Source organism: Polypterus senegalus, chromosome 2 (genome assembly GCF_016835505.1).
Source record: "Polypterus senegalus isolate Bchr_013 chromosome 2, ASM1683550v1, whole genome shotgun sequence".
Classification (NCBI taxonomy): Eukaryota; Metazoa; Chordata; class Cladistia; order Polypteriformes; family Polypteridae; genus Polypterus; species Polypterus senegalus.
In genome coordinates this window covers 128223003-128367181 of record NC_053155.1, presented here as the reverse complement: position 1 = coordinate 128367181, position 144179 = coordinate 128223003, and the positions used below count along the sequence as shown (strand labels likewise).

General features: G+C 37.5%; 3 protein-coding genes across 8 annotated transcripts in view; all 3 read left to right on the top strand.

Moving 5' to 3' along the window:
- prdm15 (PR domain containing 15) overlaps window positions 1-73550 on the top strand; it is a 133683-nt gene extending 60133 nt beyond the window's left edge. For 2 of the 3 annotated variants that reach the window (XM_039744578.1, XM_039744576.1), the window contains 16 exons: window positions 4445-4566; window positions 10629-10723; window positions 13262-13349; window positions 17249-17416; window positions 17908-18002; window positions 18132-18263; window positions 22502-22648; window positions 32786-32949; window positions 33858-33937; window positions 43574-43693; window positions 49985-50116; window positions 51712-51795; window positions 64169-64344; window positions 64481-64561; window positions 67745-67975; window positions 70966-73550. In XM_039744578.1, coding sequence (XP_039600512.1) covers window positions 4445-4566; window positions 10629-10723; window positions 13262-13349; window positions 17249-17416; window positions 17908-18002; window positions 18132-18263; window positions 22502-22648; window positions 32786-32949; window positions 33858-33937; window positions 43574-43693; window positions 49985-50116; window positions 51712-51795; window positions 64169-64344; window positions 64481-64561; window positions 67745-67975; window positions 70966-71475 — 2425 coding nt within the window. In that variant the 3' untranslated portion in view covers window positions 71476-73550. The remainder of the gene's footprint in view (window positions 1-4444; window positions 4567-10628; window positions 10724-13261; window positions 13350-17248; window positions 17417-17907; window positions 18003-18131; window positions 18264-22501; window positions 22649-32785; window positions 32950-33857; window positions 33938-43573; window positions 43694-49984; window positions 50117-51711; window positions 51796-64168; window positions 64345-64480; window positions 64562-67744; window positions 67976-70965) is intronic. The other variant, XM_039744577.1, reaches the window with a different exon arrangement.
- A 21723-nt stretch (window positions 73551-95273) lies between these two features.
- Window positions 95274-143352, top strand: zgc:112083 (uncharacterized protein LOC550461 homolog). 4 transcript variants are annotated; one of them, XM_039744572.1, is made up of 10 exons: window positions 95274-95360; window positions 105054-105204; window positions 113821-114047; window positions 116706-116817; window positions 117999-118151; window positions 120860-120934; window positions 121651-121771; window positions 132618-132756; window positions 141788-141912; window positions 142922-143352. In XM_039744572.1, the coding sequence occupies exons 2-10, from the start codon at window positions 105054-105056 to the stop codon at window positions 143346-143348; spliced, it is 1530 nt and encodes a 509-aa protein (XP_039600506.1). In that variant the 5' UTR covers window positions 95274-95360; the 3' UTR covers window positions 143349-143352. The 4 variants fall into 4 exon arrangements, with proteins under 4 accessions (XP_039600506.1, XP_039600505.1, XP_039600507.1 ...); XM_039744571.1 differs by having other exon boundaries at window positions 95285-95505; XM_039744573.1 differs by having other exon boundaries at window positions 95302-95383.
- Window positions 108607-113393, top strand: LOC120523340 (zinc finger BED domain-containing protein 4-like). The gene is made up of 2 exons (XM_039744575.1): window positions 108607-112429; window positions 112678-113393. The coding sequence occupies exons 1-2, from the start codon at window positions 112089-112091 to the stop codon at window positions 112961-112963; spliced, it is 627 nt and encodes a 208-aa protein (XP_039600509.1). The 5' UTR covers window positions 108607-112088; the 3' UTR covers window positions 112964-113393.
- Window positions 143353-144179: the final 827 nt, after the last annotated feature.

Here is a 144179-nt window from a genome sequence, read left to right as displayed (position 1 = left end):
AATAAATCCGAAGCAAAGAAAGTAGCAGAGATAAAAAGCGAAATTACTAAAATAGATGAAGAACATGCCAGACTACCAAGCGAGACTCTACATAAGAGGAGGCAGGCTCTACATTCAGAATTAAACCTCTTGACAACTAAAGAAACTGAACAACTAATTTACAAATCCAGACATCATTATTATGAACATGGAGAGAAAGCTAATAAGCTTTTAGCGCAACAAATTCACAAGCAAGATGTACGCAACGCAATCTCAGTAATCACTAACACGAACGGAGATAAAATCATCGAACACAAAAATATAATGTACACTTTTAGAGACTACTATAAATCCCTATATACTACTGAGTTTAAAGAAGACAATATACAATCTAATGCATTTCTGGATACATTACAGATACCACAAATTGACGCTTTTAGTGTGGAGGAACTCGATAAACCTCTGTCATTATCAGAATTACTGGATGCTATAAAGTCACTCCAAGGTGGAAAAGCAGCAGGCCCTGACGGCTACCCTGCAGAGGTTTACAAGAAATTCTCCGCTCAGCTAGCTCCCCTCCTATTAGCAACATTTACAGAAGCCAGAGATAACCAATCTCTTCCACAAACCTTTCGCCAAGCACTAATCACTGTCTTTCCAAAACAAAATAAGGACTTATTACAATGTGCATCATACAGACCAATTTCACTTCTGAATAACGACGTTAAAATACTCTCTAAAATCATAGCTAGAAGGATGGAGAAAGTGCTCCCTCAGTAATATCACAAGACCAAACTGGATTTATTAGGGGCCGACACTTATCTTCAAATCTTCGACGCCTGTTTAATGTAATATACTCACCAACTAAATCAAACACCCCAGAAATATTATTATCATTGGATGCAGAAAAAGCATTCGACATGATTGAATGGAAATACCTTTTACTATTTTGGAGAAGTTTGGGTTTGGCCCGAACATTTGTGCATGGATTAAATTACTGTATACTAACCCAGAAGCTTCAGTTTGCATCAATAACATTTGCTCAGACTACTTTAAACTAGAACGTGGCACAAGACAAGGATGCCCTTTGTCACCACTGCTGTTTGCAATTGCCATTGAACCACTGGCAATACATTGTCGAAATACTGATCAGATAAAGGGGATTAGCAGAGAAGGACTGGAACAGAAAATCTCATTATATGCAGATGACATGGTACTGTATATATCGGACCCAGAAAATTCTGTGCCTGCAGTCTTAGCAGCACTCACAGAATTTCAAAAGCTCTCTGGTCTCAGAATTAATCTGAATAAAAGTGTACTCTTTCCGTGAATTCTCAAGCATATAATATTAGATTAGACACCCTACCTTTTATCATTGCAGAACAGTTTAAATACCTCGGGGTAAACATCACAAGTAAACATAAAGCTCTTATCAACAAAATTTGTCGCCTGCATGGAAAAAATTAAACAAGACTTGCATAGATGGTCAACCCTTCATCTCACACTAGCTGGAAGAATTAACACTGTTAAGATGAATATTCTTCCTAAGCTCCTTTTTTTATTTCAAAACATACCAATATACATTAATAAATCGTTCTTTAAGCAATTAGATTCAACAATAACCTCATTTATTTGGAATTCTAAACATCCACGCATCAAAAGAGCGACCCTACAAAGACAAAAGGCAGAAGGCGGCATGGCTCTACCTAACTTCCAGTTTTATTACTGGGCGCAAATATACAGTCGATAAGAACCTGGACACAAATAGAAGAACATACACAGGCATGGACCGCAATAGAAGTAAAATCCTGCAGTACTTCTTTGTATTCCCTGCTCCAATAAACACACGTTATCGGCAATACACTAATAACCCAATTGTGCTCCACTCACTTAGAATCTGGAACCAATGTAGAAAGCATTTTAAGACGGAGAAGCTTCTTTCTGTGGCACCCTGCAAAGAACCACCTCTTTCAACCTCACAAACATATGCAGTTTTTAATATCTGGAAAAAATTTGGAATTAACTTGCTTAGAGATCTTTATATAGACAACGTCTTTGCATCCTATGAACAATTACATTCCAAATTTAACATTCCAGCTACAAATTTCTTTCACTATCTTCAAATCAGGAACTTTGTTAAACAGAACCTTCCAGATTTTCCTCATCTTGCACCCTCATCCACGCTGGAAAAATATTGCTCAATTTCAAGGAGTTAGACTCCATCTCTACAATATATAAAATCCTTTTACAATCCCTTCCTTTCAAAGATCCAAGAGGACACTGGGAAAATGACCTCTCAATTAATATATCAGAAAAGGAGTGGAAAGTAGCAATGCAGAGAATTCACTCAAGCTCCATATGCAAAGCATACAATTATACAACTCAAAATTATATATCGAGCACATCTGTCTCGACTAAAACTCTCCAAAATGTTTCCAGGGCATGATCCAACCTGCGAACGTTGCAACCAAGCCCCAGCCTCACTAGGTCACATGTTCTGGGCCTGCACCAAATTAACATTATTCTGGACAAAAATTTTAATTACCTCTCAGACAGCCTTGGACTCACAATCCCTCCTAACCCATTAACAGCTGTGTTTGGGGTTCTTCCAGAGGGTCTTAAAGTGGAGAAAGACAAACAAATTGTGATTGCATTCACTACACTGTTGGCACGCAGACTTATTCTGATAAACTGGAAGAACCCAAACTCTCCTCTTTAAAGTCAGTGGGAAACTGATGTGTTATATTATTTAAAATTGGAAAAATCAAATACTCAGTTAGAGGATCTGTACAGACTTTTTCAAAACATGGCAGGATCTAATCAGCAATATTTTAAAATAAGTTCATAAAGCACAGAGAATTTGTTGATTTAGGTATTTTTTAAAAGCCTTAAATTTTACACGTTTGGCTTGCTCTCTCTCTCAAGGGTGGGGATCGATCTGTTCTTATAATTCTTTTTTTTTTTTGTAAAAACTTGATTGCTATGTATTGATTGTAATAAAATTAATAAATAAATAAATTTAAAAAAAAAATAAATATATATATATGTAATTCATTTTTAAATTACATTTACCAATTACTGTAACTCGTGCAAACAATAAGTACCTTATTTACATTCTTGTTATCTTGGTGGCAGAGAGTGGTAATGCTTTGCAATGTTGACCACACACCCAATTTGTATTCTGTACATGTGAAACTACTGCTACAACTTCCACTACTAAATTATTGTAGTTAAAGATTGCAGTTTAATGTTATCAATCTCTGAGAGTGAGTCTATAGCAAATATTCTTTCAGTTGAAAAGCATGTTCTGTACAGAATTCATCACAAACTTAATATATTGGACTCTATGTCCTTTTTATTTACAGGTTACCTAGCAGTTTCTGTTTGTTTATTGCCTCCTTGTTCACCTACTTCTGTGAGGAATTGTTGTCACTTTGCCAGAAATAATGGTCTTAATTAAGGAAGCTTTTATGGGTCCTTTTGCCATATACCAGGGGTCCTCAAGCACGGTCCTGGAGGGCCGCAGTGGCTGCAGGTTTTTGCTCCAACCCAATTGTTTAATCGGAAGCACTTATTGCTCAAGTAACACTTCAGCTTCACTTTAGTTGTCTCGCTCGTTTAGATTTTGAACCCTTATTGCTCATTTTAGTCATAAATTGCTGTATTCTCGGTTTTTAATTGCTCCTAATTAGCAATAACATGAAAATGACAAAAGAGAGCAGCATTTCTCCATTTAGCTTGATACCATTTACACCAGTGTGTATTTATCATGCACTATTGGGTTTAATTAAACAATTGGAAGGAAATTGAAGAGAAAAAAGTGAAGGACTGAAAATTACTCCTCCATTTTAGCCTTCAAATCATTTGGATGATATCCTTAGAAAGGGCAAGAAAATCGAGGATATGAGAATTACCTGACATAGCAGAGTTAAAGCCCTAATAAGCTATGAAATTAAGTCATTGGCAAGAATTGCTTTCTAATTAAGCAACCAGGTTAGAACAAAAACCTGTAGCCACTGCGGCCCTCCAGGACTGTGATTGAGGACCCCTGCCATATACCCCTGTGCAAAATGGGCTGTTTATAGTTAATTTGTGTCTGTTAGTCACACTAGGGCTATAGCAACATGTTCATGGTAAATGGAAAGAAAGTCTTCCATTTTTCTTTATACTGCTTTTGTTAGCTTCCCACAGTAATATGAACAAATTAAATATTTTCTTATAGACATTGTTATTAAAAAAAACAGGGTATTTTGTTGTTCATTGTTTTGTCTTATTCATGTGTCTTTTGTTTCTTTATTGTTACATTGTTTATGCTGGGATTTGCAATTTATGATCATAAATTCCTTTCAGCAAGATAATCTGCAGTTCATATATTGCTAAGAACTGGTTTAGTTAGTTAACACAATTAAGTTAAAAGTTGTAGCTGTCTGGCCTAAAATGATTTAATTTAACTGGTTCTTTTCAGAAGTGGCCTTCACAAGAAGTATATGAAACGTGGTGGGGAACATAAGCGAGTTTATCAGTGTACCCTGTGCAATAAAGTCTTTCAAAATAGCAGTAACCTCAACAGACATATTCGCTCACATGGTGAGTATTTTTAACCCTTGCAATGTCATCAGGTCAAATTTTATCTGGTTTTGTGTTTGAAATAAAAAAAAAAAAGTCACACTAAAGGGCATTTGCTCAAGATGAATCTTTGTGACTTTTCATACATTTCTCAAAATTATTAAAACTTAAAAAAAAAAAAAAAGTAAGTACACAAAAATGTTTTACCTTACCATCTCTTTTCGGCCATACTCTCCATTTAGGGTAGCTTGTACACAATCTATAAAAATGTCTTAAATGTGATCTTTTCAGCTCAGAAATGCTAAGGCTTTTAGGAACAAGCACTAACTTTATAAAAATCTAAAATGTTTTGAAATGTCACAGTTTTGTACAGCTGCTGCACATTTTGAACACTTCCATGTCCTACAGTTATGACTCAACATACAGTGGTGTGAAAAACTATTTGCCCCCTTCCTGGTTTCTTATTCTTTTGCATGTTTGTCACACAAAATGTTTCTGATCATCAAACACATTTAACCATTAGTCAAATATAACACAAGTAAACACAAAATGCAGTGTTTAAATGATGGTTTTTATTATTTAGGGAGAAAAAAAATCCAAACCTACATGGCCATGTGTGAAAAAGTAATTGCCCCCTTGTTAAAAAATAACCTAACTGTGGTGTATCACACCTGAGTTCAATTCCGTAGCCACCCCCAGGCCTGATTACTGCCACACCTGTTTCAATCAAGAAATCACTTAAATAGGAGCTGCCTGACACAGAGAAGTAGACCAAAAGCACCTCAAAAGCTAGACATCATGCCAAGATCCAAAGAAATTCAGGAACAAATGAGAACAGAAGTAATTGAGATCTATCAGTCTGGTAAAGGTTATAAAGCCATTTCTAAAGCTTTGGGACTCCAGCGAACCACAGTGAGAGTCATTATCCACAAATGGCAAAAACATGGAACAGTGGTGAACCTTCCCAGGAGTGGGCGGCCGACCAAAATTACCCCAAGAGCGCAGAGACGACTCATCCGAGAGGTCACAAAAGACCCCAGGACAACGTCTAAAGAACTGCAGGCCTCACTTGCCTCAATTAAGGTCAGTGTTCACGACTCCACCATAAGAAACAGACTGGGCAAAAAGCCTGCATGGCAGATTTCCAAGACGCCAAACCACTGTTAAGCAAAAAGAACATTAGGGCTCGCCTCAGTTTTGCTAAGAAACATCTCAATGATTGCCAAGACTTTTGGGAAAATACCTTGTGGACTGATGAGACAAAAGTTGAACTTTATGGAAGGCAAATGTCCCGTTACATCTGGCGTAAAAGGAACACAGCATTTCAGAAAAAGAACATCATACCAACAGTAAAATATGGTGGTGGTAGTGTGATGGTCTGGGTTTTTTTTGCTGCTTCAGGACCTGGAAGGCTTTCTGTGATAGATGGAACCATGAATTCTACTGTCTACCAAAAATCCTGAAGGAGAATGTCCGGCCATCTGTTCGTCAACTCAAGCTGAAGCGATCTTGGGTGCTGCAACAGGACAATGACCCAAAACACACCAGCAAATCCACCTCAGAATGGCTGAAGAAAAACAAAATGAAGACTTTTGAGTGGCCTAGTCAAAGTCCTGACCTGAATCCAATTGAGATGCTATGGCATGACCTTAAAAAGGCGGTTCATGCTAGAAAACCCTCAAATAAAGCTGAATTACAACAATTCTGCAAAGATGAGTGGGCCAAAATTCCTCCAGAGCGCTGTAAAAGACTCATTGCAAGTTATCGCAAACACTTGATTGCAGTTATTGCTGCTAAGGGTGGCCCAACCAGTTATTAGGTTCGGGGGCAATTACTTTTTCACACAGGGCAATGTAGGTTTGGATTTTTTTTTCTCCCTAAATAATAAAAACCATCATTTAAAAACTGCATTTTGTGTTTACTTGTGTTATATCTGACTAATGGTTAAATGTGTTTGATGATCAGAAACATTTTGTGTGACAAACATGCAAAAGAATAAGAAATTAGGAAGGGGGCAAATAGTTTTTCACATCACTGTATGCTTTTGTGAATTTTACAATCAATTTAGGGTATCTTGTTTTTTTTCACAGCTTGTAAAAACAACCTAAATGTCACATGTTCTACTGTGTTGTGAATGGTACCTAAATGGTATTTGCCACGTCCTAATATCCTCTGTTTTTTGTCTATTTTACAAAATGAATGACCTTAGAACTTTAGGCAAAAAACTTAAGTTAGCACACAATACAGTTTTTAAAACATTGCTTTCTTTATTCAAGAAAGAAACATTTCCAATACCCCTATCCATCATGTGATAAAGTAATTACCCCCATGTTTTTGATACTTGTTTGCAGCACCTTTAACAGCAATATTCACAGCTAAACACTTGCTGTAAATTAAAATCAGTATTTCACTGATATTACTGTTAAGGTATTTTATCCCTCTTTTCTTTGCATAGCTGCATACATTTAAACACATTACCTAGCTTTAATTGGTTGTTTTAAGTATATCTATAACATCTGTACTTAGTTCAAGTAAGAATGTTGACGAAGCTACTCCAGAATTTTAATTTTGTTTCTTCTGAGCCTTTCGTTTTGGATTTTCTGGTTATTGTTCTGCTGTATAACCCAATTGTGCTATAGCTTCAGGTCACAGACATATAACTGGACATTCTCCTTAAGAATCTGGTAAAGTGTAGAATTTATAGTTCAGGAAAAGTATGCCTACACGATCACACTACCTCCCCCACATTTTTTATTGTAGATATAATATTCTTACTGGTGAATACTGTATTAGCTTCATGGCAGAAACATGGGACCTGTGTCATCCAAGAAGCTCTACATTTGACTTAACTGTCCATAGAACATTATTCCAAAAGGTGATCATACAGGTATTTCTGTTCAAATGTGTTGTAAACACTGATGTTATTCTTCAATAGCAGAGGTTTTTGCCTTGCTACTCTCCCATGAATCCCATTATTGCTCAATCTTTTTTGTCTCATTGAGGCATGAACACTGACCATATAGTAACTAAGACTAGAGAGGCCTGAAATTCTTTGAAAGTCCTTCTGGGTTTCTCTCTGAATTCTTAAATCAGTTGTCACTTGGTCATTTTGGTTAATTTTGGCATGGCTTCTCTGGGAATATTCACTACTGTTCCAAATGCTCCCCATTTGGAGATAATGACTTTCACTTTGGTATGGCAGAGTCCTAGGACCTTAGAAATCGCTTTGTAGCCCTATCCTGATTGATAAGTTTCAATGACTGTTTTACCTAATCTCTTCTGGAATTTCCTTTGATCAAGGAATAGTGTTCTTCTGAGACCTTGTTGTGACTACTTCACTCTCATGGTAAGATTCAATGTATGATGAGGTTTTGTGGGGTTTAGATTCAACAGGGCTGGCTGTGCTGAGCCAACTATTGTCTAATTATGAATTAACTTTGGTCAGCTGTTTGAGTGAGTAAATAAGGGGGCAATTAACTTTTCACACAGGCAATACAGGAGTTAAATAATTTTATTAGTTAAATAAATTAAGTAGAAATTTAAAAATGCATCCTGTTAACTCTCTTCCCTTTATCTAATATTACAGTTTATTTAAAGATCTGAAGCTGTTCATTATGCCAAATATACAAAAACATAGGATAACAGGAAAGGGACACATACAGTGCATTCAGAAAGTATTCACAGCTCATCACTTTTGCCACATTTTGTTATGTTACAGCCTTATTCCAAAATGGATTAAATTCATTTTTTTCCTCAGACTTCTACACACAACACCCCATAATGACATGAAAAAAGTTTACTTGAGGTTTCTGCAAATTTATTAAAAATAAAAAAACTGAGCAATCACATGTACATAAGTATTCACAGCCTTTGCTCAATACTTTGTCGATGCACCTTTGGCAGCAATTACAGCCTCAAGTCTTTTTGAATATGATGGCACAAGCTTGGTACACCTATCCTTGGCCAGTTTCGCCCATTCCTCTTTGCAGCACCTCTCAAGCTCCATCTGGTTGGATGGGAAGCTTCAGTGCACAGCCATTTTAAGATCTCTCCAGAGATGTTCAATCGGATTCAAGTCTGGGCTTTGGCTGGGCCTCTCAAGGACATTCACAGAGGTTTCCTGAAGCCACTCCTTTGATATCTTGGCTGTGTGCTTAGGGTCGTTGTCCTGCTGAAAGATGAACCATCGCCCCAGTCTGAGGTCAAGAGCGCTCTGGAGCAGGTTTTCATCCAGGATGTCTCTGTACATTGCTGCAGTCATCTTTTCCTTTATCCTGACTAGTCTCCCAGTTCCTGCCGCTGAAAAACATCCCCACAGCATGATGCTGCCACCACCATGCGTCATTGTAGGGATGGTATTGGCCTGGTGATGACCGGTGCCTGGTTTCCTCCAAACATGACGCCTGGCATTCACACCAAAGAGTTCAATCTTTGTCTCATCAGACCAGAGAATTTTGTTTCTCATGGTCTGAGAGTCCTTCAGGTGCCTTTTGGCAAACTCCAGGTGGGCTGCCATGTGCCTTTTACTAAGGAGTGGCATCTGTCTGGCCACTCTATCATACAGGCCTGATTGGTGGATTGCTACAGAGATGGTTGTACTTCTAGAAGGTTCTCCTCTCTCTACAGAGGACCTCTGGAGCTCTGACAGAGTGACCATTAGGTTCTTGGTCACCTCCCTAACTAAGGCCCTTCTCCCCCGATCGCTCAGTTTAGATGGCTGGCCAGCTCTAGGAAGAGTCCTGGTGGTTTTGAACTTCTTCCACTTACGGATGATGGAGGCCACTGTGCTCATTGGGACCTTCAAAGCAGCAGAAATTTTTCTGTAACCTTCCCCAGATTTGTGCATCGAGACAATCCTGTCTTGAAGGTCTACAGACAATTCCTTTGACTTCATGCTTGGTTTGTGCTCTGACATGAACTGTCATCTGTGGGACCTTATATAGACAGGTGTGTGCCTTTCCAAATCATGTCAAATCAACTGAATTTACCACAGGTGGACTCCAATTAAGCTGCAGGAACATCTCAAGGATGATCAGGGGAAACAGGATGCACCTGCGCTCAATTTGAAGCTTCATGGCAAAGGCTGTGAATACTTATGTACCTGTGCTTTCTCAGTTTTTTTATTTTTAATAAATTTACAAAAATCTCAAGTAAACTTTTTTCCTTTTGTCGTTATGGGGTGTTGTGTGTAGAATTATGAGGAAAAAAATGAATTTAATCCATTTTGGAATAAGGCTGTAACATAACAAAATGTGGAAAAAGTGATGTGATGCGAATACTTTCCGGATGCACTGTATTTTCCACAGCACTGTACTACAGGTCAAGATGGTCAATCAATATAAAATAGGTTTCATAAGAAAAATTCAATGTCCAGGGCACCTAATAAGAATAATACAGCATCCACTCAGCATTTGAAAATATTTTAAGGGTTAAGCAATTGATGTCTTTTTTTTTATCATTTAAGAAATACAATACTGCTTAAGTGTTTGTGGATTAAATTTGTTTACTGTATGTAATAAACTGTTGAGACAATTGCTTTATTAATGTTTTCTGACTAAAGCTGTAATTCAGATACACAGTATTTTAGGATTTTAGCTTTTCAGTTAACCATTTTTAATTTTTAAGCAATACAAACAGTATTCCTACTTCCTACTATAGTTTTGTTGTCTTTGTTTGATCATAATATAAAACCATACCTGTATGTTTGTAGTGTGCAATATTACTGTATATGAAAGTATTAAAATAGTTCATTTTATATTAAAATAAAAAATACATTTTTATTTTACATTATTATTGTTATTAATTATTATTATTCACTAATAATATTATTTATTCATTTTAATAATTTATATTAAAATGAAATTATCTGAATGGAAATTATTTTTTTTAATTCTGTCTGAAGGAATGCTACTTAATGCTACTTTCTGATATAAAATGACCATAAAAATATATTCCTCTAATATAAAGCATGGATGAAAAATATATTGGAGCTGTAAAATCTAAATGAAAAACATGACACTTTTGTCATTTAGTAATATGACATAGTCATTAAGAAATAACTTGTGACAATGATTGCATTGTAGGTGACAAGCTATTCAAATGTGATGAATGTGACAAGATGTTTAGTCGCAAAGAAAGCCTGAAGCAGCATATCTCTTATAAACACAGTAAAACTGAGGTATGGTTTTTGCTTTTATGTCCTAATATTTTTAATTATCTGATTATTTGAAGAAGTTAATGTTTCTTGGTGTCCCTAACTAGTTTAACTTAATTTTATTAAATGGGTGTAGTACAAACATAAGAAAATTAACAAGGAGGCCTTAAGAGAGTATACATGTGACACTTGAAGATCTAGGTTCAAATTAATTTGAAGCTCGAGTAGGGAAATAGGTGACTAGCAGTTCTGTCATGAGTATGACGTCAACAAGTTTATATTATTAGCATGCTCATGGATGAATGTTTTCAACCTTGTGCCATTTGACCATTTCACCTTCCCCACTGAACCCAGATAAACTAAAGTAATCTGTGGTAAAAGTATCAGTTGTTGTTGCTTAACCTCTCCAAAAAATCAGAGCTTGTGCGCTTATGTGCTTTTGAGCTGGCTAAACACAACTATTTACAGTCAAAGTAAAAGGTATGTGAACCCCTAGGAATTATCTATATGTTAGTCGCAATAATGAACAAACACAGTCTCCTATAACTAAAGATACACAGATTTTCAGAGAATGTTTGACCAAATTTTGGTGGCTCTGAGGCTAGGGATCTGCACTGGCAATCGGAAGGTTGCAAGTTCGAATCCCATAAATGCCAAAAGGAACTCTGCTCTGTTGGCCCCTTGAGCAATGCCCTTAACCTGCAATTGCTGAGTGCTTTGAGTAGTGAGAAAATATAATAATATAAATGCAAAGAGTTATTAAAAGAATTATCATATTGAATAAATCATTCAAACTGTGAAACTGAAGGTTGGAAAAAGTAAGTGAACCCTAAGCTAATGACTTTTTAAAAAGCTCATTGCAGTCAGAATTTAGCACACCTGGAGTCCATTTAATGAAACGAGTTCAGAGGTATGGCCTAGAATTAATTTGATTGATAAAAAACACGCTTTTGACAAAATGGGAATCATGCCTTGCACAGAGTTACAATTGAGAATTGTTAATCTACATAAGACTGGAAAGGGTTTCAAAGTCATCTGAAAAATTTTAGATATTCATCAGTCTACTGTTAGGCAAGTTGTCTATAAATGGAGACAATTTTGTATTGTGGCTATTCTGCCTAGAAGTGGGCGCCCTGCCTAGATGACCCCAAGAGCACAACGCAAAATCATCAGTGAGGAAAGAAGAACCCTAGAGTGACAGCAAAGGACTTGAAGAAGTCATTAGAACTGGCTAACATCTCTGTTCATTAGTCAACTATACACAAAACATTGAACAAGAAAGGAGTCCATGGCAGGACACCAAGAAGGGAGCCACTGCTATCAAAAAAGAACATTGCTGAATGCCTGAAGTTTGCAAAAGAGCACTTGGACACTCCACAATGGTACTGGGAAAATGTTTTGTGGAGTGATGAAACTAAAATTGAACTATTTGGGAGGAACAAGCAGAACTTCATTTGGCGTAAAAAGGGCACTGCATATCAACATCAAAACATCATCCCTACAGTAAAGTATGGTGGAGGGAACATCATGATTTGGGCCTGCTTTGCTGTATCAGGGTCTGGACAGCTTGCCATCATTGAGGGGAAAATGAATTCACAAGTTTATCAACAAATTCTCCAGGATAATGTGAGGGTGTCTGTCCATCAATTTAAGCTCAAGGCTGGGTGATGCAACAGGACAATGACCCCAAACATAACAGCAAATCCACAGCAAAATGGCTTCAGAAGAACAAACTCCGCCTTTTGGAGTGGCCCAGTCAGAGCCCAAATCTCAATCCTACTGAGATGCTGTGGAATGACTTGAAGAGAGCCATACACAGAAGACAACCAAAGAATATGGAAGAGTTAAGGCAGTTCTACAGGGAAGAATGGGCTAAAATCCCCCCCACACGATGTGCAGGTCTGATCTGCTGATCTGCAGTTACAGGAAGCGCTTGCTAGAGGTCATTGCTGCCAAAGGAGGGCCAACCAGTTATTAAATCCCAAGGTTCACTTACTTTTTCCACTACCACTGTGAACGTTGAATGTGTTTGTAAAATAGACATGAAAGAGTAGATTTTTTTGTGTGTCACTGGCTTAAGCTCATTGTGTATATCAGTACCTGTGACTTAAATGAAGATCAGATCACTTTTTATGACCAATTCATGCAGTAAACCAGATAATTCCAAAGGGTTCACATACTTTTTACTTTGACTGTATGTGTGCAATTGTCTTGAAAGAAAGAGCACTGTGGGATACAATTACAATATTGTTTACACAAAATAATTGTATGTCAATTTATTTTATTTTTAATAAAGTTATTGATTATATAATACAAAATTCTAGATATGAGCAATGCAAAATTCAGTAAATTTGTTTAAACTGTAAACTTTGAAATAGTTTTTCATGTTACTTACTATATCACTACTTTGATTAGCTTTACAGGAGCAACTTTGTTACACTGAGAAGAAACAACTGACATTAGAGTTTAAGTAGACATTGAGGATAATTGAAGCAAATATTGATTATACTAGTTTCTTTACAAATGTAGTATTTTTTATTCTTTTTTTGTAATTGACCGCAGGTTGACTTGGACTATAGGTTCAAATGTGTTATATGTGAGAAGGCGTTTAGAGTGGAAAGTGCTCTTAAGTTCCACAATTGTAGAACAGGTTAGTGGGATGTTTATCTGTCTTCATTTTAAAATAAGAATCTTTTCTTAAGTTTTCATTTAGGGCTTCTTTTTTTGTCACCGTGATTGCCTATAGGCACAGAATTCTGGGTGTTGTCTTGTTTTGTTTAAATGCACAGCATCAATGTGTCTTTATGAGTTAACGTTATTGTCTTTGACATGAAGCTAAGCATGTTCATGCCTGGCCAGCACTTGGATGGGAGACCTTGTAGGAAAAGCTTTGGTTGCAGCTAATGTTTGGTGAACGTACTGGCCCAAAAATGGCTACTGTTGCATCATCCAGGTGGATGCTACACATTAGTGGTGGTTGAAGTGGCTCCCCTCTCAATATGAAAATAAAAAGCACTACATAAATGTAAAGAATTATTATCCATCCATCCATCCTCTTCCGCTTATCCGAGGTCGGGTCGCAGGGGCAGCAGCTTAAGCAGAGAGGCCCAGACTTCCCTCTCCCCGGCCACTTCTTCCAGCTCTTCGGGAGAATCCCAAAGGCGTTCCCAGGCCAGCCGGGAGACATAGTCCCTCCAGCGTGTCCTGGGTCTTCCCCGGGCCTCCTCCCGGTTGGACGTGCCCGGAACACCTCACCAGGGAGGCGTCCAGGAGGCATCCTGATCAGATGCCCGAGCCACCTCATCTGACTCCTCTCGATGCGGAGGAGCAGCGGCTCTACTCTGAGCCCCTCCCGGATGACTGAGCTTCTCACCCTATCTTTAAGGGAAAGCCCAGACACCCTGCGGAGGAAACTCATTTCAGCCGCTTGTATTCGCAATCTCGTTCTTTGGTCACTACCCATAGCTCATGACCATAGGTGAGGGTAGGAGCGTAGATCGACTGGTAAATTGAGAGCTTTGCCTTACGGCTCAGCTCCTTTTTCACCACGACAGACCGATGCAGAGCCGCATCACTGATGCCGCACCGATCCGCCTGTCGATCTCACGCTCCATTCTTCCCTCACTGTGAACAAGACCCCGAGATACTTGAACTCCTCCACTTGGGGCAGGATCTCTCCCCAACCCTGAGAGGGCACTCCACCCTTTTCCGCTGAGGACCATGCTCGGATTTGGAGGTGCTGATTCTCATCCCAGCCGCTTCACACTCAGCTGCGAACCGATCCAGAGAGCTGAAGATCACGGCCTGATGAAGCAAACAGGACAACATCATCTGCAAAAGCAGTGACCCAATCCTGAGTCCACCAAACCGACCCCTTCAACACCCTGGCTGCGCCTAGAAATTCTGTCCATAAAAGTTATGAACAGAATCGGTGACAAAGGGCAGCCCTGGCGGAGTCCAACTCTCACTGGAAACGGGCTCGACTTACTGCCGGCAATGCGGACCAAGCTCTGACACCGGTTGTACAGAGACCGAACAGCTCTTATCAGGGGTCCGTACCCCATACTCCCGAGCACCCCCACAGGATTCCCGAGGGACACGGTCGAATGCCTTTTCCAAGTCCACAAAACACATGTAGACCGGTCGGGCAAACTCCCATGCACCCTCCAGGACTCTGCTAAGGGTGAAGAGCTGGTCCACTGTTCGCGACCAGGACGAAAACCACACTGTTCCTCCTGAATCCGAGGTTCGACTATCCGACGGACCCTCCTCTCCAGAACCCCGAATAGACTTTTCCAGGGAGGCTGAGGAGTGTGATCCCTCTATAGTTGGAACACACCCTCCGTCCCCTTTTAAAGAGGGGACCACCACCCCGGTCTGCCAATCCAGAGGCACTGTCCCGATGTCCATGCGATGTTGCAGAGACGTGTCAACCAAGACAGTCCTACAACATCCAGAGCCTTAAGGAACTCGGCGATCTCATCCACCCCCAGGGCCCTGCCACCAAGGAGTTTTTTGACCACCTCGGTGACTTCAGTCCCAGAGATGGGAGAGCCCACCTCAGAGTCCCCAGGCTCTGCTTCCTCATTGGAAGGCATGTTAGTGGGATTGAGGAGGTCTTCAAGTACTCCTCCCACCGACCCATAACCCGAAGTGAGGTCAGCAGCGCACCATCCCCACCATATACGGTGTTGACACTGCACTGCTTCCCCCTCCTGAGACGCCGGACGGTGGACCAGAATCTCCTCGAAGCCGTCCAAAGTCGTTCTCCATGGCCTCTCCAAACTCCTCCCATGCCCGAAGTTTTGCCTCAGCAACAACGAAGCCGCGTTCCGCTTGGCCTGCGGTACCTATCAGCTGCCTCCAGAGACCCACAGGACAAAAAGTCCTATAGGACTCCTTCTTCAGCTTGACGGCATCCCTCACGCGGTGTCCACCAACGGGTTCGGGATTGCCGCCACGACAGGCACCGACCACCTTGCGGCCACAGCTCCGGTCAGCCGCCTCAACAATAGAGGCACGGAACATGGCCCATTCAAACTCAATGTCCCCACCTCCCTCGGGACGTGGTTGAAGTTCTGCCGGAGGTGGGAGTTGAAGCTACTTCTGACAGGGGACTCTGCCAGCCGTTCCCAGCAGACCCTCACAACACGTTTGGGCCTACCAGGTCTGACCGGCATCTTCCCCCACCATCGAAGCCAACTCACCACCAGGTGGTGATCAGTTGACAGCTCCGCCCCTCTCTTCACCCGAAAGTGTCCAAGACATATGGCGCAAGTCCGGCGACACGACCACAAAGTCGATCATCGACCTGAGGCCTAGGGTGTCCTGGTGCCAAGTGCACATATGAACACCCTTATGCTTGAACATGGTGTTCGTTATGGACAATCCATGACGAGCACAGAAGTCCAATAACAAAACACCGCCCGGGTTCAGATCGGGGCCATTCCTCCCAATCACGCCCTTCCAGGTCTCACTGTCATTGCCCACGTGAGCATTGAAGTCTCCCAGCAAAACGAGGGAATCCCCAGAAGGTATGCCCTCTAGCAACCCTCCAGAGACTCCAAAAGGGTGGATACTCCAAACTGCTGTTGGCATATGCACAAACAACAGTCAGGACCCTTCCCCACCCGAGGCGGAGGGAGGCCACCCTCTCTCCACGGGGTAAACCCCAATGCACAGGCTCCAAGTCGGGGGGCAATAAGTATGCCCACACCTGCTCGGCGCCTCTCACCGGGGGCAACTCCAGAGTGGTAGAGAGTCCAGCCCCTCTCAAGGAGATTGGTTCCAGAGTCCAAGCTGTGCGTCGAGGTGAGTCCGACTATATCTAGCGGAACCTCTCGACCTCGCACTAGCTCAGGCTCCTTCCCTTCAGAGAGGTGACATTCCACGCCCCAAGAGCCAGTTTCTGTAGCCGAGGATCAGACCGCCAAGGTCCCTGCCTTCGCCACCACCCAACTCACACTGCACCCAACCTCCTTGGCCCCTCCCATAGGTGGTGAGCCCATGGGGAGGAGGACCCACGTTACCTCTTCGGGCTGTGCCCGGCCGAGCCCCATGGGTGCAGGCCCGCCACCAGGCGCCGCCATCGAGCCCCACCTCCAGGCCTGGCTCCAGAGGGGCCCGGTGACCAGCGCCCGGCAAGGGAAAACGTTGTCCAAAGTTTTTCTTCATTGGAGGTTTGTTGAACCGCTCTTTGTCTCATCCCTCACCTAGGACCAGTTTGCCTTGGGTGGCCCTACCAGGGGCATAAAGCCCCGGACAGCATAGCTCCTAGGATCATTGGGACACGCAAACCCCGATACGGTGACGGTTCAAGGAGGAGAAGAATTATTATTATTATTTAATTAGCATGTAGTACTCATTGCTTTTTAAAGTGCTATTTCCTGATTTCTTGAATTATTGTATTTTGCTGGTTAGGATCTGTTTTATGTTAATGTAAATGTTTTTTAGCAAAATACACAGAGTTTATGATTTTGTGAAGCTTCTGATTAATTACTTGAGTTAGTCCTGTTAAGGTGCATTATTTATTTATTATTCTTTATTTAGATGACAAAACATTTCAGTGTGAGATTTGTTCTAGATTTTTCTCTACAAATAGCAACCTTTCCAAGCATAAGAAAAAGCACGGAGAAAAAATGTATGCTTGCGAGATCTGCAATAAAATGTTTTACAGAAAGGATGTTATGCAAGACCATCAAAGGAGGCATATTGTGGGTAGGTATTGATCTCTTGGTGTTTTTTTAATCAAAGTCTCTATGTTAACTTGCCACAATATTTCACTTTGAGAGAAAATGTGAATTATGGAATTATCAGCTGTTCTTTTACTGAAAGACATACAGCCAAAATACTGTTAAACTTTAGACCAGTCATTAAATTGAATTAAAAAAGTATGTTCTGCAGAAATCATATATGGCTGGAATTTTTTAATCATATATGTCAATTTAATATACACAAAAAAACAGATTTTAAAAAATACACTTGTATTTTAATTTCCGAATCGCACCTGATAAGAAATCAGTATGATATATCTAAGCACATTCATTAAGGTAATAGGAAATAAGTGTCTATGTCTTACACCGTTTTTTTAAATGCAGACTATTTTGGTTTGTCTGTAAACTAGTAGTACAATTTGTATACAATAACCAAATGCTGTTTGTTATTTGTATGTTTAACTTGCTTTAAATTGTGCACTTTTAATTCACAAGGTCCAAAACATATGAAAAGGGAAGAACTTGAAGCAAATGGCGAAGAAGTTAGTAAATACAGGAAAGAGCCTTCAGCCTGTCCTGTATGTGGAAAGGTAATCGTAGAATTATTTAAATGCCATATTAGCTTGTGAAAGTGGCGGACACCTCCCATTTTACCACTATTATTTCCTTATCTTTTTTAAATTATCTGAAGTAATTTCATTTTTTCCCTCTCTGTTCAGGTATTTTCGTGCAGGAGTAACATGAACAAACATCTCTTAACTCATGGAGATAAAAAATACACTTGTGAGATTTGTGGTCGTAAGTTCTACCGCGTGGATGTGTTACGGGATCATATTCATGTGCATTTTAAGGTCTGTAGAAAATAGATTTGTTTACATATGAAACTACATAAATATACCCTAATAAACATACATTTATTCTTACATATACAGTACATGTTTATTGTTTTCTCCCACAGTCAAAAGACATGCAGGTTAGGCTCATTGGCGATCCTAAATTGTCCCAAGTGTGTGCTTGGTGTGTGGGTGTGTGCGTGCGCCCTGTGGTGGGCTGGCGCCCTGCCCAGGGTTTGTTTCCTGCCTTGAACCCTGTGTTGGCTGGGATTAGCTCCAGCAGACCCCCATGACCCTGTAGTTAGGATATAGTGGGTTGGATAATGGATGGATGGATATATGTTTATTATTTAAGGAAACTAAGGGCAGAATGGCCTAAAATTATGTCAAGTAGTTGTTCTTAATGTTGATAAAATGAATGATATTCAAAATTAATAAAATGTACTTAACTGAAATAAAAAAATGAGAGCTTATACTGCCAAGTGTAGTATATTTGTAACCTATGAAAAAGTTACAAAATGCAATCATGGTATAACATTCACAGTCTGCTCATGGAGCTTTGAATGTTGTGGAAAATAGCCTGCATTCGTTTTTTCGAAGTTGTTTTTAGTATAACATAAAACACAGTACTTTTTTCACTGAATGTATAATGGCTTACAAAAAGATACTTGGTGGTTGCCATCCCCCATTCATTTCTAGATAAGTTAAATTACTTTTTTTTTTTTTTTTTTTGCCTTTTTTTTTTTATTATTTACGAGGATCATTTTACCTCCTTACGACTTCAAGCATCAGGATAAGTGATTTGGTATTGCAGCATTTTCTGCAGGTTGTTGACGTGATGGAACGTTTTCAACCATGTGCAAGACTGCTGTTTTGCCACCAGGAGTGGGTATCGTAATGGGTAAAAGAGGGAAATATAAAAGTGAAATAATATGTTTCACATTGAATTTGAAAGAAATAAATTAACTGGTAATTGAGGTCACACAATTTAAGATAGACAATTTTAAAAATTTGACAGTGCTTTTTAAATAATGACAACAATATGTGCTTGGTATTTAAGTGCAAATGCACTATTTCCCACATTCATCTCCTCTCTACTAGTTATTTTAAGACTATTTAAAAAAAGTCAATACCATATAGCTCAGTTTTTAAAATTTCAAAAAATTTATTTTTTTCATTAAAAAAATCATTCTGTTTTCAGTTATCTCACTGAAAAATTAACAATCCTGAGAAATTTCCTTCACAAATAAGTGAACCAAATTTCAAAGAGTTCAGCACACTAGGATCCACGTTGCTACATGTAGACACAGACAGATATGACATTGAATATGGGTGTTTCACATTTGTCTTTATCCTTTTACATTAGCTGGTTTACTCCTTAGTGGATTAACAAAAACGCTTGTAAAGTTGCATTTCAAAAATGTTAGGGGCATGAAATTAAACTAAAGCGCAAATTGTATTTCAGATTAACACCATTCAAGACTAATTTTAATTTTTTTTTGTGATGTTATTAATGCAGAACATTTTTAAATTAGTGAAGTTATTGTGATGTAAACACGTTAAATAATAGTATTATTTAGTGTTTTTTAAATACCATGGAGAGTTGTGGCCTCATTGTTTTTCTTTGGCCATATATTTTGAACCATGACCAAATTTTACTTGAGCTTTAACCCTTGAGATATTTTGAGCTAAAATGGGACTTTTAATTTTATAAATCAGATCTTAATTATGTAAACATGTATAGTTACTACATCATCAGAACAGCTATAAATATAATAATTAATGTCAGTATCATGATATACTGGAAATAATTCCCAGAGGATTTTAGAAATTCCATTTATTGTCAAAATTATGACAGACAAAACACAATATTTTGGACATGTCAGTAACATTGCTCAAGCCTACTGTAATCATTATTTTTCATTCATAACATTCAACCAGTTGCTAAGGCACACACGTTTGTTCACATTTTTAGATGCTAGAGTAGCATTTTTTTTGTACACAGTTTGAAGAAGAAAAAAGTCACCTGCACATTTCATCATTGAACAAGAGTATCATTGACTGATTTTGAAATGCTTGCAAGAATAACAAACATCACAACATCCCAAGTCTATTGTCAGGTTATATGCAGGTAATTGTGCTTGTTCGTATTTATTAATATTTAGTTTCTGTTTATGCTATAAATAACATTACTTAGCAGAGCATTGAATTGCTTCTGTGATTACTCGTCAGGTAATTTTGGATAGTTGGAGTGAGTGGGCAATTGCCCACATGTGTCTACACAGCTGCTCTAATGTCATGACATCTTTTGAGAGTAATTATCAACTCAATCTCCAATTCTGACTTTCATTCTTTTAGTGAAACCAAGGTTTGATTAGGCAGTCCCAGACTCCCCTGGGACCCCTCTGATTTGTACTCCTTATAAATATTGCTTTTATTTAAAAAACTTTGTTACTGCATGTAGAAGAAATATTTTCTTAATGCTTTGCCTGTGTGTTAACAGCAACATGAAATACTTAAGTCACATTTATTTAAGTAAGGTCAAAACTAGGGCTACAACTAACAATTATTTTGATAATCAATTAATCTAGTAATTTTTCTGCCAATTAATCGATTAGTTGGATTGTTAAAAAAATAATTTGATATTAAATGAATAGTGTATGAACTTTTCACCAAATAAAGAGATTTGTATAAAATTTCAGAAATGTATTTTTTAAATGAACTACTTGTAGATATTTTAAAAAAAATACAGATTTTTATACAGCATGTATATAATAATAAATTGAAAATAAATAGTAATAAAAAGAAATAAAACACTTAGTAGCACTACTGGCTTTGGTTGTGCAATGAAACATACACGCACGCAAGATTTCCTTAAAAAAAATGAGCAGTTTTCAATAAATGAACTACACTCGCAATTTCCCTTATGTATTCAAAATTGAACACGTATTTTAAGTTTTTGTTTATTTTTTTCAGTTTCTCGCAAAGCATCATGTAAATATATCCAAATATTCCAACACAGAAGAATCTGTTGTACCATCATGACAACAAAAACTTTTTATTTTTTGTTAAAGTCTACAGTAATGTTTGAAATTAGTTGTCATATGCTGGGGAAATGTTCAGACTATTTGCGGTATTTCCTTTACTGAAATGTGCTCTTAGATTTTCACGTTTTAAAACTGTGATCTTGCCATAATATCTGTTTTACCAGCTAAAATAGGCTTGCTACAGCAGCACTTGCACATTCTCGCGTCATCCTCCAGATTGTTTAAATGTCATTTGAAGTCCAATAGCCAACTAGGCTTGAACTTTTGCTTTTCCACCTCGCTCCTGTCTTTTGACTCAGAATGCATGATACTGCTTTCAGTCATGGTTGATATACTGTGAGATTCACAGCAGCAATCTCACTGAGATTTTGATTTAATTTGCACACAAGACTGAAAAGAAAAAAAAAAGTTTTCTGCTCAGACAGGGACTTGCATTTCTTCACACCCATTTTTTTGTAAAGACACATGTTAATGTTACATGTGAATGCAAGCGTGTAATGCAGCACTGTAATTTAGCAGATATTGCAAGTTAAAATCTGAATGTTTACTAACTAGTGGCTAATGACACATTTTTTATACACCTATCATGAAACTCATATGTTACTGTTTTATTTGCATTATTGGGGGCAGGAAATTATGTCATTATGCTAGCCTAGCAGAGGTTGTATTCATATCATGTATATCACATAGTGCTAAAGTAACATTCAACTTACAATGATGACAGAGTGTCTTACTCCTTCTTGTTTAAATGTTTGTGTATCTCTGTTGTGTTCCCATGCCATGCGAGGTCATAACCACAAATTTTGCAACTCACAATGTTTTTCTTTCTGCATTCAAAATGAAGTTCTTCCAAACTCTGGAAATCCTAGGTTACACTGTCTTTTTTGGTAATTGCATGCCATCTGCTTTTTTTCAAATGTGTTCACAACTGAATGAAGTAATGCTGCAATTGCACAGCACACAGTGTGCAACTTAATAATGTAATCAACTAATCGATGAAAGTGATCTTTTCCAACGTTTTTAATAATCAACTATTATTTATAATGATCACTAGTTGTTGCAGCCCTAGACCAAACATTTTATGTCTTTGACCTAAAGAACTGGGGTTTTGAAAGTATGCTGGAACTAAATTAAAAGATTCAATGCAATTAGAAACAATAATGCTATTAGTAACAAGCTAAAATTGGTACATCCTCCTTTGTAACTCAGGATATTGCTCTTATGGATGAACAACAAAGAGAGGAGTTCATTGGCAAAATTGGCATTTCAGTTGATGATGATGATGAAGACAATTTTGAAGAAGATAAAGAGGATGATGAAGTAGAGATTCATAAGTACAGCTGCAAAAGATGTCAGGTAACTAAATGAGTGGGTGTGTTGGTATTGTGATAGACTCTTGTAAACAATTCTCTGTCCAACATAACTTTGACATTTCGTTGATCACTCAGGGTTTCTAGAATTTCAAATATGCATAAGCTCATTATTAGACGTACTAGAAAACCTTAGCAATTTAGCGAATTAGGGGCAAACTTTCACCTTGCATACCATTCTACATTAGTGTATTTCCTTTTAGTAATTAACTCCATATTTGATTAGATTAGATAGACTCCCTACGCTGAAGAGATTATTGGACTAGTGGAGCATTTTATGTATGAGATTAAGTTCTACTATTTGATTGGCATTAACTTAAGCTTCTCAGATTATTTTCCAGCAGATATTGTTAAAGACATGACCTTATTATTATATTATTATATTGGTAACTAGGTAAAAATAAGCCTAAAATAGTCTATAATTCTAAACCAGCAAAAGCAATTTCCCATAACATACAATATGTTCAGATTTATTTAGGTTAGCTTTGGCCATTGAAGAATATTTTTCAGAAACTAATGAAAATATGACTACTTCTGTACCTTTAGCAAGTTAGACAAGCCACTCTCACAAACCTTTAAGGTGATAAACAGTTTTGGATGTTGCATATGAAGTTGTGGTTGTTGTGTATTTGTTTATATAGTAAAGGAATAACAGTTGGTTTGTGTATCATTATTATGGTAAAATATGATGTTCAAGCATCCACATTCTCTTTGTCAACCCACTAACTAAAACTAATTTGCAGGTACACATCTTTTGATTAATAACTTTCTTTTCACCAGCAGAGATTTTTTTTTAAATACTGCATGGTTTAATTTAGCAAAGTGGAAAAGTCCTACTCTGCTTTTAAAGCAACACAAGGTTTAATTTTGGTAATTTTATGCCATTATAGAATTAGTTGAAAAGTAAAGACATGATTATTGCATGCTTTGAGAGCTCAATGATATGACCGATTAACTGTCAGATAAGTGAGTGGCAAGATTATTTAGTTTTAATACACTATCAGATATAGCCATGATAAAAGGATGTATGTTTTGAATTTATCCTTATGAACTTAGAAAAAGGATGGCTGAATAAACAACTATATCTGACAACCATGTCCAGTTCAGGATCACTGGGAGTCAGTGCCTATTCTGGCTAAACTGGGTGCAAGATTAGATCCAACCTCACACACATCCCTGTATCATTCCAAAATAAAATGTATGTAGTGTTTCAAAACTTCCACATTGACCAGTGGCTCAGCTTATAATATTATAAGGCAAATCTCCCCAGCAATACAACGTGCACTTTTAATGGAATCATATAATCTCAGAAACATGTAGGGCTACTGAAATGACACACTTAATTCCTGAAAACAAATGAGCAAATACTGCAAATTTGTATTATTCAGTTGTTTTTAACTAAAGTAATGTTAATTAGTTTAATAGTATAGCAGATGTGACTAAAGCATAAATGAAATAACCATCCATCCATTTTCTAACCCGCTGAATCCGAATACAGGGTCACGGGGGTCTGCTGGAGCCAATCCCAGCCAACACAGGGCACAAGGCAGGAACCAATCCTGGGCAGGGTGCCAACCCACCGCAGGACACACCAAACACACCCGCACACCAAGCACACACTAGGGCCAATTTAGAATCGCCAATCCACCTAACCTGCATGTCTTTGGATTGTGGGAGGAAACCCACACAGACACGGGGAGAACATGCAAACTCCACGCAGGGAGGACCCGGAAGCTTAACCTGGGTCTCCTAACTGCGAGGCAGCAGCGCTACCACTGCGCCACCGTGCCGCCCATATGAAATAACATACAGTATATTTGAATGTTATGATGCTGAATTATTACTGAATGGAAGGAATATTTTTTTTCCAGTTAGTTCAATTCAGTGACTAATTCTATATGAATACACAGGCATAAGTAACAACAAAATCTGATCAAAGCAGCTTGAAAATAAAAGAAAAAGACTGTTTTATAGCATTTCTGATATAATAATCTTAAATTGACAACTTTAATTTTACAAAGGTAGCCTTTAATTTGGGGCAAATATACAAATGAGGGAAAGATTTGGAAAATGAAAGTATTAAGTATATGACATTGTTGTTATCCAAAAATATATCATTCAGGTACTGATAAAAACATAAATCACATCACAGCAAATGTCACAAACCTGACAAAGTGATTTTTCTGACAGACTTGATATGAAAATCGTATTGTTACATAATGAAAACATCTTGAGTTACTGTGGTAGTAATTAATTCATGTGAAAGTGATATAATAATGGCTGAAGTTTTGGTTTTTTTTAAATTGATTTTAAGTAGTGTTTATTTTCATTGACTGGAGAGAAAATGTCAGTAGAAATTTATCTTCTGCACATGTTAAGATAAATCAGCTAATCCATGATGATCACATCATTCTTTATGCAACCTACTATGAAATCTCCCCTACAATTGTTATTAAATTCAGGAAAAAGCCACAATCAGTGTTAACTGAGTAGACTTACCACATATATATAAACTGCTCAAAAAAATTAAAGGAACACTTTGAAAACACATCAGATCTCAATGGGAAAAAGAAATCCTCCTGGATATCGACTGGGTAATGTGTTAGGAACGAAAGGATGCCACATCGTTTGATGGAAATGAAAATGATCAACCTACAGAGCCCTGAATTCAAAGACGCCCCAAAAATCCCCAACATCGGTGCATGCTTCTAATGAGATGACAGATGGTGTTGTGGGGGACCTCCTCCCAGATCTGGACCAGGGCATCACTGAGCTCCTGGACAGTCTGAGGTGCAACCTGGTGGCATTGGATGGACCAAAACATAATGTCCCAGAGGTGTTCTATTGGATTTAGGTCAGGAAAGTGTGGTGGCCAGTCAATGGTATCAATTCCTTCATCCTCCAGGAACTGCCTGCATACTCTCACCACATGAGGCCAGGAATTGTCGTGCACCAGGAGCCACTGTACCAGCATAGGGTCTGACAATGGGTCCAAGGATTTCATCCTGATACCTACTGGCAGCCAAGGTGCCTTTGTCAAGCCTGTAGCGGTCTGTGTGACCCTCCATGGATATGCCTCCCCAGACAATCATTAACGCACCACCAAACTGCTCATGCTGAATGATGTTACAGGCAGCATAATGTTCTCCATGGCTTCTCCAGACCCTTTCACTTCTGTCACGTGTTCAGGGTGAACCTGCTCTCATCTGTAAAAAGCACAGGGCACCAGTGGTGCATCTGCCAATTCTGGTATTCTATGGTGAATGCCAATCGAGCTGCATGCTGCTGGGCAGTGAGCTCAGGGCCCATTAGAGGACATGGGGCCCTTGGGTCACCCTCATGAAGTCTTTCTGGTTGTTTGGTCAGAGACATTCACACCAGTGGCCTGCTGGAGGTCATTTTGTAGGGCTCTGGCAGTGCTCATCCTGTTCCTCCTTGCCCAAAGGAGCAGATACTGGTCCTGCTGATGGGTTATGGACCTTCTATGGCCCTCTCCAGCTCTCCTAGAGTAACTGCTTGTCTCCTAGAATCTCCTCCATGCCCTTGAGACTGTGCAGGGAGACACAGCAAACCTTCTGGCAATGACACGTATTGATGTGCCATCCTGAGAAGTTGGACTACCTGTGCAACCTCTGTAGGGTCCAGGTATCGCCTCATGCTACCAGTAGTGACACTGACTGTAGCCAAATGCAAAACTAGTGAAGAAACAGTCAGAAAAGATGAGGAGGGAAAAAACAGTTATATATGAAAGAGTGTATGATATATAGGACTTGAAGTCAATAATAAAAGTTTGCCCCAACAAGCAAAGTTCTTCTAGGACCTCACTAAATGAAAAAGTTTAAAAGAAAAATGCTAACTGTGTACATGGGTGCTCTAGTTGTATGGATTCTGTACTCTAGACTCACCTTTTAATAGACAATTAGGTCTATTATTATAAAACCTTGATCAAATTTATATCTATTTAATGGTCATCAAGTGCTTTTAAAAGAATGTTGACATGTTCACAAAGATGCACTGCTGGTGATAAAATAAGAATTCTTTGTTCTTTGGACTCACTGGAGGTAGCAGCAATGGAGAGAATTAAAACAAAGCTGAGTGTTGTTATGAACAATGCTGTACATCCACTCTCTAACACTCTCTAACTAACACTGAGTAGTTTCAGCCAACAAATTGTTCAGCTTTGTTTTGTTTAAATTTTCCTCCTTTTTAGTCATTCTGATGTGTGTTCAGTGAAACTGTGTTTATATATATATATATATATATATATATATATATATATATATATATATATATATATATATATATATATATATATATATATATATATATATACTAGCAAAATACCCACACTTCGCAGCGGCGAATTACTGCCTTAAAATTTTTATCAAGAAGAAAAGTAAACCTTTATAAACTAAGGGAAATTACACCAATAATTATTTGTTAAGGATCTCTTTGTATGCCATGTTGTCAGTTCGGCCCTCCGGTTGTAATATGACCAAGCTGTGCGCTGAGCTTACTCTTGAGCATGCAACGTATAGTTGGCCATGTGAAAAGCAATCTTGCCAGCTTGGATTGCTGCTGTCATAATCGGTTTGAGTTTCATGGTTTGTTTCAATTACGTTAGTATTTGCAGGACTTGTTGTGTTGAAGTGACATTCGGCATCTATCAAGCGTAAGCATAAAACCGATTTCATTGATAACTTCGCATCCAGCTTTTAAAAGTTTAAACATCAAAGTGTCCACTACTCAAATCGTCACCTGTGAATATAAGATGTTTAAGAGGCATTGGCAGTTCAAAGGTGTAAAATATTTGGCCATTTCGGTACACTTGAAAGCGACAACCGAACAATTCAGCGGCAGCCATCAACTCAAATGCAGAACAATAGGTGAAGGGCTGAAGCATTTCACTGTTATAGTGCTCCTGTGTAGTATAATTATCTCCTGTACCGTCATCAGTCCACACCTTGATCCTGTCCCAGTCATTCAATACATAAGACACAATGTTCCTTCGGATATCAAGAGTGAGCCTGATATGGCCGTGCAATATGTAACACAGAGAATGGAAAAGGCAGGCACCATCTCCGGGCATGGAAACCACTCGGTAAGTGACAGTTCTTTGATCGATGGTGATCACCTCGATAGACATGTTAATGGGGGTACGGTTGGAATGATAAAGGAAATGGGTACCTGAACAATGTAAAGTAAGTCTAAAATAACTACACAATAACTATAATCGTAATAAATGAACAATAAAACAGCGGAGAAGCCGTGGATTAAATAAAAAGGCTGTAGTTATCAGCAGGGAGACGTGAATCCCGTGGCGAAGCAATGAAGGGAATGTAGAGACTGGAGCGACGGACGGCCTTATATAGGCAGGCAGCCAACAACGTGGGAGGTGTTGGGATGGAGGACCCAACGCCGCCTCACACGGTGACCGAGGTGCAGGCTATGGACGATATATATGCGTAAGTAGGATTCAGTTAGCGTTGGGAACCCGCGTACCAAATTTCTTGAAGATGGGCCCATAAGTAACAAAGATCGTTGAAAAGTTCAATATGGCGGACGACAGTGGCATCATACCACCGAAATAAGTACCAAATTTCAGCCTTCTACCTACATGGGAAGTTGGAGAATTAGTGACGTTGGAAACTTCAATATGGCGGCAGACAGTGGCGTCATACCACTGAAATAAGTATGTACATTGGTTTCGGTTAGCGCAGGGAAGCCGCCTACCAAATTTCGTGAAGATGGGGCCATGAATAAGAAAGTTCAACATGGCGGAAGTTGTTGACCGTTATGACCGTTACGTGTAGAATTTCGAAATGAAACCTGCTTAACGTTTGTAAGTAAGCATTAAAGAATGATCCTGCCAAATTTCAGCCTTCTACCTACACGGGAAGTTGGAGAATTAGTGACGTTGGAAAGTTCAATATGGCGGCCGACAGTGGCGTCATACCACCGAAATAAGTACGTACATCGGTTCTGGTCAGCGCAGGGAAGCCGCTTACCAAATTTCGTGAAGATGGGGCCATAAATAAGAAAGTTCAACATGGCGGACGTTGTCGACAGTTATCGACCTTTATGACCGTTACGTGTAGAATTTCTAAATGAAACCTGCTTAACTTTTGTAAGTAAGCTGTAAGGAATAAGCCTGCCAAATTTCAGCCTTCTACCTACATGGGAAGTTGGAGAATTAGTGATGAGTCAGTTAGTGAGTCAGTCAGTCAGTGAGGGCTTTGCCTTTTATTATTATAGATATAAATATATATATTCTTTTATTTATATTATTTATATATATTTATGACTGACGTCAGTTATAATCATCAAAATTAAAAGAAATAAACATTTGAAATACATCAGTCTGTCTGTAATAAATGAATCTAATATACAAGTTTTACTTTTTTAATGGAATTACTGAAATAAATCAACTTTGTCATGATATTCTAATTTTATGACCAGCACCTGTATATGTATATATATATAGAAAACCTTTAGAATTTTCTCTATTTCTGCATAAATTTGACCTAAAACATCATCAGATTTTCACTCAAGTCCTAAAAGTAGATAAAGAGAAACCAGTTAAACAAATGAGACAAAAATATTACACTTGGTCATTTATTTATTGAGGAAAATGATCGAATATTACATATTTGTGAGTGGCAAAAGTATGTGAACCTCTAGGATTAGCAGTTAGTTTGAATGTGAAATTAGAGTCAGGTGTTTTCAATCAGTTGGATGACAATCAGGTGTGAGTGGGCACCCTGTGTTATTTAAAGAACAGGGATCTATCAAAGTCTGCTCTTCACAACACATTTGTGGAAGTGTATGGCACGAACAAAGGAGATTTCTGAGGATCTCAAAAAAAGAATTGTTGATGCTCATCAGGCTGGAAAAGGTTACAAAACCATCTCTAAAGAGTTTGGACTCCACCAATCCACAGTCAGACAGATTGTGTACAAATGGAGGAAATTCAAGACCATTGTTACCCTCTCCAGGAGTGGTTGACCAACAAAGATCACTCCAAGAGCAAGGTGTGTAATAGTCGGCGAGGTCACAAAGGACCCTAGGGTAACTTCTAAGCAACTGAAGGCCTCTCTCACATTGGCTAATGTTCATGCTCATGAGTCCACCATCAGGATAACGCTGAACCACAACGGTGTGCATGGCAGGGTTGCAAGGAAAAAGCCACTGCTTTCCAAAAAAAAAAAAACATTGCTGCTTGTCTGCAGTTTGCTAAAGATCATGTGGACAAACCAGAAAAGGCTATTAGAGAAATGTTTTGTGGACGGATGAAACCAAAATAGAACTTTTTGGTTTAAATGAAAAGCGTTATGTTTGGAGAAAGGAAAACACTGCATTTCAGCATAAGAATCTTATCCCATCTGTGAAACATGGTGGTGGTAGTATCATGGTTTGGGCCTGTTTTGCTGCATCTGGGCCAGGACGGCTTGCCTTCATTGATGGAGCAATGAATTCTGAATTATATCAGAGAATTCTAAAGGAAAATGTCAGGACATCTGTCCATGAGCTGAATCTCAAGAGAAGGTGGGTCATGCAGCAAGACAACGACCCTAAGCACACAAGTCGTTCTACCAAAGAATGGTTAAAGAAGAATAAAGTTAATGTTTTGGAATGGCCAAGTCAAAGTTCTGACCTTAATTCAAACAAAATGTTGTGGAAGGACCTGAAGCGAGCAGTTAATGTGAGGAAACCCACCAACATCCCAGAGTTGAAGCTGTTCTGTATGGAGGAATGGGCTAAAATTCCTCCAAGCCAGTGTGCAGGAATGAGCAAAAGTTACCGGAAACGTTTAGTTGCAGTTATTCCTGCAAAGGTGGGGTCACACCAGATACTGAAAGCAAAGGTTCACATACTTTTGCCACTCACAAATATGTAATAATCGCTCATTTTCCTTAATAAATAAATGTCCAAGTATAATATTTTTGTCTCATTTGTTTTAACTGGTTTCTCTTTATCTACTTTTAAGACTTGAGTGAAAATATGATGATGTTTTAGGTCATTTTTAAGCAGAAATGTTGAAAATTCTAAAGGGTTCACAAACTTTCTGGCACAACTGTATATTTGCATATAGTGAGGGGAGAAGTGATTGTGAGAATGAATCAGTATAGATGCAGTTTTCCAGACATTAACCTGGGTAGTGGTGGTGACGAAGGAGCTAAGTATGCATACAAAGCTATGAATTTACTGATCAGTGTTTATTCTCATCCTTGACCCTAGTCACAAACTTAGGGTAGTGACTGAAAGAATATGTTTAAAAGTACAAGCAACAATGACTTCAGAGTGGTGATTTACAATGATAATAATGTACTTTGCATGGGTCATGCTTAGCTTTTAATGTTGATTTAACTTAGAATTTGCAAGAAGCTGTAGAGATAAGGAGCATGTTGTTATCATCATTTTTGTCAAAACAAGTTTCTCTTGTACAAAATGAATATAAGCATTCTTGTCTACCACTCTTTCTAATTGTCCAACTGCCAGGTGTCTTGATTTGAAAAAAAGTCCAAAGGCTGAATGACTTGATGACAAGACAGCCTTCGTATATTAACAACTCCTTAAGACAAATGGATAGAAGTAGTATGAAGTGATATAGTGTTTTTCTACTATTATTCACAATGTTTATTCGATAAGTTATGCAGTTTCGTACACTGTATGCCCCTTTCCACCATTGTAATCTTATTTTTAGTTCCTCATGAGAACCATTCATTTCTGTCATTCCACAAAAGCCAATGCCTCTAAATTTGGCAGCAAAAAAGGGGACTTGTGTACTACTATAGTGTTGCTTAATTTTTGGAGTTTAAATTATTAGACTGACCTACTCCAACCACAAATACTAACCTTAAAGTTAGTGGGGGTGGAGCATAGTTGTCTATAGGTCCCTAATGTTAATGTCCCCTTTGGGTGCCTAATGTTAAATACGAAAATCAGATTTGCGTCACAATAATAGAAAAGGGAACTAGCCATCCGTGCCATCCATTTAGTACATAAGTACCCAAAAAGACAATCTGATTTTCTGAAGACTGATTTTTCCAGAACAGATTGATTGTACCTAGAACCATAAATCAAGCCAAAATAAATAGAGCTTATTTCAGTTTTTGTTGTTGAAAAGAAGATTACATTTTATCAGTCCTTTTTTTTTTTTTTTATTCATACCCTATATCGAAAGTACATTGCTCACAAGTGTGTACAAAATCCTTGATTATAAAAAAGACAATGCTCATTGTGAACATTGACCTGATTCATTCATTGCTTAGAATGCAAAACAAATTTTAAAAATACAGTGCAACTTTTACTGTATACAGCAGTCAGGACTGCTACAGTGACTTACTGGAGCTTTCTACCCGTGACTTCCAATATAAAACTAAATGTATTGGCAATGCTCAATACTTAGATTTTAAGCTTTATTTTGGCATATCACTTGTGGCATCAAACATCAAATAGTTTCATTTCCTATTCCTAGCCATTTCACTTTGTTCTGAGTTTAGTCCTAGTTTAGTCATAAAAGTTAATTTTATTGCCTGTTAGTGATATCATATGTACCACTACAGTTACGCCTTCCATTAGCAATAAAGTTATTTAAATTATACCAAAAGCTCAATTTAGCATTTATGTTACTTCTAGAGACTGTGTAGTCACAGATTTAACAAAAATGTGGTTGTGTGTTATAGGCACAAATGTCAAGTTTATATGGTATAGACCTGCACCAGTGTCTTGTGAGGGTATGGGTTACATTAAGATTTGTAATGTTTAAAATAAATAAACCAGATAACCACTTCAGAATCATGTATTGCAAATTACAGGGTAAGTGCCTTTTCTTTGTTTAAAATATACATGGATAAAATCAAAGTTAACTCAGAAGGCAAATAAATCATAATTTTTTTATTGTAGGAATTTTCCTTTTACTTTGATGTACTTACATGACTTACACTAATAATTAATTGAAACTGTATGATTGGTTAGTATTTGTTTAATTGCCCCACCATTTATACTCTATTGTGCAAAATAAGTCACATTTCATTATGAAATATCCATAAACATTGCTGTTCTTAATATAGTTTTTTTGTTTTTATTTTGATGTTCTAACATGAAATTTATTGTGCTTAAGGTAACCTTTGCTAAAGGGAAAGATTATTTGAAGCATATTATGGAACTTCACAAGGAGAAAGGATATGGCTGCAATATCTGTAATCGGAGGTTTGCTTTAAAAGCCACCTACAATGCCCATATGGTGATACACAGGGAGAATCTTCCTGATCCTAATGTGCAGCGGTGAGTAACTAATGCTTTTTATAACAAGCAGTATTTTAAAGCAAACCCTGGTATTATTGCATTTATAAATTAGTTCAGTGTAAAGTTTCTTGAATTATATAATAGTCAACCTTTTTGGAAAAAAATTTAGTCCAGTAATAATTGACTTGACAACTCTGTTTCTACACATGGTGCAGTAGCATTTTTGTTTTTTGCCAACAGCTGCTATTAGACATATTATCAAAGTATTTGCATTAATAGTATATATACTGCCTTTATTCATCTGAACAATGTCCTATATTACATTTATTCATCTTTAAAATATCATCTTCATCCTAGCAAATAAGTATTGAGAAAATTAGGAAGTATTAGTTCTAGTATTCTGAACTCTTGAAAATGTTACATTATTCTCAACCTCAAAATCATAAATACGTTATTTTAATAAGATGGGCTTCTACTGGAAGTAAATAATAGATTCAGGTTTGCAAGCTGTGTTGATTTCAAAGGATAGAGCAAGCAGTTACTGGAGGACCTTTGTGGCATTATCTGAACCTCAGCATGAAAACACTGCCTTTCTTATCTCTGTGCTGTAGAAGATAATAATCTATGTACATGCACTATCCAAAAAACTAAATATATATGTTAATTTGCCATAAACTAAGTTTAACTATTTCATGTTTTAGATATGTTTTTGATTTATTTTGCATAGAAAGTCAATTTTTGATGTAATGTCAATATTTTGGATAAAATGTATTATTTGACATACAGTATACTTGACCGAAGTTTAGAAATTGTTATCAGATGTTCACAGAGTTAATGGAATTATTCTTGAAATTTGATGTGTACTGTACTTCGTTTGGCTGTATTTTTATGGATGTCTTGGCAATGTTTTTTTTAAAAAAGGTCTTCAATATAAATTACACTTTCAGGTATATTCATCCTTGTGAAATCTGCGGAAGAATTTTTAACAGTATAGGTAACTTGGAAAGGCATAAAATAATACACACAGGTAAGACACTGTATAAACCTAACCACCTTAAATATTTAAGTGAGAGATACGAACAACAAAGTTTTGAGTTATTCTGTGAATGTATAGCAAGCCAAGAAAATTCTTCAAAATATATTATTTCATCTTTCAGGAATAAAACAGTTTAATCTTTTGTCTATCTGTAATGCTGTTACTTCAGAGCATAGCTACATGCTACAAGAGGGTGTGTTAAATATGTTATACTACTGCAAGGTTTCTTTACATTTGCAATCTAGTTTTTAGGTTTTCTCAAACTTTATCTGTCCTGGAAAATATAATCAGAATTCCAGATTTATTCAGTGGTCCATTTCTTAGCCTGACTGTTCAGATTTCCATTATGTACATACTATGCTGTAAAGCTGGTTATATGAAACTAAACTAATGTTGTAGAACTTCAGAGTAATCAAGTTTCCTTTAAAAATAAACACTGATTTTTTTTGTATATGTATGTATATTCATAGCTGTGTTATTTAGATTTCTGAATCACTGTGAATGCCTTTGGAATACAATTTTTTTTAACATTACTCAACCTTTTTATAATTGTCATCAATATTTACTTAGATTATCTTTGGACCCAATAATAAAGATTCAACTATTTACTATTAAAAGTGAACTTGCACAAATCTCTGTGGATTAAAAAAATGACTGTTGGTTAAAAATGTCTAGATGCTACCTAGGTATTCTCATATAACAGGCATCACGACTGCAAGATCATTAGATTGCAATTTTTATAACATATTATTAAACTTTCATACTTAAACTTCAACCTTGTCAGGTGATGGTACTGGTGTTCCAATATTTGTGAAAATTTCATTATACAGTAATCCCTCGCTATATCGCACTTCGACTTTCGTGGCTTCACTCTATCACGGATTTTTATATGTAAGCATATCTAAATATATAACGTGGATTTTTCACTGCTTTGCGGATTCTGCGGACAATGGGTCTTTTTACTTCCTGTACATGCTTCCTCAGTTGGTTTGCCCAGTTGATTTCATACAAGGGACGCTATTGACGGATGGCTGAGAAGCTAACCAATCAGAGCACGCAGTTAAGTTCCTGTGTGCTGAATGGCTCAGCGACGAAGCGGCAAATTCAATTCCGCGGCGTTAACCAGGAAGTCTCATCTCGCTCATTCAGCATCAACGTGTTTCGCTGTGTAAAGAGTCAACTTTTGTGCTCATCTTTGTGCATAGACCAGCCCTTCATTATGGCTCCAAAACGATCTGCTCCTGCTACTGCTTCAGGGGCCGTTCCCAAACAGCGACAGAAAATGTTAACGATTGCCGAAAGGTAACTGTTTTGGATATGCTGAAGTAAGGGAAAAGCTACACCGCTGTAGGACGCCATTACGGCATCAATGAGGCTATGATTCTTTTTATTTAAAAAGTAGGACAGAAATATAAGATCTACGGCCGCAGTGTCCTTTTAACCAGGGTGCAAAACGAGTTGTAAGTGGATGTAATAAGGCAGTAGTCTGGACAGAATCTGCTTTAGGGATTTGGATTGAAGACTGCCGGAAGAAGAACAATGGCGGTGCTACACAGTCGCCTGAAGAGGCTCCTTTGGAAGAGCTGTAACGCTGTCCTTTGTTGTGCAGTAAAACTAAACTCATCATTATCGGACAAATCATTGTGTCATTGTTGGTGAGTAACCATAATTAATTTTCTACTTACAGTACTTAGTACATGTACGTACGTTTAGTGTCACTGTACGCACATTTACTGTAAACAATTTTTCTTGCATTGTACGTATTTATTGCTGGTGGCCTGTCTATCGTAATGGCTGTAACATATGTGATATCGGAGACACTTGCTATCTTTAAAATAATATTTAGGCTTTACTGTATATAAACAGTGTGTTTACATACATAATTTCAATGAATCTTACCTAATATCTAAGAGAATACAAAGGGTTTATGCTGTATAACTGTGCGGGGAATATTTATAAACAGTGTGGGAGAGTTTATAAGGGCTTAAAATATATAAAAATAACCATACAAACATATGGTTTCTACTTCGCGGAGGGGTTCTGGAATGCAACCCCCGCGATCGAGGAGGGATTACTGTAATTAATCATGAAAAAACTCCTGTGATGCTGTTTATCTACTCAGTCCCTTTTATTTTATTATTTTTTTTGTTTGTGGAACTTCATTATACTCAAGTTGGATGTACAGTTAACACACTACACCCACAAATTATGAAGTTACAAGCATCTCTTACACAAAACATCTTAAGGTTGCTTAGGCTTCTACCTTTTTGTTCTACACCATGATCTACAGCTGTACCAACTGTAAACAGGCTGTGACATTATAGTCTGCTAGTTTTCATGTAGCTTTGGGAACCAACTGCTGTACTAACCTTTTTGTGTTCAAGTGCAAAGTTTTGTTCTCTGTCATTAGTACTGTCTGGCTCATCATTTAAATATATATTTTTGGCTATTGATTGTTTGCAAGTCACCTTGGACAAAGGTGTCTGCTAAATAAATTCCATTTGTTAGACATGAAAAGATTCAGAGGGCCCCATTTTGTTTAAAAGAGACTGACAGTGAGCAACAATTTGTGGTATAGCTTCAAGTAGCACCAAACAAAGAACAGCAAAAAGCAAGAAAATGGATAAACAACTGTGTGTAATGTGCCGGACCAATCAAATGTGACTACTCATAGGTTTCTTCTGTGAAAAATGGCTGTAGTCTTGCTATGTGTGACGAGTAGTAAGAGATCAATAATGCAAAGCGTGTCTTTCTCTGACTTCTTTTTCATTAGATCATATAATGTTTGTGGAGAACTGTAACTTCACCTTTAAGCATCTTCCTCCCTATTGGGGTTTAGAGATTAAACAGTTAATTGCTTTCTGGTTCCTCTTGTTGGTGGTGGCTGCTTATAAGGAAGCTCTAGAGAACAGATCAAGAAATGAAAGGCTGCTTTGGACACAAAATAAAGTGTTTCATTGATAAAAAAAAAATTAGATAGTGACCTAATAATTCCATTGAATCACAGTACACTGAGTAATGTGATGCCAGCTAAAGTCCTTTAAAACTTTCCATTCAATTATGAATATCTAAATTGTAATATATGTCTTTTTTTGCTTTTGTTGCTATAACACTTATCTTAGTTTTATAATTGACTCATTTTGAATGTGTTGAAATGCTGCTGTGGTCAGTAATGACATTTATTTTAAAAGGTAATTCCTAGAATAACATGCAAATTAGTTTTACTTCTACCAGCTCACTACCTTTGGAGTCTGTAATTGCTATTGTTCAACATGAGGACAATAGCTGTGCCCAAAAAAGTCAAAGAAAACATTTTGAGATTGAAAATTGAGAATTATACCATTCAAGACACTGGTAAAACCTTAGGGTTACCTTAATCAACTGTCTGGAATTTCATTAAGAAGAAAGAACACACTGGTGAGCTTAGCAATTCCAATGGGACTGGTAGGCCAAGGAAGACCTCAACTGCTGACAACAAAAGAATGCGCACTATGGTAAAGAAAATGCCGCAAACGTCTGTTTGATGGATCAGAAACAGTCTTCATGATGCAGATGTGGTGTGTCAGAGACTACTATTCACAGAAAACCTGAACATGAACAGAAGTACAGGGGCAACACTGCAAGATGCAAACCACTAGTTAACCACAAAACCAGGATGGTGAAGTTGCAGTTTAAGAAAAAGTACTTCAAATAGCCTGCAGAATTCTGGGAAAAGGTCTTGTGGTAAGTAGTAACACATATCAGAATGATGGCAAGAATAAAATATGAATATGAAAAGGAACTGCCCAAGATCGAAGGAATACCACCTTTTCGGTTATACTGTATATATGTATACATATACATATGTAGAGGTGTTATGGCTTGGGCATGTATGGCTGCTACAGGTACTGGCACGTTTATCGTAATTGATGATGTAACTGCTGGTTGGCAATGGCACAGTGAATTCTGAAGTGTATAGAAACATCTACTCAAATTTGAATAAATGACTACAAACTCATTGGACGACACCTTATCCTACAACAAGATAATGATCCAAACATACATCTAAGGCAGGGGTGAGCAGATTCAGTCCTGGAGGGCCGCAGTGGCTGCAGGTTTTTGTTCCAACCCAATTGCTTAATAAGAAGCCTTTATTGCTCAAGTAACACTTGTGCTTCACTTTAGTTGTCTCGCTCGTTACGATTCTGAACCCTTATTGCTTGTTTTAGTGTTAAACAGCTGTTCTCTTGGTTTTTAATGGCTTTTTATTAGCAATAAGATTCAAATGACAAAAGAAAGCAGCTTTTCTCCATTTAGCTTGTTACCATTTACACCTGTGTGTTTTTATCAAGCACTATTGGTTTTAATTAAATACTTGGAAGGAAAGTGAAGAGAAAAAAGTGAAAGATTGAGTATTACTCCATTTTAGCCTTCAGATAATTTAGATGATATCCTTACAAAGGGGAAGAACATCTAGGATATGAGAATGGCCTGATATGGCAGAGTTAAAGCACTAACAAGCCATCAAATTAAATTATTGCCACGGATTGTTTTCTAATTAAGCAACTGGGTTGGAGCAAAAACCTGCAGCCTCTGCGGCCCTCCAGGACTGAATTTGCCCACCCCTGATCTAAGGCAACACAGAAGTTTTTTAAAGTTACAAAAATTGGAACATTTTTGAATGGCCAAGCCAGTCACCCAATTTAAAACCAACTGAGCATTTCTTCCATATGCTGAAGAGAAAATTTAAGGTGACAACCAGGGGTTGAAAATGGCTGCATTACAGGTTTGGTAGAGCTTTAACAGAGAAGATCCTCAGCTCCTGGTGTTGTCTATGAATTGCAGACTTCAAGCAGTCATTACATGCAAGGGATATGCAACAAAGCACTAAATGTGACTGTTTTAATATACCAACCATTACTATGTCCCAAACATTATGGTGCTTTGAAATGAGGGGCCATGTATAAATAGTGGTGTAATTTCTACATGGTGTGACTGAAATGTATCAAATACCCTTAAATTAAAGTTTGCAATGTGCACTTCAGTCATGTTTGAATTGTTTTATTTCTAATTTTAAACTGTGGAGCAGAGGGGTAAATCAAAGAAAAATGTGTCTTTGTCCCAAACATTATGAAGGGCACTGTATATACTGTGTGTGTGTATGTGTTTTTAAATTTTATTGATTTTATTGAAATCAAACAACATTCCATAGAAATAGATCAATTTTACAAAAATAGGACTGAACACACCAATCCCTGAGAAAGAGTGCATGGGCAGCAGAATGAAACTTAAAGCTAGTAAAAATAAGTAAATAGATGAATTAATAAGTGAATAAAGATACATGGAGAAAAAAAAAAAGAAATGGGGAGAGAATCTGCTTCCTCAGTGCTTTAAAAGCTTATTCTAAAATGTTATTGATTAGGTCCTGCCAGGTTTTAAAAAAAAATTCTGTACAGATCCTGTAAGTGAGAATTAGAGTTTTTTCCAGTTTCAAATAGTATAAAACATCAGTTACCCACTGACATAAAAGAGGAGAGTTAGGATTCTTCCAGTTTAGCAAGATATGTCTACATGCCAATAGTGTAGTAAAGACAATCACAGTTTGTTTGCCCTTCTCCACTTTAAGCCCATCTGGGAGTACACCAAACACACAAACACAGCTGTTAATGGGTTAGGGGAGATTATGATACCAAGGCTGTCTGAAAGGCATTTAAAAATGTTGGTCCAGAATGATGTTAATTTTGTGTAGAGTCAAAACATTGCAGCATTCGCAGGTTGGATCTTGCTCTCGAAACATTTTGGACAATTTTAAACGAGACAAATGTTCTTGATTATATAATTTTGAGTTGAATAATTGTTTAATTTGCTCGTATGGAGCTTGAGTGAATTCTCTGCATTGCTACCTTCCACTCCTTTTCTGAGATGTTGAGTGAGGGATCTTTTTCCTACTGTCCTCTTGGATCTTTGAAAGGGAGGGACTGTAAAATGGTTTTATATATTACAGCAGTAGTTCTCAAACTGTGGGGAGGGCCCCTAGGGGGGCACGAAGTAACAAAAAAGGGGAGCAAGAAGATGTGTAAAAAAGAAAACAATCAAAAATATGAAAAATACATCTACTGAAATCCAAACAAATTAGTTTAAACTACATTCTGATACTAGAAAAATAAATATAGAGTTAGATAAATGTTGATAAAAGTTAAATAGGTATAATAAAATATGCATCTATTATATATCATTAATTAAAAAAGCACAAATTGGTATTAGTGGACTCCTTTGAAAAAAACGTCAAGGGGGTGCGATTAAAACTGTTATGAAAACTCCGGTCGAAAATATTTAAAGTTTGAGAATTTCTGTATTACAGAAATGCTGTCTAAGTCCTCGAAAATGAGCAATATTTTTTCCAGCATAGAGGGAGGTGGGAGGTGAGGAAAATTGCGCAGGTTCTGTTTAACAAAGTTTCTAATTTGAAGGTAGTGAAAGAAATGTGTTGCTGGAAAGTTAAATTTGGAATGTAATTGTTCATAGGATGTGAAGACATTGTCTATGTACAGATCTCTAAGTATGTTTGCGAGGGTTGAAAAAGGTGGTTCTCATGCAGATGTGCCACCGATAAAAGATTCTCTATCTTAAAATGCTTCCTACATTGGTTCCATATTCAGAGTGAGTGAAGCACAATTGGGTTGTTAGTATATTGGCAATAACTTGCATTTATTGGGGCACAAAGCAAGGAATTTAAAGAAGTACTGCAGGATTTTTTTCTATTGCAGACCAAGCCTGTACAGGTTAATCTATTTGTGTCCATGTCCAGGTTTTTATAGTTTGTATGTTTGCTGCCCAGTAATAAAATTGACCTTCTGCCTTTGTAGGGTCGCTCTTTGGATACGAAGATGTTTTGAATTCCACATAAATGTGGTTATGGTTGAATCTAATTTCTTAAAAAAAGTTTTATTGATGTATATTGGAATGTTTTGAAATAAGAAGATAAGCTTAGGGATGATATTCATCTTAACAATGTTAATTCTTCCAGCTAAAGTGAGTTGAAGAGTTGACCATCTATGCAAGTCTTGCTTAATTTGTTTCCATACAGACAGCAAAATTTTGTTGATAAAGGGCTTTATGTTTACTTGTGATGTTTACCCCTAGATATTTAAACTGATCGATGATAAAAGTGAAAGTGTCCAACCTAATATTGTGTGCTTGATAATTCACTGGAAAGAGCACACTTTTATTCACATTCATTCTGAGACCAGAAATCTTTTGATATTCTGTTAGTGCTGTTAGGACTGTAGGCAGAGTATTTTGTGGGTCTGACATATACAGTACCATATCATCTGTATATAGAGAAATTTTCTGTTCAAGTCCTTCTCTGATAATCCCCTTTATCTCATAAGCATTTCAACAGTGAACTGCCAGTGGCTCAATGGCAATTGCAAAAAGTAGTGGTGACAAGGGTCATCCTTGTCTGGTACCACGTTCTAGTTTAAAGTAGTCTGAATTAATGTTAATATAAACTGAAGTTTCTGGATTGGTATACAGTAGTTTGATCCATGCACAAAATACTCGGGCCAAACCCAAATTTCTCCAATGTAGTGAAAAGGTAGTTCCATTCAGTCATATGAAATGCTTTTTCTTCATCCAAGGATAGTAATATCTCTGGGATGTTTAACTTTGCAGGTGAATATAATATATTAAACAGGCGTCGAAGATTGAACGCTAAGTGTCTACCTTTAATAAATTCAGTTTGATCTTGTGATATTACCGAAGGCAGCACTTTCTCCATCCTTCTAGCTAGGACTTTGGAGAGCATCTTAACATCACTATTCAGAAGTAAAATTGGTCTGTATGATGCACATTGTAATACGTCCTTATTTTGTTTAGGAAAGATGGTGATTAATGCTTGGCAAAAAGTTTGAGGTTGAATTTTATTGTCTCCAACTTCTGTGAATGTTGCTAATAAAAGGGGAGCTAGCTGAGTGGAGAACTTCTTATAAAATTCGGCAGGGTAGCCATCAGGGCCTGCTGCTATCAAAGTGAGTTTATAGCATCTAGTAATTCTGATAGTGCCAACAGTTTATCTAATTCTTCTGCACTAAGAGTATCTATTTGTGGTATCTGTAACGCATCCAGAAATGCATTAGATTGTATCTTGTCTTCTTTAAACTCTGTAGAATATAAGGAATTATAGTAATCTCTAAATGTGTGAATTATAGTTTTATGGTCAATGATTTTGTCTCCGTTTGTGTTGGTGATTGCTGGGGTTGCATTGCAAACTTCTTGCTTGTGGATTTGTTGAGCTAAGAACTTATTAACTTTCTCTCCATATTCATAGTAATGATATCTTGATTTAAAAATGAGTTGTTCAGTTTCTTTAGTTGTCAGGAGGTTGAGTTCTGAATGCAGAGCCTGCCTTTTCCTATGAAGAGTCTCACTTAGACACCTGGCATGTTCTTAATCTATTCTACTAATTTCGCTGGTTAGCTTTGATACCTTCTTGGTTTCCAATTTATTTCTGTGGGAAAGATATGATATAATCTGTCCTCTTAAGAAGGCATTCAGGGTTTCCCAGAGTATTCTTGCAGAGACCGCTGAGGATATATTCTGTACAGTTCTCATCTGCTAATAAAAGTGGGTTAAAACACCATTTGCGAGATGAGTATGTGGGGCCTAATGATTTTAGCTCCAAGATCAGAGAGGCATGGTCGGAAATAACAATAGCATCGTACTTGCAGGATTTAATTGTAGGCAAGAAATTGTTATCTACAAAGAAATAATCAATTTTTGAGTAGCAATGATGCACTGGTGAGTAGAAGGAATATGCTGTTGAGTTTGGGTGTAGAAATCTCCAGGGGTCTGATAAGTTGTGGTCAGTTACAAACTGCGTAATTGTCTTTGCAGTGTTAGATGTCATCACCCCTGTCACAGGAGACCTATCTAGGTCTGGATTTAAAACACAATTAAAGTTCCCAGCCTTTATAATTTTATGAGTGTTCACATTGGGTGCATAAACATTTATCAAAATCACTTTACACTTAAATAAATTACCCATGACAATTATGTATCTCCCTTCAGGATCTGATACAACATCTGATACTACAAATGAGACTGTTCTATGGATAAGAATTCACACACCTCTAGTGTTTTTTTGTAAAGCTAGAATGGAACATTTGTATATATTCTTTCTTAATTTCTGCAGCTTCTGCTAGAACTCTTATTAATCATAGTGTGTACAAATGCTGATTCTTTGTTTTTTTATTTATAAAATTAAAATTGTATTTACACAGTATAAAATAATAAAAAAATATATTGTTGTAAATATTCATATTCCCATACTTTTTTTCAAAATTAATTTTTCTTTAAACAAACAAGCTAAGAGCAGGGAAAGTGTTAAGTGGAACCAACTAATTCTTTTCCATTTTGAATGCGTTGTTAATGATCACAGTGTAATATCAAAAACATTTGAAAATATATTGTGTGTAATGTAAATGCAAATTGAGTTGTGGCAACAGATTTAAAATATTAAATTATTGTGTCTATTGATTTAAGGGTAGAGACCAATATTTTTGGTTTTCTTGTCAGAAACCTACACTTTATACCATGATTATTCATTTTATTCAAATTCCTAATGAATATGTATGTCAAATGCTGTAGGTGTGAAGAGTCATGGCTGCGAACAGTGTGGTAAATCATTTGCAAGAAAAGACATGTTAAAAGAACACCTGCGAGTCCACGATAATATCAGAGATTATCTGTGTGCAGAATGTGGAAAAGGTACCAAAATTTTTCTTGCTGTTTTTGCTTTAAAATGTGGACTGTTTAATGATCTTAAACTGAACATGTCAGTATATGAATGTATTTAATTGCTGTAATGAAATTTACTTTTGTGGGATTGAAAATGAAAATAATTCATAAGTTGCATAATTGTAAATACATCATAAATGTATTAAAACGTGGAATTTAAAGTAAGTTACACTTCTGAATTGGAAACATGTCAAACTGCAATGGGTTTAATAAATGCAAAAGGTAATAAAAAGTCATTTTAAATAAAATTTCAAAAAATACTTCAGTAGTACCCCATTTTCAAATTACTATGATTTCTGTTCCATTTTCTATTTTGTTGTTTGTTTTAATATTTGCGTTTATTTTTAAGATAACATCTCACAACCACATGGTGTATAGGGTGTGGGGTGAAGGTGAATAGTATGAATTATTTCTGCATTCTAACAGAACAACCACTATAAGTGAAAAAGGCAAATGCAAATAAAATTGAAACAGACTAAAAGATAGATAGATAGATAGATAGATAGATAGATAGATAGATAGATAGATAGATAGATAGATAGATACTTTATTAATCCCAAGGGGAAATTCACATAATCCAGCAGCAGTATACTGATACAAAGAAACAATATTAAATTAAATAGTAATAAAAATGAAAAGAATTAAAATAAAATTAATGTTAGCATTTACTCCCGGGTGGAATTGAAGAGTCGCATAGTGTGGGGGAGGAACGATCTCCTCAGTCTGTCAGTGGAGCAGGACAGTGACAAAAGTCTGTCACTGAAGCTACTCCTCTGCCTGGAGAAGACTGTCTCTATAAGGCACTTAGTTTATTTGTTAACTAGCATCATATAAACCATCTTCATCTTGTATGTGTTGTTCTCCAGTCCAGCAGTATAACCAATTCCAGTGATGTTTTGCAAAAACACAATATCATCATCTACTGTAGTATCACACCAGAGTGCCTGTAGGTCATATCTAAATAGTAACAAGAACCACACTATTAACTTAATATTGTGTGTTTAATTTTTATGTTTTCTTTCCTTATAGTTATCATATTCTGTACAATTTTAACTACATAATTTTTAGTAGCCTTCATTTTTGTCACAAGTTCATCCATCTATCCATTCATTCTCTTCCGCTTGTTCGGGGTCAGGTCGCGGGGGCAGCAGCTTAAGCAGAGAGGCCCAGACTTCCCTCTCCCCAGCCACTTTTTCCAGCTCTTCCGGGAGAATCCCAAGGTGTTCCCAGGCCAGCCGGGTGACGTAGTCCCTCCAGCGTATCCTGGGTCTTCCCCAGGGCCTCCTCCCGGTTGGACGTGCCCGGAACACCTCGCCAGGGAGTCATCCAGGAGGCATCCTGATAAGATGCTCCGAGCCACCTCATCTGACTCCTCTCGATGCCGAGGAGTAGCGGCTCTACTCTGAGCCCCTCCCGGATGACTGAGCTTCTCACCCTATCCTTAAGGGAAAGCCCAGACACCCTGCGAAGGAAACTCATTTCAGCTGCTTATATTCGCGATCTCGTTCTTTTGGTCGCTACCCATAGCTCATGACCATAGGTGAGGGTAGGAACGTAGATCGATTGGTGAATTGAGAGCTTTGCCTTACGGCTCAGCTCTTTTTTCACCACGACAGACCGATGCAGAGCCTGCATCACTGTGGATGCCGCACCGATCTGCCTGTCAATCTCACGCTTCATTCTTCCCTCACTTGTGAACAAGACTCTGAGATAATTGAACTCCTCCACTTGGGGCAGGATCTCTCCCCCAACCCCGAGAGGGCACTCCACCCTTTTCCGGCTGAGGACCATGGTCTCGGATTTGGAGGTGCTGATTCTCATCCCAGCCGCTTCACACTCAGCTGCGAACCAATCCAGAGAGCTGAAGATCACGGCCTGATGAAGCAAACAGGACAACATCATCTGCAAAAGCAGTGACCCAATCCTGAGTCCACCAAACCGACCCCTTCAACACCTGGCTGCGCCTAGAAATTCTGTCCATAAAAGTTATGAACAGAATGGTGACAAAGGGCAGCCCTGGCGGAGTCCAAATCTCACCGGAAACGGGTTCAACTTACTGCCAGCAATGCGGAACAAGCTCTGACACTGGTTGTACAGGGACCGAACAGCTCTTATCAGGGGGTCCGGTACCCCATACTCCCAAAGCACCCCCGACAGGGTTCCCCGAGGGACACGGTTGAATGCCTTTTCCAAGTCCACAAAACACATGTAGACTGGTTGGGCAAACTCCCATGCACCCTCCAGGATTCTGCTAAGGGTGAAGAGCTGGTCCACTGTTCACGACCAGGGCCGAAAACCACACTGTTCCTCCTGAATCCGAGGTTTGACTGTCCGACGGACCCTCCTCTCCAGAACCCCCGAATAGACTTTTCCAGGGAGGCTGAGGAGTGTGATCCCTCCATAGTTGGAACACACCCTCCGGTCCCCCTTTTTAAAGAGGGGGACCACCACCCTGGTCTGCCAATCCAGAGGCACTGTCCCCATGTCCATGCGATGTTGCAGAGGCGTGTCAACCAAGACAGTCCTACAACATCCAGAGCCTTAAGGAACTCGGGCGTATCTCATCCACCCCCGGGGCCCTGCCACCAAGGAGTTTTTTGACCACCTCGGTGACTTCAGTCCCAGAGATGGGAGAGCCCACCTCAGAGTCCCCAGGCTCTGCTTCCTCATTGGAAGGCATGTTAGTGGGATTGAGGAGGTCTTCGAAGTACTCCCCCACCGACCCAAGCGTCCGAAGTCGAGGTCAGCAGCGCACCATCCCCACCATATACAGGGTTGACACTGCACTGTTTCCCCCTCCTGAGATGCCGGATGGTGGACCAGAATCTCCTCAAAGCCATCCGAAAGTCATTCTCCATGGCCTCCCCAAACTCCTCCCATGCCCGAGTTTTTGCCTCAGCAACCACCGAAGCTGCATTCTGCTTGGCCTGCGGTACCTACCAGCTGCCTCCAGAGACCCACAGGACAAAAAAGTCCTATAGGACTCCTTCTTCAGCTTGACAGCATCCCTCACCGCCAGTGTCCACCAACGGGTTCGGGGATTGCCGCCACGACAGGCACCGACCACCTTGCGGCCACAGCTCCGATCAGCCGCCTCAACAATAGAGGCACGGAACATGGCCCATTTGGACTCAATGTCCCCCACCTACCTCGGGATGTGGTCGAAGTTCTGCTGGAGGTGGGAGTTGAAGCTACTTCTGACAGGGGACTGCCAGCCGTTCCCAGCCGACCCTCACAACAGGTTTGGGCCTACCAGGCCTGACCGGCATCTTCCCCCACCATCGAAGCCAACTGACCACCAGGTGGTGATCAGTTGACAGCTCTGCCCCTCTCTTCACCTGAGTGAAGAGCTTCACCTTTTTATATATAATATCTTGTCACAAGTTATTATATATAAAAAGGTGAAGCTATTGATTTATTGATTATTGAAATTATTGATTTTATGAGACAGTAATGACAGTGTTAGCTGGATGATATTCATTCAAAAAGAGATTTATTACTTTCTAAATAAATCTGTCTTAAAATTGAAGGGCACAATTGCAGTGTTTTTTATTTCATTCATAAAGCTATGACTGATGTCTCCAATATTTAAGACCGACTAGGCCAAAAATAGTGCAGAGTTCAGTCGGTACTAATGCTTTTGTATTAATTCATAGTTGCTTTCAACTCCTCTGCCTAGGTTATTGATTTGCTATTTTTCAGCTCGGGAGCTAATCTGACTAGGTGTTTCGTATCATATAATTTTTATGACACTCACTTAATTCTCATACCTAAACAAAATAAATATCCCCTAAGACCACTTAACCAACAGAATATATTCACGGTATTGCTTCAGAAATAAACAGATATCAAATTTTAAAATGGGCTCTCGCTCATCTTTGTCAAAACAGTATTGATTTGTCTAATTTGTTTTGCCAGTGATTGTGGCTTAATTAATTAGAAGAAAAGCCACACAGTAAACCATTAACAAATGTTGGGCTGTACAGCTCTATTTATTCAAGTAATTAACAACATTATATACACACTAGCTGAAGCCCGCCGTAGCATACAGCGGTGTAAGAATAGGAACGGAAAACGATGAGAAAGGAATTCAGAAATCAAGAAGAAATAGATACTTCTTGAAAGACACAGTTGTGAATAGGTGTTTTGGTGTTGATGACAGATATGAATCGAAAGATCTAACCCTAGAAAAAGCCATGTACAACTGACTGTGGCTGAAGACTGGTTGCTATAATTATTGTGAAGAGTAAACAGCATGTGGGTATGAGGAAGGCAGCGCTTCTGAAATTTGATTCCGTAAATATAATCAATAATGTTGTTGTAGAATGTCTCTAAGTAATTCCTGCAGCTTAATCCAAAAGACTCGTACTACAATATCAGGTCTGTGCTCCGGTCTTTGGGTATTCGACAGCGCATATAGAAATTCAGGCCAAGCACGATTACATGTGAAAGTGATAAACAAATGAGGCTATCCGAATTTACGTACTATGGCCATGATATCCTGATAGTTTTGTTGCATGTATCTTGGACTTACAGGAAATGTGGACGGTAATATGATCATTTTGTCTACACGTATGTTGTTATTTTCAGCGTTTGCTTACAGTGCGTCTGACAGTCCTTTGTATTGTTCCACACACAAATCTTGTTGATCTAATCCTAGATAGTTGAGACGCGCACCCTCTGTTTTAACATATGCATCTACAACGTGCTGTTGGAATAGTTCGCCGCTGGAGTGCAAAATACCAAATGTATTCCTCATTGTTAATCTGTACGCATAAAATTGGCATTGAGTAAGCCTTCTTCGCTTGGCAGTTCTTTTATCGAGAACATGTAAAACTTTGTGCCAGCCAATGTCTCCGTAAGGGAATAAAAGTGGGTAAACCATAGGATCGCAATTCATATTGAGCGTGGAAATCTGTTTACAGGAGTTGCCTATGGGACAGATGCAAATGTCCCTTTCGGCAGGCGGCCATCTTTTCCGACGAAAATCGCTGCAACATTGGTGTGACATGTCTGGGCATTGTATCATCGTAAATCCTGCCTAGGGTTTTCATCGAAAAGCATTCGTACAGATGCTGTTGGATTGGACTGAGCAATTTCATGCATGTGTTTGTATGATTTAGTGAAGGGTTGTGGACGCGGAAGGAGGATTAGAGATGGCGGGCGGGGCTTTGTCGTGCATTCCCCATGACGCGGGAGGAGTGTTAGAGCGGGTGGGCGTGGCTCTGTTGTGTGTATCCCATGGTCGGGCGACTTGGTTGGTTATATATGTAGAAAAGCAGCCGGAATCGAAAAGAACAATGTAAAGTCAGTGTGGCTCAGAGGTTCATATGGACTGTAGAAGAGACGAAAGCGACTGAGGCTGTGTTTGGTGAGGTGTTGCATACAGGCACGTGAGCAGGCAGTACGCATGCCTCGAGAGTGAGGGTGGACGCGGAAGGAAGATTAGACTTGGCAGGCAGGGCTCTGTTGTGCGTATCCCATGATGCGGGAGGAGGGTTAGAGTTGGCGGGTGGCGCTCTGTCGTGCATATCCCATGGTCTTGGAGTTGGTGGGTGGGGCTCTGTGAGTTGGAGGGCGGGGCTCTGTCATGCATATTCCATGGTCGGGCGACTTAGTGAATTATATATAGAGATGTTAGTCAACATGGAAAGGTGACAGTGCATTTCTAGCCCGAGTCCTTGCTTTAACACTACATGTATTGATGGCTGGAGTGTTCCTGTGAAAGGAACTTTAAAAGTACCCTATGGCATACCTGCAAGCAAAAGGAAGGACGGTAAGATCCCCAAGGGGGATTGTGCCTGAACCCTGTTTGTCTTTCAGTGGACTGTTACAGCACTGTAGTTACACTCAGAAAAGTATAAAACAGGGTTATTTAAAACCCTTCCTATTTTTAATGCTGTATTGTTTGTTACAATCTCATTGCACAACCAAGAACATGCCTGAAGTCAGGAGTAAGAGACAGTCAGTGCAGCATACACTTTTCTGACACCTATTAAAGCAGAAATATTACAATTACATTCTTGATTGGCTTACTTTGTGTTTTTTTTTTTTCCCTTTCATGAATATTTGTTTCACTTGAGACATACTTCATTATTAGTTATACCAAACACAGAAATCACCAAACAGACCAAAGAAACCAACAACCGACATTTGGAAGAGCTTTTTTATGATATAATGTACTTCTGAAGAATCCTTGTATCTTTTTATGTAATAAAATTATGACTTCAACAATAACACGTTTTTTTTGTTTTTAACCAGGAATGAAGACAAAACATGCTTTACGCCATCACATGAAGCTGCATAAAGGGATAAAAGAATATGAGTGCAAGGAATGTAACCGTAAATTTGCACAAAAGGTCAACATGCTCAAGCATTATAAACGCCACACTGGTTAGTGTATCTCTCCTTCTACATCCTGCTATCTTTCATGGTCATAAGATTGTCTCATGATAGTCATACATACCCAGATAATGGATGCTTTTTCAAATAAGGCATGGTCTAGAGATCAAATAAGCTATGATCTCTGTTGAGTTTATCACATAAAAATAGCATAGAATGATGAGCAGATATTGTCAGAGTCTATTTAAACAAAACCTCAAATAATCTAGGTTATTTTAATATGTGTACTCTTCACTCTTATGACTTAATGGTTTTTATCACTGGGTTGATAAGGGTTGCTACATTTTGTTGCATTCCTTTTTTCCTTTAACATTCTGTCTCTCTGCAAAATGGTCCAAATAAATATACAAACTTTATTTCCATTTAATGTTAATTAATTTATAGTGGATTGGTCTAATTTACATAGAGAGCTGTTCATTAAGCAGATATGGTTACCTGAAAAATCTTTTTTGTACATTCATTGCAAGCATTGGGGTCCGAATCCAGGTGGTTCATCATGTGGTGGGTGCAGCAACATGCATTTTAAGTCATACCCTTTCGAAATAATTGGAAAAGAGATTTAATGAAACAAGCAAATTTACACAAATTTGAGGTGGCCTAATAAGGAATAAGAATTGTTGAGTTGACTATACCATTTCAGATATAGTTGCATAAAAGAGTTACCAAGTTACTTTAAGATAAAAATTATACAAAATAGTTTTTGTGCATAGAAGAACTTGTACCTTCATGTTAACCCAGATTTTGTACAATAATATGGTGTAAGACTTTTCAAAAAGATTAAATATGATACAATACATTGTAATCAGGAATATTATCTTTTTCTTTTTACTTGTGTAGTTTTGATTATAACATACATGGTGTCATTTTAATTTGCCAGTTCAATTGTCTGATTGCCCTGACATTAAGAGCAAATATAATGACTTGTTAAAGTGGTCTTAAAGCGAGCTCTAATGATCTGCTGAAAAGAGTGAGAGGTTAAATGGATACGCTTAAATGTAACAATAAGATGTTAATCAACTGCAGCCTTTAATAAGTAATATGGTATATCACAGTAATACTATATTAAAAGAACTGTAAAATATATTATAAATAGCAAATACAGTAAATATTTATCATTCCAATGATCTTTATGATATCTCTGGCTTAGCATTATGGATGTTTATGTAGATTTGATACAGTCTAATGATGTAAGTTTAAAATTTAAGTTTGGATAGACGTTTGTACATTTTTCAGCTTTCACCTGTTATAGTTTAAGACAAACGTTTCTTTCTTTTTATTTGGTTACTTTTTTCTTTAACATTTTAAAATAACTTTTTCTGCTCCATACCCTGCATTTCCTTAACTTTTACTCTTTAATACAGTTCTTCAGTGTAGCACATTTTATGTGGAGTGATCTGTAGTTTTAATAATTGAATGTGGAAGTATCCTTTCTATATCAATATGCAGTTTTTCTTATCCACATCTTGTGCAGTGTCGATTGTTGTCTCTGCATTTTTTAAAGTATGTTTCTGCTTGTTATTGACATGATTTTTGTTTGTAAATTGATATATTAATTTTTAGAATATATGATTTGTTTTTTGTCACAGGAATAAAAGACTTCATGTGTGAACTATGTGGAAAGACGTTTAGTGAGAGAAATACAATGGAAACACACAAACTGATTCACACAAGTATGTATATTAACCTATCTATAGAGGATAAATGATACTGTGTGTGTGTATGTATATATATATATATATATATATATATATATATATATATATATATATATATATATATATATATATATATATATATATATATATGGGCTTTGCTTGCCCACCCCCAGGTTTGGTTTATCGGATGTACAATTTAAAGAAAATATTTTCATGAGAATTGAAAATTGAATTGGAATTGAAAAATTTTGTAAAAACAATACTTGTCCTTTATTTCCTGCCCCGGGCGTGGTTAAATCTCTTTCTCGCAGGACGTATAATGTTGCGCACATTGTGAAGGGAGAGGGGGTGCATGGGGGGGATTTTGAACACACGCTAAGGAGATGCCATCGGATCAGCTGCTGTCATTGTGCTCCTGCTGCTGGTGAGCTGCGTGTTCTGTTTGTCGCGCTCCGTGTCGATCATTTAAAAGCCTGTACAACAGCTGTCCTTTTGCCACATTGCTTTTCTGCCAATTGCACTGTGAAGAGGGGGCTTGGGGGGGGGCCTGGCTTAATGCACGCTAAGGAGAATTGGTCGGATCATCTGCTGGCGAGCTGCTGCTGATGAGCTGCGTGTTCTGCTTGTTGCACAGCACGTCGATCATTTCAAAGCCTGTACAGCAGCTGTCCTTTTGGTACTTCGTGTCTCCCCTGCTCGCGTTGTGAAGGGGGTAATGTTTGAACACATGCTAAAGAGAAGCAGTCAGATCATCTGCTGGTGCGCTGCGTGTTCTGCTTGTCGTTGTTTTAAGAGCTGGGAGCACATGAAGTGTGTCTGCCAAAAGCATTCAAACAACTACTAGGTTAGATGTCCGTGAACTTGTTTTAAATGTTGTCTCACTGCCTTGTCGTGCGTGACGTTACAGTGTCTCTTGCAGTACGTCAAGTTGTCTTCCGAGAAGATCACATCTCGTCTCCCTCCCAAGATTTTTTTTATAATAAATATATATATATATATATAATGGCCTCCAGGCGGCGCAGCAGCTATGTAAACCCGACATAGAAAGGCACAAGGCACAAATTCAAAACATAACAAAGCATTTTTATTTACAGGTTAAATGTTTCCCAATCATTCCCCCTGTATAGTCCCAGCACACAGTACAATACAAGAGCACTTTCTTTTCTTCTTTCTCTTTATCTCAGTCCATCCGACTTCGAACACCAATCACTGGATCAGGCAACACCTCGTTTAACAAACTGAGCTAGAAAGAGAAGCTTCCTGACCTTAAACTTATTAGCATCGTATGCTGCTACAGTGTCTTTCAGCACTGCTACTAAATGCTTTGCAGGCTCTTATTTTAATGGTCAGTATCTCACTTTTTCTCTAGCCAACCACCCCCACCCACAGTTTGGGGAGTCTGCCCTTTCCTCCTGAGTCAGCAGACTGTGGATGAAAGTCAAAGATACGAAGATATAATGTGGATCATATATTAAGTTGACTTCATCTTTACTCTGGACTGAACAGACAGACATGTTAGACATGTGAATTTCATACCCATAAGGTCAAGCAACAAAAATAAAGATAAAGATTAATATAAAGTATGTTAAGTATATAAGGAAAGATAAATGACATAAACTGCGGTGGGCTGGCGCCCTACCTGGGGTATATTTCCTGCCTTGCGCCCTGTGTTGGCTGGGATTGGCTCCAGCAGACCCCCGTGACCCTGTAGTTAGGATATAGCGGGTTGGATAATGGATTGATGGATAAATTACATAAACATGACAAACAAGAAGCTGCTTCAGGATATTAAAGACCTGGAGAAACGTTTACGTAATCTCTTTGAGGTGACCTTTAAAGGCATACTAGAAAAAATACAGGAAAATGCAGGTAAGGTTGAGAATAAAATTAGAGGACTTGCTGCTAAGCTTGAAAACGTTAAGCAAACATTCATGACTCAGTATTGAAATAGTTGAAAAATTGTCATCTGCCACTGACAGAAAAGCAACAGTTACAAAATCCGAATGCAGTGTTTAGAGTCAAACTAACTGCGCTGGAAGATGGTTACAAAAGAAAAAAAAATCAGAATTGAAGGTCTGCATGAAATATGTGAAAATCTAAAACCAGTGAAATTCATAGATGAATTATTCTCTAAAATAATTGGAGAGGACTTTAAATCATACACCTAGATATATTGGCGGCTTACCTCATACGTGGATCAAATGCCTCAAAACCTGGAAGCCTTGTTGTTTGTTTCGACAAACTACAATCTAAATAAATTTGATGTTGCTTCTTTGCATTTGTATTTTATCTGATTCCTCACTTTCGACAGCTGCTAAACATGTCACATTTTACAACTTTAAACAGTGCCTATGCAAAGCCGCAATCAGATGCAGCCTCTTGTATCTTGCTAAACTGAGAGTGGCTATTCAAAACAAGTGATGAAACAGAAAAAGAGCTAAGAAAACTGATCCCAACACTCTTTGAAACACAATCATGAGTCACATTTTGACCTGGCAAGGCAAAGAAGATTTTACCTGCAGTTTGGTCCATTCGCAATGAGGCTTTTGCTGTAATTGTACATTATATTTCCTTCTTGACCATTTTTACATTTTCATTAAAATTATAACTCCCCCCAAAGGGGACTATTTAACAGAGTGATGGTGAACCTTTTGGACTTGGCGTGTCAAAAATTCTGAAAATGTCTAACTTGACTCTGCTGACATGTCACACCCGCTAAACAAAAGAAAAAATCATTGACCATAAAAATATAATGCACAAAATTAGAGAGTTCTATAAATCCTTATATTGTACTCAATTTAAAGAAGACCAGACACAATGTAATGTTTTTTTTGTTTTTTTTGTTTTTTTTTTCCAAGTATTACAGATACTACACCTAGATACTCTCAGTGCAGAGGAATTGGTTAAACCTCCGACGCTCTCAGAATTACTAGACACTATAAACTTACTTCAGAGTGTGAAAGCAGCAGGTTCTAAAGGCTATCCTTCTGAATTTTACAAAAAAAACTTTCAGTTTAGTTACAGTAGCTCCCCTATTATTAGCAACATTTCTAGAAGCCAGAGACAATAAAATTCTACCTCAAACTTTATGCCAAGTGTTACTGTAATTACCATCTTTCCTAAGAAAAATAAGGACTTATTACAATGTGCATCATTCAGACCAATCTCACTTCTGAATAACAATGTTAAGATACTTTCCAAAGTTCTAGCTAGAAGGATTGAGAAAGTATTTCCTTCGGTAATATCACAAGACCAAACTGGATTTATTAAAGGCAGACATTTAGCTTCCAATCTTGAACGCCTGTTTAATATAATATATTCACCCATAAAGTCTAACATCCTGGAAGTCATATTATCTTTGGATGCAGAAAAAGCACCATATTGTACAAATTTGGGCTTGGCCCAAACATATGTGCTTGGATCAAACTACTGTATACCAGTTTGTATTAACAACCTTATTTCAGACTACTTCAAACTAGAATGTGGTACTAGACAAGGATGCCCCTTGTCACCACTGCTCTTTGCAATCTCCATTGAATCATTGGGAGTTCACCATTGAAATGCATCTAAGATAAAGGAGATTATCAGAGAAGGACTTGAACAGAAAATATATGTACTATATGCAGATGATATGGTACTATATATATCAGAACCTCAAAATTCTGTGATTGCAGTCCTAACAGTACTAGCAGAATTTCAAAAGATATATGGATTCAAAATTAATTTGAATAAAAGTGTGCTTCTTCCAGTGAACACTCTAGCATACAACATTAGATTCGACACCTTCCCTTTTATCATTGCAGATCAGTTTAAATACCTAGGGGTAAACATCACAAGTAATTTTAAAACTCTTTTTCAATGAAATTTTGCATTCTGCATGGAAAACCTTAAACAAGATGTGCATAGGTGGTCTACCCTCCATCTCAAGAAGAATATCATTTCCAGGCTTCTTTTTCTATTCCAAACCATCCCCATATACATCAATTAAGTATAGGAAACTAATCAAAGACTTTGTTAAATGGTGTGACTCAAACCACCTACAACTAAACACCAGCAAAACCAAGGAGCTGGTGGTGGAGTTTAGGAGGACCAGGCCCCTCATGGACCCCGTGATCATCAGAGGTGACTGTGTGCAGAGGTTGCAGACCTATAAATACCTGGGAGTGCAGCTGGATGATAAATTGGACTGGACTGCCAATACTGATGCTCTGTGTAAGAAAGGACAGAGCCAACTATACTTCCTTAGAAGGCTGGCGTCTTTCAACATCTGCAATAAGATGCTGCAGATGTTCTATCAGGCGGTTGTGGCGAGCACCCTCTTCTATGCGGTGGTGTGCCTGGGAGGCATCATAAAGAAGAGGGATGCCTCACGCCTAGACAAACTGGTGAGGAAGGCAGGCTCTATTGTAGACACAGAGCTGGACAGTTTTGATATCCGTGGCAGAGCGACGGGCGCTGAGCAAGCTCCTGTCAATAATGGAAAATCCACTGCATCCACTGAACAGGATCATCTCCAGACAGAGGAGCAGCTTCAGCAACAGACTGCTGTCACTGTCCTCCACTGACAGACTGAGGAGATCGTTCCTCCCACACACTATGCGACTCTTCAATTCCACCCGGGGGGGTAAACGTTAATATTATACAAAATCATTGTCTGTCTGTTATACTTTCATTGTTATCAATCTTTAATTTAGTATTGTTTTTATCAGTATGCTGCTGCTGGATTATGTAAATTTCCCCTTGGGATTAATAAAGTATCTATCTATCAATCTAATTACTCTGGCCCTTTAGCTGCCTCCTACTCGCATGTGTGTGAGAGTAGGTTCAATCATAACCTTGTTTACTTGGAATTTGAAACATCCATGCACCCAAACGGTGACTCTACAAGGACCTAAAGCAGAAAGTGGCATGGGATTATGTAACTTTCAGTTTTATTACTGGGTGGCAGATATACAAGCTATAAAACCCTGGACATTAACACACATAGATGAACACACACAAGCTTCGTCTGCAATAGAAATAAAATCCTGCAGAACTTCTTATATATTCCTTGCTTTGTACTCCAGTAAATACCAGTTATCGTCAATATACTGACAACCCATTTGTCCTTCTTTCACTCAGAATATGGAACCAATGTAGGAAGCACTTCAAGATAGAGAAGCTTGTATCTGTTTACACCTCAACACGATAACCTCCTTTTTCTACCCTCTAAAACGTAGACAGTTTTTATTGTTTGGAAAACATATGGGATTAAATCATTTAGAGATTTGTATATAAGTAATATTTTTGCATCCTACAAACAATTACACTTCAAATTTAACCTCTCATCAACACAATTTTTTCACTACTTACAAATTAGAAACTTTGCTAAAAGGAATCTGCCCAATTTTTCTCACCTCCCACCTATTTCTATTCAAGAAGAGATATTGTTCAGTCTTGCAAACTCAGACAGCATTACTATAATATATAAAAACATTTTAATGCCTCTTTCTTTCAATGATCACAGAGTACAGTGGGAAAAGGATCTCATACTCAACATTTCAGAAAAAGAGTGAAGGCAGCCATGCACAGAATTCACTCTAGCTCCATGTGCGCAAGGCATGCAATTATTCAAGTTAAAATCTTTCATTGACTGTGTTTACCTTGTTTAAAATTGTATAAAATGTTTCCAGGGCAAGATTCAACCTGTGAATGTTGCAATCTAGCTCCAGTCTCACTGGGACAAAGTGAATGTACCAAATTAACATCATTCTGGACCAAAATTTTTAAATACCTATCAGACAGCCTTGGTGTCACAATCCCTCCTAATCTATTAACTGCTGTGTTTGGCCTTTACCTCACTACTAGCACGTAGATTTATCTTGCTCAACTGGAAGTATCCTAGCCCACCTCTTTTTTAAGTCAGTGAGTAACTGATATTATATACTATTTGAAATGGGAAAAAAAATAAAATTCTCACTTAGCGGATTTGTTCAAAGCTTTTAAAACTTGGCAGGATCTAATCAATACCATTTTAGAATAAGCATTTACTGTATATTGGGGAAAAGGATTCTCTTCCCTCTTTTCTACTCTTGAAGTTTTACTCTGGTTGTTGGCCTTTCTCTTTTTCTCTCGGGGTTGAATTTATTTCTTTTAAGCTTGATTCGATTGTATGTAATGTTAGCTGCTTTTAATATAATCAATAAAAAAAATTGAAGAGAATTAATTTTCATGGAGAAGGGACTAGAACATTCCTGTAATAGTTATCACTCACAGTTTTTTAAGTGCATGTACACTCACCTAAAGGATTATTAGGAACACCATACTAATACGGTGTTTGACCCCCTTTCGCTTTCAGAACTGCCTTAATTCTACGTGACATTGATTCAACAAGGTGCTGAAAGCATTCTTTAGAAATGTTGGCCCATATTGATAGGATAGCATCTTGCAGTTGATGGGGATTTGTGGGATGCACATCCAGGGCATGAAGCTCCCGTTCCACCATATCCCAAAGATGCTCTATTGGGTTGAGATCTGGTGACTGTGGGGGCCATTTTAGTACAGTGAACTCATTGTCATGTTCAAGAAACCAATTTGAAATGATTCGAGCTTTGTGACATGGTGCATTATCCTGCTGGAAGTAGCCATCAGAGGATGGGTACTTGGTGGTCATGAAGGGATGGACATGGTCAGAAACAATGCTCAGGTAGCCCGTGGCATTTTAACGATGCCCAATTGGCACTAAGGGGCCTAAAGTGTGCCAAGAAAACATTCCCCACAACATTACACCACCACCACCAGCCTGCACAGTGGTAACAAGGCATGATGGATCCATGTTCTCATTCTGTTTACGCCAAATTCTGACTCTACCATTTGAATGTCTCAACAGAAATTGAGACTCATCAGACCAGGCAACATTTTTCCAGTCTTCAACTGTCCAATTTTGGTGAGCTCGTGCAAATTGTAGCCTCTTTTTCCTATTTGTAGTGGAGATGAGTGGTACCCGGTGGGGTCTTCTGCTGTTGTAGCCCATCCGCCTCAAGGTTGTGCGCGTTGTGGCTTCACAAATGCTTTGCTGCATACCTCAGTTGTAACGAGTGGTTATTTCAGTCAAAGTTGCTCTTCTATCAGCTTGAATCAGTCGGCCCATTCTCCTCTGACCTCTAGCATCAACAAGGCATTTTCGCCCACAGGACTGCCGCATACTGGATGTTTTTCCCTTTTCACACCATTCTTTGTAAACCCTAGAAATGGTTGTGCGTGAAAATCCCAGTAACGGAGCAGATTGTGAAATACTCAGACCAGCCTGCTTAAATCACCTTTCTTTCCCATTCTGACATTCAGTTTGGAGTTCAGGAGATTGTCTTGACCAGAACCACACCCCTAAATGCATTGAAGCAACTGCCATGTGATTGGTTGATTAGATAATTGCATTAATGAGAAATTGAACAGGTGTTTCTAATAATCCTTTAGGTGAGTGTATGTCATGAAAAGTGGCTATTTTGCTTAAGGCAAGTCAGAAGTACAAGGCGGTGTGATTTTGATGTGTAGAGTGCAAAATAGTGTGTGATGAAGTTCAGTCAATTAAAATAGGCATATACTAAGTTATAGCATTCTCCGTGGCTAATTTATTATAAATTTCCTATTAACAGATTAAGATTATGGTGTTCCGCTAGCACTGGGACACTAACTAGAACATCCGATTACCACTGTATATTTTGTACACTGTGTAAGATCATCCCAATGATCATACCTATGATAAGACTATTGCCATTGGATATTTCACACACTGCAGAAAATCATCTCAATGATCACATTTACAATAAGACATTCCTTTTAGTTCTATATTAGTAGGCAGAGTGGAACATGCTTATAAGTTATCTACTGAAGAGAGCTTCTGAATTAGCATTTTGAGCATCTTTTACACTACCCTAAACTAATATGACTGAAGCTCAAGGAAGAATTTGGTCATTTGGATTGAAGCAGTTATACTAGTTTATCAACTTAAGTGAACAGTGCTTGGCAACCAGGGTGTATTCCCAGCCCAAAAAGTAATATCAGATTTGGGTAATAGCCCACTTAAGTGTACAACCTACAGATTTCTTAAATTTCTGTCTTAAAGGAGCGGTGGAGCAGACTATATTACAATACCCTCTGACGTACTACTTGGACAATATTCCAGTAATAATGGCAAGAAACGACAATTAACAAATGAAATGAGATAGAGTATTATCCCAAAAAGAGGGTTTTTAAGTACTCAACAGAAGCTGGGACACGTGTACAAATTGTTGGTGTATATTCATGTCTATTCCAGGATCAGCCTGTTAATAATTTAGCTTGAATAGCTTTCTGTTGCCATCAGTGAATTGGAACACATTTCATGATGTGTTGTTGCAGAACTTCAGGATGGTTTCGTCCAAGTCAGATTCAATTAAATATATGTGCTAAAGTTCAGGAAGGCTGGTGTTTGAAGGCATGTTTATATAAAGCTTAATATTGGATCCTCATGCATACAAACAGAAATAATCAAGTAAAAATGAAAGAGCATTCACTGTCAATTATGTGTCTCTTTCTACCTGTTGCATATATAATGTTACTACAAGAAATTTGCAGGCTGTTCATGATAGGTGAAAAAAAGTTGCAAATAGCTATAAGTAGTTTGTTATCCAAACTGGGACTATGTCTTTTTATGAGTTACATGCTGAATGTACTAAATATCATATTAAAATAATCAGTGACTAGTATGTCATTATGGTCATTTATCTTTCATATGCTTTTATCCAAAATATCTTACCAAAAATCAAAAGTCTTAAATGACATATTATTAGTAGAAAAGTACACAGTTAACAAATTACGGAAGGGTACATTTTAAATGGCAGTGACCCTAGTTGTGATATCCCAGCTATATGCTCTTTCCTCAACACATACAGTATGGGGGGATTGGTTGCCATGCTATGGGGGCAGGGGCTACTGTGGTGATTGGTCCAATTATTTGCTTCCTACACAATGTGTCCTTCAAACACGTTTACAGTCGCTGCCACCCGCCAGGCAGTTTACTTGTTTTAGACAGATACATGCAAACAAACATACTAAATCTTAAAGGAAAATTGCACAAATGGTACTGATGATGTGCTCAGCAATAACTTAAACTTTGCTGAAAACACACCACACATAGATATCCAGAAAAAAATTATACAGTATATTACTTTATATGACTTGTAAGGCATTCTGCTGTAAAAAAACAACTTTAATTTACATTTATAGGTTTTTTTTAAGAATATGTCTGTTATTTGCTATAGCAACACTGCATTTTGTGGTTGTGCATCTTGCATTTTTTAAACTGAATATAATTTGAGTAGTGTGTGTGAATAATTCATAGTTGATGAGATTGCAATTTAAAATTACAAAGAAGGCCAAAATATTTTGTCTTTAAGTGCAGGCTTTAAAAGGTTATAATTCCATTAGTATTTGTCCAGTTTATAAAGAACCTCCTGTAAACAGTAGCATAAAGCATTTTTAAGGTACTTATAATAATAGATCAGGTAATTGAGGATGCTGTTACAAGGCAGAAAACAAACTAACTCCTTCATGCTTTTATATTTTTTCATGTTTGTCTCTATGTCTAGGAATGTACAAATTAAGACAATAGGTCAATTTTATAATCCAGAGAAATGCATTGTTAATCAGTTGCTACTACATGTACCTAATGCCATTTATTTATTTTACTAACAAATTTCTAAAAAATAAGTATTAATGTGATTTTAATACTCCGTACTTGCATTTTGGAGTAGGAGCAATGTGTTGTTAACACTAGAATTACCAGAGCCTACGAAAATACATAGATACGGCCCACCTTAAATCCCATCACACCTCTCCGCCAGCGTCCTTTGTCCTGTAAATGTGCCAATAAAGACAAGCTGCAAACAGCTGGCTATTCCATCCCCCCACCGACTTAGAACATGCGCGAGCTTCTTCCAGCTCACGTCTTGATTGATTATCTGGGACTGAAGTGGAGTTTTAGAGTGGAAATAATAGATCGTTATTTGGAACACACGCATTTCATGTGTTCCGTTTCTACAGTAATCTGTGTAAACACATTGTTAAAACAGAAACTTTTTCATATTTTAGTAATAAATGTTACAAAATATAGGCATAAACTATAAAATATGTGAAGCATGAAGTTCAAACATAAAATAAACACTTTCACAAAAAGTTCAAGAATGATACAACTAGGGAATCCATTCCCGGATGGGTTTATCCATTCCCAGGAATTCGGGAATCCCGTATGTCATTCCCGGGAATCCTGTGCTCCCGGGGATGACAAAGTGCACGGGCATCTCGCATGTGTACGGTTTTAGAACGACGACACTTATTTTTAATAAAACTACTGCAATATGTTGACACCAATAAAAAACTAACCTTATCTACAAGCAGTTCATGCTGTCAAGTCAAGTACATGTATCTAGTTCAGGTGTTCCCACACTTTTTCAGCTTGCAAGCTACTTTTAAAATGACCAGGTCGAAATGATCTACCTACATTAAAAATGCTATCTATATATATTGCATAGTTTTACTGTAAGATAATGCAAAGAGTATGCGACACGTGTTTCGCCCTAATTCTGGGTTCATCAGGCGTACAGACTCACTACACCCCCTCTCGGGAATAGAACCTCGGACGTTAGCGTCAAAGCCTCTTTACGTTATGCCATGGTGTGTGGTTCGTTTATTTGACAGCATGTAGATCTGGGTAATTACATTCATGGCATTCGTAGTCTGAATCACAGTCTGATTCTATGGGTGCATGTGGGTTGACCAGTGTGTTAGAAGAAAAGAGATCTCAGACTGGCCGCCCTGTATGTCAATCAAGTGGCAAATGCCATAGGGAGGATATATGATAGACTAACATTTAAAAAAAATTTTTTTTGAATGCAACGCAATCTACCTTTACTACCTTTCTGATCTACCGCTCGATCGTGATCAACGTATTGGGCACCCCGATCTAGTTAGTTACGGTTATAAGAGCATAGAAAGCACAACGTGTCCAGCGTGCGGTCGTCCAGGCAAGAAGTAGGCAGTACAGTCATTAGATACTAATACACTTGTTCTAAACAACACCCGCGTGTGCCGTTGCTCTGAAACACCGCCATTTCAGCTTTTACTGATGCATCCAGTTTCTTGTCATTATTTCAGTACATGTGCCTTCCCTGTTTATTTATAAATCTAGTGACTTGTCTGCATGTCTTGTCTCTCTATTACGCAGTGCTCTGTCTGTCTGTGTGTTATGGATCTTAAAAATAACAGTTATAAGGACACAACTGACAGTGCATACCAATTTATAAATTTTATGTCCGTTTGAGGTTAAAAAGAAAAAACACTTTCTCCTCAATGGGGAATCAAACTTGGGTCTCTAAGGGACGGTAAGCCCGCTGCGCTTTGAGTCAGCAAATCTTACCACTAAGCCACGTAAACTGTTGTATCATTCTTGAACCTTTTGTGAAAGTGTTTATTTGATGTTTGGATTTCATGCTTCACATTAATAAAAACACTATAATTTCTGCCTACATTTTGTAACATTTATTACTAAAATATGAAAAAGTTTCTGTTTTAACAATGTGTTTACACAGGTTACTGTAGAAACGGAACACACATGAAATGCGTGTGTTCCAAATAATGATCTATTATTTTCCAGCAATTCACTCCCAGATAATCAATCAAGGCATGAGCTGGGAGAAGTTCGTGCACATTCTAAGTCAGTGGGAGGATGGAATAGCCGGCTGCTTGCAGCTTGTCTTTATCAGCACATTTAGATGACAAAAGATGCTGCCTGAGAGGTGTGAACGGATTTAAGAAGCGATTTAAGGTGGGGCGGATCTAGGAGTTTTTTTGTGGGCTCTGGTAATTCTAGTGTTAAAGCAGTCATGGTAAGAAGAGCTAGTTGTGCACACAGGAGGTATGGAAATATACCACTGTATTTTAGTGCATTAATAAAAAGGATCCTTTAGAATATTATGGACAAAAAATGTATTGATAATTAACTTTTATTTTCCAGGTGATTCTAACATCATAAGAAATCACTGCATTTTCCCCTTGGACTGAATTGGTTTTGATGTGTTTTATTTTATTTGCATCTTTACATGTCAGATTTGCCATAATCCAAAAGACTGTTCATCAATTGTGTTATAAAACAATGATTCAAAATATGATTTTTTTTCTTCTGTTTTTCTAAATGAGTGCAAATTGACTGAAGACTATCATTCATTTATTTTAGTTCTTTACGCCTAGTCAGTTTCATTTTGTTTAAATGTAGTTGATTACTCAATAACTTTCACATACCTACACTTTTTCCTTATAGTAAAGTCACTGGAATAGATATTTGCTAGTAACAGCTTGCTTGTTTCTTAAATCACAGTTGGGAAGACTTGGACATGCTCTGTTTGTGACAAGAAATATGTAACTGAATATATGCTACAAAAACACATACAACTAACTCATGAAAAGGTTGAGGCCCAAAGCTGCCACTTGTGTGGAACAAAGGTGTCTACAAGGGCTTCAATGAATCGCCATATAAGAAGGAAACATCCTGAGGTAGGTCTCACTAATGCACAAATGTATTTTTTTTGTATCATTGTTGATGCATTTAAATATGGTGTATTTGTATGTAAAGATACCTTTGCACATAAACAGTATTTTGAAAAACTTTGATTTGCTTTGATAATTGCAGGTAATTTCAGTGAGAATTGATGAGATAACAGAGCTTCAAGAAAGTACAACTATTGATGCCTCCACCATTAGCATTGTGCAGGTATTTTTATACCATCAAGTTTCATTAAAATCTTTGCTTAGAAAACCACATTCACTCCATTGAAATCAATGATTAGAATGCATTTAGATTTTTTTTAAATAAGGCTAATGCCTCCTTGCTGACCACAAAATTGTAGACATTATAAGGTATCAATATTATTACTCTGTCCACAGTGAAAAAGAATGATTACATTTTTTCCCTGCTTTTTTTCCTTTGGATATAGCTAGGACACATACTCAGTTAAAATGCTATTTTTTTACAGATTAATTATTCAGATTGACTAGTATTTTAAAATTTTGTTGTTTACTCATCCATCTCTCACTTTTTCATTTTAACACTTATTTTTGCCAGATAGCCAGGATTGTGAATCAGCAGTAACACTCCTTAAATGTGAAATTCCTCTTTATTTTGTTTGGAATTGATAGTGCTATAGAAGAACAAAATCTGCATTAAAACAGCATTCACTAACTTAACAAGCACATTATCTGGTTAATAATTACAGCACATTTATTTACATTGTTAGAAAAATTTGAAGTATGTAAGATTTTCTGTATATCCTGAAGAAAAGAAACGTTTACATATTATCAGGTACAGCATTTTGTAGAGATAGAAAGAGAAATGGGTGAAGATGAATTATGCACAACTTAAGGCTAAAGAATTATTCTGCATTGATAGATTGCTAATAAGAACTAAAATTACTTTTTTTCACATTTTGGCAAAATTATTATAATTGCTAATTTAACATAAATTAAATTTCTAATTTGACATTCCATAGGAAAATATTTAGCACATGGCAGTTTCAAAAACATCTTACAGTTGTCTATTGCAGGCAAATAATCATTTAATTGGCTTAACTGCAAACTAACATTAATCAGCTTAAAAAAATAAACAATAAACTGTGAAAGTCTGAAGTATCTCTGAATTCTCTTTCCCATTATGAGATAGGGGTGGAGTGAGAGGTTTAGAGTACTGTAATTCCAAATTATGTGTGGACTCATACTGCAATTTCAGTTTCTTCAGCAAATTCAAATTCTCTCTGTTTTGCACTGCAACATACCACTGTAGATTTTAAAGAACTTTTCAAGAATAGATGTCTTCTTCAGTACCCTCATATGCCAGTCTTTCTCTGCTAGTAATCCAAACAAAAGAAAGTATGATCTAAAGGCAATATGAGTATGATCTTAGCTGATTATTAAACACTAGTCACTCTGAAGTTTGAGTAAACTCACTTTGTTGCACCTGAGTTAAATATAAGGTATGATTTGAAAAGGAGACATGTATCATGACAGACTTGTAGTGCACCTCATGTAGTTCTGTATAAACTAAAAATATCTTTATGTTCCATGAAGGAGTGTATGAGATCAGTTTATATACTCGATATGATGTGAATACAGAGCAAACCACACTGTCCTGAGCAGCGCTGTCTGACATTAACACAGATATAGCTGCCTTTATTCTGAGGATCATTGGCTGTTCTTGTGTGAGGAATGAATATTCCTGTGTGTTTTTAAGAGTGTTAACTTTTACATTTTATATACAGAAAACTTATGTACAGTAATATGCTTGTTTATAGTTTGAGTATGTATGTCAATGTTCATGTAATGAAGATAGCATTATGATTTTATAAACTTTTCTTTTTTTTTTTGCTAGAATCTATTTTGTTTAAAAACACATTCCATGTTTAGTGACATTATTTTTATTTAACATTACTTATATAAAAATATATGAACTTGTCATGAATATTGCTGCCTTTTCGAAAAACAAATGGCAAACATTGTAGCCTTATTTTTATATAATATTTAGAGTAAGTGCAGGTATTAGTTAATTATTATTGTCATTTTTGATATGCAGATAACATTAGATATTATGTTTTGTTGTTTCAGGAAATTAAGAAAGTCAGCTGTAGAGCAGAGTATCTGGAAGATATTGTCATTTTAAGGAAGAATGGAAGCAAGATCGAAATTATAGAAAGTGGTTAGCAAATGTAATAGATGGTGTGCAGTGTGTGTTTGCATCTATTTTAGGATATAATTTGATGTTGGAAATGATAATTATTGCTTCCCTCAAGAGCCATATGTGAACAGCAGAAGCCACCTATACATTTATAAAAGAACAAATCAAGAATAACCATTGCCTTCGTGTGTAACAATAGATTAGAAACCAGTCACAATAGTGCATTTATGACTCATATTGTCAAAGCGCTGAAGAAAGGTTTAGCCAGATGGAACAGGATTCATCCATGACAATTTGTTTTTTTTTTAAATGGTTGTTTAACACTAGAACCCAAAAAAAAGAGACAAAGTCAGAATTGTTTTTTATGTATCACCTTTTGTGGTAAGCAGTATCACTAAGCTTGCTTTAAAGGCAATTCTCCTAACAGGTAAGATGCAATACAATATGTTTCTAAGTATATTTAGTAAAAGAATACAATACAATTATGAACTTAATAATACGAAAAAACAACGTAAAGTTACTAAAATAAAAGCACACATTGAAATGAAATTCAGTCACAGAATGTAGTTGTTGTAGCTCTCCATTGTTCAGTTTTTGGTTCTCTGAACCTTCTGCATCCACTGTTGTACCTGTCCCTAAGTAGATGACAACCCTGGGTGGATGCCATTTTACTGGAACAAACACACAACGCTTGCTGGTTCAATTTACATTACTAGTCAGCTGTATATTGGTGGATCATGGAAGAACACTGATGTCAACATAGGAAACATATGACAATTCCTCTGAGAATGCACCTGGATTGAGCTGCAGTCCAAGCATTCTGAGGTGTAAATAGTATAGAGTAGAACCAGAGTGCTGCTATTCACAAATAGTGACAGACCATTATGGAAAGGGATTCAGGCAGATTTCCTTTTTCAGACAACCCCAGATACTTCTTCTTGTTGCTCTCAAAACTAAATCTCCCTTAAGTTTCAAACTGATGTCTTTCATAAATAAGGGAAGGGAGTAAACTTTTAGCATATTCTTGAGCAATGAGAGTTAATACTCCTTTAATAGAATCTTGAATATGCAAAGTGTTTACACTTTTGTCTTATTGAAACATTATGGGGAAAATAGTTTATAGCTTACTGTCAAACTTACAGAATCTAAAAACAATAATAATGATTATAAACTTTTTAATGCATATGTGATGCTATTTTTTTATTTTTATGATCCTTTGTCCATTTCAAGCCCCAGCACACCTTAGAAAAGATTCCTCTGCATGGCCAAAAGCAGATAAGAACCCCAAAATCACATAAAAAGAAGCAAAAGACTACAGAGGAAAGTGGGATCTCTGTGCCTGAGGAGGCCGTGCTGACAGTTCCAGAAGACACTTCATACACCCAGTACACAGAGAAGGAGACTACCTTTACTGGAGCAGTTGGCGATGAGACCAATTCAGCTGTGCAAAGCATTCAGCAGGTCAGTATGTAAATAAAGTGTTTTCACATGATTTTAAACATATTCGAAAAACTTAATGTATATGTTTTATAAAAATAACCTAGAAGTACATTATAAGGTAGGCCCGCAGTAGTTAGTTAGTTTTATGTTATACTCATCAAATGGGTTATACAATTTTTCTTAATACTGTACTTGTTTAATCATTGTCATTGTGAGGTTCTCTGAACATGTAATATTATCAGTACGTATATAAAGCTTCTAGCCTTAAAATATATACTTTTGTTGTTCTTCATAATTTGTTCCTCTATAGCAAAAACACATTTGAAGGAATCTTAAAAAGGATTATTTACAGTGATCCATCTTCTAAACCCAAAAATGGCAAGCTGTTGGAGCTCAAGCCTGTCCTGGTAGCCTCAAACACACAACTAGAGGAGAAAACACTTTCAGATGTTGCAATTAGACATTGTCAATATTTTACTTAGCTTGTCTATAGTGGGAAAAACATCTTTTATATTAGTAGTTGAAGGATGTTGTGTTTATTTTTTTTTTGGCAAGAGCTCATTTTTAAAAGTATAATGGAATTGTATTTTTCACAATATACTTATTTTTTATTTTATTCTTATTTCTCATATCAGATCTTGGTAAGTTGACTGTTCTAGAGCTGACATTCTTTCCTTAATTCTCATTTTGCTTACAAAGAGATGTATCTTTCTTTGTGAACCAGCTTCTAAATGATAAACTTAGCTCAATACATTGTAAGGTGACAATGAGCTTTCTAAATTGTGGATCAAAGACAGCTATGTAGAGAGAATGTGTTCTTATCCCTCGTTGGTCTGTGTTTTTGGTTTCGCTTGAAAAGCTTCTTGGTGCCTTTTAGAAGTCACAGAGATATCATAGACTTGATCTGTTCCTTCACCAGAAAAGACAGCATAGAGACAAGAAGTCAGTAGCACATTCAAGTAGCACAGGTTCCCCTTTGAACTGCTTGGGCATATGTCTATGTCAACGTTCTGGCTGAAGGCACAGATATCTTTTTTTACTCTGTTTTAATTTTTTTTTGCCAGTGTCGAAATTAAGTACAATTTTTGTTCCAGTATGTGGTTGTTCATAAAGAATGCACTACAGTATTCCATTGTATGGTTTATGTTGAATTAGTGTGTTTGGGTATGCACAGTTTTTTGCTACTTCAGTTTGTGTTCTTCCTGCTCCAACAATTATGCTGATCCTGACAAACCTGAAAGCTTCAATTTTCAATTATAGTTGTATTCATTAAATTCCAGAACTTCAAAAATGGTCTGAATTTCAGATGCACTTCTTTGCAAATTACTTTGTTAAAAAACATCAGATGAATATACATATGCAGGACTTTTTTACTTCATAAAATGAGGAGAAAGATCTTGAATTATCCTGATGCTTTTAATCTCTCCTGTGTGACTTAAAGTAGTGTTTGAGAAGAATAGGAACATTCTTCTTTGGTATTTGCAACTCGCAGAATTAATAACATTATAGCCATGTAGATGACCTCAAGACAAGGAAAACCTACAAATGTTAAAATGCTATTTGCTTTCAGAAAATGCAGTGCATTGAAAGCATCTCGAGGTGGCAGTATTACATTTTGTGTAGGAGTAGAGCTCTATTAAAATCCTACCATTTGGAGGGCTACATTGATAAGAGTTGCAAAATTTGCATCCGTTCCATCCTTAATCTGTTATTACACTTGACGGATACAGGAGCTCGCTCAGGCCCTGGCACCATTTGGCACAAGCCAACCCTGGATTGGGCAAAAATGTAAAACGTATACAAATCTACATTCATAGTGTTCCTTGTTTGTAAAAGTTTCCAAGACTTTAGAAATATGATGCTGGCAAATACAGACTGTAACTAAATATAAAATATTAATAAATATTCAATATTAAATCTACAACACATTTCTTTAAAGCATTAATAGATAAAAGTTAAAATATGCATTGATTAGTGACATTAACATAACCAGTCAATCTTGTCTCCTATTTATTTTGTATTATATAGTAAATTGTGAATTTGGTGTTCAATTACATTGTGATAAGAAAGTGGAGAAACATATATGACACTTTTGGCAATTAGTGTTACAAATATGCCACAGATTTTTGGCTATAGCTGGGCCCCTTACAAGGCTGTCAGTTCAGCTTAACAGTTAGCTCACTTTTTATGCAAGGACTACAGTCCTTCCAAGAGATGGGTAATGTAATCAGTAGTTGCTGGCTCCGGAGTCCTCACTCCTTTTGAACAGAAAATGGGCATGACTTTCATTATAAACATATGTACAGTTTTTGCCCGGCCTTTTTCCTGTATGTATGATAATATGCTGCACTGATGTGCCATACCATTATGGGAACAATTAATCTGAAACAAAACAAATAATCTGAAACAATCAATTACAGTATATGCCTTATTGAATCTGTTTTGTAGTGAATGAGAAATTTCAGCACATGCCACCCGTTTTTTACCCAGTTTAAAAATAGTTGATATAGTCATAGATGTATCAACTGATTTAAAAAATGTGTCTAATGTGATTTGTTATAATTTGTTATAGTTATTGCATCATGTGCCTTTCCAAAAACAACACTTAGCTATAGTTTGCGTGTACTTGTCATGATGGAACTTCTGTGCTGATAGGTAGGTGTTTTGTGTGAGGATGGTTCATGCCTTCTGACTGAGGGTGCTGTGACCCTGATTTGCATTAAGCAAGTTTGAAAGAGCGGACTCTTTTGTATTAACAGTTATTTTGGATTTTGGAAGCTTTTTTGGATTCTTCATTCATATCTTCTGACTTTTATTCTTGTGTTGCGTAATCTCTCTATACATTTTGTTTAACCTGAAAAAAAAGGTTTACTTTATTTAAAGAGTTGTGTGCACTTAATGCTATCTTGTAGTTGTGTGTGCAATACAGTGGAAACCTCAAAATTGGAGATGCTCCACTTTTTAGATTAATAGTAGGCTTGATTGTAATCTGATGTAATTTCTTTTTCCAGGTTGTGGTAACCTTAGCAGATCCGATTGTAACCACTGCATCCTCAAGTTCTGTGGGTCTTACTAATATTGCAGTCACTCCAATTACTACTCCAGCTGGCACACAGTTTACCAGCTTGCAGCCTGTGGCTGTGAGCCATCTTACGTCAGCAGATCGTCAGATCACCCTGGATAACTCCATCTTAACGGTGACATTTGATACTGTAAGTGGGTCGGCCATGCTACACAACAGACCAGCTGATCTTCAACTGCCTTCCCAACAGGAGGCTGGTGTTCCATCCCAAACAGTGGCTCATTTTATCAACTTGGCAACATTTGTGAACCCTTTGAGCAGTCAGCTCACAGAACAGCCTGCTCTTACTTGGAGGCCAGTCACACCATCTGAGGGAAGTCCTCACACACCACTGCAGCCCCAAACCCAAGATGTTGTTCAGCCTGCACCACCAGATGTGCAACAGCAGACACAGCCTCAACAGCAGCAGCAACAGCAGCAGCAGATGTTTGGTTATTAAGGTCTTTCTTTACGTTCTTGGATAGATCCAATTATGTTTGAAAGTAAAACTGAAAATGATGATGGTGATAAATTGAGGCTTTGTAGTGATTGAGATTTAGGAAAATATGAAGCAGATGCAGTAACATTTCACTTTTCAATCAGAGTATTTACACAGATTAAACAAAAACGTACTGTAGGATCAGTGTTTTAGTGTGACGGATTAGACACACTAGTTTTTCTTAGGTGACTAATTTCAACTCATTCCTAAAATTGTTTCAATATGCATATATTTACATAATTAATAATGGTTTTGAAACCATTGTTTTTTATGAGTTAATTATGTCTGAAGCTGCTGGTTTATTTCTGATCCTGCTTGCTGGCCCTGGACAAAAATGTTATGGTAGTTTCATGATTTAAGATTTTTTTTCAGAAATTTTAGGAATCAAGGTTTAATTTCTTCCATTTAAAGGTTTAAACTTTATTAAAACCAATCGAAAACATTTGTCCTTCAAAATTCTGGTTTATGTTCAGTTGGCATACGTAGAACTTTAATAAATTAAAATTAAAGGCAATGAGTAACTTTTAATAATTCACTGAGGCAGCATTACATGATGAATGTAGTGTAATTTCTAAAATACCTGTCAGTAAGAATGAGGTCTTTGGCTGATTATTGGATTTTTTTTTTATTATTTATTTTTTTTTTTTATTGTTTTCATATTTTTCCTGGGCTATCCCAGTAATATTTAATTTCAGAAAATACTTAAATCAAAAGATATTAATGAAGCACATGCCAGTGTATTACCAAATGAGAGTACTGCAATATATGTATGTGGGGAATACAGCCTTATAAAAATGACCATTTATGTGCCCACAAAATTTAATGACAATCAGGAATAAAAATCCTGAACACAACTGATTCCAGCTGCTTATTGCCAATTCCTCGGTACAATATAGTGGGGTTAATATGCACTTCCTATGGAACTTGGATACATTTGATTAAAAATCAGAGCTTACAACATTAATCAAAGAAAATAATGTGAGCAAGGAGTGTGTTTTTAAGAAACAGATTTCTTTCTGTTGGGAACTCTACTGTGTACCTACACAAATGCAACTATAAATGTGCAGTTTTTACTGCAAAATGTGCAGGGAACATGTACCTGTATTCATTATACATTGTGTATATAGTAGACTTATTCTAACTGGGAAATGAGATGGCCACATCATCAGTAATTCTGCTGTTTGTTTAGGTGTGGCATGGAAATAAACAAACTGTTTTTTTCTAAAGTCAAATTTGTAAGAGTCAGTCTTAAATATTTCCTAGACTGCAAAAAGAATTAGACAAACCTAACTGCTAAAGATTTAGCAATAAATTAAAACAAAAGTGTACAAGGTACTGCTTTCCAATAGTAATAGTGCTTTTCACAAGAATTACTGATGACACGATTTAAAACAAATTTGTTTACAAATAATTATGGATTTTAAGTTATTTATAAAATGATTTACTTATGTAATATATAAAGTAGTTGTTTATACCATAATTTATCAAGAAAATGACTACTAAAGTGAAAAAATAATACTGTGCCTTGAAAAAGCATGCCCGTGGCTTTTACACATTTGGGTATGTTGCAACTTGAAAACATTTATATAGGATTTTTGTTATTTAAACACACTAATTATGCTAGAAAGGTAGAAAGCAGATTGAAAGGTGTGGATTTGTTTCCATTGTTTAATAAATAAACACATTTGCTAGGTGAAAATTCACTGCTTTTGCTATGACACTCTAAATTGTGTTCAGGTGTCTTTGGTTTGCTTGTAAGGTCACTCTGAAAGTTGATTGGGCTCTGCTGCTGGTCACTTCCATTAGTTAACATAATGACAAAGTACCCATCATACAGCATATATCAGGAAAGAAGTTTCATTATTTACACCACAGAGTAATAAAAAGAGATTACTGAAAATATATATTGGATCAGTGGGACATTTTAGGCCGGAGTACAGTCAAATTTGACACTTTATAGGCACCTCTTTAAAAATGTTCTCTTAACTGATGAACTGGGTAACAAAGACCAAAGGTACAGTAGTAAAAAAAAAAAATCCCACAACTGCTATATAACCTGAACACGGTCAAGGCGATATGTACAGATAAAAAGCATTCACGCTTAGTGCATTTTCACTTTGGTGTTGTCTTCACTCCAAATACTGGCAGTTTTTGAGAAAGTAATTCATTTTTTCATACTAATTGAATTATTTTTCAAATAGCCTCTTACGATCTAACTTTAATGAAAAGAGTAGGATACGTTTTGAAAATATAGCATTAGACTAAACAGAAGTGAACCATTTTCTTTTTGTCATGTAAAGTAAAAATTACTTTAATATTCTTTAATCATGAAATTGAAACATACATCACTGCAGCTTAATGTACGTATTTGGGAATTTCTTCCATGTTTGCTACCTAAATATACCTGCCCCACCCATTCACTTTTTTGGTAATCGCCAACGTGTGGTGTGTTCCTCCAGCTTGGATCCGCACAAGGTATGTTTTGTTTGTTTTCTATGCAACAGCAATACTTTGTAAGTTTGTATAAGCTAACCATTGTTCATCTCCACTTGAGGTACCCAACAGCCTTAAGGTGCCCTTTCACTGATTAGAGACCATGTAATGTTATGTTGACTTTGCAATTCAAACAAGATTTTCATGCTCTCTCTTGTTTTAAAACTGTTTCTCTGACATTAAGAAAATTGACACCTTAAATTGGGGAGAAGTATCAAGACACCTTTCTCTTAACGTCCATTGGTAAGGATGATTCCAGTAAAAAAGTGCTTCCTATGACTCAAAATTCAGTGAAATAAATCCAGGCACTGAATAATATTTTATTGGAATTTTATTGTTCTGGTTTATAATATAATTTTGAGTATATGAACCTTTATGCTAAGGTAAACTGTTGTCCAGGTTTATATGTTGAATTTGTGTACAGAAGACAAATTAAGATTTATTTTTTATTTCAATAAAAGCTATGTTTTAGTTGAAACAATCTTGCCTATATATACTAACAAAATTGCTGTATATGAGTTTGTGATGATGGATCCTGTCCAATGGGAGTGGAACTGTCAAAAACAGCCCTGGCCACACAACAAAACTTCTGATTAAAGAAATGTATTAATAAAGTTAATAAACAAAAACATACATTCAAAAATAGATCCAAAAGTAATAAATTTTAACACTAACACAAAATTTGAATTAACTAATACAAAAATAAAGAGGATAAAATAAGGAAATTCCAAATCCAAAAATCTGTAGCACTTAATCCAAAATGCAAAAGCCAAAAGTTCAAAAACCAGCACAAGCTAAATTAATGGTAAAAGAACCACAAACCTTTCATAAAAGCAGAGAGCCGATGAGTATGTCAAGAAGCTAATGAAAAAGCAAAGGGCATCATCTGTCTCTTCTTCTTTTAAATGACAGATTTGAAACTCATTTTGTAAACTGCCATCTGGTATATGGAAGCTGAATTCTTTATTCTGTATTATGAGTTAAATTCTTTTCTGCAGTCCAGAGTCTTAAGAAATTTCAGAAGCACCTTATACATGTCAACGTGTTACCATTCGCCTCCAAAAGACCTCTTGTGAATATGGCAATACTTTAATATTGCAAAGGTCATAATATCCTTTGGCCACTTATGTTTTAATGTTATCCTTCTTCACTGCATTTTTAGAAATCTTGTCAACTATCTCATTTCCTACTTTCACCTCAACATGTGCGGGAGCCCAAAGAAATCCTATAAAGATGTGCATCTGACTTACATTGTGACATATATGTGAAACTTTTTATAAGTGTATCTTGCATAGATGACCACTCAGCAGCATCACAGAGTATGAATCTGAATAAATAATTACACAAGGTACTTTTACTTCTTTGATCTATTCTAAAGCAACAATTAGTTTTAATAATTCTGCAGTATATACTGTTAAATAATTAGATACTATACTCCCATTCCTTACTCCAATATTCAAAGCTTAAATGACAGCTTTTGTGTTCTCTTAATGATTTGTCTTTTGAGCTTTGTAAAGATTTGAATTCATCCTGTGACCTTACTTCTTGAAGTAATATTTTGTATTAACACTCATTTTCCCTGTCAGCTCTAACAGGGCTCCATCCTCAGTAGGCTTACCTAGAAGCATTGGAGGGACTATTGCAGAGGTGGCCAACTTTGACCCTGGAGAGCCGCAGTGGCTTCAAATTTTTGTTCCAACTCAGTTGCTTAATTAGAAGCCAATCCTTACCAATAGCAGGTCTTATTTAATTTCATGGCTTGTTAGTGTATTAACTATTACCACGTCAGTTAATTCTTAAATCATAGATTTTTTTCCTTTCTAATGATACATGTATCATCCAAGTGATTTGAAGCCTAAAACAGATTAGTAATTTTCAGTTTTTCAGTTTCCTTCTGAGTACTTAAAGCAAATGAATGATGAATAAACACGGGTGGAAATGGAGACAAGCTAGATGTAGAACCTCTGGTTCTTTTGTCATTTGCATCTTCTTACTAATAAGGATCACTTAAAACAATGAATACAGCTGTTTAACAGTAAAATAAGCAATTTAGGGCTCAAAATCTTAACAAGCAAGACAACTAAACTGAATCAGAAAAATGTCACTTGAGCAATACGTGATTCATTCCTAATGAATGAATGAATTCATAATGAACCTCATGAAGCAACTGGGTTGTAACAAAAGCCTGAAGCCACTGCAGCCCTCCAGGACCGATGTTGGTCAGCCCTGATTTAAAGGGTCTTAAATTAAGTTATTAGCAGCAAAAACTAATCATTAATTAAGAAAACAGTCAGAATGAAAACCTGTAGCCACTGCGGATTGGAGCTGACCACCCCTGGACAATTGCTTGAATATTGCTCTTAAGATATTTTGTAACTTTACATAATCCTATAATCCAATTGCCATGTTCAACAAAGATTCTCTTAGAACCACATTCCCTACTATAGTTCAATATAGCAATTTATCAATGAACGTTACTGTGTGCCTTTTATTGGGACCAAAAATTAGCATTTAGTTTCATTCTTTTTAGTTGCAAAGAGATCTACACTGCCTCCCCTGTAAAGTTATAACTGGAGATGTTGGAAAAGCTCCCATACATAAATATAAAGCTTGAGCTTGAACGACATTTAAAGGCTATATCACATCACATTACATGACTTTTGCAGCAATTTTCAGTCATAGCCTCTGTTTTCATAAAGTCGCAGGCAGTGGGTGGCATCCTTCCATGAAACGAGTCACATAATGTGACATACCCAGAAGACTTGCATCAACTAGTCTATGACTTGCCCTGGCAAAATCAAAGAGGTTTAATTTTGTCTTTAGTCATAAGGATAGGCTCAGTTTGCAGGAGAGTGGACAACCATTGAATGCTGCGATGGAAGTACAATGCATGGAAAGATGTGGCGATGAATAAGGAACATCGGGGTTTTGGACCTAACAAACAGAAGAGAGACTTTTCTGACTGATGTCTTGTGTTTTAGTACCACAACAGAATGGGAAAAAAGAAAGAAAAGGAGCCAAGATTGAGGCTGAACTTGCTGTACCAGTTAACCTTTTGTACAGCACAGGCTCAGTCAGGTAGCACATCACAAAAAGGGCAGCACAACTGTGCTGGAAGATCAGCACGTGTTTGGTAAATGTGGCATGGCCAGCGATTTTCTGTCATTTAAGTTAATGTGGTCCAGCTATGACATCACCAACTGCAGTTGGCAAGTCGGACATGTTCCATGACTAAAAGTCCTATAAATGTGACATTGGCGTAATCTGTATGGTAAGTATTTGGCTGATGACCTAGATTTGTTCACTACCCAACTATATCCTAACAGACCTCTCTACAAATGTAATACTTTTTACACTTATTTTCTGTATTTTTAATTTGTATTTTTGAAAATATTAAACCAATGCCTAAATATACTATCTTCAATTATTAAATGTTTATGTAACACACCGTTTGTAATTTTTTATTTCCTTTCCAGAAAAAATAGGTTTAGTTTGAGAAGTTGAGAATTTAAAAGTTTTCTAAACCTCCTTAAGCTTTCTCAGTTGCTTTCTCTACATACGTATTTCTACAACTCTTCTAGATCATTGAATCTCTACATATAAAAGTCAACCTACATTAGCATCTTCTGTTATTCAAAAAATATATCATTAACTATGATATTATACAAAGTAGGACTAAGTATATTCCTTTGTGGGACTTCATTTTCAATCACATAGATCTTGTTCCTACTATCTGGGCTATAATTGTTCAATTTGTCAAAAAGAAATTTAATCCAATTAGAAATATGACCTTTCATTCTGATTCTTCTTATTTTGTATAATAAACCTCCCTTTTATAACATGCTGTAAGCCTTCTCCTGATCTAAAAATAAGCTTATCAGTAATTCATATTTTTAGTCCTATCCTCCCAGGGTTAAGCATTTTCTCATACAGTTTTAGAATTTCTCAGATGCAAATTTTTATTTAAAACTCGCACAATGCCACAGATCACTTATCACACCCAGTTTCAACATATTCTTTCATACCCCCCTGAGGCAGCAATAGGCAACTGGCAAATTCGGCTTCCCCCCTCATAACACTCCTAACCTTTGTTGCCATACTATATTTAAATTTATCTTGCTGCTTCTCGCTTTTGGGTAGCTTTTCTGGGCCTGACTCAATTTCCTCATCAAAGAACACATATCACTCCAAAACATGTTGCGTCTTCCTGCTTTTTACTCTGCGATGAAGTGAGCAAACACCAGCTGGCAGGAAAGTCCAATCCTAATACCACTGCTTTACGTCATTTTCTCAATGAGCCAACAAATAACACAAAGGAAAACCAAATAATGCTTTAACTTTTTTCCTTACCCAACCACCATCTCCAGTCCTCTTATCTTGATTCCACTATAGGTTCAGAAACATTGCTGAGCAGATTTTTGTCTCTTTAAGGAACACATTGGCTTAAAATGTCCCTCCTGACCGATGTTGCACAACATACCACCTTCTCTTCTGGATGACTGTTATCTGAAGGGCTATGATGTGATTTAAGATTTCAACTACTACTTTCCATGACTATGCTTCTTTTCTCTGTATTCACACCTGATTTTGTCAACCAGGTTAGACGCTTCTTCAGCTGTTTCTGGCCTTCACTTTCACAAAGGTCTGCATTTCTCGGTATAACATCTATTAAAACTCTTCATATATTGTAATTTCTGGTTCACATTTCTCCACTTAAGAAAAAACACTAAGATGTACATGGAGTCTCTCCTTCAAAACAGTTATAAATATTTGCCTGTATACTGCTTATATTTCTTCAACAAAGCTTCTTTGACATTATCATAGTCCAGAACATCATTCATATCCATAGTTCAATATTCACTTTGTGCCTTGCTTGTTAATAATGGCACCAACTATATGGCCCTATCCTCAATGGACCACTGGCAAAGTGTAACAAGATGCACAAAATTCGGCTAATTCTGCACACTGGTATCTGTCTTTTTCAATTTAAGCAATATCACGATTTGGTTAGCATAGACGGCAATCTGTGGAACCGATGCCCCTTTATATCCAATTCCAGTTGTTGTAACTGATGTTGCATTACATTCCATCGCTGTTTCCATTTCCTATTTCAAGGACTCCCATTCTGACCTGGCTTTTCCTAGAGATAGGATTGGACATTCACAAAAAACTGCCAATGTCTTTTGTGACCCTTTGACAATTAGGATTCAGTTCAAAAGTTGTATCAATTATGGGTCACTCTGCACCTTCCTGATCAATTCTATCTCCATCTGCACTTGAATCTATGGCTGGTTCAGCAGTCCCTGCTGGCCTTGTCTTTAGAGTCATCAGTGTTCATAGCAAACCTGTACAGAGTAGAGTGTAATTCTTATGGCATGTGCGGCAATTCAGTTAGATTGAACTGATGGACACCAGCAACTTCTGCCAAACATAAAACACCTTATGTTTTACTGTTCATGGTTTTTTTAAAAAATAAAAGTGTCACAGTTGTACTATGCTTCAAGGAATTAAAGTGCACAAAACTCATCACTCTTTAAAAGTCAAAAGTTCCATTTACATTGAAAACTTCACATAGCATTACAAGTTAATTAAAAATTGGAACAAATCTTTGTCTAAACCAACAGCCTTATATGCCCCGTACAGTTCCATGTTCCTCTCTAAAAGAACCCTTTTAGCAAAGCATATTCAATCCTCTTATAAAATCAGGTGGTACACTCCCAGCTTACTTCACTGTGCGTCATCAGCTTTTCTCCAAGCCTATAAAGTACACTTCTACAGGACTGCCTTACTGTCCTGACCTCTCATATACCTTTTCAAAGACAAAGACTTAGTTCACTATTCTGTAGCAAGTTCAGATAAACATTTTGGATCTGAGGTTTAGCTATGAGAGCCTCTGTTCCTGTGCAGCAATTAAGTGGATCCTGTTCCTATCATGCTGTGACATTATATTTCCTAAATGAATTTCTGCTAACTAGACTGGCTTTATTCATAAGCACAAAGCAATATTCAATACGAAAGTTCATCTCTATATTATTAATGCTGCATACAACCTTGCCAAGTTGATACCTTGTTATTTTTAGATGCTAAAAATGAACTTGGCCAAATAAACTGTTGCTTCTTTGACAATTCATGTTTTGGTTGGGTTTGGGGAGGCCTACATCGATATGGTAAGAATTCTTTACTCATCCCCTCACTATTATCATTTATCCCAGTCCTTTAGATAGGACTTCCCCAACAGGGGGACGGCATCTAACATCGCAAAGATAATTACAAAGTTTATAACTGATCACAACTTATCAGACCCCTGGAGGTTTTTAAACCCAAATTCAAGAACATATTCTTTTTACTCACCAGTACATCATTTCTACTCAAGGATTGATTATTTCTTTATAGACAATAACTTCTTGCCTATGATTAAATCTTGCAAATACGATACTATTGTTATTTCTGGCCATGCACCTATGATCTTGGAGCTAAAATTACTAAGCCCCATACACTCACCAAGAGATGGCCTCATCCCGCTTCTATTAGCTGACGAGAATTGTACGGAATTTATATCCAAACAAATCAAATTCTTTCTAGAGACAAATACATCAACCTGAGATCTCTGCAGGAATACTCTGGGAAACTCTGAAGGCCTTCTTAAGAGGACAGATTATCTCATATCTTTCTCACAGAAATAAATCCGAAGCCAAGAAAGCAGCAGAGATAAAAAGCGAAATTACTAAAATAGATGAAGAACACGCCAGACTACCAAGCGAGACTCTACATAGGAGGAGGCAGGCTCTACATTCAGAATTAAACCTCTTGACAACTAAAGAAACTGAACAACTAATTTACAAATCCAGACATCATTATTATGAACATGGAGAGAAAGCTAATAAGTTTTTAGCTCAACAAATTCACAAGCAAGAAGTGCAACGCAATCTCGTAATCACCAACATGAACGGAGATAAAATAATCAAACACAAAAATATAATGCACACTTTCAGAGACTATTATAAATCCCTATATACTAAGGAGTTTAAAGAAGACAATACACACATTACAGATACCACAAATAGACGCTTCTAGTGTGGAGGAACTTGATAAACCACTGGCGTTGCCAGAATTACTAGATGCTATAAAGTCACCCAAGGTGGAAAAGCAGCAGGCCCTGATGGCTACCCTGCAGAGTTTTACAAGAAATTCTCCGCTCAGCTAGCTCCCTCCTATTAGCAACATTTACAGAAGCCAGAGATAACCAATCTCTTCCACAAACCTTTCGCCAAGCACTAATCACTGTCTTTCCAAAACAAAATAAGGACTTATTACAATGTGCATCATACAGACCAATTTCACTTCTGAATAACGACGTTAAAATACTCTCTAAAATCATAGCTAGAAGGATGGAGAAAGTGCTCCCTGTAATATCACAAGACCAAACTGGATTTATTAGGGGCCGACACTTATCTTCAAATCTTCGACGCCTGTTTAATGTAATATACTCACCAACTAAATCAAACACCCCAGAAATATTATTATCATTGGATGCAGAAAAGCATTCGACATGATTGAATGGAAATACCTTTTACTACATTGGAGAAGTTTGGGTTTGGCCCAACATTTGTGCATGGATTAAATTACTGTATACTAACCCAGAAGCTTCAGTTTGCATCAACAACATTTGCTCAGACTACTTTAAACTAGAACGTGGCACAAGACAAGGATGCCCTTTGTCACTGCTGCTGTTTGCAATTGCCATTGAACCACTGGCAATACATTGTCGAAATACTGATCAGATAAAGGGGATTAGCAGAGAAGGACTGGAACAGAAAATCTCATTATATGCAGATGACATGGTACTGTATATATCGGACCCAGAAAATTCTGTGCCTGCAGTCTTAGCAGCACTCACAGAATTTCAAAAGCTCTCTGGTCTCAGAATTAATCTGAATAAAAGTGTACTCTTTCCGTGAATTCTCAAGCATATAATATTAGATTAGACACCCTACCTTTTATCATTGCAGAACAGTTTAAATACCTAGGGGTAAACATCACAAGTAAACATAAAGCTCTTTATCAACAAAATTTTGCCTGCATGGAAAAAAATTAAACAAGACTTGCATAGATGGTCAACCCTTCATCTCACACTAGCTGGAAGAATTAACACTGTTAAGATGAATATTCTTCCTAAGCTCCTTTTTTTATTTCAAAACATACCAATATACATTAATAAATCATTCTTTAAGCAATTAGATTCAACAATAACCTCATTTATTTGGAATTCAAAACATCCACGCATCAAAAGAGCGACCCTACAAAGACAAAAGGCAGAAGGCGGCATGGCTCTACCTAACTTCCAGTTTTATTACTGGGCAGCAAATATACAGTCGATAAGAACCTGGACACAAATAGAAGAACATACACAGGCATGGACCGCAATAGAAGTAAAATCCTGCAGTACTTCTTTGTATTCCTTGCTCTGTGCTCCAATAAACACACGCTATCGGCAATACACTAATAACCCAATTGTGCTCCACTCACTTAGAATCTGGAACCAATGTAGAAAGCATTTTAAGACGGAGAAGCTTCTTTCTGTGGCACCTCTGCAAGAGAACCACCTCTTTCAACCTTCACAAACATATGCAGTTTTTAATATCTGGAAAAAAATTGGAATTAACTTGCTTAGAGATCTTTATATAGACAACGTCTTTGCATCCTATGAACAATTACATTCCAAATTTAACATTCCAGCTACACATTTCTTTCACTATCTTCAAATCAGGAACTTTGTTAAACAGAACCTTCCAGATTTTCCTCATCTTGCACCCTCACCCATGCTGGACTTAGACTCCATCTCTACAATATATAAAATCATTTTACAATCCCTCCTTTCAAAGATCCAAGAGGACACTGGGAAAAGATCTCTCAATTAATATATCAGAAAAGGAGTGGAAAGTAGCAATGCAGAGAATTCACTCGAGCTCCATATGCGCAAAGCATACAATTATACAACTCAAAATTATATATCGAGCACATCTGTCTCGACTAAAACTCTCCAAAATGTTTCCAGGGCATGATCCAACCTGCGAGCGCTGCAACCAAGCCCCAGCCTCACTAGGTCAAATGTTCTGGGCCTGTACCAAATTAACATCATTCTGGACAAAAATTTTAATTACCTCTCAGACAGCCTTGGGCTCACAATCCCTCCTAACCCATTAACAGCTGTGTTTGGGGTTCTTCCAGAGGGGCTTAAAGTGGAGAAAGACAAACAAATTGTGATTGCATTCACTACACTGTTGGCACGCAGACTTATTCTGATAAACTGGAAGAACCCAAACTCTCCTCTTTAAGTCAGTGGGAAACTGATGTGTTATATTATTTGAAATTGGAAAAATCAAATACTCAGTTAGAGGATCGTACAGACTTTTTCAAAACATGGCAGGATCTAATCAGTAATATTTTAAAATAAGTTCATGAAGCACAGAGAATTTATTAATTTATGTATGTTTACAAGCCTTAAATTTACGCGTTTGGCTTGCTCTCTCTCTCAGGGTGGGGATCGATCTGTTCTTAACTCAATTTTTCTTTTTGTAAAAACTTGTTTTGTATGGATTCCAATAAAATTAATAAAATAATATATATATATATATATATATATATATATATATAGTAGACCTTTCAGATTTCCAAAGGAACAATACAATACAATACAATTTATTTTTGTATGGCCCAAATCACACAAGAAGTGCCACAATGGGCTTTAACAGGCCCTGCCTCTTGACAGCTCCCCAGAGCCTTGCCTGTCTAAGAAGACAAGGAAAAACTCCCAAAAAAAACCCTTGTAGGGAAAAAATGGAAGAAACCTTGGGAAAGGCAGTTCAAAGAGAGACCCCTTTCCAGGTGGCTTGGGCATGCAGTGGGTATCAAAAAGAAGGGGGTCAATACAATACAATACACAGAACAGAACACAAGTAATCCTCAATACAATACAATAGTGCAATAAAAATATTACAAGTACAGAACAGAATTCAACAGTAGATGATATCGCATAATATGATTTGGATTTGTTCAGAGTCCAGGAGACCCCAGCCATCAAGCTGCCTTCCCCTATTGGCCATTCCACAGCTGATTCAGCACTGGGCCAGCTAATCCGAAGAAAGAATCGCTCTACCTGACAATTCCTGCGATCCTCCATCAGAGATGGCTTTACCTTAGGCAGGCAAAACAACTTGGTAGTAGGCAAGACATGGCTGCTCACTTTCCCTCTCTTCTTTAACAACTTTCTAGTGCCTTTATTCCTTGCTTTTTTTTTAAAGTCAAACCTAATCTTCCCAATTACTTTGCATGGTACTAATCACAAAGCTGCTTTCAGTGGTACACCTCCAAACTCCTAAACGTCTTCATTTATTTAGCTTTTATGAATATACAGTATTTTGGGTTACAAAATCAGTTGGTCCAAGTGTGCTTTTCTTCTTCTTTTAAATTAATAAATCCTGTCCCTCCTTGGCTGTCCCATTTGAGAAGTCTATCAAAAAAATCTTTACATTGATAATTTCCTTTACTATATGACTTAATTATAAATGCATCTTCAAGAATACTAAGGGCTCTCTCAACTCCTGGCCCTCTTTACTCCTGTCTTTTCAATCCATATTGCCTATTATTAAAATAAACATTGTCTGTTGGTTTAATTTAGTTTGTAGCATACTCTATCTCCCCCAATTAAATTCTGGTATGAAGTCAGAGGTCTTTACTCCACATTTCTTTGGAATGGTATTTAACCTTCCATTAAACATTCCTCCTTGATCTGTGATAAGTTAGATGGTGGGGATGGCTTGCCAGACCTGGAATTATAATCACTGACCATTCACGCAAAGATCACTGTTGTTCTTGAATGTGGTTCTCTGTTGATCAAACTTGCTGCTTGAATTCAACCAAATTGGCTTTTTCCAGATCTCTTTCCTTAATCCCTTTTATGCCTATGGCATTGCTTCCTATGTGTGTGGAGGATAAACATTTGTACCCCTGCCCAAGCTTACATTCCCTTACTCCCATCTTTCATAATGCCTTACTTATCAGGGGCAATCATATTTCTTTTCTACTCTCGTTGCAATATGGTATCTCCATGCTCCACGCATTTTTCATGACTTGGGGTGCTGAAAGTTCCATTCGCTAAGGTCTAAGTTCTACATTTCATCTTCTTCTTTATTTTTGAATTAGGCCTGTTCTAAAATCTCAGTGTTTCTCTGTCATCTCATTCTCTGCTACGCTTGTATTCAGTCCATGCAACCCTGTAACAAACTTTATCAGTTCAGTTAGTTTGGAGTGCAGATTCCCATCATCTTTTACCATTTGTTGTTGGAGTGTGGCTTTTAATAATATTACTATTGCATCTAAGAGGCCCAATCACCACAAAACCAACTTAGACTTGTACTTCACTTGCAGAAGCTTTGCTATGGGCTTTTCGGCTAACCCCATGTGTTCCCTTTGATTCTCCTTGTCTCAAGGTACCTTTTTGTCCGTGGTCTAGAATTGAACCTCACTCATGGTTTTCAGGTGTTTATGTCATCTATTCTTTCCTGTAGAATCCCATTCTTTCCTGAAAATGCCCTTCTTCTTTTGACTCTGTCTCTTCTTTCCTGTAGATGCTATACCCTCTAGGTAGAACTGCTGCTACATTAGCTTTCACGTCCTGCTAGAAATTGCTCAGTACTTTGATTTCTGGTTAATTTCCTTTTTTTATATTAGAATTGTCTACAGCAGTGGTTCTTAATTTCAGTCATGGGGTCTTCTGTGGCTGCAGGTTTCTGTTCCAAGTTTCTCAATCAATTATTCATTGTTAACTTTAATGATCCATTATTTAATTATCTGACCCATCTTTTTCTTGTTCATTAAGACTAGGGGGCTTCACCAAACAACAGATCTTTTAATTCTCTTGGATATGCCTCTTCATTGAGAAGAAACATTACCTGATGGCAGCATGAACTAGACGATCTACAAGTCTCTAACTTACTTAAAGTTTAAATCCATGCTATACATTCGATTTCTTTTCACTGTTCCGTAATTTCACCAAGTAATAATTTCCGTTTGTTTGCGCTAATGCGATCTTTACTATCATTTTTTGAGACTTTTGAATTTTAGTACTTTCAATATCTCTGACCTGGGGCCTCATGTATAAACGGTACGTACGCACAGAAATGTTGCGTAAGAACTTTTCCACGTTCAAATCGCGATGTATAAAACCTACACTTGGCGAAAGCCACGACTTTTCCACGGTACCTCATGCCTTGTCGACGCAGTTCTCCGCCGGTTTTGCAAACTGGCGGCACCCAGCGCCAAAGCAATGGTACTGTTCTTGTGTGATTACTCATTATTTTCATGACGCGGCTTTATAAATACACAGAAACTAACCGCATATTGTTTATTAGTGTAATGCATCTGATTGTAATTAACTCGTAACAATATAATGGTTCAGGGAACAGCCATAGTATTCCAAATACCATAACTGCTTTAGCGTTGTTACTCTCACTTCTTCTTCTTCTCCTTCTTCTTCTTCTTCTTTCAGCTCCTCCCGTTAGGAGTTGCCACAGTGGATCATCTTTTTCCATATTACTCTCACTGCACGACTCGGAGTATTTATATCACTGTATCTGAGTGTGAATCACAGCAGCAGAGAATTATCGGTATACAGCTTCAAGGACATGCTGTCTCAGCCACTGCAAAACGTTTTAAAGCCTTTCCTGTACGGACCTCGCGGTTCAGAAACAGTTTCATCCCAAGAACTTTAAATGCACTCAATCAATTGCTCCTTGTAGAACGATTTGTACTTATAAGTAAAATCACCCCACTGTAAACTTGCACTACAGTTATAATATCTCACAACCTGAGCCACTTTATAAAGCGCATATTTACATATGATGACGATATCATTTTTAAGGTGAAATGCATCAAAATATGTTTGTTAAATTATACACATAAAACTTTAACTTCATTTAAATAATCTATATTCTTCACTGGGAGTGTCGTGAAGGATAGAATAATTAAACATGTACTACGAAGATATTTCAATGTTCTTTAAACGTTTTGAAGAATCGTCGCTAAGCTTACAGATGGCTTAACGTCTATTACAAAGCTGATTGTATGTCGATCGGTTACTTGGGGAAAGAAAAGCAAGGACTCTTGGGGCGGCCACGCCAATATATATTGAATATAACACAGAAAGAGAAAATAACAACACAGCTAAAAACGCAGCGACAAATTTCGACAATAAATTATTTCATCGAAGTGAAACACATGTTTAATAACGTCCTTTAACTCCTATCATCATGAAAATGACATCACGTATACATCTCAGTATTTTAGTTATTCAGAGAGCTGTAATATCACGAATGTAATGGACTCTGTGTCCAGTTGGAGGAAGAGAGACAGTTTAAGAAGCAAGTAGTGATTCACACACATAGAGCACATACGAGTAGAAGATCAAATACAAAACAAAGCATTTAACGTGCTACTTTAATTACGATGTGATTTGAGAAACTGGTTAATTAAACGATTTTAAGATGAAGTTTATAATGTTCTACTAAATGACAAAATAAACTACGTGATTAAAGTGGAAATGTCGAGATTGAAGTTGACATTTCGTGCTTTTTCCCCACCGTGTGCCTTTTTTCTCTGTACCCTAATAAAATTTCATATGACACTCAGACAATGAGCTTACAACTCTTCTTTTCACGGCGACTTTGATATGTGACTACTTTTTTATTTCCGACACTGTGCGATTTTGTGAATGTGAGCTTTCAAGTTTCTCCAACACGCTATGTCACTCGATCAACTTCCTTTTGTTGATTATACCACGGTTTATTTGAACAAATAGTATGTTTTTCCTTTGCCTCCACTTGGTATTCGCTGAAATTCTTATATTTTCCCCGTGCTTTTCCCATTGTCTTTTCACAGAAGGCTGCGCTTAAGGGCGATTTATATTGATTTGCATATTCAAATAGGCGTAATTCTGGGAGGATTTGGGGCGTTACATAATGCGCGTGCACGAAGCGTAGTTTTCACGCTGATCGGGATTTATGTAACGGAAGAACGTGGAAGTTGGAGTACGCACAGTTTCCTGCATCTGGATTTTTCTGTGCGTAAGCACATTTCGGCTTTTGTGCTTACGCCATGTTATAGTGCGAGTTCTACGCACGGCGTTATACATGAGGCCCCTGCTCTGCATGTGTATCGCCCTAACGTTTTTGAATTCTTTTTGACGTTCTACTTTGTCATCTACTCTTTGTCTTTTATTTCTGACCCCGGGTGTGGTTAATTCTCTTAGCACAAAGTCTCGTCTCACGGGACGTGAAAATATCTCTCTGAAAAAGTCACGTCTCGTCCCAGGCTAAAAAGTCACGTCTTGTCCCAGGATTTCTTTATTATGATAGTGAGAGAAGTTTGCTTTCATAATTGCTATTTGAATATAAATAATTAATGATGAATAGGGCAGACCCCAACACAAACGACACTGGAGTAGCTATTTAAGTGTTACTCACCTGTGTGCTTATTAGTAAATAATTATTGAAAAAAATACAAAAATTAAAGAAAAAGTATGAATTCTTACCCATATAACACACCCAAACTCCCAATTAATCATGTTTAAATTACAGCATAACCAGTTTGTAATTTCTGGATAGATTTAAAAAAAACATATACACTGGGAAATAATGACTTGATTAGTTGAAGGTAATCCAAACAAGAGAAGAAGTGGGTTGGAAAAAAAATCTTCTGCCACAGATGGCCCCCTAGGACCAAACCACTGGTCTACACCATGGATTAATGTTCCATTCTGTTTCTGTGCATTTTAAATTGACAGCCCTCTGCACACCTTCTCTATAGCCATGTACAGTAGAGTAGGGCTGTGATCCGCTGTCCATGTAATTAAATGTATTTGATTTTTTCTTTTTTTTGCATTTTCATCCTTAAGGCTATCTTTACTCATGCAAAACTGTGTGGGACACACAAATAATATACTTTAGTATAGTATGGTTTGTTAGGACCATTTGGTTTTTATCTCTCTAATAAAAACTTAATCACAAATTAAAATATTTGGGAACACATAACTCATTTATGTTCTTGTATGTAATTTTTTGTCATTAATATAAATCGGAATAAGTAATAGCCGAAGCCCAGATCCAGGACAGCCTCCAATGGTAACTTCACCCCCTAAGCAGCCTTGTCTTATCTACGGTGTACACTTCATCTGCTGCCCATTAATCTACTCATTATCAAACCCAGTTATTTACCACTAATAACAAAGTTTTACAGCTTCAGGATTGATTAAAAAGAAAGCCATTAGAGTTGAGGGTCAAGCTGGTACACTGCTAGGTGTCATTGTTTGAAAAATATTTGATCAGTTTTTCAGAGTTCTTTTCTGGATTTTATCAACAAACTATAGAAATCTCAGAAGAAAAACACAAAATAGCAGCTTTTTTTACTGAAGGTTGGAATCCAGTTAAAAGCAAAGTTTCTTGGGAAGAACACATGCAGCCACCATGGTTCACACTCAGGACTGAACTTAAAACCTAATGATTTAAGATGGTTCTTTTTACTAATTAGCACCCAAGTAAATGGGAATCCGCTTCTTCTGCACAGTTTTTACACACTGTGCTGCACTACTGCTGTCAGTTGAACTGGTGATGGTAGTTTCCTTGTATCCTTTTGTATAGTTCTTCTCTTTCACCTTCTGTGGAATTTGTACTTGTTTTTATACTGCTCCTCACAAATAGTGAGCTTTGGAGTAGACACAATTAGAGAAAAGACCAGTTAATTACATCAATAAATCAATTAGAAGTAAGACACTTAAGCCACAGGGTGCCCCTAAGGCTGAACTTTAGAAACCTAATGATATTAAATTATTTATAAAACTCTAAACTATAGTCTATCTATCTATCTATTCACAACAGTGGCAACTGGTATCCTCCTATACCTCCAATTTCCACTTCAACCTTAAATTTATTGTTACATGCTGTTCACTTACAATATGTTCCTTGCCCAAATGAAGTTGATTTAATGATACAGGTGGTATGGAATTTCTTTTAAAATGTATCTTTTCATTTACTGGGCTGCCTTTAAAACTATTGAATGTTCATCAGCAAACTCACCTATATGCTCATAAGCATATTTTTTTCTCTCTTTAATGTTCCGTGAAGCAACTAGCTGTGTGTAGTGTTCGGGAAAAAACAGAACCCAAAGACTCCATAGCAGTTTTACTATATTTGTGAACTTGGAGAAGTGACAGCTAACTTTTAAGAATTACCCAGGGCAGAGGACGTGGACCCACCTGTGATGTCTGCTGCACTGGCTTTCATAAGTAGACTCTGGCGATACCATATCTTAGCAATATTGCTGGCATACGAGTCCTATTCATCTTTGTTTCGAGAAAATACATCCAGATAGATTGTTTTTAGTGAAAACACCAAGCCTTGCCCTCCATTACTGAGGTTATTCACTTGCACGTTGTTGAGCTGCAGCATTTGCTGCACACAGGACTTTCATAGTGAGACGTGAGGTGGATGGAATCACAAAAAAAATGTAAAAGTGCATGTGCCATCTAGTGGCTGTGGTTGAGCAGGCGGAAAGCAGACTGCTCCATACAGACACAGGTCTTTTGTTTATATATGTCTAATTGGTATATTTTAGTTAAACAGAAATATATTTTTGCAGATATTTTGCGGGAAAAGGGTGTTTAGGCTTTAACCCACACATTGGATGTTTATAGGGATGTCATGGAACATAAAGGTTTTGAATGAAGTTCAATTTAAATTGCCTAGGAAAACAACACAAAATAGTTTTGAAAGCCATTCCCTGAGCTTTGGTTCTAGTTAGCTTTGGCTTGTTTCTAGTTATAGGATCAGTTTGGTATTTCTTCACAATCACAGCATATATTAATGTGCTACATGAAGCTATGTTCTTAACTGAAATTATTTTTTTACACATTTTAAAAAATATATGTGTATAGCCCACTCTTGTGCTTTATAGTGGAGGTAAAGAACACTGGGTCCAAAGTGAAAACAAAAGCATTTAAAACTTGGAAAATATTTATTTTGATCTACATCTTGAGACTGCACACATTTCAAAACAACATATCCATGCCACTTTTTAGAAAGCAAAACGTTTTTGTGAGATTCGGTCATTTTAAAAGAAGATCACCTGTGCACTTTACTTTGCTGTTAGTCTTTCTCTGGGGTTCAGGGCTTGATTTCACCTCCAAGAGTCATCAACAAGTACTGTTATTGACATTATTGAATGCTGATACTCAGAAATGAACTGCTGTCTGTCCTGTAGACAATAATCACTAAAAACGTTCACACTTACCTTCACTCACAGTCTTTTGCTACAGTATATGAAAGCTTATTCCCGCCAAAACTTTACTCACAGCTCCTGCTGCGAGCAGATAAGCGAGCAAGAAACAAGTCATTACTTCAAGAAAATAGGAATCTGTGATAAAATGTATTACTTACAGTTTACTTTTTTTGTATAAGCACGCCTCAGAAACTTAGAAGTCTTAAATTGAAACCTTTGCTGCTTCGAAGTGGACGTTTTTGGTAAGTTACTATGAGAGGGAAGGAACAAGTTTAACATGAAAACTACTTATTGTGGAAAGGTTAGATTATATATTCTGTCACAGTGCCTTTATTAAACTATTTGTTGTTAGGAAATCCAAACTGTGAAAGCATAAACTCTTTAACAGTAAAATGATTAGGATAACCTTGAGTGATTGAGAGGAATGGCCCCCCCGATCTGAACCCGAGCGGTATTTTGTTATTGAACTTCTGTGCTCGTCACGGATTGTCCATAACGAACACCATGTTCAAGCATAAGGGTGTTCATATGTGCACTTGGCACCAGGACACCCTAGGCCTCATTTCGATGATCGACTGAGTTCGATGATCGACTATGTCTTGGACACTCGGGTGAAGAGAGGGGCGGAGCTATCAACTGATCACCACCTGGTGGTGAGTTGGCTTCGATGGTGGGGGAAGATACCGGTCAGACCTGGTAGGCCCAAACGTGTTGTGAAGGTCTGCTGAGAACGACTAGCAGAGTCCCCTGTCAGAAGTAGCTTCAACTCCCACCTCCGGCAGAACTTCAACCACGTCCTGAGGGAGGTGGGGGACATTGAGTCCGAATGGGCCATGTTCCGTGCCATGTTCCGTGCCACTATTGTTGAGGCGGCTGACCAGAGCTGTGGCCGCAAGGTGGTCGGTGCCTGTTGTGGCGGCAATCCCCGAACCCGTTGGTGGACACCGGCGGTGAGGGATGCCGTCAAGCTGAAGAAGGAGTCCTATAGGACCTTATTGTCCTGTGAGTCTCTAGAGGCAGCTGACAGGTACCGGCAGGCCAAGCGGAATGCGGCTTCGGTGGTTGCTGAGGCAAAAACTCAGGCATGGGAGGAGTTTGGAGAGGCCATGGAGAATGACTTTCGGACGGCTTTGAGGAGATTCTGGTCCACCGTCCGGCATCTCAGGAGAGGGAAGCAGTGCAGTGTCAACACTGTATACTGTATGATTGGGATGGTGCGCTGCTGACCTCAAATCAGGACATTGTGGGTCGGTGGGGAGAGTACTTTGAAGACCTCTTGAATCCCACTAACATGCCTTCCAATGAGGAAGCAGAGCCTGGGGACTCTGAGGTGGGCTCTCCCATCTCTGGGACTGAAGTCACCGAGGTGGTCAAAAAACTCCTTGGTGGCAGGGCCCCGGAGGTGGATGAGATACGCCCGGAGTTCCTCAAGGCTCTGGATGTTGTAGGACTGTGTTGGTTGACACGTCTCTGCAACATCGCATGGACATCGGGACAGTGCCTCTGGATTGGCAGACCGGGTGGTGGTCCCCTCTTAAAAGGGGGACCGAGGGTGTGTTCCAACTACAGAGGGATCACACTCCTCAGCCTCCCTGGAAAAGTCTATTCGGGGGTTCTGGAGAGGAGGGTCCGCCGGATAGTCGAACCTCGGATTCAGGAGGAACAGTGTGGTTTTCGTCCTGGTCGCGGAACAGTGGACCAGCTCTACACCCTTAGCAGAATCCTGGAGGGTGCATGGGAGTTTGCCCAAACAGTCTACATGTGTTTTGTGTACTTGGAAAAGGCGTTCGACCGTGTCCCTCGGGGAATCCTGTGGGGGGTGCTCCTGGAGTATGGTATACCGGACCCCCTGATAAGGGCTGTTCATTCCCTGTACAACCGGTGTCAGAGCTTGGTCCACATTGCCGGCAGTAAGTCGAGCCCGTTTCCAGTGAGAGTTGGACTCCCCAGGGCTGCCCTTTGTCACCATTCTGTTCATAACTTTATGGACAGAATTTCTAGGCGCAGCCAGGGTGTTGAAGGGGTCCAATTTGGTGGACTCAGGATTGGATCACTGCTTTTTGCAGATGATGTTGTCCTGTTTGCTTCATCAGGCCGTGATCTTCAGCTCTCTCTGGAGCAGTTCGCAACTGAGTGTGAAGCGGCTGGGATGAGAATCAGTACCTCCAAATCCGAGACCATGGTCCACAGCCGGAAAAGGGTGGAGTGCCCTCTCAGGGTTGGGGGAGAGATCCTGCCCCAAGTGGAGGAGTTCAAGTATCTCGGGGTCTTGTTCAAGAGTGAGGCAAGAATGGAGCGTGAGATCGACAGGCGGATCGGTGCAGCGTCCGCAGTGATGCGGGCTCTGCATCGGTCTGTCATGGTGAAAAAGGAGCTGAGCCATAAGGCAAAGCTCTCAATTTACCAGTCGATCTACGTTTCTACCCTCACCTATGGTCATGAGCTATGAGTAGTGACCGAAAGAACGAGATCGCAAATACAAGCGGATGAAATGAGTTTCCTCCGCAGGGTGTCTGGGCTTTCCCTTAAAGATAGGGTGAGAAGCTCAGTCATCCGGGAGGGGCTCAGAGTAGAGCCGCTGCTCCTTCGCATCGAGAGGAGTCAGATGAGGTGGCTTGGGCATGTCCAACTGGGAGGAGGCCCCGGGGAAGACCCAGGACACGCTGGAGGGACTATGTTTCCCGGCTGGCCTGGGAACGCCTTGGGATTCTCTCGGAAGAGCTGGAAGAAGTGGCCGGGGAGAGGGAAGTCTGGGCCTCTCTGCTTAAGCTGCTAGCCCCGCGACCTGACCCCGGATAAGCGGAAGAGGATGGATGGATGGATGGATTGAGTGTGTCTGAGAAAATGTAAATGAGATCAGTTGCTCAAAGGTAATACAAAAAAGGTTACTAGTAAAATTAGAACAGAATGTCTTTCTTTTCCTATTCCTCCTAAAACAAAAGCAGTTCAGGTCAAAATTCTAATTGATTTACAGCCTCCTATTGACTTTTCAAACTTGAAATTTAGTTTAAATTGTAATGGCTGCTTGTATTGCATGTTGAAATGTTCAGATGTTGAAACTACATATTGTATATTGTTTTACTGCAAAAAAAGCTGATTTTTGGAGTTCTTAAAACAGTTGGCTCTATGAAAAAAATCTTATCTACACTACACTTTAAAAATATTACATTTGTTTTATTTATTTAAAACAATAGTCATTTTTTGATCAGTAAAATTTTAATTTTAACCAAATACTTTATCCACAAATGTAGATTCTTAATGTTGCCTCTATCATTGTATTTAAAAATTAATTCTTTGATTCCTTAAAACATATGATGACCCTTACATTTTCAGAATGTAATTTATGCCCCTTTTTTCCTATTTAAATTGTTATTTCAATGTAATTTAAATTCTGAATATTCAATCTACTCATTTGTAAATTGTTACTTAATTGTTATTTCTTTGTTGTTGTATTTCTGACAAGATTTAATAAAGTTTTCAAAAAAAAAAAAAGAAAATGATTGGTTTAGATTTTGTGCGTGGTGTCCCTGTTCGCCCTATTTGCCAGTGCGCGCGCGTGCCATCTTTAATCACAAATAAGAACCATTTTCGGTATTTTACCATCCTCGGTGCTCTTTTTATCAGCGACACCGACATCATGAGTGAAAACGCACGCTATTCATAATGTAATTTTATAACAAATAGTACTTTGAAATTAGAAGACGACAAGTGTACCGCACGACTCGAGGTTACTAACTTTAAGCGGAAACGAAAACTCCTTCCTTTAGTGTTTAAAAAAGAAGAAACTACATTTCCCAAAATTCCAAGCAACAGGAATCCGTCTCTCAACGGTTCCTCCGTACCCATAGCCCGTACCACTTCATAAACGCCGGAACGACAGTAAACGTGACAGACAGGTCAACTCCCAATTAAATCGACCGACGTGTATTATAAAGTTGTGAGGTCATTTACGCGGTAAATGTGAGTGTTTCGCCAAACTGGGACAAAAGCAGGAAGTAGTGGAAAAATAACAGGAAAAGACAAGAGTAAGAGAAAAGAAGAGAGAGATGTGCGTTAAATGGGACCGCGCGTAGCTTACATTACTGGATATTTTTAATTCTCGTTTTTCGGGGTATCGCTGCTGTCGTGGACAAGAAGAGTGTCTTGCAAACGCATGTTTATAAATACCAGGTAACATAAAAGAAACCCAGTTGGTGTTTGGGAAATTGAGCTGCTTTTTGTGTGGCACTTTACAGTCCGCTGTAAAGGTTTATTTTCCCACAGTTACTCGTTTCGCGTTATGTTGACATTTAATTGTGCTGTGATGTTGTTTTTATTATCCCAAAAATTATTTAACGTTTTAGCTAACATAGTTATGCAAAACAGAAAAAAAACAGGCCTTCACACCACACCCGTTAGGTAGCTGGCCAAATGCCGCTGCATGTTGTTTCGTTATTGAATCTTCTGTGCGTAACAGTGCAGCTTTAAATAGCCTAAGTCCGTGTAGCCATCAATATACCTCTTCGACAAATATCGATCCGAGTTATCGTTAGGCGCCATATTTTGTGGTTTGAAGCACACGGCGATCAAATATGATTGTTTTTCCTTTTCTGGGCACTCGTTTGAGTAGATAATACTATTGATAATATGTGGAGAAAACGCTGTTTGTTATAACGGTGATATAAGTGATAATTAGGTTGATATTTTATTTTAGCGATATTTAATGTAAAGGAGCAAGGAGGGATCGGACGTCTAAACTTATTGAGAGGACAGGTTAGTAATCATATCGTGACATCGGTCTCTAGGGCGGCCTACTGCATTATGGATTCGTAAAGATTCACCGGCAACGTTTGTATATACTCGAATATTGCTGGCTTTAGTTTCAGGTGAATGATTTGTATTTGATTTCTACTCTCGTGGGATAGCTATTTAATTAATCACGATGTAATTTGCATTTTGAAAATACCTTGTGGCATTAACTAACTTACTTGCATGCTTTTAGATCAGCGCAACCGTTTACAGATAAAATGTAGGGTTCACGTAAACCCTTGATCACTTATTGAAACGTGGCAGTTTCATCACAAACATCTGAATAGTTTTAACAAACGTGATACCAGTTTCACGTCTTGAAGCTCAATTAAAAAAGGGCTCTGTTGATGCCATGTAAAGTGCATTCTTATGTTTTGCATTTATATGAAATTGGGTCTTGACACTTATTAAAATGTAAAGGAACCATGCTCTTTGGCAGACAGTTGTTGAAATAAACTGTGTAGAGTACTATATTCACTACTAGGTTTAATTGTGATTGGTTCTTGGTTCCTATTTAGATGCATATTATTGCAATAGGCTATATCTTGGTTTACAGAATTTGGCTGATCACCTTTTGGAAGGACTCTTCATCTTATGGTTTGTATTTTAGGAAAAAAAAATACTTCAGACGTGTTGATTATAGAGTTTCTGTTTGTGCTGAAAAAGGCCCAAGATTTGAGCCTAGCTTATAAACCTTTATTGTTTAGAATTCTCCATTATATCTCCCTTTTCGATTTTTTTGTTTTATAAAATGTGTCCTCTTGGTGTATTGTCAAGGAGTATTTGGATTTGTGACTTGCATCAGATTGTTTTGGAACTTACTATGTGTACTTTTGTGATTTTTATCTTTTTGTATACTCTCTCTTATATGGTGACATTTTGTTTTGTCATTATATTTGTTTAATTGGTGAAAGTATTTATTCCTCAGAATTTCGTTATAGGTTACTTGGTTGGAATAATAACCCGCTCTTCTAGAGATCTGATAGGAGTAAAACATATTGAAGTTTTGTTATATTCTAGATACCACCCTTTGGGTTCAGCCATTGTAATTTTTAACAAGTATGGTACTAGTAATTTTGCTGCACTAACAGAGTAGTTAGGGCACGCATTTTGATGTGTCATGTTTTCATTCTGTTGCACCAGTGTTTTCCACTAAGGATACTGTGCCATGTTTTGTCCTGGTCAAACTGTTAACCACCTCCAAAAGGACCCCAGGAAAGCAATCAAGTTTTCTGAGAATTTACTGTGCAAGTATGTTTAGAATGGCCTGTGTAATTTTTGGCTTACCATAGACGACTTAAGGTATAGTGATAGCTGCTGTATTTTACATTTGTCACATTGGAATACATCAAACGCATCAAAGAAAAATGTTATAAACTGAGTCTTGTCCATTTGTGCTTCACCATTTGAGAAGCTGAGGTTTGTTGCTTTCTTATGAGCAGATTTTTAATGTTGTGGGCAGTTCTGTGGTGCCCTATTGCTGCATGTAGTTTCTAATCATTCATTTAGTGGTGTGTGTGTTTGTCTATATATATATATATATATATATATATATATATATATATATATATATATATATATATATATACACATACATACATACATATACACACACTGTAAACCTCTCAAAACCGCACAAGTTTATTGGCAAGTATTTTCCACCATACTTGTAAGGATTTGTATGTTTCCAAAATGTTGGAGAATGACAAAGTATATTCTTGATTTTTCTGATGATGCATTTTGGTTTTAGTATATGTTTAGTATGAGAATGTACTAATATACAAATTGTGGGCAAATGAGCAAAGGCCCTTCCTTATATGCTGATAAATTTTTTTTTTTGTTGCCCCCGCTTTTTTTTTTTTTTTAAGAAGGATATTTCAATAACATTTCTGTATATTGGAGCATATCTTAATGCAAAACAGTTTTCTTCATTTTGTGAGCAATACTGTAACTGTTCATAGTTTAGCAGGTCAAATAAGTGTTTGGAGTATAATTTGATGCCAGGTTATGATAGATTTGTTCTGAGGTTATTCAGGTAAGGAAGACCAAACATTTGAGGTAAGCTAGTTCTATTTGCCAATACTAGTGCTGGAGTTGTGGCATATTGCAAGAAAAGACTTTACAGTATTCTGTAAATACAGTGGCATGCAAAAGTTTGGGCTACCTTGCCTAAAAATGTCTGTGGCTGTGAATATTTAAGTGAGCAGAAAATGATGTGATCACCAAAAGGCATACAATTAAAGAGAACACGTTTCTTTAATATTTTAAGCAAGATCACATTTTTATTTCTATCATTCATGGGCACAAAATACTAGAAAAATGAAAATGGCCTGAAGCAAACATTTGGGCACCCAATATTGTCAGTATTTAGTAACGCCCCATTTGACAAGTATCACACCTTGTAAAAACTTTTTGTCACCAGCTAAGTCTTTCAGTTCTTACTTGGGGTGTTTTCACCCTTTCATCTTTGCTAAGGGTTTCTCATTCTGGAAGATTTTTGGGTTGTCTTGCATACACTGCACTTCTGAGATCTATCCACTGGATTTTTTTTTTTTGATTTTTTTTTTTAATTTTTTTTTTTTCCTCCAATGATGTTTAGGTCAGGAGACAGGTCCAAGGCAAAACTGTCAGCTTGCACCTCTTGAGGTATTCCATTGTAATTTCTGAGGTGTGTTTTGGATCATTATCTAGTTGTAGGGCTCATCCTCTTTTTTTAAATTGAACCTTTTTACAAATGTGGTGTTTGCTACCAGAATTTGCTGCTTTTTTATTTTTAAAATCACTCTACCAATGACATGTTTCCTGTACCACTGGCTGCAACGCAATCCCAAAGTATGATCATTCCAACCCTGTGGTTAATAGTCGGACGGTTGTTCTTTTCCTGGAATTTGACACATTATTTTCTCCAAACATACCCTTGCACATTGTGGACAAAAAGTTCTCTGTTTGACTTCATCAGTCCACATGATTTCTTTTCACAATATCGGCCTTTTACATGTTCATTTGAAAATTTTGGGTAATGAATTTTGTGTCAAGGATGCAGGAAAGGTTTTCTTCACCTGAGTTTACCATGAAGGTCATGTTTGTTCAGGTGTCACTACATAGTAGAACACTGCACCAAGGTCTTTCGCAGTCAAATGATGGTTTTTATTTGATTTTCTAGCAATCCAACGAGCCGTTCTTTCAGACCTCCACTTGACCACCTCTGTTCCTGTTAACTGCTATTTCTTAAAGTTACAAACTAAGGAAACGGCTACCTGAAAACATTTTGATATCTTCTTATAGCCATCTCCTGCTTTGTGAGCATTAATTTTTATTTTTTCAGTGTGCTTGGTAGCTGCTTAGAGGAGCCCATGGCTGCTGATTATTGAGACATAGTTTGAAGAGTCAAATTATACAGCTTTGCAGTTGTGACCCGACGTTTGCGCGATAGACCTATGCGCGCCGACAAATTCGCGAAAGTTTCATTAAATATGAATTACTAGTTTAAAGCATATATAATAATGTTTATTTTAGAAGTCCAATATTATGAGACGTGGCATGCCATCAGCACGGCACGCAGATAATCCTTAAGATCACACCCTGCATATGTAGGAAGGATTGCAGCAAGGGCGTCCCACTCTCTTGGCCTCTCTCGCGATTTTGTCGAAAACCAGTTAGCGGGTTTTTCAGCGCTCATTTGTCAGTCGCAGATTTGTCGGGGCACATATATCTATCGTGCTTTTGTTGGTGAACCCTTTGCAGTTGGCATCACCTGGGGTTTCCTAACGATGACTGAACAAGCCATAAGCCCTGATGAGCTAATTAAGGTCTGAGACCTCAAATATCTTAGGGGGCCCAAACATTTGAATGGTGTGCCTTTTGCATTGTGCATTGTACAAAATAAAAACAATGTACTAATCATGCATACAATGCTGAAAAGAAATGTCATTAACTTTATGCCTTTTGTTGATCAGTTCATCTTCTGTTTACTTAACTATTCAGAGTAACAGACATTCTAAGGAAGGGTGCCCAAACTTTTGCATGCCTCTGTATATTGTCATGTATATGAAGTGATGATCTGTTGAGCAGAGACTACTTAAATGAGGCTTTTTTCCCCCTTTAAACATTTTTGACTTTTGACAATATTGATATTTAATATATTCGCAAAATGAATCCATTTTTTGTTCTTCCAATTATGATTGTTTTTAATGTCTACTGCTATCTAGATATACAGTCATGCTTATAATTTTGGATACTCTACCAGAATTTGTGAAATATTGCCATTGTTTGGAAAAGAAGAGTAATCACGCAGAAAGCTTTCATTTTAATTAGGGAGTGTTCTCAGGTGAGACAGTGATCACATAATTGTGTGTGTCCTTTTTAAATCATAATGCCCATTTGAGTGATTTCAGTTATCAAAAGTTTTCACATCCTTATATTGGGGTTGATATACTCGCAAGTTGACACACACAGGTTCAAATTAAGAGTGTCAACACTTGTAACCTTTTGGCTTGTAATTAGTGTCTGTGTATAGTCAATTTACATTCATGCAAAGCTGCACTGGGGAAAGCAAAAGACCTGCAAGAAAATGCTGTTTTGTGTGAATCAGTAAAAGTTCTGAAAGTGCTTGTCAGTAGTGTTCAGACTAAAAAAAGTGGAAAGTTAGGGGTTCTGTTACCAGGCCACGGTCTGGCAGACCAACTAAGATTTCCGCCACAACTGCCAGGTTTTTGTTGAGCTGTCAAGAAAAACCCACAAGCCACTTCAGCTGAGATGCAAGCAAATGGTGGTGTTTCAAGATGCACAATAAGGAGGTACGTACTTGAGCAAAAATGGGCTGCACAGTCCAGCTGCAACAAAAAAAAAGCTTTACCGTAACAGTGCCTCAAAATGGCCCACTTAAAATATGCCAAACAGCATCCAGACAAGCCTCAAAACTTCTGGAACAAAGTCCTTTGGAGTGCTGAGACCAAAATTGAACTTTATTGTCAAAACTATAAACACTGTTTGGAGAGGATGCAGTACCCATGACGAAAAGTACACCATCCCTACTGTGAAGCATGGAGGTGGTTCTCTGATATTCTGGGGGTGTGTGAGCCACAGCGGCACAGGTAACTTACTGAAAATTAATGGCAAAGTGAATACAACATCTTACCGGAACACATGGGACACACTTGGATCTTCCAACAGCACAATGATCCAAAACGCAAGGCCAAGTTGGCCCTTCGGTAGAGACCGCAGAAAAAAGTGAAAATAGTGGAGTGGCCATCACAGTCTCCTGACCTTTTTAAGCCAGTTTGGGGAGATGTAAAACATGCAGTTCATGCAAGATAACCCAAGAATTTACGGCACCAGGAGGCGTTTTGCCAAGAAGAATAGACAGCTCTACCACCTGAGAAAATGAAGGACCTCATCCACAACGATCGCAAAAGGCTGCATGCCATAAATGATGCCAAAGGGGGCAGCAAATAGTAGTAAGAACTAAGGGACCACCATCTCATTTACTTCTTACTATGTTTTGTTTATTGGTTGTGCTGTTTTGTGATGCCTTATAGTTTAACTTGCATTCCACTAAAAGTAAATGTCTTGCCTGATCAGTCATGTTTTCTTTAAAGTATGGTACACCTCTTACAAATTCTGCTAGGGTATGTAAACTTGTGAGCATAACTGTAAATACACTTAAGATTTGATAAATCAGACCATCTTTGGAGATGATCAGAAACAATACTGACAACATTTAACATAAGTAAATCCAGATTTGTTTGCTATAAGCATGTGACTCAGTCTGGATATTAGCACTGATGCCCAATTTTACCTTGACTGAATTAGCATGCACTGATTTATTTGAAGTGGTGGCCTTTTTAGAGATTACTTATTCATACACAGAGAACATTAATATAATGTGACAAATTTCAGTAACAGTTTATTTGAACAGTGTTTGCATATCAAAAGAAAAGAATAAAGAAGCTTTTTCACAGCACTGCACTCATTCAGAATTCACCATAATTTACCTAACGCATATATTGCCAGATCAGAGTCGACACATTTAGGGGGGTGCTATTGATAAATGTTATTCAATAACCTTTTCATGTTAGAAGTTACATATCTTCAGTTGTTCACGTGTAGTAGTCAAGATAATCTGTCTCAAATGTTTCTTCACGGTTCTTTCTCAGACAAAAAGGAAACATTTTAAAATTTGGATCTAGAGCCGATGCTTGTTGACAGCAGCATTGGATGAATGGGATATAAAAGGAAAAGAACCTGCCATCATGACTGACAACACTGCTTATATGATCTGTATGGTACAGCTTATGGAGCTACATCACGTAAGCTCCTTTGCGTACAGTCATTTTGGTATTGCAGGCTGCTCTGAAAATTGCAACATTCACCTGCTTGTGTGGCCGGGCGAGGCAAACTTTTTTGCATTGTGGCTAAGCACAGCTAGCCATGTGCTTAAAGAGAAGCAACTTTTATAGGACTTGCCAACACACATACTTGTGATTGATTGCGGTCACGTAATGAAACGTGCATTGTAAATCCTAGAAAGATTTTTGGAACAGCAAGTCATCTCTGCACCTTTGCATATAGGCAGCAAGGTTGCTCATGGTGTGACTGGCATTCAACATGCTTGTCGGCCAAACATCCGTCACTGATGCAGATGTAATGTAGAGATGTGATTGTCGCATGAGAATTTGCTGCCCTGGATGTTCAGCTGTTGCAAGTTAGGGCTACTCTCTCCACTGACCTGAGTGATATGGTGATTCTTTGCTTTGATCTTTATAAAGCCTAGGTACAAAAACTTCACTCATTTTGCTTTCTGTTTAGTATAGCATACAGCAGTTCAAAAACACATATTTGTTGAAAACAATATAGGGTCTCCTATCTTTACTGCTATAGATTCTGTTGTTTGGGCACAAGGCGAATTAAATGGAAGCTGGGGCTACCCACCGTCTCCAGTGTAGATTGTTTAGGCTCTACTCGTTTTGGATGTCGACTGAGATTGTTTATGGGTGGCATTGGAATAAATGATTTCTCAAATTTGTAGTGTTACAACAATACTTCTGAGTTGCACCGCTTATACGTGGCTTTGCATTTACTGTATCTAGTTCTTTACCCACACTCTGTTTTGAACCTGCAGAAAGTCCACACATCTGGTTTAAGTGTTGAAGGGGCTGATTTTAGCTGAAGAGAACATACCATTTTTATCAGGGGTGGTTTTATATTAATTGTGTAGGAGAGAGATTCACAAGATCAATATCCAATTGTTTAAGCAAAAAACACTATTTGGAAAAATCAATATTTTTACCCAGGCCTGTATGCAAATGCTATGAAAGTAGAAGTAAATTTAAATTTTTCTCAGGAATAGTGGCATTAAATCTATCTGAAAAAGGAGCAGATACTGGAAATGCTTTTAAATATCAGCTGCAAGCTTAATTTGACTAAATTGCATTTTGATACAGCCCAGTTACAAGGTATGCTAGGGCCAGGTTTATAGGGGTCTAAAAGTAAAAGGCCCTGTATAAACTTTTGTTTTATTCTTAGTTGTAAGGAAACATGGTGCACTGTTACCATATAAAAGTTATGCTTTTTTCTTTGATAGACGGCTTACTGAACATAGTGCAGCAGACTCTGGTCAGCAGCATATTTGTTAACTCTGTGCCATTTTAAATGAGGAGCCATTCTTTTATAAGTTTTAATAATTTTATATCATTAATTGCACTACAGCTTTTAAAATATGCATTTACTATATCTAAACAGTTGTTTTTTTTCCTTCAGTGTATAAGTTAGACATTTGTAATTCTTTGGGTGTAATTCTAAAACATGGTCTACCATTTTAATTGTATAGTAATTGTTTCTTACCAAAACTTATGCTGTAGGGGACCCTGCAACAAATAAACACAGTACAAATCTTCAAAAAAAGCCTATTGTTTAATAAGAAGCAATTTCAAATTCGTCTCCATGCTTTTTCAATTACAAGCGTAAGCTTTTGCATCTTAAACAATTTTGCAGCCCAAACTCCAGCACTATCCATTTTTAATTTAAAGGTCAAAATAAAGGTTTTAATTCCTTAAAGTAGGTGTGTTGTTGTTGTTTGTTGTGTTTTTTTTTTTTTTTCCCTTTTCCCCGGGGTGTTAGCCTTTTGCACAGGATGACTTCTCCAATTGTTTGTTTTCAGTTTTATTACTCCACTTTCTTTAATGTAAAACCTAATATACCATTCATCTCTTGTTCACTGATAAATCAAACCTCCTCTCAATGCTGTTTTACACTCCAGGAAATTTGTTCCAAAAGGGGAAAAAGGACAAACGCTAGCTCATCTACAGTATCACCTCGCTTAAAGGAGCACTGCAACTAAATAACTTAGAAAAAGGCGGGGCTGAAAATATCTGTTTTGGTGATCATCCTTTTTTACCGATCACAGATAGTCCTTCTTTTTTTTTTTTTTTAAAGTGAACATTGGCCAATTCCAATTGGCGCCAAGCGATCAGAGCATGCCTAGTTTAAGTACTGCTACAAACAACTGTGTGACTATGAGCAAGTCACTTCATTTGCCTGTGCTCCATTTGGAAGAACAAAAGAAATGTAATAAATTGTATCTCAAATATTTTAAGTTGCCTTGGATAAAGGCACCAGTCAATAAGTAACGAGGCTATCATTCATTGATAAGTGACCATATCTCCACTTAACACAAACCAAAACATAATGATCATTGAGCAGTTATTCTTTTGTTGATTATAATTAATACATTTTTACTGTGTATTGGTATGCTAGTATGTTGGATATAGTCTTGAAATGCTATCCAATAAGTCAGATCAATTTAATAGGAAAATACCAATATGATGTTCCTAGATTATCTTCAAAAACCAATATTTGGTCTTATTTCCTACTTCCAATGAATACATTTGTAGTACCCAGCAAAGTGGAAAAAAATGTGTTTTTTCTTCTAGATGGCTAAGAAGTGCAAGAGTTCAGAACTGGTAGTGGCCTGTGAGTGGGCATCATGTACCTTTAAAGGAAATAGCATGGAAGAGCTTTGTGATCACATTTCTGTTCACTTGAGAGAACATCTTGGAGATGGAGACACCATGGAAGAATTAGGTAATAAGCAAGTGTAAAAACTGAAGGTATAGTCTTTAAATTGCTTATAAGCTTTCTATTTATTTGATTTTGATGCTACTTTATTTATATTGCTGGTATAAAAAAAAATCAACGATTAGAGCAGGCCATATTTACAGGGGCAAAACCTTTTGGTTTGTATTGGTTTATAACAAGAGAAAATTAAGTTTGAGATATACCATTTGTTTTATATTAGCATTTATTGATACCATATAGTAAAACCACGAATATCCGTCAGGAGTCGGGACCAAGGCCATGGTGATTATGAGAAAAGGCGGATAACAGAACAGCTACTTTAAAAATAATATACAGTGGATAAGTTTAGTGAATAGTTGTATTTATTTAAAAAGCAAACCACATTTAAAAAATAGTATTAAAAAAATTCTTATTTTGTAATGACTAGTGTAATGAGCAAAAACATCTCGGAGGTACTGGAGTTTTCTATGTTTTATGGTGCTCTATTTTGTACTCCGTTATCTGGGTTACAGAGCACACTTTCAAAACCGTAAAAGAAAGCTTTCTCTACCAATCAGTTTATCTTCTACCACTCATGTTCTGTCTTTCTCTACACCACAAACACTCCTGCTTGTCTCCTGACTCCCTACTTAAAATGTCCTTCTGTTGCACCTTCCTTTTTTCCTAACTCCTCCTGTCTCTTATGTCCCAAGAGGCATGTGCATCCCTTGCAGAACAGAAGCCCCTTGCAGAGTCCCATTACTTGCATAGCATTCTACTCTTTCTGCTCCACAGCAGTGCATCACAAGCTTCCTGCATGTCACAATATAATAACAAAGCATAACAGAATTTAAAAAGAAAATCAGTTCTGAAGAACATGCATATTAATACAATATTACCAGTAGTGGTTTTAGTGTTTGACACACATTTTTCAGTTTTGTCGGTATCACGCTTTATATTGTTCACATTTTATTGTGCTTCCTCCTCTGTAGATTGAAGCAATACTTGAGGCCCTTTAACCTCGTTTTGCAAACGTTTATCTCAGTATCTTGTGACAATTCCAACACTACAAACTTGGCATTTTTCGGCTATAACATTATATAGTAGATTAATTAGAACCTACAAAATGGTATTAAAACTAAAGGTACATAACTGAGATTGGGATTTCGAAATCCAGCATGACACATGGTGCAGGGGAAGAATACTGCATAGCTCACAGCATACAGCACGGCAATAGTAGTGCAGTTTTAGGTAGGCAATGGTGTGTGCAATTTTTTTTTTTTTGCCATGACAGTTAAGAGACAAATGGTGAATCAAGTGATGGATAAATGAGATTTTACTGTAATTTTTTTAAACAGGATTAACAATACACTGTTGGTTGTTTAGAATTTAAAGTTTAGAAAGTTAAAGTATATTTGTTACACAGGTTTAAACTGCATAGAGCCCATTCTTTAAACATTCACATTTGAGCAACTTTTATAAGTTGATTTTCAAATACATAACTTTTGTAACTGCAAATTTCTCAATCTGTCAGATGTTAGCCCATAAGCTATTTATGCCTGAGTTTTATCTCTACTTGGTAATCCTAGATACAGTGGAATTAGATTACTGTAAACTAAATTTTCAAGAGTTTAGCTTTCTTTATTGTCTTGATAGCAGGACCCTAACTGGTCTCATTGTGATAAATGCTGAATGAACAATTCTGTAAATCAAAATTTTTTTTTTTTGTAACTAAGAATATTAGTATCTGTAAATTGTTTAAATGATTCTTTATCTGGCAGTTGGTTAATTGGCTTCCACTGGCATTAATCTGTAGCAAGTGATTATTTCAGAGTAAACGAATATCCTATACATCACTGCAACTGTGGTACAAGAGTTTCACTATGCTCTCACAAGGTATGTGACAAAGATCTCTAATTTTAAACTAGTTCTTTCAGATGGGAAGAGATTATATATAAGGGAAGATATTGTGGGCTTAATGCATGCACAATTAGCCATTTCACTCAAAACCTATCTTAACACTGGAATTACCAGAGCTAACGAAAAAATTTGTAGATCCGGCCCACCTTAAATCCTTTGGCACCTCTCCACCAGCGTCTTTTGTCCTGTAAATGTGCTGATAAAAGCAAGCAGCCTGGTATCCCATTCCCCCACACCACCGCAGAATGTGCACAATGTTCTCCCAGCTCATGCCTTGATTATCTGGGAATGAAGTGCTAGAGTTTTTTAAAGTGGAAATAGATCGTTATTTGGAACACATGCATTTCACGTGTTCAGTTTCTGCAATAATCTGTATAAACACATTGTTAAAACAAACATTTTTCATATTTTAGTAGTAAGTAACAAAATGTTGGCATAAACTATATGATGTGTGAAGTCTGAAGTCCAAAGATCAAATAAACACTTTCACAAAAGTTTCAAGGATGATACAAAAGCTTCCGTGGCGTAGTGGTAAGATTTGCTGGCTTGTAATCAAGAGTTCCCGATTCGATCCCGACTGCCTCCTATATTTGCCGTTTTCAGTAGTGAGCTGCTCTTATTGTTAATATTATACAGTACACACATACATTTGGTTTGCTTATGTAACAGACGGTGTACATTTGTAGGACTTATAAAAGTTACCTTTTTTTTGTTTTCCCTACTTTTATTATCTCCGTCACGGTACATACTACCGCCCTAGGGATCTGACACTGTTAGTTTTTATTTGAAACTGGGAGTAAATGTAGATGTGAGTGGTGTTTTGAGGCAGTGGAACTGGACATTCTCTGAACTGGAGGGATAAAACGCTGGTGAATCTGCCTTCTTCGTATCTCACCGTCACTTGATTATTTTTTTTTTATTCAGGTTTGAGTGTTCCTGCTCACACACTGAATTAGTATGCACCTTGTGGTCTATGATGTCAAAAAAAAAAAAAGGCAAAGGTATATATGACATTTGGAATTATTCATTTTATGACCTGTACAGTACATTTCGGAAAACATTGTGGCATGGATGCAACATTTATTCATATTATTCATATTCATTCACATAACATCTTGTGCTTGTACCACTATGCCATGGAAGCAGTTGTATCGTCATTTTTGTGAAAGTGTTTATTTGATCTTTGGACTTCAGGCTTCACACATCATATAGTTTATGCCAACATTTTGTGATTTACTACTAAAATATGAAAAACGTTTCTGTTTTAACAATGTGTTTGTACAGATTATTGTAGAAACAGAACACATGAAATGCATGTGTTCCAAATAACGATCTATTTCCACTTTAAAACTCTAGCACTTCATTCCCAGATAATCAAGGCATGAGCTGGGAGAACATTGTGCATGTTCTGCGGCGGTGGGGGAATGGGATACCAGGCTGCTTGTCTTTATCAGCATATTTACAGGACAAAAGACGCTGGCGGAGAGGTGCGAACGGATTTAAGGTGGGCTGGATCTACAAGTTTTTTCGTAGGCTCTGGTAATTCTAGTTTTTAAAGGTTCCTGAGTTGTCATGTCAGAAAACGCACAAGACTGAGTCCTATAGTATAAAAATCTTTTGTTATCTACAAGGCATTTCGGTTTGATTTTTTTTTTGGAGGGCAGACGCTTCCCTAGCCCTCCGGGATACTTAAGGCCAGTGCACCATTCTAATCCACTCCAAGCTAGTTCACTTTCTACATCCCCTTTGACTACAGTGTATTTACAGGTTTAGTGCAATTACCGAACATTGCTGTGATTCAGCCAAACTCCAGGCAAAGCCAATTCAGAGGGATTTCCTCATCACTAGTGACCCAAATCCTTGTTTGGGCATTGAGCAGTTTAAATCGGCCATGAATAGGAGCTTAAATCCAAAATGAGACACATACCCTGGCACCATGCTTCTCATCAATATGATTTTTAAATTTTTAACCTCTAGGGAGTGTGTGGAGCATGAAGCACTTTTGACCCCTGTAGCGGTGTGTGAATAACGCAGCCTTTAATGAATGTGACACTTGTAAACTAACCCTTTACCAAAATGTGGTTCTCTATGTGGCATAGCATTGCCTGTAATGCTCATATGATACCCAGGCAAAGTAGCCCATGATTGCTTAAACATTCTATTTGTGGTCATTATTTTTCCCCAGCCAAGTAGCTTTTTGGTTTTTGAGGCCAGAAGACATGAGGCCATTATCCTTCTCACTTTTGTATAAATTGAGGCACTGTTGGTCAATTTGTTTCACTGATGATATACATGTAGTGAATGTTGCATTGTAATAAACTTTAAATATTTAACCCTCATTTAAATTTTCTTTTAGCAGACATTTTTATTCATGGTCAAGTTAAAACTTCTGTAAATTGATTTTGGATGTTTATCAGAAAACTACTGAGGTAACAAATGATGACAAATTTAAAAGCAAATCACAAGAGATGAAGCTGACACAGTTGAGTGCTGCAATAGTTGGACTACACAGGATTAAGATAAATTTGTTTTCTCTCTCCAGAAGTGATGCAGCAAAAAAGTAATAAAGGCCTGAAATTTTTTAATTACCTCATTGATTTAGGTATTATAGACTAAACCAGCAGCCATGCAAAACAGAATTGTGTGACACCATGTGTTATCTGAAATAAAACTAAATGTGCATTGCTGATACTGGAAAAGCTTGTTTAACTAGCGACTTAATGTTGTAATAATAACTTCCCCCTTCATTTTCTTTCATTTTTATTAATGATAACTTCTTGGCATTAAACAGTAGTCAAGGATCTTTGGTTTAAGAGTGAATTGAGAGAGGATTAGATGCAGTATGCTATATTTAGTGTACTGGAGAACTGTAAAAAAGGGGAAAAAAAATCTGCTCTGAGTATATCTGTAGATCAAAAAAGAGAGCATGCAGTTCAGTAGGAAAAAAAAAACTGTCTAAAACTACATGAAGGGGTGTGGATCTGAGTTCTGCTAATAACATCGCAAGCTAACCATTAAAAATTATACAATGGCTGATCTGGAAATACTGCAGCATTGGATAGTTTGTCTGGTGTAACATGAATTTTAAAATTAGTGTTAGGTAAAATAAACAATTTTTGTTTTACAAATGAGTGTCCGCTTTTGCCTTTAAATAAGACCTAATAAAGAATTATTGAAATCAAGAAAGATGCTTATTACTGAGAAAACGTTTGTTTGGTGGTTTGAAAAAGTGCTGTTGACAGTTGAGGCAAAGGTAGATCTGTTTGGCCACAATGCCTGATGTTCAGAGGCTGAACCATAAGTAGTAACAAGACGGTGACCTAAAACCGTGAAGAAAATTCATAAATGAATGGCCCCAAGAAGAAGAAATGAGGGTTAAATGACCAGTTCAAATTTTAGTACTATAGGAATGCTTTGAGGGACACTTGGAGTGGGACGTAAGTGCAAGAAAGCTATTGAATGTTCACTGAAGGCCTGCTTTGGGCAGAAATTTCAAGTCTCTGTGGAAGACTGATAGACAAATTATTTTTGAAATCTGCTGTTGAAGCTAGAGGTGTCCTTTTTTGGTTATCTCTTAATTGTTTTTTCAATTACTCGTGGTAAAGAACAGTTTTTAAATTAAATATTCATTAGATTTATTCACATTTATGGATTTGAATGTGTTGAACACAACAGTTTTTTCATATGGTATAGTTTTTCCTTAATTTTTGTTTGCTTGAGAATTTTAAATTCAGTGAAATGGAATGCTAATTAGAGAAATCAATGACATTTTGGCGTATTTTTCATAATCAAAATACTTTGAAATACAGAAATAAAAAAACTAGGGATGCACGATACCGATGCTGGTATCTGGTATTGGCCTCAATACCACATGTTCTAAAGTACTCGTACTCGTTAAAAGTCCCCTGATACCGGGGACCGATACCGCGGTCTGAGAAATGTCTGTTTGAGCAGCGTGTAAGGGGTTAATCACAGGCACCGAGTGCCCGCCCCCAGGCCCCGGCTGCAGCTCAGAGTGGGGAGAAGGCGAGGCGAGACATGTCAGCCGTGTGGAACTATTTCAAAGTGAATGAAGACGACAAAAGAAAGGCGGACTGCAAATTGTGCTCAGTGAAATTGTCCAGAGGAGGCTCAAAAGGTAGCGCATTTAACACAAGTAATTTAATCAAGCACATAAAATCCCAACACGATAAAGGAGTACAAAGAGTTTACCCACGCTTCTAAACCAACACAACCCATGCTGCAACAAACTCTTGCAAGACAAGAGAAAATGTCCAGAGACAATCCACGTGCTGTGAAAATAACACTGGCAATTATCGAGTACATTGCATTGAGTGACCAGCCACTCTCGGAGGTAGAAAATGTGGGATTCCTGCGTCTCCTCCATGTTCTGGAGCCCAGATATGATGTCCCAAGCCGCCGCTACATGACTGAAATGGAGCTGCCTAAACTACACGACTCGGTGAAAAAACATATCCACAGCCTACTGCAAGCCTCCTCTGCGTTTAGTTTCACCACGGATATTTGAACAAGCAGTGTTAGCCCCGTGTCGCTAATTAGCCTAACCTCCCAGTGGATAGACGAGAGTTTCACGCTGCAACGAGCCATATTACATGCAAAACAATTCCGCGGCTCGCACACCAGCCAGGCTATAGCGCATGTGTTTGAGGAAATGCTCCAAACATGGGGTATACCTAAAACATTAGTACATGTTGTGTTTTGTGACAATGCCAAAAACATGATTAAAGCCATGAATGACGCAGGGCTTCCAAGTCTGCCATGTGTCGCGCACACGCTCCAACTGGCTGTTCACGAGGGCTTATTAACACAGAGGAGCATAGCTGATGCTATAGCAGTGGGGCGGAAAATAGTTGGGCATTTTAAACATTCCGCCTTAGCCTACTCCTGCCTCGAGGACATTCAGGGACAGCTCAATCGGCCAATAAAGAGACTGCAGCAGGACATAGACGCTCTGGAACAGCACGTATTACATGCTCCACTCCCTCATTGAGCAAAAGCGAGTGCTGGGGGTGTATGTGTCCGAGCATGAACTCCCTGACTATCTCACCGCTCACCAATGGGCTCTTATGGAGAAGACTGTTGCCATCCTTGCCCCCTTTGAGGAATTAACTAAAAAAGTGAGCAGCTACGACGCACTAGCCTCTGATGTCATCCCAGCTGTGACTGTGCTAGTGAGACTTCTAAACAGAGAAACAGACGAGGACCACGGCGTCAAGACAATGAAGGCAACCTTACTGGCAGCTGTCAAGAAGCGCTTCAGTGACGTTGAGACCAACCCACTGTACTTCATCTCCACCATACTTGACCCAAGGTAAAGTCTGTGTGCTATAGGTATTCAATGATAAACTACAGTACTAAATGTAAGATTAACTTCCATCTGAAATATATTTTTGTAACTAAAATACACAAATACAAATGTATGCAATATATATAATATGAAATATATTTCCCTTATTATTACCAGAAAGCCAAATGGCTGGCATTTGTGACAGTGGTTTTGGGGAAACTAAAATCAGTCCTATTTTTCCACATATTAATACATTCATGAATTTTGTTCAGGTATAAAGATTGCTTCTTCTCCAACAACACTGCTCCGGAGGCCAAGCTGCACCTGAAGCAGGAGCTGCAGATGATGCCCAGAGCTGAGGCAGAGGGGAGTCGGGCAGAAGCTGCAGAACCTCCTGCTCAACTGTTCCTCAAGGCCCAGGCCAGCACTAGCCGCAGTCTGGACACTGTATTTGAAGAAATCACTAAGGAGCAGCACAGCCGCTGGCAGCAGGTGCTGCCATTGAGCTCGACACATACCTTGGAGAGGCCCCAAGCCCTCGTGAAGACAGTCCTCTGAAGTACTCGGGTGTCAACAAAATCCGGTTCCCCACTTTGGCTAAAATGCCCCAGAAATACCTCTCAGCCCCATGTAGCAGTGTGGAAAGTGAAAGGCTTTTTAAAAAGCTCAGTGTCACACATTATAGATGAAAACAGAAACAGGCTGACTGCTGATAATGCAGAAAAGCTACTTTTCTTAAAAAACCCTGCCACTCACTTTTTTTAAATAGGCTCCATTAAGTGAGTCGTCTTAGACTTGATGTTAATACCTACCTCAGTTGCACTGACTGCCACAGTTCTATGTTGGTGGATGTTGTTTGTTTATTCAAATATTGTGCACTAAATAGCAAAGATGTTTATTAATGCCCCTTATGTTGTCCAAAGCGGCAGAGTTTACAACAAACTGAAAAAAATACTTGAGTTGCACTGTCACTGTTTAAATTTTTTTTTATAATTATTTATTCTGTAATATGTTGCATACAACATGCTTTTCATTTTAAATGTTCTTAATTCCAAACTAGTCCCTTGTTTTTTTTGTTTTTTTTTTGTTTTTGTTAAATTATATGACTAAAGCTGTTACCTGTAAATTTAAATTGTTTTTTATTAAGTACTCGGTATCGGCGAATACTGAAATGCAAGTACTTGTACTCGTTTTCCAAAAAAGTGGTATCGGTGCATCCCTAAAAAAAACTGAGGAATCTTCGTAAATAAAGAACCTATACTTTTATTGTGTGTAGAATTTCCCCATGGTTTCTTTTTTGCTCCAGTTAACTTTTGTTTTTCAAAAATATCCACTAGACATAGTATTAAAAGTTCTAGTTACATTTACGGGTAAAAGACATTTTGTATTGCTAACTATTAATATATTTTTATTAGATGATTATGCCTGCCTGTGGAATGGATGCGAGTTTTTGGCAATGGGAAGTCCCAATGAGTTGGTTGTCCATGTGAATTTTCATATCTTCCATGCCAAACTGAAGTATATAGGATCACAGCTATTACTTACTCATCCAGAGCTGCGCATGTGTTCTCAGGATCGTCACAGTAAGAACCTTATTCCAGAGCTGTCGGAGGCATTTGTATGTCAGTGGGAGCACTGTGATGTAAGTATGGATTTGTTAGGGCTGTGCTACAATTGCAGGTGAATATGTGTGCTTAGATAATATAATATTTTAACATTTGGGTAACCTACATGTTAATAAACTTTTAATGTTTATAAAAGTAGCTTAGCCTTTAAAACTTTGTTAAAGAAAAAATGTTACACAAAAATTCATTTGTAAGGCATTTTCTTTAAGCTTAAAATAAGATTTCTGTTAATTTACTTAACAGTAAAATTACTGCCTGCCAGAGAGCAACATTTAGGTATTGTTTGTTTTTGTGTGGCTTGCATTTTTTCATTCCCGGTGATGCCTACTTGTATGTAGTAGGCTTGAAATAAGTATTTTTTTTTTTTTTATTTCTATTTACCATTTGTAATACAGTATATTTTGCATTTCAATTTGCATTATTGCTAACTCTGGAAAAAATGTTTTGGTCATAGTATATCCAGACATCTCATACACAAATCCAACACTGAAATAGTTAGGCAGGGACAGGCAGGACTTGCACATGTAGTAATGCTACCTGAGGCAAAGTGCATTTTTGCCACCATTTAACCCCAAACACACACATACCCAGAGATGCATCCTTACTAGACATGAGACAATACTCTTAATAGTAATAATAGATTACATGTTACTGCACAAGCTTCTCTGAACAATGGACAAAAATGTTTTTTTGAAAAAAAAAATATAAAACAATATTAGTTTTAAACAAATGAAATGCAAAAACAGGCTTTAGAAAATTTCTAATGTTTATTTTGGAACTAGACATTTTTTGTGACTGACGCCTTTAGACATATTCCAGAAATTAATTTTTACAAACATCCAAATATTTGCAATGCAATATGCATGTGTACTAAAACTGTTAAATACTGAAGCAAAAATTTCTATCTACAACATTTACATATTCAGTAATAGTAAATAATCCACAGACTGGCGCAGAATATGAGACACAGACATGGGAAAGTAAAATTAAACAGGACTATAAGTAATTTCCTTTGGGATTAATGGTTTAAAAAAAAATGCATTGCTAAAGACTTGTTAAAACTTGCATTAAATCTCCATAACTCCATACAGTATTTTATTAAGTGCTATCGGTGATTTCATTATTATACTCTTCACATTTGGTCCTTCTCCTTCCACACTAAAATGGCTAGAAAAACTGATATATTAGCAACATTAGGGTTGAGTGGAATCATGGTTAAATGTTAGAGATAATCGTTGTACTTTATTTTATTTATTTATTTTTTTGTTAGGCTAGTCGGTTAAGTTCATGGGCCTAAATATAACTGACACAGCTTATGGGTCTACAAATTTAAAAAAAAAAAAAATACTATCACCATTGTTATAAACCACCTTGCAAGTTGACGTAGTAAATACTAAGCTATCCAGTATTATAACTATATGTATTGTTTAATTTTGATATAATTTTCACTTGTGACAGTTTCGAGTGTGTGGTTATGAAGACACTTTCTATGTGTTTTCCAAATTGTCACGCCTCAAACGTGTAATTTTCTGAGAGATGCACTCAGTAGTGGTGATTTCATTGACCGCATCTTTCGTAGACATCCTGGGGTGTAAAGAATTTTGAAGCCAGCATGCAGCTGCTATTCATGTTTGTAAGGTTGCCTCTGTTTGAAGTTTTAATTTTGCAAAGCAGGATAGGTCTAGGAAACATGAATGGCAATACCATGCACTGGCATTTGACTTCGAAATATGCATGCAACTTTCTGATTCTTGTGCACTCACTATGTGCCTCGATGCTGAGAACTGTTATGCCAAATTTAAAATTTGGTAAAAATTGCAAGAAATATTTTCATTTTAAAGTAATTCTTGTGTCATAGCAAGCTTTTTGTATTTATTTTTTTTTTTTTTTTTGTAGTAATTGAAAAATAAATAAATACTTGAGGTGATTACTTCATCACTTGACCCGATGCATTGGCCCTGATGGCTGGTTGCCTTTATAGATAGGCATTACAAGAGAATTTCAGCCATGCAAAGTAAACTGCCAGCCAAACATGAAGGGAAAGGAATGCAAAAAATGGTGGTAGTGTGTAAGGCACAGAAAGACTTGTTTCTCTCCTTACTATTTACTCTCTTGGCTCTTGTGGTGCCAAAAGAAATGAGCGACACCTTCAGTATGCTTGTGGCATATGAGAGATAGAAAGATGTACTCATCCTATATTCTTTTTTTAATCTTGCTTACCTTCTGATTTATGTCCAGTATATCTAGCCTGGATTTGTTTTTAAGCAGTGTTGTGTCCTTCCTTTAGGTGTTTTTGTATTTATATGAGGTGGTATGTCTACATTTGCTGTAGCCTTCTATATAAAGCTTGAGCTGACCGTAATATTGTAAATAGTTATGTTGCTTTTAAGGATATTGAGGTACAATTTGAAGATGTTTAATTTACATTCTGTACATGTTCACAGTTAAAAGCGAAACCATATTTGCTATACTGTAGAGATTTCATAAGTGTTTTTTGGGGTATTTTTCCATTACACACAATGCCTTGGAGTGTCTCCCTCTAAAATTCAAAATTTGAAATTGCAAAACTTGATGGCCATTGAATCAATTTAAGACCTTATTCTATGTAACGTGAAATGTGCAAAAAATTTACAGTACTTCTGAAAACCTTTTTTTTTCTTCCTTTTCCTTGTCAGAGTACTTTTAACAACCCAGAGTGGTTTTACCGTCACGTAGATATGCATGCCCATTGTACTGAAAAAGAGGTTCTCCCCAACAGAGGCAAAGGTCTCTACTGCTGCTGGAAAGGTATGAGAGATGGACAGATTTATGGGTTTCATTTAGTAAAGCCTTTGACACTACATCACAAAGATGTATATATTTTCTCTTTACTTTCATTAAGCTTAATCATCTAACCAGGTGTTGCTGCATATGAACAGTACATCACTCATAATAAAGAACCACAGACACATGGCATAAATTACTTCGTAGTGGGATGGAGAGAAGGGCTTCATGAAGTTTCATGTCTCAATTCTACAAAATAACATCAAATCTAGATGGATATGATGGATAAGCCTGTTGGGTTAAATGACATGATCTTGTCGAATGTTCTATTCTTCTAAAAAGTGTTGGTAATAAGCTAGTGTAATATGGCAACATATTTGCACCACCGTGTAGATTTTTCTCCCTCCTTTTAGTTCAATATTCCATTTTATATGTTGCAAGGCTACTATAACCTTTTTCGTGTTCCTCAACAAGAGTGCTTATATTCTTTCCCGTATGTTAGACTCCCATACATTTTTTTTAAGTAAATGTGCACTGCAGTTAACTGGTACCCTGTTTTTGCATCCACTGCATCTGTGGTAGCTGCTGGTTCCCTAGAGCTCTTAACTAGACATTTGTTAGAAAATAGATAAATATAAGCCATTTAGATGATAAAAGTAAAAAAATGTGTTGTGTTTTTACTAAGGGATTCAAAGCCAGAAGTAAAGCTTTATGGAGATTCCAAATTGTTTTACATGCTACATATTTTGAATGTGGGTGGCGCACTGACTGACATTTTGAATCTTTGAAGTTAAGATAAGACAGTTTACAGTCTTACTACTCTTGTCATCGAAAGATGCTAGGCTGTTGGTCCTCCGATTGATTGGCCTCCAATCTAAATCTTATGTATATCAGCCCTTTTTGTGGAAATTTATAAATCTACATACAGAATATCCACTTCATTTCACAAGGCTGTAAAACTAACCCAGCAACTTTTAACAGAATGACTGGACTTGCCCTGAGTGAAATTCCAATATGCTATAGAGTTTAATTATACATGATTAGTTTAGATTCAACCAGTCATACAAGTCTTTGAAATTGCGCAAAACCTGGAGAAAATGCCTGCAGAGAAAGAGAGCATTTTCTTTGTGTTTGTTCTGATTAAGTTTGGTTTGTGATATTTATAATGTAGTGTTGTGTTTTTTAATATGTAAATATTCCTTTAGGCTGCGATGCCACTTTCAAGATTAAGTATCGCTTGCGTGAGCACTTGCGCAGTCACACACAGGAAAGAGTGGCAGCCTGCCCTACTTGTGGATGTATGTTTGCAAGCAATACAAAGCTCTTTGACCACATACAAAGGCAATCTGTGACAGAAGGTAAGGACCTGGTACTAGGGATTCCTGTTTGTTTCCTCTTTCTACCCATTCATATTCTAATACAGTACTTCAATAAATAGATAAAACTGACAATATGACCCATCGTTTATTTAAAGATCTGTATTTAAAAACACTACAATGCTATTTTATTAGATACTTCTACTGACCATTGTAATCAAGCTGTACTGTAGCTGTAAGGGAATTCCATTTTCCGTTTTAATTATTGTAATTTTTCCAATTAATTGCAAGTATGCCTTTTGTATTATGCCTTCAGTAGTTGGATTATAAATTTGAGTCCTGTTTTCATATTACTTTATTACAAGTAGGATTTGTATAATGGTCAGCCTAAAAAAAGCTATTTTGACCAATGGATTTCATTGTCCACTTTTTATATATAGAGCAATTTTTTTTTTTTTTTTTAAGATTTAGTGTATTGCACTGTTTTGTCCAAAGTAATGAATCTGTGTTGTATAAGGAGACAATTATGAGGATGAAGCTGAAAGTGTTTATACTATTTTTACACAGCCAGCAGTTTAAATATTCTTTTATTATGGTAAATATTCAGATACCTGGCCCCTTTTCCTCTCCTGTGTGGTTTACTGTTCTAATGTGCACTGCAGTTTATAAATCCACTATACTACTATACTATACTCTAGAATAAATTTAACACCCTCTCACGAATGGCCTGTTTTGAGTTGTTGGTTCACCTGTCTTTTAACATCTTTTGGGATACGGGAGGTAAACACTTTCAGACAGACAGAACATATAAACTCCAAATGAACAGTGATGAGACGTGTGAAACGGTGAGGTAGCCGTGCTACCCACTACTCCACTATTGTGGCGGCAAAAAAACAAAACGCAGTCATAGGCAGCATAATTCAAACCCAATGCTGACATAATTTAAATATTGAAACAGAAAAGGGTCAAAAAGTGGACAGATAAATGGTGTAAAACAAACAAAACAAACAAACAATAATATACCCCTGAAAAGCCTAATTCTGCATTTGCAGCATGACTTTCAAGCATCTTGCTATTAGTAGTAATTGTAACAGCTCAAAAAAAGTGTTATGCAGTATGCAAAGAAAAGTTTGTATTTGTCTATTCTTTTGTGTTGTGCATGATGAGAAACCTGTGCCTCCAGGAGCAACAAATATTAAATTGGTCTTGGAATGGAACAGATGTTTAGCATAAACTGTACATGTTTGTGTAAAGTTTTGTGATTGTAGAGTGCACAATATTATTTTTGTCTGTATCGTCAGATTACCTTTAAAATAAGGAATCTGATGACCTGAATTTTTTTTTTTTGTGGTTAATTATTTGGTCACAATGTTCTGTAGTATACATCACACAGACTAATTTTAGCACAGATAAGGTCCAGTTAACTGTGATGTTTGTAAATGAGCAAAATAAGGAACTCTTAATGTTAAAGAAGTAACTTAATATTTTAGCAAAAAATGCAAACATTTTGCATGTTTTGACCATATGAATGGATGATGCACATAAGGATTATGCAATAGGAGTTATTTGAGATTCCCCACAAGGTCCGAAATGTGGTTATGCATCTTTCCACACAAGTCAGGATAACGTGCATATATTTACGACAAATCTGACCCTTGATGTATTCTATCAATGCAGCTAAACCAGCCCAATGACAGCTTGTGCATTTAAGCCTCTATCACTATGTCATTGATGGAACAAACACATTAAAGTTCAAAAGTGATAAATATGACACATGGACTCTGTTTTAGCTCCCTTTTAAGAGAGCAAATGCTGCATATTTGCACTGAAGAATCCCCTTCTATCTATAAATTTAATGCCCTATAATCTATTCATAGCCTGATGGTTTGACAAATTATGGCTTCTTTGGTGCTCCTTCAAAACTTTGCAAATGGCCATATAGATGATGACTGGCTTATGAGTTGATCTAGACTCTCAGTGTAATGTAATCCTGGAAGTTGACAGCAATTGTAGCAATAAGGGCAAGTAGCGAGAATGACACTGCTTTTGTAAACTGTTAGCAGTGACAGTCCATTAACCGAAGTCCTCCACTATGCCAAGAGATTGATAAACATCATGGCTTGGTTTCCTGGGTCAACCCATGATGTATTTAGTTTTGAGGCAAAGTAGCGTTGATCAGAAAAGTTTTTTATGGTGCAGCTATATATTATGACTTGTTAGTAAATGCCAGAACCCACAGTATATTATATGGCCTATTCATTGTAATAGCAGTTGTGTCATTATGCGCCAGGTGACAAAGGCTCACTGTTTAGACATTGGTGCCTTACACCTTTCACTAACCACGCACATTAATCGCATTAAAAGCAAGATGAAGGTGGCTGCGTCTCCTGTATGAGGTTAATTAGCATGGTCCTTGTGTGTGGTGTGTTTTTGTTTCTTCTTCTCCCTCATGGTGGCAACTGGATGAATGTTCAATGCATGTTCATGTATGCACATGTATATGCTTGTGATTTATAATGGGAAATTGCATATGTACCCAGGGTTTTGTAAATCCGATATTTTTCACCCGTGTTGACCCCAGATTGATTGGGGAGGGAAGGGAGATCTATTGCTTTAATTGCCTTTGTATAGTGCATATGTTGCTGACATATTTGACCAGAAGTATTTTGCTAGTACAGATACCTCTGCATACGAGTTTGATGTGTACTCTTCATTAAATATTTGTTTTGTTCTCTTCCCTATACTTGAAGAACCTTTTTTATGTGAACACTGTGAAAAGCCATTTGCCAGTGAGAGGTTATTGCGGGATCATGTCCGCCAGCATGGTGAGTTTGACACACCTGAAAAAGTTTGTCTCGGTTTGCAAATAGTTCTTTGAGTTTTAACTTTTCTGAACATCTTCAATGTACATAAAACTGAAACCATTCATGTTCAGAAAGTTGCATCATTTAAGTTGGTGAAATGTTTATGAGCATGTGTTTTACACAGTACAGTTCAAAAGTTTTGGAGTCACCCAGAAATTTTCATGTTTTTGTTAGAAATTGATACCTTTTATTGACATACACTTAAATTGATTTTTTTAAAAAAAAAAAGTAGCCAGAGGATTCCTAGAGTTTATTATGGCGGCTATTGCTTGAAATAACAGCCATAGTTGAATAATAAAATAAAAATCAAAGTTCTAATTTCAGCAGATATTCTTTCAGTGTCCTAATGGTAAACTCTCTTAGCTTAGTATTTTTATTCATGTTTGCATGCTAGTTGGTTATTGGAGAAGCCCTTTTTAATTGTGGTAGCACCAGTAAAATCTGTTACTGTGTTCACTTGTGTTGCAAACTGCTAGCATTCCTAAAGTTCGGTTCAGGGTTCAAACATGGCCAAAATGAAACCATTTTTTTAAGAAATGTGTCAGTACATTGTGTGTGTGTGTGGTGTGTTTTTTTTTTTTGCGCAGTGAAAATTATTCCAAGTTGTTGCATCTACATCAAGTACATGATCTTTAGATGCCTTAGTTGCTGACTGGCCTTTTCATTCTTCATTTTAGTTAACCATATAAAGTGTCCTTTGTGTGACATGACCTGCACTACCCTTGCATCTTTGAGAACACACATAAAGTTCAGACACTGTAATGAGAGGCCGTTTCAGTGTGACTTTTGTGAAAGCAGGTAAGTTTCCAATTGTGTAATCTTGTAGATGTTCAGTAACAGCTTTATCTGTTGAAAGAGGCAGGCAGAACCTCTGTCCCTCATCCTATCAAAAATGTTATCAGTTCAGAAAATATCAGTAACTCCTTTACAGTTTAATATCATTAAATTTCTTTTTGCTTAGATAAATTAGAACTCAATGTATCTGATAAACAGTCAGACTTTTTTCTCCATGCTTAGCTGTTTCAGTGCAATGTTTCTCAGGTCAAAATTTGGATTTTTACGGAATCTCACTCTCTGTAAATAATAAGTAAATATACACATGCACTTTAGTCTGAACCCACACCAGAATGAGTATAAAGCAAAAAAAAAATTAAATAGAAAACTTTTTACTTGGCTGTCTCGGTCACAATGAGTATGATGCACATGTATTGCTGTTGGTGTAAAGGAGCCCCAGTAGCATTTCTTGACATGCTTTTGGTTGGCTGTTTGTGTCAATTTGTTGGCTGTTTGTGTTTTTTAAACACTGTAATTTGCTACTACCTCTGGGGGTCCAGAGTGCATCCTGTAACTGAGCTTGCCCTTTTAATTAGCGTATTGATTTGGTGGGCCTCTCTTGAAGTGATCTTACCAGCCTAGCACACCACAGCATAGAAAATTGCACTGGTCATCAACGAGTTATAGAAGATGTGAAGGATTTTCTTTCCCCCATTAAAAGAATGCAGTCTCCTGAGGAAAAAGAGCCTGCTCTACCCTTTCTTATATAGTTCCTCTGTATTCAAAGACCACACCAGAGTGCACCATCTCTACATTCACTCATTGATCAGTGACCGGATATAGAGGTTCTTTGGTGCGGTAAAAATCTATATAGCCAGTTTCTTGGTTTTGCTGATGTTAAAATGGAGACAATCCTGTTTCCACCAAGAAACAAATTTCTCCACCGGACTCCAATACTCTGCCTCATACCTGTTATCAATAACACCTGATAAGTGCAGAATCCTCTGCATTGGTTTTGTAAGAAAGTAATTTGTCTATTTATGTGTGCATATACAAAGTAAAGCTTTCATGCCAGATTACTAAAAACATCATGATATAGTAGTAATTTAGTAGCTTATGTAAACAAGTTGGCACTTTGGTAAAATCATTAAAATACAGAGATATTGGGGATGTTCCGACATATACATACATACATATACACACACACACACACCCCGCACAGGTTTTATCTGACATTTTTTTTATTAACAAAAAATCTTAAAATACATACTTTAACTAATAAGGGTCCATAAAACATATGGCATAGAAATTTTTTTTTCTGTAATGTGTGTTTGTAAAACTAGGCTTAATGTAAATAGTAGTTTTCACTATTTATCTAACAACAAAAAAAGTGTGTGTGTTTCTTTTTTTTCACACAATTGATATTGGTAATTAAACACTGCTTAAATGTAAATAAATATACTTGCATTTACAGGTTTTAATCATTTTAAATCATTAATTTCACCACAGCTTTTTTGCTATCAAAGTATACATTTAATATATTTATACAGTGTTCCGTGTATCAGCTAGAGACTGAAATTTTAATTATGTATTACTTGCTTCTTACCAAAACATATGATGCACAGTGCAAATCTTTAAATATGACGCAAATGTAGGTTGTTCATTAAGATACAAGATTAACATACTTAGCAGGTTTATAAGTAAGGCATAATTTGAGGTTACGTTAACAAGCCTAATGTTTACTAAGTAGCAATTTCAAAATATTGTCTTTTTCCAATTTAAAATGTAAGCTGCTGCATTTCAAACGAGCACACTGACAAAACTGAAACCATGTCTGTTTTAATTAAAGAATAAAATGAAGGTCTGAATTCATTAAATTGGCTTTTCTTGCTGGCTATTTGACTACACAAAGACTTCTCATTCTTTTTTTTTTCCTCTGCATATTACTCTGGTTTCTTTAATGTAAAGGCTATACTCCCTGTTAGTGGTATGTCAAGGCTCTTTTTACTTAAGTTGCATGAAGATTGCTTAAAAAGAAAACAATCACGCTGGCTCAACTACCGTGAAACCTTGCGTGAAGTAGTAGTACAACTAAATTACCGTAATGCATAGGAAAGCAGGGGCTGAAAAGATAAGAGTTTTGTAATCACCCAATTTACTGATCATCTATACTAATAAAAGGCAAAGCCCTCACTCACTCACTCACTAATTCTCCAACTTCCCGTGTAGGTAGAAGGCTGAAATTTGGCAGGCTTATTCCTTACAGCTTACTTACAAAAGTTGGGCAGGTTTCATTTCGAAATTCTACGCATAAGGGTCATAACTGGAAGCTATTTTTCCCCATATAATGTAATGGAGTCTTGAGTTGGAGATGGCCGTGGGGGCGGAGTTTCGTGTGACATCATCACGCCTCCTACGTAAGTACGTAGAGAACAAGGAAGAACTCCAAACAGCGATGAGCACAAAACGCCATTTCACAATTGAGAAGGCAGAAAAACATTATGAAGCAAATGATGCATACAAGCATATTCATAAGTACAGCTACTGCGGAAACAAAGCACGGCGTGAACCGTAAGTTTATATTAAATTAAGTTCATAGACAGGCTGCCACTAGCGTTTGTAATTTAGTGCCTGCCCATATAAGGCCGTCCATCAGCGGCAATCCAATACAAACACTGCCGGTAAATGTTCACGGGTGAAGGACTGTGCTTATGCAGAGGAAGATGAGATGGTCAGGGTGGTGTTTGGCACAAACTCATTGAAACTGCGAGAGAAACTTTTAAGTGCCGGGTCTTAGCTGACATTACACGAGATGGCACCAGTACAGCTGGGAACCTTCGATGCAAGAACACCAAGCGGCTCACGTGAACTGACGCAATGCGCAGACAAAAGCAACAGTTCCAAAGAGTGCTGAACAAAAACCGAATTACACAATTGAGAAGGCAGCAAAAAAATATGAAGCGCCTTATACATACAATCATATTCATAAGTGCAGCTACTGCGAAACAAAGCACACGGTGGAAAAAGTGAATGTCCTGCTAAAGGAAGACAGTGTAAGACAAAAAAACCCGTGCATGCAGTTTGTCACATCACAGATAAAAAGGAAGACGAGCTGTTTATTGATGCAGTAAGGAACTAATCGATGAATGAAACCTCTTATCTTTACAACGATTGACAAACACGGAATGTAACTTGAACACATCCTACAAATACGAGCCTGATTGAAAGAAATAATGATAATCAAATCCTTGATGACAGCAACATTCAATAACACTCACAAAACAATTACTGTATATTGACAATCATGTTACGTTATTTTTAAAATGTTCCCTTTTCTTTTCATAACTTCTACTTCTCCACTGCGTACACGGGTATATATATATAAATGTATATATATACCCGATCTACAATACATACTTTAGCATAGACAAGCCACACGCTGTGGCAATTGTAGAGTCTTAGCCTCTAACGCCGACATTCGAGGTTCGATTCCCAAGAGGGGGTGTACTGACTATGTATGCGCTACCGATTCATTTTACCTTCGATCTCCTTGGTTTGGGACGTATGAAAAATATTAGGTTAACGCAGAATCATGTTACGTTATTTTTAAAATTTTCCCTTTCTTAGCACAAGCACAGCTGAGAAGCTTCGATGCATGTACTCCATAACGCGTTAAAAAATAACGCATTTAATCACACTTTCAATTCCAAGCAAACGGAACTTTTGTCAATGCATGATTTCCTGGTACATCCATTACACTGATGCACACATCACAGCTACAAAAATGTTAGAGTCGGAATAAAGTGCGTTCCTACGACTGATCATTTCAACTACCCGAGAGAAGCCTTGATAAAAGCATGGTTTTGTGCACACTGAAAAGCAAGCAAAATTAGATGCATTACAGAAAGCGGACTTTGTGGCTCTTACTGGGGATCATTGGACTTCCGTGACCGTTAGTAATTCTAAATACATCTAATTACAAAATGTTCAATGATCACACTGTTTTAGCCTAATGTACAAAATAATTTTGGCTAATGTTACTCAGAGTTTAAAGAGTAAGCTGGTCAAATTACCTTTTATGTTTCTGACTTATTTTTTAAGAAGAAAACTGCACTTTATGTTGAAATTTTGGTTATTATTATTTAAAGACAATACTATTCTGAAAATGTACTTAAAGTACTTAAACTACCACTTTATTTTTAAGTCTGCCCAATTTTAACCAGGGATGATATTTTTGTTTCTGTTTTGAATTCAAATGCAGTTTAAAAGCTTTTTTCAGAAATTAAAACAGCTTCAGTTTACAATATTCATGTCCATGTCTATTATTTGATTCTGTCGCCCACTAAAACAGTTTTAAATTAAAAAAAAAATTTGCGATTTGGGGCAAATTTACGTGTGCGATTACATACGATTAATCCAAAATTAATTCTTACACAGCCTCTAATTAATTGGATTATATATAATGTGTGTGTGTGTATGTATGTATATGTATATGTATATATATGTATGTATATATATGCCAGCAACACTCATGACAAAACAATTACATTGTCAATCATGTTACGTTATTTTTAAAATGTTTGCTTTTCTTTTACTTCTCGCTGCCAATCAGGTATTTTACTCTATATATATATATATATATAGATAGATAGATAGATATGACAACAACACTCATATCAATGACAAAACAATTACATTAACAATCATCTTACGTTATTTTTAAAATGTTTGCTTTTCTTTTTCATAACTTCTTTAACACACTACTTCTCCGCTGCGAAGCGCGGTATTCTGCTAGTCCGTGATAATTACTAAAATTTGATCTTGTGGTTTTTTCCAAATCTCTTTGGTTACCTATAAGAGAAAATAATACTCTACTTGTCATACATCTTCACTGCCATGTGGTGCTTCTTTTTTTTAAACTTTAATCTATTGCTAAACTGCTCGTAACCCCAATGGTAAATCTGTTACACTGAAGCGCTAATAGAGCTTTCTAAATAAGGTGGGAACAGGCTTGTAGTAACTGACTCTAGATGTTGGATAAGCGTTTTCCACTATATGTTTAGTGTAAATAAGAGAATTAAGTATGTTTAGTGTAATTGAGAGAACAAAGTTGAGAATGGTTTATAAATATTTAATCTATTATTTCACATGAGTTGGTGTGGCTTTGCACTGCTGGCCTATGTTGTAGAAATGCCACTGCACAAGATAATTGAGCTGCTCATTCAGAGACAAAGTTAATCTTGCCATTGTGGTAAAAAAAAAAAAAATGTTGGCAGGGGTGAGTTGAAAGATATGTGCAAATGACTCGGCAGAGCTAAGGATCAAAACTTAAAGCAGTTTCTGCTGGCTTTAGAGTGGAGAAACAAACTCTAGAGAGATGTATGTGTGCCCTCACTGACTGACTCATCACTAATTCTCCAACGTCCCGTGTAGGTAGAAGGCTGAAATTTGACAGGCTCATTCCTTACAGCTTCCTTACAAAAGTTGGGCAGGTTTCATTTCGAAATTCTACGCGTAATGGTCATAACTGGAAGCTATTTTTCTGCATATACTGTAATGGAGTTGAGCTGGATGGCCGTGGGGGGCGGAGTTTTATGTGACATCATCACGCCTCCCACGTAATCACGTGAACTGACTATCAACGCAGTACATAGAAAACCAGGAAGAGCTCCAAAAAGCGCTGAAGAAAACATGCATTATATAATTGAGAAGGCAGCAAAACAATAAGAAGCGAGCGACTGACATTTACTACCATATTCATGAGTGCTGCTACTTCAGAAACAAAGCACGGTGTAAACCTAAAGTTTAAATTAAGTTCATAGACAGGCTGCCGCTGGCGTTTGTCATGCCCACAGGTAATGCGGGATACATGTTTAATGAGAGAATGCAGGAAATAAACGAAAGTTTTGATCACTTTGTATCTAAGTTAAAATTGCAGGTGAAGGGCTGTGCTTATGCAAATTCCGAGAGACTGTGTTTGTGGGGGATTGACAGTTAAGGCGGGTGGGGAGTCACGCCATCATCTCCTCCCATTCACCTCATTTCGCGCTGAGCTGAGCTCCACGGCTAACGCACGCAGTGTTACGGAAGTGACTTTGTGACGCTGCCACCAAATACTCACAGAAAAATCCACAAGTTAATACACACGCTGTCTCTACAGTTTCTCCACACTGAATCCTCCAGGCTCTACTTACAAAAGGTTACATTGACAATCGTTTTATGTTATTTGAAAAATGTTTCCTTTTCTTAGCACAAGCACAGCTTTGATGCATGTGTTCCATAACACGTTAAAAAATAATGCATTTAAATCACACTTTGCATTCCAAGCAAAGGGGAACTTCTCTCAATGCAGGATTTCCTGGTACACCGATTTACATTGATCAGCGCTTCCCGATTCATTTTACCCTCGCACCCCCTTGGTTTGAGAAGTAGTATGAAAAAATATGAGATTAACACAGAAAAACAGATCACCAATTGAAGCTTTATGAATAATTGATTCGCCATCAATTGTTTTGGTAAAGCCATACTCGGTGTAATTCTCCTTCCATTTTATAATTTTTCCGCCACTAGCCATGATTAAATGAACGGTAAAAAAGTAAGAGCGAAGCGAGGGTGACTTATGCAGGCAGGCGACAGCTCAATAGCTCGAATTTGGAGAAGTAGGTTCTATTTAGTCGCCAGAAATATCTTTGTTAGGAATGGAAGTTGAATTTAGCCTTTAAATTTCTACGGTAAAGAAAAAGTTATGCAATGATGACTACATTTAACTATATAAAGTCAAAACCTGGAGTATATAAAAATCAGCGTTGGAATATTTCGGAATATATAAAGTAAGCGCTGCAATATCCATCCATTTCCCAACCTGTTGAATCCGACCACAGGGTCACGGGGGGGTCTGCTGGAGACCATCCCAGCCAACACTGGGTGCAAGGCAGGAACCAATCCTGGGCAGGGCACATGCATCATTTTCAAAACATTAACCGAACATAGATATATAGATTATATGTAGATATAGATATGAGAACAACACTCGTATTAATGACAAAACAATTACATTAACAATCTTTGAAAATTTTTCTTTTTCATAACTTTAACACTACTCCGCTGCGAAGCGCAGGTATTCTGCTAGTGTGTATGTGTGTATGTGCTCCTTTTTGTTCATGCCAGTCTAAAGATGATCTTAATTATTTTTTTTACGCCGCTGGGTTGTTTTCTCTCTCTCCCCCTCACCAACGCCCCATGTGCATTGAATATATGTAGATGTCCTCAACTGTTTACTGGTCATTCAATCCAACATGATGTTAAACACCCTGCTTCCCAGATATCATTGCTTTGTAGACACCATTGGAGTATTAAAAAAAAAAAAAAATCTTAAGTATAATGCATACATTCAGTCTGTCTGTCGACACAATACCATTAGTATGGTCCAAAACAAAAAATGTCGTCTGCCAAATAGCTGTATCTCAACCAGGCTACACCTTTTGAGAAGGTATATTGTCCAGGTATATTTGAAATGTTAAGAGTGGACTTGCTGTAACTTTGTTACGCTCATTTTAAAATGTAAGATGTTCATCTTTTAAACATACAATGTTTAGCTTTTTAGCCCCTTTGGTTGGCAGCATGTGTTAGGTTTTCTGCAAATCAAACTCTAGATAATCATAGACCTTTTTTTTTTTTTTTTTCTTAGTTATAAACATGGTCTGTTCCTTGTATCCTCTCCTACTCGTACTGTTTTTATAAATTGTAGTATTCTGAATTGTAAACTGGATTCTTATTTTTAATTTTAAAGTGTGCATCTCTAGTAGAACCCAATTATTTTTATACTCTCCATAATCTCCATCTGTATTTCTTAATCTCTTATTTCCCCTATAAATACTATCTTTCAATATAAGAAATGAACAGTTCACTGTTTCAGATTAAATCGTGCTGTACTAATGAAAATATTTCACCAAAAACAATCTTCCTAAAACTATTCTCAGTCCTTAATCATATAAGGTCTAGAATTATTATTTAGCTTAAGTATTCACAGCCTTTGCTCAGTAATTTGTTGATGCACCTTTGGCAGCAATTACAGCCTCAAGTCTTTTTGAATAAGATGCCACAAGCTTGGCACCCCTATCTTTGGCCAGTTTCTCCCATTCCTCTTTGCAGCACCTCTCAAGCTCCATCAGGTTGGATGGGAAGCGTTGTTGCACAGCCATTTTAAGATCTCTCCAGAGATATTCAATTGGATTCAAGTCTGGGCTCTGGCGGGGCCACTCAAGGACATTCACAGAGTTGTCCTGAAGCCACACCTTTGATATCTTGGCTGTGTGCTTAGAGTTGTTGTCCTGCTGAAAGATGAACTGTCACCCCAGTCTGAGGTTGAGCGGTCTGGAGCAAGTTTTCATCCAGGCTGTCTCTGTACATTGCTGCAGTCATCTTTCCCTTTATCCTGACTAGTCTCCCAGTTCCTGCCGGTGAAAAACATCCCCACAGCATGATGCTGCCACCACCATGCTTCACTGTAGGGATGGTATTGGCCTGGTGATCAGCGGGGCTTGGTTTCCTCCAAACGTGATGCCTGACATTCACACCAAAGAGTTCAATCTTTGTCTCATCAGACCAGAGAATTTTGTTTCTCATGGTCTGAGAGTCCTTCAGGTGCCTTTTGGCAAACTCCAGGCGGGCTGCCATGTTACTTTACTAATGAGTGGCTTCCGTCTGGCCGCTCTACCGTACAGGCCTGATTGGTGGATTGCTGCAGAGATGGTTGTCCTCTCTCCACAGAGGACCTCTGGAGCTCTGACAGTGACCATCAGGTTCTTGGTCACCTCCCTGATTAAGGCCCTTCTCCCCTGATCGCTCAGTTTAGATGGCCGGCCAGCTCTAGGAAGAGTCCTGGTGGTTTCGAACTTCTTCCACTTAAAGATGATGGAGGCCACTGTGCTCATTGGGTCCTTCAAAGCAGCAGAAATTTTTCTGTAACCTTCCCCAGATTTGTGCCTCGAGACAATCCTGTCTCGGAGGTCTACAGACAATTCCTTTGACTTCATGCTTGGTTTGTGCTCTGACATGAACTGTCAACTGTGGGACCTCGTATAGACAGGTGTGTGCCTTTCCAAATCCTGTCCAATCAACTGAATTTACCACAGGTGGACTCCAATTAAGCTGCAGGAACATCTCAAGGATGATCAGGGGAAACCGGATGCACCTGAGCTCAATTTTGAGCTTCATGGCAAAGGCTGTGAATACTTATGTACATGTGCTTTCTCAGTTTTTTTATTTTTAATAAATTGGCAAAAACCTCAAGTAAAACATTTTTATGTTGTCATTATGGGGTGTTGTGTGTAGAATTCTGAGGAATAAAATGAATTTAATCCATTTTGGAATAAGGCTGTAACATAACAAAATGTGGAAAACGTGGTGCGCTGTGAATACTTTCCGGATGCACTGTACTAATTAATGCATGCTGCTTTGTTAGTAGGTAACCTGCCACTCATGTATGTCATTAGTAAGATGGAAGGATAATAACTTATCCCAAGTATTATAGGACTCTGTAAAATTGAGTGCTGTACAGTAAAGTGGAACATAACATTCTTTGGCCTGTTTAATGTAGTTTAAGGGAGCTGATGGGAAGGTCTTGTGCTGACAGAGCTGGCCCAGGGTTGGCTCCCTACGTTTTTTAGTGTATTGCTCCACTGCAAAACCCAAACAAGGCTGCAGTTGCAATTTTAGTTAACCTAATATGCACAATTTGGAGATGTGGGAAAAACCGTAGAGGTATCTGGAGACCAGCAAAAACTACACAGGCGGTAACTAGATATGGTATTTGAACCTAGAATCATTGTGCGGCCCTAAATTGAAGTGCTCTTCAATTTCCTAAATGCTGTATTGAAAATATTTGTCTTTTTTCCCCCCAAAATAACTGAGTTTTAATGCACTACTTTATTAACGTAGTAGGCACTTTATTAAATGTGTCTATAGTTCTTTGTGTGAAGAAAAACTTGAATATTTGGGGAAGCTGATTTAAAGAATAATTTGGATCCAACATGCTAATTACTTTTATAATTTTAAAAAATTTCAGTTATGGCACTTTATCAGCATTTGCTTAAACTGAAAATGTTCATGTCCTTCTGTCGTCTTAGCTCAAATTTTACAGTCCAAGAATTACACTGCCTGTTCATTTCAGTAATTTATTGAACACTGCTATGTCTTTCTGTAATATGAAGACCAAAACTGCTCACAATATATCAGATGAGGCCTCACTTGTGTATTGTATAGCTTATGCATAATTCCCCTTGATGTATTATACACCATGCTGTATAACAAAATATCTTACTAGCCTTCTTAATGATTTCTTTAGTTGAAAATAGCATGACCTTATACTTTTTGGTAAAAAGGTTGTGTGCTTCTTGATGAGGTCTGTGCATGTTCCATTGGCCATCTTCTACTGTTTACCACATCACCAGTAAGTGAAAGCTGACCTGAGGAGTAGGAAATTAAGTAAAAATGGGCTCTACATGGCTCCAGCTAAAATGCTGCTGTTTTGCTTCACCATTTCCCTACCTTACCAAAAAAAAAAAAGTTTGAATTTTGTAGTTTATAGCTTCATTAGCTTAATTGAGATGCAAATGATACCTCATTCTTTGACAAATCAACCATGCAAATTACCATATTTCAAGGATATTTTTGGAGGGGAAGAACCTATCATGGTGTGGAGTCAAGTAGGTTTTAGACAGTGAATGGTCTGCAGTAATGCGATTTAACTGTGAAGGAAATGTAAATTGCACTTTTGTTAGAAACTTTAGTGTTTCACCTCAAGTAATAATAGCCAGTTGGGTGTAGAAAGAAATGTTCATTTGAAATGACACTTTTGTTTTGTCCTCAGTTTTAAAAATCCTCACGATCTACGCAAACATATGGATACCCATAATGAAGGAGCTGCTTTCCACTGCAGTGTGGAAGGATGTAAATACTCCTCCCGAATGGCGCACACCATGAACCAGCACTACAGAAGGGTCCATGAGGTATGCTGCATCATTTCTCTTTAGTTTTATTGATCAGTGATGTGTTATACTGGTAATGCATAATGTGTATTTAATGTAAATTACACTTTTTTTTTTTCTCTCTTCGGTGTATGTTCTATTAATTGGCACTACACTTCCACACCAAATTTTATAGGCACATAAGGAGGGGGATTTATGTGTTATCAATAAACTAGTGTGAGGGGGGTAGAATCCTTTAGTGTGTGTATAGAAATGTCCCTGTAAAATTTATTTATTTTAAATACTACTTTAAAACATGCGTTTATGGTCTATATGTGCACTCTTTATTTTACATTGTAGACTAGTCCTTCTTTTGACTTGTGTACAAAGGTAATACTGGGGTGTGTGTAGTACTGCGTAAATGCCAAGGTCTTTAGCTAGTCAAATGTTTGTGACCTCATTGAATAAAATAAAAGCAAATATCTTGTATTTTCCAAAAAACTTGATGGTGAGAATGTGTTTTGTTCGCAAACAATGGCATGATGACATCACTGATTCCAGTTAATGAGGTAGTATTTCACTGAACCTGGCCTGCTTGTGTGATTTTAATAAATAAGTGGGTGCATTGAATAGTAACCAGAAACCTACAGGGTGTCTTGAGTAAAGGTTCAGAAATAGTTGAGCTAGCAAGCTTTGACAGATGCATCCTAGTTTTGTATTTACGAGGTTGTAATTGGAAAGTAATTGCACAGTATACTGTATTTTGAACATATGGTTTTCAGTGTGTCATGAAGAAATAAAGAATGCACTTGGGAGTTTAAGATGCAAGACCCAAAGGCAGAAGGGTAATAAGACATTGCAGTACTTGAAAGGCTATAAAACATGAAGCTGTAACCAGTGATAGAAAGCCTTGTGTACAAATATGACAATTTTGATTCATTCAAATGCCAGTATGGTTGGTATGATATATATTTTAACCTAGCCCCAAGTCTTATTTTGCAGCATGGTAATTATAGTGTAGAGGTGCACTTCAGCCATGTGTGCCAGGATCTGGTCAAAACTGATGAAATGATGACCGATGAGGAATATAAATTTAACACATTATTATTTACAAGCTTTATCTTTGAGAATAATAACCACAGATACACTTCAAACACAATTAAGGTCAACATGGAGCTGAAGTTTTCAGATGAGGAAACTAGCCGTGTTCAATTGACCACCTCAGAGATCTGATCTTAGTATAATTTGAAGCAATGTTGGATCAGTTAAACTCTGAAAAGAGCAAAAATCAGACAAATTAAAAAAAAAAAGGTACTGTAAGAAGCTTAGAAGGATTTTTGACTGCGATTCTTGCAAGACATGCCCTACTTGCAAAAGGTGTCATAAGCGCACATCCGTCAAAAAACAGTCAGTCGTGTAAAAGCACGTAAAGTTCTAAAGTATTGCAGCATCCCAGCTAGGTTGCTGCCCTTTTGGTTTTAAGTGACTGTTCGGTCCGATTGAGGGAGGACGAAGCCCAGCACGGAACACTGATAGCGGGGTACTGATAGATGCGGTAAGGAGGGACGAGACGCGGGAGATGAGGGATTGGAGAGGGTGCTAGAAAGTTGTGTTTGGGGTTAAAAAGTCCGTGATTGTTCAATTAAAACTTTTGTGAAACTTTATTATGTCAGTCGCTACAGTATCAAAGAAAAGATAGAAAATATTGCATTACTGCAAAAGAAAAGGTGATTAATCATCAGAACCAGGTGTAATTGAAAAAATATCAGGACAAATCAAGGTCAGAAATGAAAGGCAAAGAGTAGACAACAAAGTCTTTTCGCATTCGCATCATTCTTATGCACAAAACGTGGATTTACACAATAATAAACCATATGCTATGAGAATCTGTGGTCCCGCAACAGTTAAAGCAACGACAAGTTGAATTTCAAAGAATACACAATTCGTTCAGGTGTATATTTATGATCACGGAGAAGTGATGCAAATTTTAACAGGCAAAAAGAAAGGTAATGTATATATTCTGAGAATAACTTTACACACCAAAGGAGATCGTGAAATGCCATTCGTATTAAAATGTTTACAGTTTACTGTGAGAATAGCTTTTGCTATGACAATCAAATCACGGGGACAAACATTAGAAAAAGTCGGATTATTAGAGAAACAAACAACATTCACTAATGGGCAGTTAAATGTTGCATGGTCGCAATGTGTCTCCAGAAAATATTGTTTTTAATGAAGCTTTAAAGTAAAAGTGCAAATAATGAAATTGAAACAATTCCAAAGAAAAAAAAAATTAATTGTATATCCGATTAACCAAACACAGGGTTGGCAAGCGAAGCAAACAGGGCAAAGCCCCCAGTCTAGAGAAAAAAAAAAAAAAAAAAATTGGTGTACATTGCTGTTTACGTTGCTGACAAAGTATGTTACTATGTTCAGTCAAAACTGGGTGCTGTTACACTTGTAAACGCAGACCGTATTTTGCTGTTGCATCAGAATTATAGCAGAGTAGTAGGAATGTTCCATTTACACCTTGGCTTATAGAGGATAATACAGAACCTTTAAATATCTATTTAAGTATTCTTTGTAGCAATTCAAAGCCAGATTTTTGTTTTCTTAACTAAAGAAACGCAACTTTAATTTGCTAAGAATGGCTCTTTCAGGTCCAATTTCTGTTTTAATAAAATAGGTGTTCATTTTAAGTCAAATTTCCTTTATTTCTTGTTTGAAGATTCAAATATTGTATGGAGAACCTTAATGTGTCTTAGTCCAGTACTTTTTATAGGGTAAAGCACTTGCTGTTACTTACCTGGATTGCATGCTTAATTTCCAAATACTGAGTCATTCCTTGGAGTTGTAAAGTAGCAGGGTAAACCAGTAAGCTGCAGCATAGCCTAAAGTTGTGGGTTTAAATTCTGACCCAAGCACTATCTGTATTAGTTTTTTTCATATGTTTTTACCAATCCACCTTACCCAGTGTCTTTGGCGTATGGTTTGGAGACTCCAGATTGACTTATGCACACCTATAATAAATATAGCCTGAAGGTGTAATATGTTGGATTTGCATGCTATCCAAGGTTGGTCCCCCACTTTGCGGTCAGTTTCTTTTGATGTCTGGGCTGTATCCCTGAAAACCTGTACTGTATAAACAGATTACAAAATAAATTAATTGCTGGCTGTATCACTCTTTAGTGAAATAACTGCAGTGTCAGCAAATGGCAATCACTATACCTATTTTTATTTTCAGAGCTATGGCATCAGTCATTTGACAAGCGTCTTTAAGCAGACATACTAAGATTAAAGCCAAAGTTTTAACTAACAAAAAAAGTCCTCACTGTATAATGTGTGATTTAAGTTAATTTGGGTATAGATATAATTTTATATTGTTGTGAGGCACTTACTAAATGGCAGAAAGCTGTTTGTTTGCTTTTGAACTGAATTAGCAATGTGCTGACCCACCTGTATTCCGTTTTAACAACGGTTCATTTCTCTGTTTTGGAAATTTTCATTCTATGTATGCAGTTCTGCAATAGAGACAGCCTTTAGGGTCGTAGTGGATGTTGGAATTAATGTCGTGCATTTAGAAAATCTATGCAAGAATTTTATGACATTGGACTTTCTACATTTTTAATTTATCCACTTCCATTTTCTGCCTTATTTCTGCCTTTAGCTCTCTACTCCTTTGCGTCCTTGATCTTAAGTACTAAATGAAACCCCCCATCTCCTTACTTGGGGGCTAGCAGTGTTGGTCCTGGAGAGCCGCGGTGGCTGCAGGTTTTTGTTCCAGCCCAGTTTCTTAAGTCAATTATTGCTAACTAGCCAACCCGCGGCGTACCATACGCCGCATAATCAGGCCGGTTTTTTAATCATTTTTAAGCACAGGGAGAAAATTTAACATTTGCAAAATCGGTAATGTAATAAATCGGCAAGAAAAGCAACATTGCAACAATGCACGGAACGAACCAACACACAATCGTCCGTGCGGCATAGCGAGGTGGGAGGGGGATGTGTACAAAGTACAGGAGCATCAAAGAAGACGCATGTTTGTCGCAGATGTGAATTGCTGTATGTAGCGTGTACAACACTTTGCTAGTGAATCCACGCCCCTTCCGGCGTGCTTTTCATGGTTGTCTTGCCTTAGTGAATTATATATATAGATGAAGCACTTATTGTTGCTTAAGTAACATTTTAATGCTTCGTTGTAGTTATTTTCCTTGTTAAGGTTCCCCACCCTTAATTGATTATTTCAAACTTAATCACTGCATTCAGTGTTTTAATGACCCCTTATTAGCAATGAGATGTAAATGATTAAACAACCAGTAGTTCTCCATCTAGCTTTTTGCGTTTACATCATGTACTGTTTGATTTAGTAAAACACTTAATTTTCCCTCTGTCACGTGTGGGTTTTTTTTTTCTGTTTTATGATTTAAATTATTTGGATATCCTTGGAAAGGAAAACCATCTACAATATAAGAACCTTGCATTGTGTCCAGACTAATAAGCCATAAAATTTAAATAAGGTCTGAGATTGGCAAGGATCGGTTTCTAATTAAGCAATTGGTGGTGGAATTAAAATCTATAGCCACTGCAGTTCTCCTGGGGCCTCATGCATAACGCCGAGCGTAGAATTCGCATTATAACATGACGTAAGCAAAAAAGCCGAAATGTGCTTGCGTACAAAAAATTCCAGAAGCAGGAATCTGTGCATTCACCAACTTTCACATTCTTTTGCTACATTAATCTCAGTCAGCGTGAAAAGTAACGCTCGTGCATGCGCCTGCTGTCCCGCCCCAACTCTTCCTAGAATTACGCCTCTTTGAATATGCAAATAAATATAAATAGCCATTCAGGATCAGCCTTCTGTGAAAAGACAATGGGAAAAGCACAGGGGAAAATATAAGAATTTCAGTGAATACCAAGTGGAGGCAAGGAAAAACATACTATTTGTTGGTTTAAACAGTGGTATAAACAACAAAAGGAAGTCGATCGAGTGACATAGCGTGTTAGAGAAACTTGAAAGCTCACGTTCACAAAGTCGCACAGTGCCGGAAATAAAGAAGTTGTCAGATATCGAAGTCGCCGTGAAAAGGTGAGTTGTAGCCCACCGTCTGAGTGTCATATGAAAGGTTATTAGCAGGGCTGTGGAGTCGGTAGATAAATGCTCCGACTCCTCAGTTTCTAAATCTTCCGACTCCCGACTCCGACTCCTCTGTATGTATATACTATGCTAATGTATTTTCTACATCCATTGAAGGAAAGGAAGGCAACATACATGTAATTTCACCACAGAACTACTGGCTAGGAAGTCAACACTACTATAATGTCAGATTAAAGACAAACACAATTGATTGGCGGCCGCAGATTGCGGGTGTCCACATGGACGGGCAGATCCAGCTTGCTGAAAATCTCGACCACCGCCCCCATCCAAAGTAATGTGATGCCTCTGTCTGCTGCAGTGGCTGTCTCCTCTGTCAGCCAGCCGGAAGTTTAGTGCATTGTGTCACTCACCGGCCAGCTGATCAGCAGAACGAGCCTCTGCTGGAGACAGGTAGGGAGATCTGTGTTCTCGGCTCCCGCCCCTTCACTAGCGCATAGCGAAGGGGAGCCGACGGAGCTGAGAACACACCAGCTGATTTTTCAGGCGTTTGACGCGTGATGACTCGTTGAACGGCCGAAAAATCGGCAGTGCATCTGTAAATGTATGGGGGGCTTTAGGCTAGGTTCACAGTTCCCTGTAACAGTGGAACACGACACAATGGAAAGCGGTGCCGCACCTTACCTGTGCATTACATCCCATATAGTGATGCATACAATCAATGAAAAGCATTCTTCATGGTTACTTGACATGTTCATTTTGTGGTAACATTATGCACTGCATGCATTGGGCTTTATTCTTACAGCAGAGAAGTAGTTCATTATGACCGTTTGTGAATTGAGACATTTCAACTTACTTTTTTAATTCCCATTTAAATTTAGTAGGAGTCGGAGTTGGTTAACTGTTTGCTGACTCTGACTCCAGGTACCCAAAATTGTCTCCGACTCCACAGCCCTGGTTATTAGGGTATAGAGAAAAAAAATAGGCACACAGTGGGGGGAAAAAAGCCCGAAATGTCAACTTTATTCTCGAAATTTCCACTTTAATCACTGTTTATTTTGTCATTAAAGGAGAACATCATAAACTTCATCTTTAAAATTGTTTAATTTATTAGTTTCTCAAACCCCATCGTAACTAAAGTAGCAAGTTTAAATGCCTATGTGCTCTGTGTGTGAATCACTACGTGCTTCTTAAACCGGCTTTCTCTTCCTCTGATAGGACACAGAATCCATTACTTTCGTGATATTAAAGCTCTCTGAATAATTAAAATACTGAGATGTATATGTGATATCATTTTCATGATAGGAGTTAAATCATGTTATTAAACATGGGAACACAGTGGCGCAGTGATTGTTCATGCCTCAGATGCTTGCTACGCCATGCACGACCTTCGATGAAATGCTTTAGTACAGAAGTACTGTGTCTTTCAAACATACTAACCTTCAATTACTGTCCGTCCTTTTCTTTCTCCAAATACCCAATCGCCACACAATCAGCTCTGTAATAGACGTTAAGCCAGCTGTAAGCTTAGTACGCAGATTCTTCAAAACTTTTAAGGAACATTGAAATATCTTTGTAGTACGTATTTAAGTATTCCATCCATCTATTCTCCCAGTGTCACGCCAGTCCCAGTAAGAATACAGCACGAGGCAGGAACAAGCTCCTAGCCTAGTGCTGCAGCAACGTGTCCTGGCATGTTTATTGACAATATAGATTTAAATGAAATTAAAGTTTTATCTGTATAATAAACACATTTTGCTGCATTTCCTCTTAAAAATGATATTGTCATCATATGTAAATACGCGCTTTATGAAGTGTCTCAGGTTGTGCAATATTGTAACTGTAGTGCATGTTTACAGTGAGGTAATTCTACTTATAAGTACAGACGGATCTACAAGGAGAACTTGATTGAGTGCATTTATAGTTCTTGGGATGAAACTCTTTCTGAACCGCGAGTTCCGTACAGGAAAAGCTCTGAAGTGTTTGCTGTGTGAGAGCAGTTCAATAGACAGCATGGCTGAGGCAGTGCGTGCTTGATGCTGTATACTGAGGATTCTCTTTCTCAGCTTCTGTAGATCTTTGATTCCCCACTCAGATACAGTGGTATAAATACTGCGGGTGGTGCAGTGAGAGTAATATGGAAAAAGATGATCCGCTGTGGCAACCCCTAACAGGAGTAGCTGAAAGAAGGTGCAGTGAGAGAAACAACGCTAAAGCAGCTATTGTATTTAGAATAGTTTGACCATTCCGTGGACCATTATATTGTTACAGGTTAATTACAATCGGATGCATTAAACTAATAAATGATATGCGGTTAATTTCAGTGTATTTATAAAGCCACATCAGGGATGTTGATCTAAAAAAGGAAGGATAACCACATAGGAACAGTAGTACTGCTTTGACGCTGGGTGCCGCCAGTCTGCAAAACAGAGTGCAGAACTTGCGTACAACCGGGTATGAGGTATCGTGGAAATGTGCGTGGCTTTACGCCAAGTTTAGGTTTTATACATCGCGATTTGAATGTGGAAACGTTCTTACACAACATTTTTTGTGCGTATGCATCGTTTATACATGAGGCCCCAGGACTGACATTGACCACCCTGTCCTAACTAATCTTGTTCCTACCTTCATTTTTTTCAATCTTACCCACTTCACTATAGTTTTGGAGCATATTTTGAGTGTAATCATCTTCACCCCATGCCCCTGTAGAACATCTGTTCACCTCTAATTACATTTCCAGTTGTTCCTTGTACCTTCATTTAACTGGATGCAGCCTGTTTCTTTGTGTGCTGATGTCCTCTAACAATATAAACAATGGTTAATAATGTGCTCAATGCAGACACTTGGTGTAGTCCCACTCTCTCTTTGAACTCTTATCCTTTTTTTTTTTTTTTTTATTCCCCTCCCACAAATAACTGCCAGCCTCACCTCAACATACATATTTATGATGAGTATTATTTGCAGCTCAGGTACTTTATTTCTTTCTCAAGCTCCACCAAAACTCTTCTCCTTTCATTTTAATAAAGGCTTTCTTAATGTCCACAAAAGCCATTGGTAGTTCTTCCTAGCCTTTCTCTGTTAGGATATGTATGGCAAGGATTGCGTCTGTGGTTCCTCTCCCTGATCAGAAATCAAACTGGTTTTCTCCAACATCCACTATTTCTCCTAATCTCTTCATTTACCTTTCCCCAATCTTAAAAGATAATGATAGTAGCTTAGTATCTCTCTAATTTATGGTCTAGTATATCTCTTCTCCTTGAATATTGGTATTAAATATGTGTTTACATTCTTTTCTGTTTTCAAGATGGCATTTAATATGTTGGTACCAGCACTACACTGTCATCCAGCAATTTACATTGGTGTGTCTTCTCCTGCCGCTTTCTTCTTATTCATGCTTGTATCACTGTTTTGAATTCTGTAGGTTTGATCCATTCTATAGGACCACCTTTGCGCTCAAATTCTTCTTTTTGGTTTCAAGGTTTTTCATCATTGAGCAATTTTTTAAAATATTATGGCAGTTTTTCTTTCCCTGCTATAAACTACTCAATTTTATCTTTGATTGTCTTCATGTGTCCTACATCTTTTACATTCCAATTTCTACCTGGCACAGTTTTGAGGAAATAAAAAAAAAAAAAATACACTTTTCCCAATTTTATCACAGATCGGTTAAGTGACTCATGGTTTTACAGTGGTGTTAGTGATTTGATTCCACAGTCTCGAGGTTTGAAGTCCAAAGACTTAACAACTACACCCATGTCTGGTCCTGTGTCCAGTGAAATTTGTAGGCTTTCTCAGTCATGTTGGTTTTCACACTATTGATATCATTAGAATCAAGAAAAACATATTAGAATGAAGGTGACCTTGACAAAAAAATTCAGAACTTCTTCTCTTGTGGAATTAATCAATATTGATATATGTGGTTTTGATTATTCCTACTCAGTTATTGTGGTGTTTTTTTTTTTTTTTTTTTTTTAAATCAAGGGGGACACAATGGCCAAATACAAATGTCACATCTGTGATAAATGCTTCTCTTGGTGTTATACTCTTACTCTTCACCTACGCAACAAGCATGAATTGAAATGGCCTTCTGGACACTCTCGTTTCAGGTATCCTTTTATTTCTTAATCTATTCTTTGAATTTGTAAAGTTTTAAACAAAAGCTAAAATATTGCACATAATTGGATAGGCTTTAAAGGAAATGTATTCCGTTTTACTTTAGTGCAAAGCCTATTGCAGGAAAATTATACTTTCCATGTAATTTAAGCACAGACCACCATTTTTTACATTGCAAAATTTCCACAGAACAAACTTTAACAAAACTGTGGCAAGTAAGATGGTAATAATTATATAAAAAAGGAGTAGTCCTACTTGCCAGTTAACCATCGGTGCTCAAAGACTGCAGGCCTAATTTTAAAGGAATATTTCAACACTAGTTACATTTTTATAGAAGTCACTTTATAAGTGTGTCCAAATTACAATCAACCAAAATAACTAATTCGGGGCTAATTTAAAGTTTAATGTTTTATAGTTATCTAAGCACTTTCTACACAACTTGATGGCATTTGGTTGCAGAACTCATGGTGGTTCTGTGCAGTGCAAGAAAAGCAAAAACTTACAAAATACTTTATTTCCCTTCATTTTCTGGAACTAGAGGTGCACATTTCTAAATCTGATCAGTTTCCAGTGTTGTACTTGGTGTAATAGTGGTCACTAAATTCCATCTGTACCCATTTTATTGATAGTTGCCTAATTCCTGCAGAGATGAAACATAAATGTATTTAATTTCCCGTTGAGTTGCCTAAAGAGAAAAGTAATTGCGACTGTTGGAATTTTCAGTCTTATCTCAGAAGAGAAAGATGTGGGATAATGGCAGCACTTTTAGAAAAGTACTTTGCAAATTGAACTTTTTATGAATTGCTGGGAAAGATTTTTCTTAATTTTGTGTTTTGTTTTTTTAATAATAAAACATTTCTAAAAATTTGTTTTCCTCAGAAGGCCAACTAGATTATTTTCTAGAAAATAGGTTATTATAGTGTAATGACATTATGTGAAAGTAGTTGACACCACCAGATACAAGAATAAGCAACTTTGGGTTTTTTTTGTTTTCTCCCCCAGGTATAAAGAGGATGAAGATGGATATTTGAGGCTGAATATGGTCCGTTATGAGACCGTTGAGGTTACAGAACAAATCATGAACAACATGGCAAAGAAGCGTACACCACGGAAAGCAGTTTCCAGTTTGTCATCCAGTGATCGGGTTTTGCTCAGCAACCAAGGAAAAAATCCTTCTGTAACTGCAGGACAAAATTTATCTGCCCCTGGTCACCTTGTCCAGTGTGAGACAAGAGAAGATGCTGGCACAGAAAAGACTACCTCTGGTGATGCATCACCAGTCTACTGTGTCCTCAGCAATGTTACAGATCTCTTGCCTGAATCTGGTTCATCACCAGCTACAGTAATGGACACTTCTCATAGAAGCACAACAGGGGCAGCGGAAACACTGACTGAAGTGGCAAGGGGACTTGGCATACAGATTGTATAAATTCTTTTTGAACTTAATTCCCCCATCATCCTGTAAAATTTGAACTGGCATTCTATTGAATATGGAGTCTGTGATCATCTGAAAAGTAAACATTTTGAATCTTAAGGTTTACAATAGTAAAAGGACCTCCCCCGATTAACTCGTGTTTTATAGTACAGAGGATAACTATTTCACTTGGCTCTTCTAATTTTCTTTATTTCTACCAGTAATTTTCAGCCTTTAACATTAAGTGCACACTGTCTGATCAGCTAAACATCTGGATTGTGTTTGCTTCTTAACCAATGATTTGTAAATGGGTATTGTAGAAGGTTCAGGGGCAAGTTGACATCTTTAGAAACATTTGTCATTACCAGAGACTTTTTAAAATAATTCTTTAACTGGTTTATCAAGTAGAAGACATTGTTACGCATATTAAATATTTTGGATTTTGCGATTACTGGTGCTACATAAAATTGTGTATATATTGGTGGTAATGTGATTTATATAATACTCCATTTAAAATACTTTGTGAAGCAGAGAGGATTCTTTTTACTGTTCATAGGTCAATGAAAATATACTTTTTTTTTTTTTTTTTTTTTGCATTGCCAAGCATTTAATTCTTGCATTTGTGTGTGTTTTTATTTTGTGTGGAAATCGCTTACTTTCCTTGCTGAAATATTGTCAAGTAGTTCAGCCATAGTACGTTTGTTTAAAATCCTGTTTGTGTGAATATTTGTGTGTAAAGGTTCAAGGCATACTCCACTCATGTGTTCACCTGAGTTGGTTTGGCAAGTCTTCTGCAGCATAAATTAGGTGTGACACCTGAATAGAGCTCTTGACAATTTAACATCA

Bases quoted from the DNA above. Each gene is read 5' to 3' on its own strand.
- zgc:112083 (XM_039744572.1), top strand. From the start codon at position 105,054: ATGGCTAAGAAGTGCAAGAGTTCAGAACTGGTAGTGGCCTGTGAGTGG. The intron at 120,935-121,650 runs GTGAGTTTGACA...TCTTCATTTTAG, and splicing joins GGATCATGTCCGCCAGCATG to TTAACCATATAAAGTGTCCT. The intron at 141,913-142,921 runs GTATCCTTTTAT...TTTCTCCCCCAG, and splicing joins TCTGGACACTCTCGTTTCAG to GTATAAAGAGGATGAAGATG.
- LOC120523340 (XM_039744575.1), top strand. From the start codon at position 112,089: ATGCTCCACTCCCTCATTGAGCAAAAGCGAGTGCTGGGGGTGTATGTG. The intron at 112,430-112,677 runs GTAAAGTCTGTG...AATTTTGTTCAG, and splicing joins TCCACCATACTTGACCCAAG to GTATAAAGATTGCTTCTTCT.